Source organism: Mytilus californianus, unplaced genomic scaffold (genome assembly GCF_021869535.1).
Source record: "Mytilus californianus isolate M0D057914Y unplaced genomic scaffold, xbMytCali1.0.p SCAF_10, whole genome shotgun sequence".
NCBI classification, from domain to species: domain Eukaryota; kingdom Metazoa; phylum Mollusca; class Bivalvia; order Mytilida; family Mytilidae; genus Mytilus; species Mytilus californianus.
In genome coordinates, this window is record NW_026262582.1 from 63,538,680 (window position 1) to 63,682,858 (window position 144,179).

At 32.0% G+C, this 144,179-nt stretch overlaps 1 protein-coding gene and 2 long non-coding RNA genes across 3 annotated transcripts; all 3 read right to left on the reverse strand.

Annotated features, from left to right (window-relative positions):
* Positions 1-1,209: 1,209 nt before the first annotated feature.
* LOC127718374 (uncharacterized) lies at positions 1,210-65,427 on the reverse strand. The gene is made up of 5 exons (XR_007989801.1): positions 65,330-65,427; positions 11,675-11,846; positions 11,043-11,261; positions 2,319-2,431; positions 1,210-1,706 (listed from the first exon to the last, which is right to left on the reverse strand). It is a non-coding gene; the product is annotated as an uncharacterized LOC127718374 (long non-coding RNA).
* A 6,361-nt stretch (positions 65,428-71,788) lies between these two features.
* LOC127719128 (uncharacterized) lies at positions 71,789-75,408 on the reverse strand. Its single transcript, XM_052225153.1, has 5 exons — positions 75,127-75,408; positions 74,216-74,414; positions 73,608-73,727; positions 72,466-72,945; positions 71,789-71,814 (listed from the first exon to the last, which is right to left on the reverse strand). Exons 1-5 carry the CDS (start codon positions 75,406-75,408, stop codon positions 71,789-71,791), a joined length of 1,107 nt encoding a protein of 368 aa, XP_052081113.1.
* Positions 75,409-105,910: 30,502 nt separating this feature from the next.
* Positions 105,911-107,261, reverse strand: LOC127718379 (uncharacterized). The gene is made up of 3 exons (XR_007989806.1): positions 107,102-107,261; positions 106,521-106,736; positions 105,911-106,017 (listed from the first exon to the last, which is right to left on the reverse strand). It is a non-coding gene; the product is annotated as an uncharacterized LOC127718379 (long non-coding RNA).
* Between the last annotated feature and the right edge of the window lie 36,918 nt (positions 107,262-144,179).

Genomic DNA, 144,179 nt, shown 5'->3' on the forward strand with positions numbered 1-144,179 from the left:
TTAAGCAAAATGTAAAGAAAAATACAAGTACTTATTCCCTACAGGTTTCTTAGTATAACAAATTGTTTAACATGTGTGTGTACATATATTAGGCGACAATTTCGAATAGATCGCGACTTTTGTACATATAAGTGTGGACTGAATGTATTTATTGCATGTAATACTCATTTACAAATATGAATAAAAATAGAATGCGAACGGCAATAATTCGTTTATAACTTTATATGATAACTTAAATATTATAAGTTGATGAAAACATGAAGAACATTTTACCCAATCTATCATATTTGTTGGACCATTTCATACATTTGATTTGGCGAAACATAGTGTAGTTGGGATGCTGTCTTTTTAATGAATATCAGTCATTTCAATATGATCAACCTTTCATTGTATGACTATGGTCGCTCATTCTATGCATGTACTCGGACATTCGTCATAAAATAAAATAAATGAAAACATATTTAAAATATATGGCAAACAGTTTCAAGCTTGTAATAAAAAGTATACATATTGGTGGAGTTTGTACAAGTGTACCAAAATCAGACCCTTCAACGAATTTACTTGCTTATTGATAATAGCCTTTCTTTTGTTTAATGTAACTAGAGTAATACTATATGTGTATAGTTTGACAAAAACATTTAATCAACAGAGGTTTTAGTTTGTAACCTAGATTTGTTTTTGCTAAATGGATTTATGACTATTGAACAACGGTATACTACTGTTGCCGTTATGTAAGATTGGTTAGCACAATTACGCATGAATTGTTTTTAAATTAGTCATTATATCAATGCTATTCAAAAAGAATTTCAAACACGCAATCACTTGTTTCAAGACTATTGAACAACATCGGAAATGCATTTGTTGAAAATTGAAAATTGATTAATGAATTAAAAAGCGTACATAATTCATGAGCACACATCGTTGGAATTAGTGAAGCATTCTTATACATATTAGAAAAGCTTTAAAAGCGTCGGTTAGTACACACTGTAATTGAAAAATCATAAAAAGTATCCAATGATCAATATGATAAATAGTTACACAAATTAATCGCGTAAACTTTTATATGTTCTTTGACACTTTATACAATTATAGATTAAATAATAGTTTTCATGAACATTGTAAACATCTAAAAAGATAAGTATACATTAAATCTTTAAACACAACACAACAACTACCATTTATACTACTACGATATCACTTTGTCTAGTACAACTAATTAATGTTATAACATAATAATAGAAATGGTATCAATCAAAAGGTATAATATTGAAAAAAAAAATAACAATTTAATAGATGAAATATTCTAACATACATCTCAGATATATTAATTTATCGGTGTCTGCTTTCCCCCATTTTATTTTCATTTAACACGACGAGTTTGAGTTACAATTTGAATAATGAAGGATAGATAAAGTTTATTTGCTTATTTACTGATATATTCTTACCTTCCTGTTTATAAATTAAAACTCCATAAATCTGTGTTGTTTCTGTGTGCACAACAGCTGGGATTTGTCCTGAAGATTTGTGTATCTTTAGAATTTTATTAGAACTTGTATAGAAGATGTATTCACCACCGATGTCAATTTCCCGGTTAACGTATTGTGCATTGGTGCTAACCAATGTTTTGACATCAGAACCATTATACAAAGCAGATTTCAAGTCACCGTTGTCAAATCCCATCCAATAAACTCGCTTGTCAACAAAATCTGGAATAACATCTAGATAACAAGCATTTACGATCAAAGAAGTAACCTGCGTTTACAAAAATCACATTTACTGTATTCCTAATAAATTGTAGGTTAATGTTAATCTTAATGATGTGTCAGTCTGAATAGTCTTTTAGTGCTTTTTAACAAACCAAAATTATTGACTTTCATGCATGCATACTGTTTTCAGAGAAATCATGTGTCTGGATATATATAGTCTTAAACGTTTGAATAAATCCTCGACGGCTTTGAACTGTATCTATCTAACACGGTTCAACATTGTTAAACATTTTCATATAAGGGAAAGATAAAAGTTTAAACAATAGATGCGACATATTCATTTTGATATTCCTGATTTACTAATATATAATCATTCAACTCCGGAGTCTATCTATATATGTGGATAACAAATCGGAGTAAATTTCATACAGCAAATTCCGGGTAATTACAGTATAATGTGTTAGGTCATATCCACTGTATACCTTCAGCCATTGTCTAGGTTTAAATGTTAATTTTTGACTTTGATAAAAAATCCTTTCATCACACAGATATAATACGGTTACACTTATCAATAACATTTTTAATTCATTAACTTCTCTATAGATAACATACCTACTAGTATATCTATCGGTCGTGCTGCCAGGTTTAATACTACCTGTTTTTCTTTTCCGTCAAATGTCACCCTGTGCATTGCATTACTTGCTTCTTTACTTTAGTAGATCCATCTAATAATGTTGTCAAAAGTAAACATTGAAATAATCTTTTATACTGCCTCATATTGAATTTTAAATACAGTTGTATCTGATGTTCAGCAAACAACACAGGAAATGGACCAGTCAACAAATTAAAAGATAGATAAATAACATCAATAAGAAGGCCAATAATGCACTGAATAATTAGATAAGTAACATTTTACCATACACAGTACTACATTTGTCAGTACTAAATATTCGGCCTTCTTGACATACCAAAACAAATGTTTTCATTATACTTACTCTACTAAAGATTCATGATGCCTCAAAACGCTGACAAAACGCTTGTATTACCTTGGATGCAGTGGAAAATGTTTCAATATGAATATATCAAGATCCTGACTTATGGCTAGGACGAAGCAATAATGTGCTACACATGTATATACACGACAGTGCTAACTATGACAACCCTTATTGAAATCATGGGATGGGCAAAGTTACCCTCAAAACTATGTGGATAAATGGTAACATATTCTTGAGTATCAGGCTCTATAAGTGGGATGACCGTCATCCTTTACATTCAAAGTTATGCTTACGTAATAGTTAATCACTTTTGATCATCGAAGATGCAACAATGGCATATCAAAGGGTATGTTAAAGGAATGAATAAGCATGGCATATGTCCCACTAGACATGAAACACCAATCATCATCTTTAACAACAGGTTCAATATAAACATAATACATGTGGAGTAAAAGTCGATGAAATGACAAGCCAACATAAATGATCAGAATGACATCTAGTGGACCAAACGATCTTCAACAAAGACACGTCTTTAAATATACTGAGCTCTAAATGGTCCCGGCTACAAAATTTGTGAAGAAGCTTAAGAGAAATTCACATACATTCGCAATAAACACCGAATTGAGAAAAAGCAACAAACTATCAAGATACTAAGTATAATGACATATGACAACAATTGACAAGATTTCAGACTTCGGACCGTCAAATTGATATATTGTACTTTTAAAGTATTTTTTGTTAGATCTATACCTATTCATTCTGTAATCTCCACTAATGCAATAATAAATACACATGAAAAAACGTTACAGGAAATTACTGCAATCAAACGCTATAATAAATAATAAAAAAAAAAACGAAATAGTAAACAATATTTAATTTTATCAAACAGTACTGTTTCTCAGTTACGTAAAACAAACAAGCTCAAAGAAAAACATGTTGTTAAGGATAATACCTGTTAGTATTGTTTTTATTTTTTGATATATAGATAGGAATTATAGTCATTTCGTACCCTAACCATATCGTACCCCCACCTCCATTTCGTACCCTGGCAAGCATATAAAACTGATTATAAACAAGAATTTTATTTGACATACCCTTATCTTGATATAATTGATTGATTGATTATTTGGTGTTTAACGCCACGTTCAACACTATTGTGCTATCTCGTGGCGGTCAGTTTTTATTGGTTGAAGAAGCCTGAGCGCCCGGAGAGAACTACCGACCTTTGGCAGGAAAACAATCCTAGTCAATAAAGATAGGAGTCGAGCGCACCTGCCACTTGCGGGATTCGAACTCACAACCTCAGTGTTAACTGACTAGTAATACAGTAGTACGACTACTTAGACCACTCGGCCACGGAGGCCCCTAAATCTTGATACAAGAAAACTTATATGCAAATTTAGAATTAGTGATCATTCCTTCGCTATTGAAACTGGAAGATATAAAACAAATTCCACGCCCTCAAAGACTTTAAAATAAGTGCAAAGTTCTGGATGATGAATCCCATTTCTTTCTATTATGTAAAATAAATAATGATTTAAAACATGTCTTTTTCAATGATTTAAAAACCCATTTCAAAGATTTTTCTGATAATAAAAAATGAAATATATTATAATCCAACTTCTAGTCAGCAAGTGAAATTTTTAGGCTCCTTTATTAAACAGTATATGGAACTGAGGACAAGGGGCACTTGAGGCCATTCGTTGTGTTTAATATTTTGTTGTATTTTTTAAGTAAATGTAAATGTCATCATTGTCCTGTTCTGTTGTGATTACATGTAATTGTAATGCCTTTGATCCTCTTATGGGTGTAATTTGTGCTTTATAAAGTTATATTAAAAGTCAGTGAGGCCTCTCTGTAAATCTTTTTATCGATTGTAACTAAGTTTTCAATATTTCTTCTTTTGTGTTGAAAAAATGTATTTGTATTTCATAATAAAACACTTTTTGAATCTCCATAACATTTGTAAACATCTTATAATTCAAATCTTTTCGGGTCACAAAATGAATTACTTGAAAAAAACGTGAGCACTAAAAAGCAACAACGTATGTATTGTCTGTACTAAATAATTTGCCAATAATGCTTTTTGTTCTTTAAAAAAGTAGATGTATTATAGATAAGTGCTTTTGATGCTTCAGAATATATTGTTTTACATACGATATGAGCCATATAAATCAAACGTTTCTGCATTTATCACATTTTAAATATTTTATTTTTTGTGTTTACAATATCACATTCAAATTGGCCAAGCGGTACAGATTTATCAGTTCACAACCCATGCATCTTGCTGACGTTGGGCCAACGTAGGATAAAGATTGTACCATTGGTTTATTATAGACGTTGGAATACCGACGTTGGGCCAACGTTGGGGTAACGTTGGATAAAGATAGCGTTGAATGACCAACGTTGAACCAACAATGCCACTCTAATTGATTATGATAGGTGCAACAGTGCATTTGATTTGTTGACATAATGTTGGGGAAAACAGTGTATCTTGTTTTTATTTTGTGTTGCTAGTTGGTTATTTATGACATGTTTTGTGTTCTAATAAAAAAATACTATTGACAATTTGTTGGCTCATCGTTGGTTGTTCGATTATGATATTATGACCGTGATGCCGTTTGACAATTGCTTTTAATCTGTGGCAAACCTGTTGTCTGTTCTCATATCCCATCACTGTAACGGACTGTAATTTATGTCTATACGGCTGTCATACAAGTGAGAGGTTTAGCTAGCTATAACACCAAGTTTAATTCACCATTTTCTACATAAGAAAATGCCTGTACCAAGTCAGGAATATGATAGTTGTTTTCCATTCGTTTGATGTGTTTGTCATTTGATAAAGGACTTTCCGTTTTGAATTTTCCTTGGAGTTTGGAACTTTTGTAATTTTACTTTTCAAAAGACATGTCAAATCTATGAAATTATATTGAATTCTTTTATTATGTAAAATAATGGTTCACCGTTTTCTTAGCTTTATGTGTGTTTATAGTTGGCCGATGGTGTTATTTCGGTTTATCGTTTTGCTGTTGGTATCTAAGATTGGTGTTGTCGATATCCTCATTGACAAATGGTTAAAATAATGCCCAAGTTTGTATTTTTGGGGTAATATTTATGATGCATTTTTTCGTGGTTTTTCTTTTGTTCTGTTTTAAGGTTTCATGTTTATGCTGTTTTTTTATTTGCTGTAATCTTATGTTTATTTTACTTTTTTTATTTGAATTTATGTTTATTTATTTTTTATTCTGTCTTACGAACAATATTCGTACATGCATTGTGTAAATCCGCATTGTTGAACCATTAACAAAAAAAAAGATAATGGTAATTGTGTAAATAAAACCTTGTCAGTTTTCGCCACAACTGTCTATCATGACATCTGGAAATAATAATCCTAGTGTAGATAATCTATATAGCTAGCAACAGGTAACTTTAACTATTAAACAATCACACATGAGAGATCAGCATGAACAAGAAGAAGACATAAAGTAAGTTTTATATCGTGTTTTGAATTTAACTTTTAATGGATAAATTAATTCATAATATATAGAATGCACATAACTGTTCCAGTCGAAATTACTAAATCTTCTGCGAAAGGAATCCGTCAGACTCATTTTCATTATCAATCGTGTATTTTATTTTGAAGACAATAAGTTTTTCTAATCATAAGTATATTCTTTGAAAGATGACCGAGTATTAGTTATATAAGAACATACAGTACTGACGCTGCTTAATATGCTTTCTTCTACAGTTCATAAATTCAGTTTTCTTTCACAAGAATAATTTTCATAATCTTCTAAATTTTTTTTCAACACTATCTATATTTTATTGAATCATTCTGGTAATTTGTGTCTTCCCAGTATGGATACTGTCTGGATATGTCTTAACGCTGTCTTAATGTGTCGCAACACATTCTGAACAGTCTTAACACTGTCTACATTTGTTGCAACATATTCCAAACTGCATTAACACTAACTGAATTTGTTACAACTCATTCTTAACATTCTTAACAGTCATTACTCAGTCTGATATTGTCTGGACACATTCTTATCCGTCTTCACTTTGTCTGAATAATTTGTCATACTTAAATGACAAAAATACCAAACTCAAAGGAAAATTCAAATCGTAAAGTCCCTTATCAAATGGCAAAATCAAAAGCTCAAACACATCAAATGAATGGAAAACTGTCATGTTCCTGACTTGGTACAGGCATTTCCTTATGTAGAAAATGGTGGATTAAACCATGATTTTATGAATAGCTAAACCTCTGACTTGTATGACAGTCGCATAAAATTCCATTATATTGATAACAATGTGTGAACAAAACCAACCTTGAATTTTAGTTGATTTTGATAGGACACTGTTGCATCCTAATATTTAAATTCTTTGTCAAACTGCACAAATATCAGTAATCATGATAATTCAGTTCATACGCTTTTCTTCAATTTGGCGTCTAGATATATGTAAGTTATGTTTAGTCTTTAAAAATCTTTTTCTGTTGAATATCTTCGCTGCAATTGCTCTTCATCCGTGAGAGTGTCATTATGTCTACGAACATTCAATTTGATATGTTACGTTGCAAAAAGAATACCAACATGAATTTAAAGGAAAGGCAGTGGTGCGCCGACACGATTCTATATAATGTGTGACGTTGGCCGAACAATGTCTTACGTTGTTCCAACATTAAGCATGTTAAGCTAATGTTTACTTAAACAAAATTTAACATTGGTCCAACGTTGGGTTAATGTTATCTTAAACAATATCTCACGTTGGTCCAACATCAGGCAAATGTCATTTTTTTCAATATATAACGTTTGCCCAACGTTGGATCAATGTCATCTTTAACAATATCTTACGTTAGTTCAACGTTGGGCAAATGTAATTTTAAACAATATTTATCCTTGCCCCAATGTTTGGCCAACGTTATCTCACAAAATTTTCAACGTTGACCCAGCGTAATACCATCACGCTGGATCAACTTTGGCCCACTTTGCACTTAAAACGTTAGGCCAACATTATCCTCAAATGTTGGGGCAACGGAATTAGATTTGTTGGGCAAACAAAATTTGATTTGTTTGGCCTACGACAGTCTAACATTAGATTACTATCTTGGATTAGACTGTTCTTGATCTTAAATATTATGTTGAAATCTAAATTGTAGAAACAAATATTAAATATTGAACTTAGAAAAAAAACCAAGTTCAATGATACGGAAACCATGTTAAATAAACTTCCACGATAATCGACAAAAACACTTCTATGTACATGATTAAGTTAGTATGGGTATTATATAAGTAGGACAATTAATTTGTATATTCCGATTGAGCTCACATTTTCAAGCTTAGATAAAGTAAGACCTAAAATAATGAACCGTTTAAAATGCTTCATAAACATTTGTGCTATTTTGTGAACTACAGATACAAAAACGAGGTATAGATAGGTTTTACAAATGAGAAACCACAAATCAATGTTATTATAAATACATAAAGATCAATAGATCAATGAAAACATTGTTAAATAAAATCAATCATTTACTACGTCATGGATTTTAAAAGGATTGCTTTTCACTAAGTCGTCTGTTTTGTTTCAAACTTGTAGTATTGTTCAGGTACATCTGGCGTTACAAAATGTTACATAAAAGCCACATAAAAGTTTGTTAGTTTTTATAAATCTAAAAATATTTTTGTAAATGAAACTTTATCTATTTATCATTTGCAACATATGTATGTATAACACACTGAAAATAAAGAAAATGTTATGGAGACCGATTTTGTTTTGTAATCAAAATAAACCTATCAAGTTAATCAGATACAAAGAAGTTTGAAATGTATATGAAAACATATGTAAGACTCAAATCGACGTCCGGTCCCTAATTAAAGTCTGTTCCTCAAATCGACGTCCAATGATCTCAAATCAGTGTCCAATATTTGCATTTTCATATTGAAGTCCAAAATGAAGTCATGTATTACCAAAAGGACGTTCGATTGATTGGAGTCTCCACTCATCGAGTCTAATATAATTGAATCATTTATTTTTAGTTCAATCTTTGTTTATATTATCTGCATCATTAGGTATTGTGTAAAGCTGCTTAACATAACTAACTTCTTTTTTTACATCTTCTTCAAAATAAAAGGACAAACATCAGAATATGATAATGAGACAACCACCGACATCAAATTACATGTTCATGCATATTAATATTTTGGTGAAAGAAATTCATCCTCTCAATCTACGTTGTCGTCTTCCTTTCATGTTCATAAAAATAAATGTGGATATACAACGATGAGACAACAACCCAACGACAAAGATAACTGAAAGACAAATGGAGGGCTCTATACAGTTTCGAACAATAGACATAATAAAAAAGAACAGTCAATTGTTGACAAGTTTTATTTTGACATAAAATGTTACATTTTTCCACACCCTTTTGAGTTTAAGATCCATTTAATGAAGTTGTCACTACAACTTTGCGACCTGTCCGTAAAATGGATGTCGATAAGAGAAGCCAAAAATTAGACGTCGATTAGAGGGGCAAAGAATAGGAATCGTCAATCTGAGTTTTACTTATAAAATGTATGCAAATGATAGAATTAACGAAAAATCTTAATGAGAACATGTACTGTATTACAATTTCACTAAAGATGTACCTCGAAAAGTAAAAGCGCGTGCGCTTTCAAGTGCGCATAAACAGTAAACGTGCGAAACGTGTAGTAAACTCCCGTTTACTACTGACTAAACAGGCAACAAAGTAAACGCTGTTTTTTTTCAATTTAGGAGAACATTTGAAGTTTCTTATAGACAACATTCACGTAAATATAGTAAAAACGCGTTTACTAGATAGCTTAGAAAAAGCGAAATGTGTGATGACAGCGTAAACGTGCGTTCAGTTTGTGTTTTGCTTTGTTCTGATAATTTCTGAACATAATTTATCAAATTATCTCAATAGGCCTAGCAATGTCTTACTTTTATCATTATATGCAATAGCTAGATGCACATAACTTTTAATTTTTTAAAATAACTTTTTTTGGGATATTGAAGTACACCGAACCTGTCTTAACATCCAAAATTTCAGTCAAATCTTACCCATCTTGATGTTACATTTTGTAAGCTATGTTTAAAGTAAGGTTGAGTTATGTACAATTTTTGGCAAACAGAAAAATAAAAAAAATACCGAACTCCGAGGAAAATTCAAAACGGAAAGTCCTTTGGGGGATAAAACCTTGTTGTATAGCTAGCTAAAACTCTCACTTGTATGACAGTTGCATTGAATTCCATATTATTGACAATAATGTGTGAGCAAAACAAACAGACATAATAGGTAAAATTGTCCAAAATTTGGGTACAGCAGTCAACATTGTGTTATAATCTTAATCACTATAAAAACAAATAACTATTTCACCAACAAAATTGAAATGGCAAATAAACACTCTATAGACAAGGTTCATAACCAAAAATGAAAGACAAGACTACAAAAAATGACCATAGCACAATAACACAATGGCGGGATGTATAAATACCGAGCCACGCCAAAAGTATTTTACCAAAATTGGACTAAACAGTAAAGGTTAAAATTATACAAAGACAAATAAAAAGAACACTATAACACGTAAGTAAGATTATAAACAACGTCAGTACCTAGAATCTATACTAGACCATCATGTATTATTTTTGAAGTTGATACGGAATATTTATCAACAAGGTCTTGGTATCTTCCGATGAACTTTTTCAGAAAAAGGACAAATTGTTTGACAACGATGTTATAACATATGAACTAGAACCAGTCGTATACCGATACGAATATGTAAACATTTTTATATTCAAATCTTAAGGATGTTCGCTACTCTTGTTTTTGACTTTTTGTCAGATATTCGGAATTATTTAGTTTTATCCAAGTAGTGCCAATAAGAAAATTTTCCCGCTAACCCTTTCTTTTTTTCTATAATTTTATCACATATAGTTTAAAAGGACAAATTAGAAAATCTTATGTAATGTTTTATATTTTTTCCTTAGTTTTTGAAACAATCTAGAGAGATTCATTACCTGCTATATTTTCAATTGGTTATATCTCATAAACAAGGATACGGACGTTTAACTTTTTTCTGTTTTTCATGTTTTGTTTTTTATATAAACTATCCATTTATAACAGTCTATTAAAAGGTTTGTTACTTTGAAACAGGAGCAAACACCCTCCAATATATTTCAACAGTTGATGTTGAAATAATATCATATGTTTACATGTAACTTTAAAATAGCATCAATGCAAAGCAACTACCATTATCTAATAACAGGATATGACAGTTAAATAACAAGCATTCAAGTACATAGAGTAAATAACATAACAAACCTATTATGCGTGTCTAATGTAAGTGCAATCGGCCTAGATTCATTAAAAATAGTGGTTAAATCGGATCCATCTGAATTACATCTCATAATTTTTCCTGAATATGTATACTCTGTCCAGTATAGATGACTGTTCGCTGAGTCAAATGCTGCGGATAATGGACTGTTTGTAGAAGAAACAACAATTTCAAAATTTAAAGTTTGGTCATTTGGATAAGGGAATCTGAAAAAATGAGAAAACTTTTTGTAAGCAAAAATATAAAATTAATATTGATTCTCGGTTGTTATACAATAACTGTTTTTTTTTACCAAACAGGTTTATGTATTTAATCACTTGTTTTTTTAAACTGTCTTTTTCTATATGATAACCCTGCTGTATGTGAAAAGAGTTATGCTTAGACATAAAAGGGCAGTTTTTACAATAATTCCTTTACATCGTTATCTGCTTTTCTAGTAGACAAACATATATTTTTGTGTAATTTTAATCTTCTTTTCTTTTGTTTTGTTTAGTGAAACAAGTAACATGCATTTCTTCATTGCAGCATATATTTTGTTTTATATAATAAAATATCAAGATAATTTCAGTCTGAAAACAGAAACATGAGAAACTAATTACTAATTACTAATTGACGGTACCTAACTATGACATTTTCATCAAGTCTTAGAACATACACATATCTTTCTTTCACATCGTAAGCTAATGAATATGCTATTGTACTTTGATTAGCTAGTTCTTTTACCACTCCTGTATCCAGATCTATCTCTTTCATTGTATTTGCAGTGGAGAACAACAGTTTGTCGCGTCTACCTGTAATGGCAAACTCTTGCAGATGACGTCATATAAAGAATAACTAGGAAATTGCAACTAGTAGTTGCAATACAATCTTTAACAAATGTACAGGAGTCAAAAAACGGTATCCACAATGTCGACTGGACTTTAAAAGAATGTTGACAAACAACATACATCAACATGTATCAGTGTACATCGAATAAACCAAATATCCGTTAGACCTTTGAAACAAATATAAAACAACATACATCCCAATTAAGACTGCAAAACACACAGCAGCACTTTAGGCCTTTGCTAGGATCTTCGGTAGATTTTGCAATTATATGTATATTGAAAAGGATTATCGTTGAACAAATCATTTATGTTTTATTAAAAAGGATTATTGAAAACAAACGAGTGTTATCATGTGACATTTTCTACGTTATGAAAACTTTATTTTCACGTTTGGTAGACATGTTGTAAAATAATTGTGATACTTCACTGAACTAGCATTATTCGTTTACTTCACGTATCGCAATAAAGGTGATGTCCTCTCACATTAATAAGAAGTTTGTTGAACACATCTATTTCATTGAACATGAAATAAAGGTTACCCGACCACATATACACTAAATATAAAAGTAAAACGATGCGGTATGATTACCAATGAGACGAATCTCAATTTGAGACTAAACTCCTCTTACAGTCCTTACAACAACGGTACAGACAGTCCGAATTTGTTAATGACCACCCTTAACCACATCAACCTATAAAGACAACGCCACGTCAATAAAATTTTATTACAAAACGCCATTTGCAAGACCGGTTTACGATTGCGACGTGGACTGCTTACCAAGTCATTAGATGTCATGACAGAGAGATTCACGCCATAAATGTATCTCTATACTGAAATGTCATATATAACGAATCGACTGCAGAAAAACCTTTTTAAGGCAAACAGTTTAAACTGCATAATTAACAAAACAGACAGCAATGCGTTGGACATAGGCAAACTCAGAAGGGACAAAACAGATCTCAAAACATGTCATACATAACTGCTTAACGTTTCTGTCAATCATTTATGTGTTGGTAACAATCAGTCCATGACTTCGACGGTAACACATCCATTGATAAGAAGCAAAACAAAGGTTTCAATGCGTACCACATAATTGGAACATTAAACGTGACGTAATAAATTACATTTTCGAACTGCACACTTTATATATATATATATGCTCGGGAAAGGTTTTGGATAAGAAAGCTAAGGACAGTTTCCCCAGAGGGCATAAATGAAAAAACATAGAATGAGTCACTCATTTTGCCTACCATCACTCATTTTCCTGACATCATTTGTTTCAAGTTACTCCGGCTTCCTTACTTGACTCTTACAGTTTTAAGGATTCTTTTGGAATATTTTGAATTTTACTAGTTTAAATACCAGGGTTCTTTTCATTTGTTAGGGATGTACAAGTATATATATAAGTGCCTATAAATAGCAACACATGACATACAAATCTATGGGAGTGTGGATTAATCAGTAGAGAGATTAATACAATTACACAAATAAAAATATAGAATGCCTAACAATGTAATTTTACACACACTATTTAGTATGTAAATATTAGAATGTTTAAAATATTTACAAAAAATAAAAAATAAACGCAATATTTCGCTAGACAAACTAGCTTTATCAAGCGTGCATCTATCCAGGTGAAATCGGATGTAGATGATAAGAAACTTTTGAAGCTCAATGAACATGTTGCACATGAATTTAGCTGCCTTGTAAATAATACATAATGTGGATGAAGTTCAAGATTATATACAACATTTGTGGTTGAAGTTTGCAACGTCCATTGTCCAATATTACAGGATAAAAAAGACGATGCTGTGTATTAAATTATTCTCTATCTTCCCTGTATCTCTTCTCGTCTTTTTCGTTAAGACCATCCGGTTATAAAGTGTGGAGCTGGTGGATCCAAAAGTTTTCTCTTCTTAAATAATTTAATACACAGCATCGTCTTTTTTACTGGCTTGATGATACTCTTGGAAAAGAAAAAAATAATCGGCAGTTACATCATTGCAGAGGTTGACATAATTATCAAAAATACCAGTTTGATACATTTGCAATTGTGTACACCGAAGTCAAAATTAATGAAGAGTTAAGGCGCATTGAAAATAATAAAAAAAAACTTAAGTTACGCCAAATCTTTTTAAAAACGTTTATCAATCTCTGCTTTCTTTACTGAATAATTTATGTTTTATGGACAATACATTCATCAAATGAAGTCATCTATGAAAAAACTTGAATATTACTTATCATTTTAAAGTTTAAAGAACAGTGAATATACACAAAAGGATGTCTCAATGATAGTTCATGTTAGTAAACTAGTGCCGACTATAAATGTACACAACGCTGGTAATACCAGCAGTGTCATCGGCCTTTGGTTGTACACACACACATACATCTTAACTACAAGGCTTATCATTGTGTTAGCTAAAACGTGCCTAGATGTAGGCAATCTTTAATTAATTGTACACACTCGGAGCGGAGACGGAATATCCACAAATGCATGTAATCCCATTGGCCATGGGTATGAAACCTCATAAAAAATAACAGTCTTATAATAGTGTACGCAATACGCACGTTTCGTCTACACAAGACTCCTAAACGACTCATCATAGTTAACATAACGTTGCTATATACGGATAAGGCAACCAAAACCTTATAATTGCAAGTAATTCAAGATTTTATAAACAATGAATTTTCATAATAAAAAGAATTTATCAATAATATATTATGTCAACACAAAAGTGCGGTGTATTGGTTTGGTGATACCTTCGGGAACAAGAAATCTCCAACAGTGGTATTAAAAAGGGGTTGTTAGAACTCATGAAAGATATATGTACCAGGCTTTCAATGTCACGCCAGACGTACATTTCAATTATATCGGACTGTTAAGTGGCACTTTAATCAAAACAGTTTGAAGGACACATCAAATATAGAATTGAAAAGCATTAATATGCAGAAAATTCCAGAAATACAGCTTAGGCAATAAATGCCTTCAGGAAGAATAACCTTGTATTTCGAGTAATTTAACTTTGTATAAAAATTCAATTTAAATGGAAAGAAAGAACATTTCAATTATATATCATGCCAACACAAAAAATGCATACTACTGGACTAGTGATACCCTCGGGGACGAAACGTCCAACAGCAGTAGAATATACCCAGATTATGTAAAAACTCAAGATACAAGGCTTATAACTTTTCTTTTTTTAAGTGGTACATGGCATCTTTAACATTTCTAATTACACTTTGTTTGTTTGCAGGGTTTATCCTTAATTTTTTTTCAACTAAAAACATACGAGGTTAATCAACCAACAAAGTAATAATAATCTGCAACTGTGTTTATAGTTATGTCAGGAAATGCAGTGAAAAGGGACATACGCTAATATTCACTCAAGATGGAAGCCATGAATAAAATTGTTTGCATAATAACTTGGAGCTTCTGTGACCGTGAAATAAAAATAAAATATAAAATCTGTTTGTCAAATAAATATATAAATTATCCATGAGGTACGAAATGGCAAACATATAAATCTGCCGTGAGGTATGAAACGATATACTTATTATTACTCCATGAAGTACGCAATGGCATACATATAAATCTTCCTTGAGGTACGAAATGGCATACATATAAATCTTCCATGATGTACGAAATTGCATGCATACAAATCTTCTATGAGGTACGAAATGGCATACATATAAATATTTTTGGAGGTACGAACTTGTCAAGGTACGAAATGGTCAGGGTACGAGATGGACTTTCCATGGGTAAATAATGTGGGACACGAAATGGTTAGGGTACGAAATGCCTGTAATTCTTCTATATATTTATATATATATTTTACTTTCAATTTAAGGAATGTAAGCGTTCCTGATGAATTGTAAATCGAGAAAAGTTCTTCGTTTCGGACACAAGTACACAGTGGATACTACTGGTGGACTTTTACGCAACGAGGTTATCATCAGCATAGTATTCAGATTCTTTGTGATAAAAAAAAATTAAAACAAAACTTTATAAATTCCATGCGTCCGAAGCGCTTTTCTGGATATAGCTTCATCAGTAACGCTCAAAGCCGATTATGTAAAAGTCTATGATGTACTATAAGTATTAAGAACCGAAACAGTTGAAGAGCATTATGACTAAAAAGGACCTAAAATAATAGTTAAATACATCAAAGGTCAACTTTGCTTGATGGAATTGAAACCTTAGTTTCTTAATAATTTCTAAATTTTCAAACCAACACTATGTGACAATGAGAAATTTATAGCATACAATAAAAAAAACTATCCGTTGACAGAACAAACAAATATATTTGAAAACTACAGTTCCCACTCCCTTGGACAAAATTGACTTTTTATGACTTTGACTGTTCCTGTTTGTCAGTTTTGTTCAAACAGGCGCTTAAAGGTTGCAATTCTGTAAATATAGACAATGCAATTTCCCATAGGAACTCTGTACCACTTTTACTATGAAGTTTCTTAAAAAAATATATCAATGGAATGGAAAGCTCATATGCACTACTATTTTTTTCAAAGGTCAAAATATAGGGCTGTGCAGCATATTTTCAACATTTATATGCCTCGAACTTCTAAGAGTTTAAACTTATACTAAAATTACGTACTAACCCTCTCTTTACTTTTGGCCTTCCACAGATTTTAATTTGTCCGCTATGCATGTGTATATTTACTGGTAACATTCCCAAGTTATGTCTCTACGAGATGAAACATAGAGATCATATCTGGGAACCAGTAGGTAAACAAAACAAAATATCTATGAATATTATATATCTCCCCAAATGAGGCGTGGTTTGTGAAAACAGCTGTATTTACAAAGTGCAACCCTAAAACGCACGAAATCTATCAAATGTTATTTTCATCTTAACACTTGACAAAATTGTTGACATTGATGAATTCAATAAAACCAGATGTTTCATGGTAAAGATAAATTACAATTTTTATAAGTCCATGTTGAACATTTATAGTGAAAAAGCAACAGTACTTTCAGCGACAGGAATAGTATTTTTTGGAGAAAATCTACACGAGTCACAGTAAACAAATACATAATACATAGACAAACCACGCATCATCCGTTTAAGGAGATACGTTAGTTTAAATTCAATATTTCTATGGAATATTTATCGTTTGCACACCTTTTTTACAATAAAATTGGTCTGAATAATGTGCATTGGATTGTTGTCCAATCAAAGCGTCAAAAAGTTAAGTATGGACGCAAGTTTATTTTTAAATTACGATGAATGAAATATATTTGAATGTACAAGTGTAGGATGGCATTTGGAAAACAAGGGATGAAGTAACTTTAAAATGTTGTAAACGTTTCGTCATATAGACTTTAATTATTCAATGCATTGTTCAAAATGCCAGCACGTTTTAAAACAAACAAAAAAAAAAACCCCGCAGAAATAGTGTTTTATCCAATATATTTTGATGTGTAAGTTTTTCAGTTCTATTCATATAGCAGATAAAACCAGGTTGTAATATTACTTAACATGAATGAAATATTTGCCATTGGACATTAAGCAACCGGCAATCAATATGATATAACCCGCGAATAGAAGGACAAAAGAAATTTGAAAACGGCTGTAGTAGTTTTATCAAACTTGTATTACGTTGAAATGTTAAACTGAAACTATATGAATTTTAACAACAAAGAAATTAATTATATATGGCTGGTATAAAATCAAGCAACGGCACGCAGTTGTAAAATCACGATGTGATACATTAAAAGAAAAAACAATCACAAGTTCGCACTAAACAAAATCCACTAAAATTCTCGTTTGGAGTTATTTCCATAAAATATCGTGTTATCTTATTTGGCAAAAATATATGGCACGTGCAATATAAAGATATACTTGGGTCATTATATACCAATATTAATTCAATAACCCTATATTATTTTAACACATAGAACCGAGGTACGATAATAAGGTCAGCTGCTTTGACTGAACATCTATGGGCAATATAAAAAAGTTTACGGAAAATGTGTTCAACCTTACGGTTTTTACTTGGAATTAAGGAAGTACTTGATAATAGGGAATAATCCCCATTGCAAACTAAAATTATTTATTATCTTATATATATAATCATACTTACCATAAATACAACAAACTGTGTTAACTAATAATTGCATGTACAGCCAAAGATGTTTTGATCTCATGGTGTTTCAATGTTTACTGCGATTTTGATGATCACTTAATGAATGCTGAATCCTTAAACAATATAAAAGTTAGAAAAAGATAATAATTTATATATCACTGTATACGATTAATCTTTCTTTGCTCTTAACTAGTTCTCTTACTTCTATTGATGAACTCGTTTTACACTTTTGTTTTAAAGCATATGAAAACAATGGAATTAACTATTTTGGAGGGTCAAAACTCTTTTGATGTTTTGGATAAATTACGTGCTTTTATGGGTCCGTTCAAAATGTTTGCCAGTTATGATTTTTCAATTCTGTACACTACACTATCACACAATCTTATATAAAAAAAGTTCTCTTATTTGAGTAAATGGTTGTTTGAAAAATCTGGATGGAGATTTATTTTCTGCAACTCATATTAAGCCTTCTTCTGTAATGAATAGGAGAAGTATGTTTGCTATACTTACTGGAACTGTGATGAAATGATTTAATAGTTTGGTCTTATGTTGTACTGTTACACCACTGTCTTAGGGTTAAAAGGGGGGGGGGGGGTCGGTGGTCATAACACACCACATTTTGCGTGATATTTAATGAATTATCAGGGTTAGAATGTATCTGAGTTTGATTAAATATTTTGTAAATGTCCAAATATATCAAATGAAGAAGAAACGTCTCCTCATGATACGGAAGTTCTTCACTACGAACAGATAGGTATAACGCAATGTACATTTTAGGTCAGTTATAACCTTTTTTCAAATCTGTCACAAAAACATTTCTAGAACAGACTGCAGGACAGTTCTCATGAAACCTTTAAATCAGTTTCTGACAGAAGTAGTTCCATCATAATACTGCTTTGCATGGACTGTTCTTACCCAGTACAGTTTTGAACAGTTCTAATCTAGAACAAATTCTGACAGCTCACACTTTAACAGTTTTTGACGGTTCTATGCTAGCACTTGATTTGATAGTTGTACTAAAGAAAAGATCCTGGCAGTTTTATCTATAGAAAAACTTTTGACAGCTGTATCTATTTACATATGAATAAGAAGATGTGGTATGAGTGCCAATGAGACAACTCTCCGTATCCATGCATGTATATAGTTATCAATATTATTCATTATGAAATTAATTTTATTCATACCGGCATTTTACAAATATTTGCATTTATTTTGATTGTTGCAAAATGGGGAGCTTTCGATTATGAACAGAAAAACTTTGGGTTTTTTCACAAGGGACATGCACCAAGTATACTGTGAGCTACCTCAATGTACCTGCAATATCATCCATGGAAGATATTTTAGATATATAAGTGCTACGGTCCTAACATGGGATTCCCTAACTCTTTTCGAAGTGTAAATATTTCTTCAATACAAGGTAAATTACATTAAATAGTAAAACAAAAAACCCTGAACACGACCATTGTAAGGCTTTAAAAGGTTGTAATTATCTTTGAATTGACATTGTGATACTTTCGTTTAAAAGTAAAAATTTCGTCATATATGTATTGATTTAAAATTTAGATAAAATAGTTAAAAGGATGTAAACAAAGAAAATGGCTTGGAAGGGGGGGGGGGGGGGGGGGGGGGGGCGCAAGTATTCTGATCTTTACCATCCAATAATTTGTATTTCAGTTCATTTCCAAACATAAGAACGCCAGAAGTTGCATTAACTTATCTAAAGAATAAAATTCTGCGATGGAACATATCGACGTAAAATCCCTAGTACAAGAACTAGTATGTGCAAAATAGGAATCGTTCGATTATGAACTTAGTTTTTTTTTTCACAAGGGACAAGCGCAAATAATACTGTGATCTACCTCAATGTACCTGCAATACTATCCATTGAAGATATTTTAGATATGTAAGTGCTACGTTCCTAACATGGGATTCCCTATTTCTTTGCGAAGTGTAAATAATTCTTTCATTATTCAATACATAGTAAATTACATCAAATGGTAAAACAAACAAAAACCTGAACACGACCATCATGAGGCTTTAAAAAGTGATAATTATCATTGAATTGACATTCTGAGACTTTCGTTTAAAAGTAACAATTTCGTCGCATTTAGTCTAAAATTTAAATAAAAAAGTTAAAAGGATGTAAAAAATAAAAAAAAAATAAATAAAAGGGCCCGGGGGGGGGGGGGCAATTATGCTGATCATTACCATCCAATATTTTGTATTTCAGTCAAATTTCAAACATAAGAACACCAGAAGTTGCATTGACTTATCTAAAGAATAACATTTACTAGTATGTCAGCACTTCAGTGTGTACATGAATTATCATTTATATGGTCATGATAATAATTAACTGTTTTCAAAACTTTTTTCGAAATATTAAGGATTTTCTACCCCAGGAATAGATTACAATGGCTTTATTTGGCAAAACGTTTCGAAATTTTGGGTCCTCAATGCTATTCAACTTCGTACTCTATTTGGCCTTTGTAACTTTTTGATTCGAGTGTCACTGATGAGTCTTTAATAGACGAAACGGTCGTCTGACCTACAATTGTTTTATTTTAGTATCAATGAGTTAATTTATTTTCAAACAATTCTGATTTCTATTTTTGCATACGATCTTCAATAATTGAATCAAATCGCTAGAAAAATATACATTATATCGATTTTGAAGCCGTTTTTTTTTATAAAATACTAACGGGTTTCCATTCTGTAAACGAAATCTTTAACGAAAACTTACAATTTGGAAATCATTATTAAAAATATAAAGTCAAGCGCGGTTTTAAAGACCGAATGTTTTAACCATGGCGTGCATTAAATGTCAAAGACTTAAGACTTAGGAAAATGATTCCAGCGGAAACTCAACGACCATGACAAGCATAAATAAAACAATTAAAAATAAAATCGAGAGAAATTGCGCAACATTTTTCGTTCCAATAACGTAATGGCCAAATCAAATATTGTTTCAATAAACACTCTTGGCTTCTACCGATTTATAGGAAAAGGTCTATTATACTAAGCAGTATATATTTAGATTTTTAGTTGAAAGTTAATTCTAAATGGAAGTGAAAAGGGATAAGAACAAACACCAAGCGGTCACTGGGGAATGACGAAAGACACGAAAGACATAAAAACACATTGGTTAAAAGAAAAATTAAAAAAATTAAAACAATGCTAAAAAAAAAAAATAATTTGCACAAAGGTAAAAACCAAAAAAATAACACAAATCCACATTGAAATTGTCAAAAACAGACATGACCACATGCCAGGTCTGAAGTTAACATGCTTACAGGATTTGAGCAGACCTTGGCCACTGGAAGGTTAACTTGCCAATCTGCTCTAAATGCATCAAGTATACTTTGAAGGCAGTGTAAAAACAATTTCCTACAGATACACCTAGATACAACGGGTTTTAGTTTAAATTATTTGTCTTACTAAAGTAGTGTTGATTCCTCTAGTTTAGCACTTCAATATGACAGCACATATAACAACAAATAAATTACTTCTTAACATTGATTTTGAAACAAAATACATTTTTACAAACAACATAGTGAATTCGATATACTGGGCGTCAGACATGTTAAGTATGTTGAAAAATTTGAGTAATCAATTGTTCATCAGACAAGGGGATTCAAAAGGACAATAACTGCATGCCACATGCTGAAAACATATACAGATATAAGAAGATGTGGTATGAGTGCCAATGAGACAACTCTCCATCCAAGTCCTAATTTGTAAAAGTAAACCATTATAGGTCTAAGTACGGCCAAATCACGGAGCATTGGCTCACACCGAACAGCAAGCTATAAAGGAACCCTAAAAATGACTAGTGTAAAACCATTCAAATAGGAAAACAAACGATCTAATCTATAAAAAGAAGGAGAAACAATTGAATAAATCAGATTTCGAAACGAATTGTAATATAACATGAAAGACATTGAAAGCATATATTTGTAATTTAATCTAATACGCACAATACGTAAATGATTTAATCTACGTATTCATTTATTGTTTTATTTTCGTCTGATCAATGTACAATTCAAAGTTTTTGTTGTTTATCATCTTTTTTTATATAGTATATTGATGCAAAATGATATATCTTAATACATCATTATTTGTTTTATGTGTTGACACATCCACTTTTACCCCTCATCATATTCATCTAAACATAATCAGTGACTAGTCTTAGTGCGGCATTCACGTAACTCATAACATTTGTATTAATGGTAAAAACCTTGTATCTGACTCGTATGTTTGTTACTTTAACAACAAAACACAACTAACATCCAATTCAATAATCTTAAAGTATCATTTTACCACCGTCTCTTTACACTTACTATCATGCTGAATAATCTTTTACAAAATGCTACAGTGAAAAGGGGTATATTACGAAATTGATTGATATTAAAAAAAAAAAAACTTATCTAAATTTTGTAAAGAATTTTGAGCCTAGAAAACACCTCACACAAATTAGAATTAGTACTCATAAATAAGCTATTAAACACGGTCTGTATAGAAAGATTGAAAAAGACAAAAGAATTTGTAAATTGTGTTCTTTAATGGAAGATGAAATACATTTTCTGATGGAAGGTCTCGCATTCGAACAAGAACGACAAGTGAATGTAATAATTTCAAAAATTTGAATACAGAATATAGATTTATTTGGCTTCTTGTTTGCGAACATGCAGAAATATGCAACGCTGTGTCTTTGATTTGTTTTAAATAGTTTTCAATAAGAAATACAAGCTGTTATAGTTAAATCCTCATTATCATAAGCATTATCATTATTATTTCTGGACTTATGTCTATTTGTAATCATTATATGTAACATTCCCTTTATGGACCAATGGTTGGTTTAATAAAGTACTTGTATTTGTATTCGTAATAAAATACAGATATAATATTTGACAGTGAATTTTTTAAAACTTATTTTAGATTAAAGTAGATAATGTAAGTAAAGTCGAAATCTTGGACTGGAAACAAATTGGATTCGAGAATTTTCATGGTATGACGTCATATGTTGCCATGTGTCAAGACCATTCATGTTATTTCGCAGAATTTCGTCTTATTGTAAACTTATATATTTTCCCAAGCTCTAATACATCATTGCTTTTGGTTATGTATTAGAATATAGGAAAATAACTTCTGTAGCTTTTTTTTTAATTTCCATTTTCTTGGAACGAAAGGACCGAATGAATGTGCATCGAATCACGCCTATATAGATCACAGTAAAACTCGACATAGTGTTTACATAAGTTACTAAACCAGTTTTGGCAACATAGTTTATCGAAGTTAAAACCAAGAGAAAAAGTTCTAACGGACCAATTCTAGTATTTATAGATATGCAAATCATAAAAGAATTATGAAGTAATAAATATGTAAACGATAAAGGAATAAAACAACGGTCGTATTTTCTCTTCCATTTATCAGCAATCACAATCATTACAATGACACCCTTTTTCTCAGAGTGGTAGTCAGAAATAATTTCGTATTGCTATAATACATGCAGTTGGGAATTGACAAAAGCAGGCCAAAATAAGAAACACATACGATAGACGGTAGAGTTTCTTATGAAGACTGTGGTTTTGTGATATAAATGTATACACTATCCATAATTTTTTTTAACAGATATTGTTAAAGCAAATTAACTTATAATTAAAAATCATCGCACACTTAACATCGAAAGTAAAAAAATATAATATCAAAGTGCGACTAAGAAGATAAAAAGTTTTTACCTTTGCGTGAAATATTTGTTAAAGCCTAAGACAAAGGAAAATAATTCTATCGGAAACTATGACAAGCACAAATAAAAATAAATAAGAAATTGCGCTTTTTTCGCTACAATAACTTAATGGCAGATTTAAATTGTTCAATAAACACTCTTTGCCTCTCCCGATTTATAGAAAAAGGTGAATTATACTAAGTATATACTTAGAATTTTTGTTTCAAGGTAATCATAAAGGGAGTGAAAATGGATTGTAACAACCACCATGCGGCCATCGAGGAATCATGAAAGGCATTTAAGCCAAAAAAAAAAACACATTAAAACAGTGCTAAATAAATAAATGTACACAAAGGTAACACCAGAATAAGTAACACAAACCCATATTAAAATTGTCGAAAACAGACCTGTCCACATGCCGAGTCTGAAGCAGACATGCCAACAGGATTGGAGCAGTTCTAATAAGCAGACACTGGTCTTGTCTGCCACTGGATAGTTAACGTGCCAATCTACTCTAAATACTTAAGGTAAACTTTGAAGGCAGTCAAAATGTTGCTCATAATTACTTTTATACATTTTATGACAATATTCATCTGTAATAGAGGCGTGTATCGCATTTGGATGTATAAATATTCTTCAGGTAAAACTATTTATGACGGGCTTTTAATTATTTGTCTTTCTATTATAGTGTTGTTTGCTCCAGTTTTACAATTCCATATAAAAGAACATATAACAATAAATAATATGCTTCGTAGCATTAATTGTGAAACAAAATATGTTTTTTACAAACAACATAATTTAAAAAGATAAACCGGGCGTCAGATCTTTAAAAAAATGCTAAACTATTTGAGTAATGAAATGTTCATCAGACAGGGGGACTCAAAGGGACAATAATTGCAAGCCACATGGTGAAAACATATGTGTACATTTAGATACATCATATGACGAAACGGCTTGTAATAGAACAAGGAAGACAGTGTATAATATATTTGTAATTTAATCCACTACGTACATGACGTCAATGATCTCTTCATACTTTTTAAAATACAAATATAGTATTTGACAGTGAACATTTTAAAACTTATTATAAATTAAAGTCGAAATCTTCCTGTTTACAATTACACGGAAGAAAATCATAAGATTTTATTTTTGTCATATTTGTTTTTATTTTTTTTTTTTTGTTTGTCTGTTGCTAGTCATATCAATACAGTTTACGATTAAACACTTTTTTCTAGAGGTTATCGATGTGAAAACTGGGACGATTAATACAAACACAATCCACAGGACATTTATGTTCAGTGTGTGAGTCAGCGGTCGAATAAACATCAATAACTTCTAAAAAATATGAGTTTAATGCATATCATTTCTTAACGTAAACATTTGCAATTTATGATTTACAATTTTCAGCATAAACCGTCAAATCCACAGTGGACATGTCGTTACTAAGGAGCCAGCCGCCATATTGACTTGTTGAAATCCATAAATGATCCATGCAAATAAATTGAAAATGAAATAATACCTTACTTTAAAACTCCATTGTAATGAGATATTGTCCAAATTTGTAGCTATTGTAACCTTTGACGTGATTATTTTCATTGGTATGACGTTATTTGTTGCCATATCGTAAATGCGCCACAACCATGTATGTATGTTATCTTATTACCCTTTTATATATTTTCTCAAACTCTAATGCATTATTTTATGTATTAAAATATAGGACACAAAGATCTGTAATTTTTTTCCAATTTCCATTTTCTTCGAAGCAAAGGACCACATGAACATAATGAATGTGTATCGTATCACGCAAGGATATATCACAGTGAAACTCCACATAGAGTTTGCATAAGTTACTAAAACAGTTTTAGCAACATGATTTATCGAAATGTGAACCAAGAAAAAAAGTTCTAACTGACCAGTTCTGGATATTGAAGTATTTGTAGATATGCAAACCATAAAAAGATTCATATATATGAATAAATATGTAAACGATAAAGGAATGAAACAATGGGCACATTCTCTTTTCCATGTCAGGAAAGACAAAGTCCAAATAAAGACTCCCTTTTCGCTGGTGGTCAGAAATAACTTCGTTTTGCTATAATACACACAGTGGGGGAATTGACAAAAGCAGGCCAAAATAAGAAACACATACGATAGACGGAAGAGTTTCTTATAGAGGCTGTTGTTTTGTGATATAATGTATACACTTTCCGGAGTGGTGGGGGATTATTTGCGAATTTAATAATAAGTATATCGTATCACGCATGAATAGATCACAGTTAACAAACAAAGATAAAACATTCACTTATACGGACTTATTTTGTGTACTGTTGTTATCTGTTTGTCTTTTTCCTTTTTTTACCATGGCGCTGTCAGTTTATTTTCGACTTATGAGTCTGAATGTCCCTTCGCCTCTCTTTTATAAGACATGCTTAAATCAAATATATAGCTATTGTAAATAGGACAAACAATCCGGCTATGGACAACAAAGGCATGTAAAATTAATATAAAAATATACCCATGGGAAATAAAAAACGATGAAATTATGAAAGGCATACATCGCAATGAACCTATCATGAATATATTACATAGTTGGCTGCCAGTTCATTGGTAGCAGCATTAAAATCAAGGTAGTAATTATGAAGCATGTCACGTGTTGTAATACCAATATGCGGGACTTAAGGTGTTAGTATGTCTGAATCTTCATTCCATTCTCAATTGGTGGCCGGTAGAAGGGTTAATTTCATTATTATGTCATAGTTAATAAATACAAATGCTGAGGAATAATATTAGTCTTAATATTAAACGCAGGGCACTCCGTATTCAAGCTAAATGTTAACAAAAATTGTATTAGTTTGTATTTTAAACTTACCCAATTTCCCTTCAAAGAACTTTTCTCCTTCAGTTATATTTTTTACAACAAATATTTCGCTCAATAAAACAAACATACTTCTCTCTACTAAAAGTTTAAATAACTACTTATGATACACTAAACACTTTATATAAGGGTTATTGATGCATTTCAATAGTTTAAAAAAATCAGTTTATAGCAGGCGGTATATGAAAAGAGGGATTTACGAAACATAGATGTATTCATAAATTACTTCAATTATTTTCGTTATCTGTGCTTACATAATTACGTGTTTTAAGGGAAAGTTGATGAATACGTTTCTAAATGACACAGATGAGATCATCCTGCAAACTAGTGTTAGGTAAAGAAATCAAAATTAATGTTGTTTCTTACACAAATTCCATTATCATCTAGAATGTAGTTGAAGACGATCAGATATTCTATCAATTTTAGTTTAAACAATATTTATTCGGATAAATCATTACATAACGATATGATGCAATTGAAATAAATATTTAAGATGCATAAAACAATCAATTTTGCTTTTACAAATATGTCTCCTAGGTCACGAATAATACACTTATTAAACAATACATACATATAAATACTGGCATGCTCTACAATTAATTTAGATTATGTTCTGTTGTGCATTCCTGCATTGGATTGAACAAATTTCTGTTGATATCGAACATCTGGAAGTCTTGTTCAATGTTTGTGCAATGTTATATATATTTTAACACGTGTCATCATGACACAAACATAATTCAGTTTTTATTCATTTTTCTTTTTTTTTCAAAACAAAACAAGCTCAATGAGTAACGTACAAGTATCCTACTGTTATAGATTTGTTAGGGATCATTTTAAATTAAGGAATGATTTCCAACAAGCAAAGCTCTGATTCCATAAGCAGCTTTGATGTTTGTTGATTTTTTAATTGTATATTTGTTTTTATTTTGCAGTTGATAATTAAATTGTTATTGTACTGTATTGTATTTTAACAATAACTGATATCAAACAGTGAATAGTTTCATCCAGAACAACAAAAAAAAAAACAAATTCATGGCTGCAGTTTTTCATTAATTTTGTTCTGATGTAACATGATTGCAGGCGACCATTAGTTTTTGTAGCGTTTGGATCTGCAATATCAATGTTTATTACAAACTTACCCAGTATGTGATTTATCAAGAGTATATGAAATCTGTGATATCAATCTTTTAAAACGATAACAGTGATTACATTTTTCTAAGAGTCAAATATAAACTGCGTCATACAGACGTTATAAATTTCACTTTCAGATATTTCATAAAGTCGCGTAACTTAATTACCCACATTTTAATGAGTGCTTACATCTTATATATCCTAGTGAAGTCGAACTAAAAATTAAATCAATTCAGTTTTTTTTCGCACAACAAATAATTAAATATTCATCAAATAGTTTTGTAACTGAACAAGTAATTAGAAATTGTAACACATATTTGTCTTAAACGAAAGCCAATATTTCTTGACTAAGCAAAACCTTTGTGGGGAGAATTGTTCAATGTTGTCTGTTTTCTCTTTATATGTATTAAGGAAGTACACCACTAGTTCATGGCCCCATTGCTTTCTCTGTTAAATTCCTCAATTTTAAGCAGGCACATCTCTTTTGTTTTAAGTTCAAATAAAGTGACAATCATTGCTTGTCAAAGCAACACTTTATGGTGCCTTGTACTGAAACAATCAACATACCTTTAATGGCATATAAGAAAGAACTAGTATACGGAACTTCGGATGTACCAAAACAGGTACTCCAGATCTGACAAAAAGGCAAAATGTACCCTCTTTTTTAAATTTCATGCAATTTTTTTAGTATTCAAAATTATAAGTCAAAAAGTGTTCTTCAATGATTACCAGTCATTCAGCTTTCATTTGATACCAAAATTACCTAAATATTCTACATATTTTGAAAGTTACACCCATGCGTAGGAACTATTTTGTGTTAAATATATACTACTTTCTGGTGTGTGCATTCTGGCCGGGCCCGAATTAGTGGTGTTACACCTTAAGCGCGTAACTGAAACGTGACCATTTATTTTGCGTTTTAACAGAGTGGAGTATCACACCTCAAATTATATTCAGTTAACAATAAAGCCCGATTGTAGTTTTTTAATGCATTTAACAAAACACGTTTTGTGAATACATTTTACATTTAAGGACACAACTAACATTTTAAATCGGTCAATATTTGATTATATTACTACAATGTATGCAGATGCATTATTGAATTCAAGTTATTCGTATTTATGTTGACATTGTATACGGGTAATTCGTATATATTTCATCATTTTTTGTAGTTAACCATAAAGGAGTATCATAATTCAGATTGCTGTCTCTTACATTTTGTACATAATACATTTTGGGTCAAAAGTGTTAGATTTTAAACAAATTGAAAGCATAGTTAAAGAGTATACAGTTTCTCAATAAATCATTCGGCTGCGGGATGTTCATGCATAGTTTTTCCCATATCTATATCACAGGAAGATAAAGTGTGTAGGAGACGTTTAAATATGTCACTTTATAATGTTATTTAACAGGTCGGTACACTACTCAGTACCGGTATGCTGCATAATTTAGCATACTAATGTTCCCGCCATTATAATTGTTCATTTTCATTGCACTAGTATTCATTTTGATTAAACTTGGTCATTGAACAATCCATCGAAAGAGTTGCAATACTTGATGGGCTACTAGGTGTTTTCAATTTACCGATGATTTTTTTAATTTAATGATATGCTATGAATTTTCTTTTCGGATTTAAAGAAGATGTGACGGATATGTCAATGAGACAGTAAATAAACGACAACTAGAGGACAGCATGCAGTTTTCGACAAGAGATATGTCTTTTTCATTAACAAATTAATACATGGGAATACTGAATCAGACTAAATTAAATTTTGATGTATTTATTCTTACAGCAGGTCAAACCATGCAAAATGTCAACGCACAATGCAGATAAATTCAGTCTCTGTCTTTAAACCAATTGTGCTTTACCATGTTTACAGTCTGAAATGCTTAATAATGAATAAGACTTTTGTGCCATATTCTCTGTGTTTTATGGAAAAGCATAGTTTTCGGAAAGACATAACAATAGAGTCCGAAATTCCTAGAGCATTCAGTATCATGCAACCCATTTCTTTAAAACAATATTAACTAGTTTTAAAGTGACGTGAAATAAATACACAGGTACAGTTTATAACAATAAAAAAACCCGTTACCGGTATTTGCTACACTTACACGACGAAAAAATTTCGAATGCCGAAGCTGGGGAACAATATTTGTAAAATATGAGCATGCACATTGAAGAATATGCTGTATATTTTAATTACATGAATAAAATTTGACGAACAAGAAAATCAAATATGAGAGTCCGAGTTACAATACAAAATGACTCAGGTCAATCTAATTCCATGTGTACTTAGTTGATAGTTAACAATGCATTGTGGTGCATTGGGTCGATTGTTCAACTTCTCAGTGACATGTTTACAGTTTGTTATTGGAAAATTACAATTTTTTTCTCACGTCAACATTCTAGTGGTCTCGACCTGTATAATGTGTTAATGAAAGTGTAAATAGCTACAGAGAATATAGCTGCATGACTATTAATTCAGAACTAGATTTATGCCCCAAAGCAAGTGTACCCCGCTTCTCTAATACAGCGACTTCCTTAATTATATCATTAAACTCCGAGTGGTATACAAAAATAGTAATTTTTAGTATGTTGGAACTGTTTTTGCATTAGACTAGATGATACTAAATCATAAAGCTGCATCTAACATGTGTAATAAAATGACACATTCATACAGACAACCAATATCAAACCAAATTCAGCAAGTGCTCGGTGGACAACTACGACGAATGAAAGACTACAAACACGACGACAGCAAATACCATTACTTTAAAGTAACACGTCTATCATTTCGCATACGACAGGTTCCCGGTGTTAACACAAAAACTTAAGAAAGAGACAAACCAAAATATCATACAAATATGCAGAAATAAAGGATATTCAAAAAGTTATTCGAACTATCTATAAACACAGAACACCAACAGTAGTGCGGTGATCAGAAGGGAAGCAAAACAAACAAAAATCTACGAAATAGTAAATGAGATAAATAACTTAAATACTAGTAACTATTCGGACATACAAGACAAACAAAAACCACAAAAAAAAAAACCGAACAAATTAGGTAGATCAAAAACTGTCATACACAAATTGACCATCAAGTCGAAGTAACAATAAAACATAAGCTTTTCAGATAAACAAAACACATCGAAAGCCGCGATATATCTATAAATAATTGAACTCAATGAGATAGACACACAAACAAACACGTTAAACGAAAGTTACGAAATAGTACCAATAAAGGCAACAGTAGTATACCGCTGTTCAAAAGTCATAAATTGATTAAGAGAAAACAAATCCGGGTTACACACTAAAACTATAAGAGGAAAACAACGGAACAACAGAAACACTGAACTGCAACAAAAACAAACGCCAACATACATAGAAACAGACTATTTGATAACAATGGCCATTTTTCTGACTTTGTACGGGACATTTTAAGAAAAAATGGTGGGTTGAACCTGGTTTTATGGCTAGCCAAACCTGCCACTTATATGGCAATGTTAAAAATTATTGCTAAAATGACAGGAATACAGTACAAACAAAGCCAGAACACTGCACAGAGAAATGCATAAATGAATAATATAATAGTACATTACAACATGTAAGTCCCAGAATTCCAATGGACATCTCCCATTACCAATACATGATAATGTATTATGATTATAAACTCTGAGCTGAACTGAATGTTTAACATGTTAGTTGACAAGGTTACAATCCGCAGGACGGACGGGTAAAGGTAAATCGAAAATATATATGCCATGTCCATTTTAGTTTTAGTTTGTTATTTTTTGTATTTGTTTCTCCCACAGGGTCAAAATCGAAAAGTCGTTAAAAGCTCCTGGAACTTTATTATTAAGGAGTTGCAATTTACTTCATTTACCTTTAGTTATATATATTTCTATATTATCAAAATAATTTTAGTGCTACATACATGTACTGCTGTTGAAAACAATATTACATATTTTTCATGTTGTTGCAAAATTTTGCATCGAGGGACATCGTTAACCAAATAAATTATTTGTTTCTCAAAGACAATGTACATGATGTATAGAATTACTTTCTTCAGAATTTTTGATTTTGGTTGAATACGTCCTTCCTATTCATATTTTGCTTCGAGCATTACTTAAGAGGCATTTTTTGTCAAAATGCGCATCTGGTGTAGAAAACAAATGGCACCACGTTAATGTTATCATTACCACTGGGTCAACACATTGGTGAATTGTTAGTCCCCGAGGGTATCAACAGCCCAATGGTAAGTACTTCGGTACTAACATGACAATGCGGAAATTGTGTTACTAAGATTTGCTGTAAAAAAAATTTGGAAATTATTTAAATTAAAAAGTATATCTCCCACATGCAAACCTTTGATTCCTTGCCCGGCTGTGGCTCTACTTTTGTCCTTTTTGGTTTATAAACTCCTCATTATTTAAATAAGTTTTGGATTTTCAAATATTTTTGCCTCGGGCATCACTGGAGAGACATTTATTGTCGAAATGCGCATCTGGTGGGACAAGATGGTACCGTTAATGTTAATTGAGTAATTACGCAAATTTGGCAAGAATCTTTGGACATTTATGTCACATGTTTTTAAAAAAAAACACCATCATTTACTACCTTAAATGTGAATCTTCGATAAATCAAATTAAAGTAAAGATTGAATGAATTTTAGAAATTGGCCCTTGTGTGAAATAAATTCATGGAAAATATACCTTATCTCTTTTCTAATTGTCAGCAAACGAAGTAATCAAATAACAAATAAAAAAACTATGCATAAATTAAAAATTATCTTTTCTTTGGGTTTGGGCGTTCCTGACGAAGGTAAATCCAGAAAAGCGCTTAGGGCGCACGCAATTTATTGGGTATTATTTTTATTTTCAATATCAATATGTCACTTTGTCAACCATATTATTGATACATAAATATCAATATTTCACAGTCAAAGGGATGACCAGATCTTAGGTGGGTTTGACTTATCCTCTTAGGTGTCGGTGCTGTTGTGATATATGTCGTCTGCAACTGTAGTGTACGAGAAAAAAGGCAAAGCCGGTATAACCTAGAGTATCATTTCATTGAAGTTGAATGAAGAATTACTCGACCATAAAACATTAGGATAAACGGGATTAAGTGCAGGCTGCATAAATACTGTAATGGATCAAATAGCTTGTTGCGGTACCCTGGGAATAACAGAAAGATATGAGTTCACCATATTATTTGTAGTTTTCTAGTGATGAAGAAGTGTTGGTTGGAACTTCTGGTTCTGGTATAACACATTGCTAGTATAAACATATTGTAACGAACAGGAATCACCTTTAAATTGTATCCAACAAAAGACACAAATCAATAATAAAATTTAACAAGATTTATTTTACACAAGTTTACAAGAAGTAATACTCAAATAGAAATGTCAAATTAACTGTCAAAATATATGTTCGATCTTTTGTCTTTTCTTCATCCGGAATTCTTCTCTTCATTGTTGCGGGAATCCAAACAGAATATTATGTCCAATTAGTCACAAGTCACAATCTAGTATGATGTAGTTAACTTGAATAAAAGTGCCAATCCAACTGAGAGAACTAATGAGAATATTAATGTCTATCTCTGAAAGTTTAACTTAAGTGTCTGTATATATATAGTTTTTAATAAGATCTAGATAAGGTATCTGCTATAACATTATCTTTACCTTTAATATGTTTAACAATGACATCAAATTCCTGTAACAATAAACTCTACCTAGTCAACCTCTGGTTCTTGTTTCTCATTTTATGTATGAAGATGAGAGGATTATGATCAGTATGAACCATTATAAGATGCATAGTAGTATCTTAATATACATCAAAATGTTGAAGTGCAGACAACAGTGCAAAACACTCTTTTTCAATAAATGAATAATTTTTATGATGTTTATCTAATTTCTTAGAAAAATATGATATAGGTTTCTCAACATTATTATCTGTCTCTTGATGTAAAACAGCTACAACTCTTACATCACTTGCATCAACGGCAAGTTTGGATTGCTTTTAAAGTCGGGAGTGATCAGAACTGGACTATTCATTAAAAGTGATTTGCTGTTTTCAAAAGCTTTTTGGCAATTATCACTATGAATTTAGAATCTTTCCGTAAAAGATGAGTCAATGGTTGAACAACAGTAGCAAAATTTGAACAAAATTTTCTGTAATTCCAATCATGCCTGAATATCTTATAAGTTGTTTTTTTTTTTTTTTTGTAGGAGGAGGAAATTTGGCAATTGCATCCACTTTAGCTATAATAGGTTTCACCTGACCTTGGGCAACTGTATGCCCTAAATAATCAACAGTGGACTGACAAAATTCACTTTTACCAAGATTAGCAGTCAAATTTGATTGTGACAATCTTTCAAAAGTAGCATATAAATGTGTTAAATGCTCTTCCCAACTATCACTACAAACAATTAGATCATCAATATAAGCATTACAACAGTCTAAATATTTTATAACATTATTGATCGTTCTTTAAAATGTAGCTGGAGCACTTTTCATACCAAACGGCATGACAGTATACTTAAATAAGCCGTCTGATGTTACAAAAGCTGATATTTCACGAGCTCTCTGTGTCAATGGTACTTGCCAGTAACCTTTCAATAAATCATATTTGCTCACAAATTTTGCTTGTCCAATGTTATAAATGCAGTCGTCTATCCTTGGAATCGGATAGGAATCAGATTTTGAAACTGAATTTTCTTTTCTAAATCAGTTACGAAACGAAAAGTTTTATCCTTTTTGGGCACAAGAAGACAAGGAGAGCTCCATTCACTGTTACACTGCTCAATAATATCATTGTCAAGCATATATCTAATTTCTTGTCTCATAAATTCAAATTTGAGTGGATTGAGCCGATAAGGATGCTGCTTAATTGGAGAAGCATCACCTACATTTACATCATGCCAAACGGCAGTGGTTTTGTTTGGCACATCTGGAAAAAGATTTTTAAAAGAAAATACCAAAGTTTGTAATTTTTCTAGGCGATCAACAGTCAGATGTGCAAGTTTGGAGTCTAAATTTTTCATTCTAACTGTTTGTTCCATAGTTTTAGAATTAAAAGGTGGTTCAACTATATCTGGTTTGTTATGATTGTTCTCCCATTTAACCATGGCTAAAGTGGCAACTGGTTTACTCTCACCTTCATTAGTACGCTCAAAATATGGTTTTAACATATTAATATGACACACTCTATTTTGTTTACGCCGACCTGGTGTTTTTACAATATAATTCAAATCATTAATGTTACTCTCTATGGTATTAGGACCACAATATTAAGCATGTACAGGATGATCAGGGAAAATTTGAAAAGAGCTTTGACAATAGTTTGTGTCTTGATATTCCTTAACGGAATAGCCTCAGGAAAGCGAGTGGATGTACACATGATCGTCAATAAACACGTATTTCCAGTCTTGGTCTTTGGTAAAGGTCCAACGCAATCAATGAGTACTCAGCTGAAAGGTTCTTCAAAGGCTTGAATTTGTAGAAGTGATGCTGGTGGTATTTTCTAGATAGGCTTACCAACAACCTGGCATTTTGGCATGATTTGCTGTATTCTGTGACATCATTTCTAAGTCTGGGCCATTAGAAATGCTGCAAGATTTTAAGACAAGTCTTCCGTATACCTAAATGTCCAGCTAGGGGGTGTCAAGGGAAAGACCAATAATTTCTTGCCTATAGACTTTAGGAACCACCACTTGGTATACCATTCTCCATGCCTCGCCTGGGATAACATCAGGGGCCTCCGCTTCCTCATTAAAATACCGTCTTGATGGTAGTAGCATTCGGCCACTTTTTCTGCTTCCTCCAGTGGTTGAGCCCTCTTGTTCTTCAACAAATTTCCTTCGGTCTAATGAATGGCTGTTCACGTCAGGCCATGGCATAATTACATTCTTGTTCGTACTAGGTGGTCCTACTATGGCCTTCTCTGAGCTACCGGGACCTTCAATGTCGGCAAGGAAAGTGTCAGAAGGTCCATGTAATCAAACTGGTCTTCTTGCAAATCCTCGTTTTGTTGTTTTCCTGCCATCGCCCTACTAACAACACAAGCTGGATATAGTTCAGCATCATCTTCCGGTGATTTAACATCCACAACCGGTTCACTGGTAACAAATGGTTCAGCAACCACTTTGTTCCTAGCTAGATCATTTCCTACAACCTATCTCCACACCTTGTAACAAAACAAAGCTACAAACAGAAGTCTCCTCGGACAAAGGCAACACACCGTCTTACAATAAAGTCTGAGAAGCTGCAGTGTCCCGTAAAATCTTAATAGGGTGAGGAGTAGTATTATCAACTATAGAAACAAACCCATCAGACATAAATGATTTATAATCTTCCATGTAATCACACAAACTGGACTTACTAACCTGACTCGCAGGACATTCCAACTTTTTGGAAACAAGGGGTGTCGTACAACCACTCGACTTGGGCTTATTATCTCTTTCATTCTTCTTCTGAAGTTCAAAACAATCAGCCATCACGTGACCATTCTTCTTACAATAAGCATAAGTCAGTGACTTCTTCTCAAAAGTATCAAATTTTGAACTAGACATATTATAACTAGACTGACTCTTATTCTGTTCAACAGGCTTTCTATCAGTACGCTCAGTACTTTGATTCTTGTAATTTCCACTCGACGTATTAACATTTTGACCTTTGAAACTTCTTTCATATGAAAGGGTATAATTATCGGAAATAACAGCTGCATCTTGTAAAATCTCAACAGTTTTGTCGTCTAAATGTGTTTTTTAAGTCTATATGAACACACTGCTTGAACTTTTCTAATAACATCAATTGTCTTAGGTTATCAAAAATTTTATCTATTTTTTTTGACGTAAGCCATTTATCAAACAAATCTTCTTTTTCCCTAGCAAATTCAACATAGGTTTGTGAATCAAACTTTTTATAAACACGGAAACTTTTAGAACACTGTAGAAAGGAAACTCCTAGAAAACTTTAGAACGGAAATTTCTAGAACAATATTGACGTTTAAATTACGCGTCTTTTATTATGATCATCCTGGAATCGTTATGTAAGTAAAATTGAAAGTTTTAATCATTCCGTGATTGTTCCAGTGATTTCTAAACTGCACAGTTAGAATATTATTTTGTAAACAACTATAAGTCACACAAAACAAATAAGGCCAAGATAAATAAATATAATAATTACAATATCATAACAATATATGTTGAAAAAGTGAAATATTGAATGTATGAACATTCCTTTTTGAAAGAAACAATGCAGTAGTTAGCATCGAAGTCAAACCATGATGATTTGATCCTTCCCATTTTGTGAATAATCAAATTTTAAGCATTTTCCCTAAGAGTTACACATTCATATGTAAATATCCGCCAAAGTTTTCAAAGGCACGTTAGTTTTAGATCCAAGACTGAAAAATACTTGATTATTCGATCAACAGGGCAGAAATCACATATTGCAAATTCTATGAAAAAAGTACTTAGGATTTTGCCATACATAGTTTTCAGAAACAAAGCTCTACCTACTTGGTTATCTTAAACTTTGTGTTAACATATTTTCTGCATAGGGAAAGACATATTTCAAATACGAGCCGTTCCCTCCCATTTATTATTTCGTTCTCCTGTACAGTCATAACTTTCCTAAATTTTTAAGCGCGCCATTTTTTTTATATGTATAACCTTCCATATATTTGAAATTTTATAGTCATATATTATATCAATATAAGACAAACACAATGAAGAATGAATATAGACTAGATGCTATAAGGAGTATGAGTCGCTGACTTAGGTCTGTGTGCATCTTCAACATTGGAAACTGTCCAACATTGGAAACTGTCCAACATTGTGACTAGAATATAATTCATGATTAAAATCTGTTTTTTGTTGATTTGAATTGCAACTAAAAGTTTCAATTACAAACATGTTTTGCAGGATCTCAACATTGACGACTTCAAGTCTAAACCTCCTGATTGCACCTGTGCTAGTTCCCAATTCACATATTATCCGGCTGGCCACGTTATTACCGGAGACCTCACATGTTAATAACAATTCCCTGCGAAATTTGTTATCCAAAGGTCCGAAATATCGTGAGCCTAAATCCATCAATTGGAAATACAACTTCAAAAAACTGATGGATTCAGTCGAGGATTATGCCAGGCAATGGGCTTAACGCGAGAAAGAAGACGTAGATACTCTTTCCGAGTGGATTAAGGCTGTGAGGTTGTTGATACAAATCCAAATTAAAAAACTAAATGGGTCTATCAATACCCACGCTACGACAATTTTTAAAGACCCAAATGTTGCAAAACACTTATCCTACCTAATATGTTGTTGTCCCCGCAGATAAAGCCCCAAACAACATCGTTTGTGTGTGTAAATATCATTTCATAAACTGCTTGATAAATGAATTAGGTATTGACAATTTATTTGGAAACTCAACATATACCCTCACGACACTTAGCAAAGAGGAAATCCTGGATAGTCATAGGTCTGTTCTATGTTCCTTTGGAATTTCAACCAAAGATGAAGAACTGGATCTTCAATCACTGTATTGGATACCTAAACTACATAAGTGTCCTTACACACAACGGTATATTGCTGGGTCTTCCAAGTGCTCCACGAAACCTCTTTCTAAATTATTAACATCTATTTTATCAGCAATCAAAGCCGGGCTCCAAAGTTATTGTGAAACTGCCTATTTTAGAGGTGGCGTGAATCAGATGTGAATACTTAAAAATTCCAAAGATCTTTTAGAGTACATACAATCTAAGACTCTCTCATCTTGCCATAGTATTAAAACATTTGACTTTTACACAAGTATTCCCCATTCCAAACTAAAAGACAAAATGAAAGAGTTGGTATTACGTTGTTTCATTAAAAAGAAGGGCGAACGTAGATACAAGTATCTTGTCTTGGGGAGGGATAAATCCTACTTTGTAAAGAATCACTCTGATTCAAACAAAAAATTCTCTGAAACTGACATTATCAAGATGCTTGATTTCTTGATTGACAACATATTTGTTACGTTTGGAGGACGTGTTTTTCAACAGACTGTCGGAATTCCAATGGGAACCAATTGTGCCCCTCTTCTTGCCGACTTGTGTCTTTGTTATTATGAGGCTGTCTTCTTACAGGAACTACTTAGGAAGAAAGATAAGAAGTTAACAATATCCTTTAACTTTACGTTCCGCTGTATAGATGATGTTCTCTCACTAAATAATACAAAATTTGGTGACTATGTTGAACGAATCTATCCCATCGAACTAGAGATAAAGGATACTACAGATACAGTTAAGTATGCCTCATATCTTGACTAACATCTAGAAATTGCCAATGAGTGTCGGTTGAAAACAAAACTTTACGACAAAAGAGTATTTCGGCTTCCCAATTGTGAACTTTTTTCTATGTAGCAACATTCCAGCAGCGCCTGCATACGGAGTATATATCTCCCAATTGATACGATATTCCCGGGCTTGTTTTTCCTATCATGATTTCCTTGATAGAGGATTGCTGCTCACAAGAAAGCTCTTAAACCAAGAGTTCCAAATGATGAAATTGAAATCATCCCTCCGTATTTTACGGACGCCATCACGAGTTGGTTGACCGTTATGTAATAACCGTTTCACAGATGATATCGGATATGTTCCTCATGTCGTAACTACAATACCCTTCCCTTTTCACGAATGTGACCTAGCAAATTAGACTACTTACCGGATTTGTAATAACATAAGCAACACGACGGGTGCCACATGTGGAGAAGGATCTGCTTACCCTTCCGGAGCACCTGAGATCACCCCCAGTTTTTGGTGGGGTTTGTGTTGCTTAGTCTTTTGTTTTCTATGTTGTGTCATCTGTACTATTATTTGTCTGTTTGTCTTTTTATTTTTGGCCATGGCGTTGTCAGTTTGTTTTCGATCTATGAGTTTGACTGTCCCTCTGGTATCTTTCGTCCCACTTTTATATAGTGTAAACGTAGTTGTTTCATAGACACGACAGAGTTATCTTTCTTTGCACTAGTATTTATAGTATTTTATTTAGTGTGTTTTGTAGGGTTTTTATGTTTGTCTACGTTGTTATAGTTGATTGTCATCTGAGACCTCTAATTGAAGAACCTATATCCAACCGAGGTCCAAGATAAACTCATACTGATTGATTACAGAATATATTTTTATGTCGTGTCTTTTCTGTTACTCAGAATATTACGTCTTACAATCCACCAATTTAGTTTACGGGTAAAAAAATTGAGGTGCTGAAGCTATATGAATCTTATATATGTATGAACCAAATGTACTCCTCATATGGATTATTGTGTATAATTTTATTTTTAACAATTTAAGGACTACAAACAAATATATCCAATATTACATGATTGATCATTTGAACTTCATGAGCTAATAAAACGATTTTCTACATTTTAAAAGTTTTATTTTTGGTTAAAATATAGTGATAATCAATACAATAACATATAAAGGGAATACAGTTAAGAATACAATAATTAAAAAAAAAATTACAATTACAAGTCATGGTATGTTAACATTATGACCATTAAATGAACAACTGTGACTTTCGTATTGTGCCCATAAATATCAAATATTCATAGTATATTTTATAAAACAAATATCACATTCCAAAACAGACTAAAAAGTGATAAACAACAACAAGCAATATGTTGTAATGGTATGATAACAATTAAGTCAATGTACAGAAATCATAAAACAGCTAAGAACTGATGCAACAATAAACTGTACAGACAATGAACGTACAAACAAAGCAAAAAATCTTGCATAATCTTTTCTTTCGTGTAATATGCACATCTTTAAAATAAAGATTTTAAAGAATAATATATAACGAAGGCCATTTAAAAATTAACATAAAATCAAATACAACATGCATCACAACTGTTTTATCATTTATCTTGGAGAAAGGCTGTCACTTTGACTCTACAACCTCATAATGTTTGATTATAAAAGTCTTGCCAAATTTATGTGATGCCTATGCCATTGTTGGTTTGATAATGTGTACCTTGCTATTTATATTCCATCTATAGTTAACATGTACTGTGCTAAACAATGATACATGTTTAACAAAAGCTCAGATCAGCAAACAATCAATGGAAACTAATCATTTACACAATTATGTTTAAATTTCATGTTTGCACATGTATATATCATGTTTGACAAATTATGAATGGGTCTCATGTTAAGTTAGCTAAATATCAATTTCATTTAAATTTGTTATAATTTTCATTAGTTTTGTATGGAAAAGGATACATGTAAGCTTTCCTCCCTTATTGTCATTAAAAACAGAAAACTATAATAATTTGAAATTAAGACATAAAACCAACAGCTGACTATATATCTATATATATTTGATATCAACCGCAGCACAGCACCTTGTCAATAATGCAAACATTGATTATTCTTCCATACACTAATTGATATCTTTTCTTATGTACATTGTAAGTGTTCAATTTACAAATCTCATTTATTTTGTACATGACTTGGCATTTTTACTATCTTACGCGGAAGTGTTGATGCTTCTGCAGACAAATTGCGCATTTAGCGTTGTACAGTAAGTATGTTACAGGGGAAAAAGGTAAATGTTTATTTTGAATAAACGATAAAAATGTAATATTTTGTTTTATTCCAAGATTAAAGGACAATATTTGTCATTGTCATACCAAATAAGTTGCTACCTCTAATTAAGCTATTTGGTATTCAAACAACAGGACATATAAAAATGTCAAAATTTAATGTTTAATCACGAAGAAGAATATTTCTTCGGAGGGACCGCATACATGGTATAATTATTAACTTCAAAGATATTTTTGCGAAACCGTCATTAAACTTTTCATAGATACCAGGATTGAAATTTTGTATTTGCGCCAGATGCGCATTTCGTCTACAAAAGACTCATCAGTGACCCTCGAATCAGAAAAAAGTCAAAAAGGCCAAATAAAGTACGAAGTCGAAGAGCATTGAGGACCAAAAATTCCTAAAAGTTCTGCCAAATACAGCTAAGGTAATCTATTCCTGAGATAGAAAAGCATTAGTATTTTTAAAAATTCAAAGTTTGGTAAACAGTTAATTTATAATCATGACCATATCAATGATAATTCTTGTCAACACAGAAGTGCTGACTACTGGGCTGGCGATACCCTCGGGGAATAAAAACTCCACCAGCAGTGGCATGGACCATTTAGATATGCTAAGCAAATCTAAAAGTTTCGGAAGACAAAAGATACATTTAAACATACATAAAACATAGATAGTCGTTGTTTACACCAATGTTGACGTTGAAAAAAAAAATTTCCACCAGAAGGATATCGTTTAATTTAAACAATTCTTATATCCAACAGTTTCCTAAAGTTTATCATTTTTGATGTTTGGTTTACTTTGTAGGCAGACGTGTTTTGTTTGCATTCTGAAAGGAAGATATTTGATAAAAAATACACATACTTTTTCCATTGATTAAATTACTGATATTGGTAATACTAACCATACAAGTGAAGCTGTATTTACCACGTTTAACACGTTATCATGATATCATCCCCGGTTTATGGTTGGGTTAGTTCAGTCTTTTGTTTTTTTATGTCGTATTGTGTTTACTGTTATTTGTCTTATGGTCCTTTACCTGTTTGTTTTTTCCATGGCATTGTCAGTTTGTTTTCGATTTATGAGTTTGAATATCCCTCTTGTCGCTATAAGAAACAGTAGTTAACCGATTTTTCAGTTCATATACTTGTATCTTGTAGCTTCAATAGTTAATTCACATATACTCCTAAACCGAACACATATGTTGTCGGTTTCTTTACTATTGCTGTAAAATCCTTCCGTCAAATGTTAGTCTGTATATCGGTCCGTTAGACAATTCTTCACAAAGTAATAGTGCATGCTATAATAAATATATATTTGAAACAATACCTCGAAAGAAAAACAAAAATGAAAACATTGTTAGATTAAAAATATTTTTTTATATATTAAAACATTTTTATTCTAATTATTGTTTTACTTTGCAATCTACTTAACACACCAATGATAATGTTAACTGTGAATGTCAAAATAACAATCATGTTGTGCTTTTTACCTCTCCTATAAATGGCACGATTTGTGCCAAATGTCTTTAATAAGTAGTATTTTTTAAGTTTAATACGTCAGTACGTTCGTCCGTCAATCTGTACGTCCATCCATCCGTCTGTCAAATTATAAATCAGACGACTTTAAAAATATCTGAAATTCTAAGACTGCGAAAACATGTCGGTACTGATTCAGTGCGCAGTAGAACCGGTGTTATATCGTTATTTGTCACCTCGTCCCTAATAATTACGCTGGTGCCTGGTTCAATAAAGGTTGATATGATACGGGTTATGTTTTTCTCATATGTTTTATGTTTGTATGATACTAAACCCCTAACGAGAGTGATTGTGCTTGATATTCATATGATGAAGACATAATCTTTCATTCATTGTAATTGAGGTCTGGAGCTGGCATGTCAGTTACTGCCTTAGTCCTTTGTTAATTCATGTATCATTGTCGTTTTACTTAGTTTCTTTTGTTACTTATTCTGACATCCGACTCGGACTTCTTTTAAACTGAGTTTTATTGTGCGTATTGCTGTGTGTTTGTTTATTTTACATTTGCGAGAGGTATAAGCGAGGATTGAGATCTTACAAAATATGTTTAACCCTGCTACATTTGTGTGCCTGTCCCAAGTCAGGAGCCTCTGTCCTTTGTTAATCTTGTATGTATTTTAATTTTAGTTCATTTATATGTTTTGGAGTTTAGTGTCACGTCCATTTTCACTGAGCTAGTATACATTTTTGTTTAGGGACCAGTTGAGGCCCGCCTCCGGGTGCGGCATTTCCTCGCTGCGTTGAAGACCCATTGGCGGTCTTCGGCGACACATTCCCCATTTCCATTTTCAATTTCATTAAACAATACAAAAGACTTTCACTCCTCAAAAAGGATATGGCGTCGTTTTCACAAGATACACCAACACGGTCATTTCATATGCATGTTTTAAAATCTGCCAGTAACTTTTACTGACGATAAATCACTACCGTAACAAAATGCTTTGCGAAGTTTTTTTCGTAAAGGGGAAACATTAGTTAAAGTAAAAACAGAAACATGAAATAATAATTTGAACATTGTTTGTTTGTGCAATAAATACACTGAACTATCATAACCAATGTTATATACTAATTGCAATTTAAGCTGAATAAAAAAAAATTACTTTGAATGCATGTTTTAGACATATTCAAATCGGACTAGGTTATCAAGAAATGTTCACATTTCAAAGTGTTCATTTTTTCTATTTTCCTTTTAAAAAATGCGGTTTTTCTGTTGATACACCTAATTTGTTTAACAGTATACAAATAAGGAGATGTGATATGATTGCAAATCAGACAATTATCCACCAAAGTTCTACTGGAGTGGATGTAAGCAACCATAGGCAATCGTGCGGCCATCAACAATGTGAAAGACACACACCGTTCAGCCCGTCCGCTATAAAAGGCCCCGACATGAAAAATATGAGACAATTGAGAAAACTAACGTCTTCGTCTATAACAAAACAATTTACAAACAACAAATATGACAACAGCGACAACTACTGAACTACATGCTCCAAGGTTGGGACAGGCACCAAAGAATTTGGCGGGGTTCATTTGCCTGTTACTATCATATACGGAACACCTTATTAATGATATTAAATAAACAAGATAAGTAGGTTGTATGCTACGTCATACCGAAGAATGTGAGACACCTTTGGAATTCAAAGTTCATTTTTAACCTAATTTTGTACCTCTGGACTATATACTATTCCATAAATACACATTTTAACAAGTTTTACAATTTTTGGATATTGAGTTTACATCCTATTAAGTGGTTGTAGGATACATGATAACCGATAGAAGGTATCGTTCTTTTTCGATTCCACTTTGTACAATCATTCATTCGATAAAGATAACAATCAATAGTGGGACAACTTTGGTCCACTGGCTAATAACGGCAATAGAAATGCTGAAATAATGAACACAATAACCTAATATACAACCAGTTGATAGAGTCAATTTGGACGTCAAAATTGAGGAAAAGGGTTTGCAAAGATTTCATAAGTAATGCCATTGTTAGTCTTGAAAAAATACTCGAAATACTCGTATTATAAAACAAAACAGCCTAGCTCATTATACTTACTATGGTATATTTGTATTAAATTATCGTTTCTTCCTTGTCTTCTCGTTGTTGATGTATTGACACCAAACAGAATCTCCTAACATGCTTCTCTCGATTCGTTAATCTCCTTTTGCAGTTTCAATATATGCATTAAAATTGAAAACAAAATATGTAAAAGCGAAAAAATCTCTAAAATTTTAAACAAATGGGCACATTTAACATTGAAAATTGAACACTGATCAACTTATTCCTCTCAGGTTTCTGGAATAAAAAAAATGTATGTATTTTAATGTAAGGCGACACGTTTAAATATATCACGGGTTTTGTTCATATAAGTATGGATCGAATGTATTTATTGAATGTAATAAAAAAGAATGCGAACGGTAATAAATATCGATTCTACCACTGTATCGAGTGTGATACGATATTTATCAAATCGAGACATTTAAATTTTCAAATTGAAAACGCGAGGCTCGCCGAGCGTTTTAAATATTGAACATTTAACTGTCGAGAGTTGATAAATATCGTATTGCACAAGATTTTGTGGTGGAATTTGTTTCTCTAATGTTTTTTAAACGATTAGCAGACAAATGCAATCGTTCCTTTTGAATGATCTGCAAAAAGATGTGTTCTTTGCATGTAACGTCATCAGGCATGGTCGCCTTTTTTCGTGACGTCACAAAAAGGAAATTCAGAGGATAAAAAGAAAATTTGACGTCAGAATCGAATTTTGACTAATGAAAAACTGAGATAAAACGAACCACACGTTGATTAAATAAAAATAATCAACAGGTCAGGATAAGGATAAATATAAGAATTAGAGAAAATCGTTTAACGTCACATAACAAAAATATCATTTGTTGATAAAAACATGAACACATTTTACTCAGTCTATTACATTGGAATTTGGTTGGAAATTTGCATGCGTCTAATCTAGTGAAACATAGTGTAGTTGGGGTGCTGTCTTATAAATTCATATCAGTTTCGATATTACCAACTTTGTATTGTGAGGCTGTAGTCGCTCATATTTATGCATGTGATAAAACAATATAAATAAAACATATCTGAAATATATTGCATACATTTTCAGTTTGTGATAAAAAGTTTATAATCTATAAGTACCACGAGTTCAAGCGTTAAAAATAGACCCTTTAAAAAATTCATTACTTATTGATACTAGCATTTTTTTTCTTTAATTTATTGGAGTGATATAACATATGTATAGTTTGATAAAAAGATTAAAGTAACAAGTTATTCAAAAAGAATTTAACACACGTAAACTTGTAGATAGACTATTTTACAACATCTGAAATGCATTTGTTGAAAATTCAAAATAAAAAAGAGTAACAAATAAGCGTATCTACCCCATGAGCAAACATCGTTGGAATTAGTAGAGCATTATAATAGACATAAAGCTTTTAAGCATCTGTTAGTACACATTATTATTTAATAATGATGTGAAATATCCAATAATCAATATGATAAATAGTAACAGAAATGGATCGCTTCAATTTTTTAATGTTCTTGAACTGTTACTACAATCAAATTATGGATCAATTAAGGATGTTTAGTTTTAGAATTATAAACATTTAAAAGTATAAACATACATTTTATCTTTAAACAACACACAAATACCAATTATAGTACTACAAAGACACTAGTACAACTAAATCTGTTATAACACAACAATAAGAATAGTACAAATCAAAATGTATAGTATTGTTATAGAAAATAATAGTTTAGATGAAACATTCATACACACATCTAAGATGTAGTTTAATTTGTTGGTCTCTGCCTTTTGCCCATGTTACCTTAATTTAACACGCTAAGTTTGATATTTGAATAATGAAAAATAAAAACTGTATTAGCTTAATGACTGATATATTCTTACCCTCTTGTGTATAATATAAAACTCCATAGATCTGTGTTGTTTCTGTGTGCACAACAGCTGGAATTTGTCCTGAAGATTTGTGTATCTTTAGAATTTTATTAGAACTTGTGTAGAAGACGTAATCAACCCTGATGTCAATTTCCCGGTTATTGAAGCTTTTGTTGGTGCTAACAACTGTTTTGACATCAGAGCCATTATACCAAGCAGATTTGAAGTCACCCGTGGTCCATTCCATCCAATAAATTCGCTGGTCAACAAAATCTGAAATAAAACACAGATAACAAGCACCTACGACCAACGACATAAACTGCATTTACAAAAATCACATCTACTGCATTCCTGCGAAGTTAGGTGGTAATGTTGATTGTAAGGATGTGACGGTATGAAAACTTATAACTAGTTGATCGATAATAAACCTGAATAGTCTTTAAGTGCCTTTTAACCCACCACAGCTATTGACTTTCATGCATGCACATTTTGTTTCAAAGAAATCGTAAGTCTTCAATGGCTTTGAGCTGTATCTATCTTTCATTGTCCAACATAGTAAATATTTTTCAAATACGTAAAAGTTAAAATTAATTTTAAAAAATGCGACACATCCATCTTGATGTTAAATGCCACACATCCATCTTGATATTTTTAATCTACTTATATATAGTATTTCAACTCAGGAGTCTATATATGCGACAGACAAACCGAGGTAAATTTCATACAGCAAATTCATGGTTATTATTTTATTATCTGTTAGGTCATATTCACTATGTACTTTCATTAGTTAAATATCTTTAAATGTATTTTTTTTTACTTTTTCATAACATAGATACAATACGGTTAAGCCTATCAACAATATTTCTAATTCATCAACCTGTCTAGGGATTACATACCTACTTGTATATCTATCGCCAGTTCTGTCAGGTTTACTACTACCTGCTTTTCTTTTCCGTCAAATTTCACCCTGTGCAATGCACTTGCACTATAGTAGATCCATCTAGTAAGGTTGTTAAAATTAAATATTGAAAATAATCTGTTGTATTACCTGATATTTAATTTCGAAAAAAAATTGTATTCAATTAGGCAACGACAGAAAATCAGTCAACAAATAAAAAGATAAATAAATAACATCAACATAATCAATATCAAAGCAAACAACAAGCTGAATAAATAGATAAGTAACATTTCTCTACATACAATTCTGCATTCGTCAGTACAATATATTCGGTCTTTCTGGCATGCTTTACCAACTTTCCTCATTTGAGTTATTTTGATAATGAAGCGTGGGGCTCCTAAAGATGTCACAAACACACTTGTTTCCTTGGATGAAGCGAGACATATTTCAATTGAATATATCAAAATTCTGACTTATGACTAGGACGAAGTATTAAATGTGTTATAAAAACGGCAGTGCTACCTATGAAAATCCTGAATCAAATCAGCAGTATTGCATATAAAAGAAGGACGAAAGATACCAGAGGGACAGTCAAACTCATAGATCGAAAACAAACCGACAACGCCATGGCCAAAAATAAAACCACAAACAGACAAATAATAGTAGAGATACAGATGACACATTATAGAAAACTAAAGACTAAGCAACACGAACACCACCAAAAACTTGGGGTGATCTCAGGTGCTCCGGAAGGGTAAGCAGATTCTGCTCCACATGTTGCACCCATCGTGTTGCTTATGTTATTCCAAATACGGTAAATAGTCGAATTCGGTAGGTCACATTCGTGAAAAGGGAAGGATATTGTAGTTACGACATAAGGAACATATTCGATATCATCTGTGAAACGGTTATTCCATAACGGTCAACCAACTCGTGATGGCGTCCGTAAAATTTACGAAGGGATGATTTCAACTTCACCATTTGGAACTTTTGGTTTAATAGCTTCCTTGTGAGCAGCAATCCTCTATCAAGGAAATCATGATAGGAAATACAAGCCCGGGAATATCGTATCAATTAAGAGATATATACTTCGTATGCAGGCGCTGCTGGAATGTTGCTACATAGAAATGGAAAGTTCACAATTGGGAAGCTGAAATCATCTCTTTTGTCGACAAGTTTTGTTTTCAACCGACCCTTATTGTCAATTTCTAGATATGAGGCAGACTTAACTGTATCTATAGTATCCTTTATCTCTAGTTCGATGGGATAGATTCGTTCAACATAGTCACCAAATTTTGTATTATTTAGTGAGAGAACATCATCTATATAGCGGAACGTAAAGTTAAAGGATATTGCTAACTTCTTATCTTTCTTCCTAAGAAGTTCCTGTATGAAGTCAGCCTCATAATAATAAAGAAACAAGTCGGCAAGAAGAGGGGCACAATTGGTTCCCATTGGAATTCCGACAGTCTGTTGAAAAACACGTCCTCCAAACGTAGCAAATATGTTGTCAATCAAGAAATCAAGCATCTTGATTATGTCAGTTTCAGAGAATTTTTTGTTTGAATCAGAGTGATTCTTTACAAAGTAGGAGTTATCCCTCCCCAAGACAAGATACTTGTATCTACGTTCGCCATTATAATAAGTGAAACAAAATAAACATATATTACCCTCCAAACTATGTGGTAAAATAGTTTCACCTTCTTCAGCCTCAGAAATTATCAATACCTGAGATATAATCCATAGTAACAGAAGAACTGTCCTAGAAGCAATAAAGATATACTGCTGACAGTTAAGATTTATTTGTTTATTCACAACAGTTACTGTAATCATATATTTTGACAATGCTATGGGTACTATTTCTTTCAAAAAAGCAACATGACACATGTAATGGGTAAAGAAAATTTGGCTATAATAATATTTGTGATAGATATCAAAGAATCAAGAAAAATAAAAAACAAAGTTATATTTCTACATCTTAACCATAAGAAGCAAACATTTGTCCATAGCAGCATACCAATAGCCTTTGCAACGATATGCAAACTTCACGTATTAGTAGTTTTTGGTAAACATGTGGTTCGCATCAATATAAAAAGCTCAATAGGCTTACATGTATTAATGTCTTATTGATTTCATTATATGCAATAGCCAGGATGCACATCCGTTTCTATGTATGTTGGCGTTTGTTGTTGTATCAGTTCAATGTTTCTGTTCTTCCGTTGTTTTACTCACATAATTGATGTGTTTCCCTCGGTTTTGGTTTGTGACCAGGATATGTTATGCCTATTGAAATGCGGTATACTGATGTTGGCTTTTTTTGCTTTTGCAATAATATTGTTGGATATTTGAGGACACAGAACCGGTGTTTTAACACCTAAAAGATCATTCAAATCAACCCCAATTGTATCACATTTGTATGACTTGTTATGTTTAGAAGAAGGTTGATTTATGCACAATTTTAGTAAATGATCCAACTGGTTAAATCTAAATCACATCGTTATATATACAAAGCCGATGTACATTTCATGGTATATCGTACAACATATTTACAAATTGTTGGAAAAGAATTACAACGCTGTCATAACCTATGAACTAGAACTTGTCGTAGTCTTCAATGATCATTTAAACATTTAGATTTTTCAAATCTTAAGGATGTTCGCTACTCTTGTTTTTGAATTATTGTCACATTTAAAATCCTTTAGTTTTATATAAGTAGTGGGAAAAAAAAAAAAAAAAAAAAAAAAAAAATCCCGTTATCCCCCTTTTTTAATGAATTAAGGGGGTACACCTTGGTTCAGGGAGATAACTCTTTATATCAGTGATGCGTTTGTAAAAGTCAAGTTTCATCAATAGATTTTAAGCATTTACCTAAAAACAGATTGAAAATAATCTATGTATCCTAAAAGCTTAGAATACATTTAGGAAAATGGTTGACACAAACGTACTGATGATTTTTAGAGTTATTTCCCTTAACCTAGGTATACCACCTTAAAACATATAGTTTTAAGGACATTATCGAAAATCATATGCAATCCTTGTAAAGTTTGTTGGTTTTTAGAGAAAACAGGTGTTAATGTTAAATGTGTGAACAATCTTTTTTGAAACACATTGAACGGCAAAATTATTTTATATTTCTTCCTCTGACGTTTACATTTTATGACGTCAAACACGCGAAGCAATGCATGTGGTTTTTACATTTGATAGATGCTTTTTGTGTTTTTTTTGTTAAATATTTGTTTCTTTTGAGATTGTGACACAGTGATGACTGCTGTACCCATATTGTGACTATTTTACCTATTGTGTCTGTTTTGTTCACACATCGTTGTAAATATAATGGAGTTTGATGCGACTGTCATACAAGTGAGAGGTTTAGCGCTATAAAACCAGGTTCGATCCTCCGTTTTCTACATTTGTGAATGCCTGTGCCAAGTCGGGAGTGTGACAGTTGTTGTCCATTCGTTTGGTGTGTTTTATCATTTGATTTTGCCGTTTGATTGGGGACTTTCCGTTTTGAATTTTCCTCGGAGTTCGGTATTTTTGAGATTTTACTTTTTACATGTTTACATGTAATTGTAGACTAGCATCCATATGATGCAACTGCTATTTTCTAATAACATGAAATGACAGTAACGAAAATTCAGGAACATAGAGTACCTAACAGAACAAACCTATAATGTGTTTCTAATGTAAGTGCAACTGGGTAAAATTCATCAGTTACAGTGGTTCAACTGGATCCATCTGAATTACATCTCATAATTTTTCCTGTAGGTGAATATTCTGTCCAGTATAGATGGCTGTTTTCTGAGTCAAATGCTATAGAGAATGGACTGTTTGTAGAGACAAAAAATTCAAAATTTACAGTTTGGTCATTTGGATAAGGGAATCTGAAAAAATTAAAGAAAACGTTTTTAAGCAATAATATAAAATTGATATTGACTTTCGATCGTGTTACAGTATGTTTGATGTCCTTTGTCAACACAGGTTTCTGTATCAACTCAATAGTATTTTGTTTTAAACTATTTCTATATGAAAACACTGCTGCATTTGTAAAAGAGTTATGTTGAGGTATGTACGCCTCGCCTTGTCGACCTCTTCTTATTTTCCTATGATCGGAGTTCTTTCAAAGAAGATAAGAGAAGCCATATCATTTAATTGCACATTCAGATATATTAATGATGTTCTTTCCATTAATTAAAATCTAAACTTTTCTGACTGGGTTCCATGAATATTCCCTCCAGAACTAGAAATTAAAAAAGCAACAGATACAGCTTCCTCCAGGTCATTTTTAGACTTATACCTCGTAATTTCACATAGGTGCCCCCTAGCAGTTATATACCAACTTCACCTGTATACGAGCTATACATTTCCCAATTAATTAGGTATTCAAGAGCTTGCAGCTGCTACTCAGACTTTATTCAAAGCCACCAGTGTCGGGGCAGAAAATTGACGAACCAGGACTTTGTCAAAGATTGTTTCGTCTTTTTTCTAAAAAAGTTCATTGGAAGATACCAAGACCTTGCAGATAAATAATCAGTATCAACTTCACAAATAAAAATGATGGTCTTGAAGGATAGATTATATGTACTGACGCTGTTTATCATCTTAATTACGTGTTGTAGTGATCTTTAGTTGCCTTTGTATATTTTTAACCTTTACTGTTAGTCTATTTTTGGCTGTGCTCGTTGTTTATACATCCCGCCACTGTGTAATTGTGCTATGTTTATTTTTTGTAATCTTGTCTTTCATGTTTGCTTATGTGCTTTGTCTATAAAGTGTCTAGATGCCATTTTGTTTTTCTTTGTTTAAATAGGTATTTGTTTTATAGTTATTAAGAATATAACAAAAAGTAGTGGATGCTGTACGCCATTTTTGACATTGTACCTATTCTGTCTGTTTTGCTCACACATTATACTTAACTGCGACCAAGCTTAGCGAAAGGCTGTGTGACACAATTAGTCAAACAAACTTTATCAGATCAACTCGTTTAGGAACAATAGTTGTCATTGGTCAATTTAAACCTTCGACCCCACATAAACTTTCAAACCCCACCCAAGCACAACTGCAAAAAAAGAACACGCGTACTTTAAACGATTGAAAGTTGAAAGGAGTGATCACGTTCAGGATTGTGTACTTGATTATTTCATGGCAAACTTAAATACATATGCATGTAAAATTTATTCATATTATAATTTTGTGCAATAGTTATAATAAAAATGTTTGAATTTGATAACAAAGACTCTTTATTCTTGTATAGAAAGTCCCTGTTTTAATTAACGGTTTTCACGATAAAATGTTGAACCCAGGCAACTGTCTCCTTTCAAATAGTTCTGGATTAACCCCGTGCACCCTTTCTATTTGTTAAGTTACATCAGTATGTGTTTGCAGTTAGACCAAATTATGAAATATTTATGAAATGACTCGATGATAAACGTAAATGAGACCGAAGCCGTAACTACAAAAATAACCAAATTTCTGTAACATAATAAAAATATTGCACGATTTTACAGTAAATAGGTTTGTGAAATAAACTATTCACTATTCATATTCTATCGCCAGTATATCACAGCCACCTCCTCGACCCTAAAACTAGGCTCACTTATACATAACCTTTTTTGGTTAAATATGAAACTACACAGAAATAGAAAAATGGAATCCGAATGAATACAAAAATGTAGTTATAAGTGACAATTTAAATTTACATCATTTTATGGTATAACACATTAATTTTTTAAAGCAGGGAATCTTGAAGTTTTAGGGATTCGACTTGGGATAGTGTGATTTTTTTTCTGTTTCAGTTCACTTAGTTTAAAAAAAAAATCCCGAAATTCTAAGTAATATCAGAGCAGGTTACCATGCTTTGTAAAGAGAAAAATGAATATGGCGAAACAATGGCGCAGTGAAAGGAAATGTACTTTATGTAACTCTGGCGATATAGTTTATGAATTTACAAGTATTTGTTTTGCTGTTCTCATTTGAAATACGAACTATTTGAAAATCAGGGGACGACACAGCATTACAAAAATATTTATTTTTACGTTCGTAGTAACATACTACCAAGAATTTGTATAGTTAGACTATACAAATCCTTGATAGTACATTCCATTGTCGGTCACTTGTGTCAATTCACGTGCACACTACGATTGTTGTTGTATTTAAATCTTTCGTCCAATGAAATGAGATGTTACAAGTTGTTTGTTTGTGGTACGCCTGAAGGTAACAATGAATTATCAAACGCTAAACTTGACTGCAGTTCAGTGTATTGTCCATATAATGAACATAATATATGAATATCAAAATAACTTGTTTACCCCCATGTATAAAACATTCAAACAATGTATTATTTGAAAACATGTTAAATTTTGAATAGTCATTGATTGAAAAAACATTTGTGTTTTTGTTGTGTATACCAGTATCTGTGTATTGTGTGTTTATCTAAAAATGTATTTTTCTCATTGTGTATTTATCTCAAAATGTATGATATTTTGTTTATTGTGTAAATAATTACTTGTTTTCTTTTTGTATGCAAAGCTTTATATACATGGAGGAAATAAAGATTCATTCATTCATTCATTCATTCATTCATTCATTCATTCATTCATTCATAATCAATTGCCTATACCATGTCAGGAATATGACAGTTGTTCTCCATTCGTTTGATGTAGGTTTGTAGATATAATAAGATGTGGTATGACTGCCAATGAGACAACTCTCCACCCAAGTCACAACTTGTAAAAGTTAACTATTATAGGTCAAAGTACATGTACTGTCTTCAACACGGAGCCTTGGCTCACACCGAACAGCAAGCTGTAAAGGACCCCCAAAAAGACTAGTGTAAAACCATTCAAACAGGAAAACTAACGGTCTAATCTATATAAAAAAAAAAAGAAACGAAAATCAACAATGAACCACATCAACAAACGATAACTACTGAACATCAGGTTGAGCTTTTAATTTTGCCGTTTCATTGGAGTTCGTTATTTTTGTTATTTTATTATTTTTTATATAAAACAGAGCATTTCCATTTTACAAAATCCCTTCACATCTTTATTATTGTTTTCTAGTTGACAAAACATGCTTCTGTTTAATCATATCTTCTTTCATTCGTTGTGTTCCGCGAAACATGTGACATGTTTTGTTGACAACATATTGTTTTGTTCTACATATTTAATATCAAGATTATGCCAGTATAAAAATAAACATCAAATACTAATTAATAATTAACAGTACCTATCGATGACATTTTCTTCATTTCTTGGAACATACACGAATCTTTCTTTTACATCGTAAGCTAAGGAATATACTATTGTACTATGATTAGCTAGCTCCTTCACGACACCTGTATCCAGATCAATCTCTTTCAGTTTATAAGCAGTGGAGAACAACAGTTTTTCTTGTCTACCTGCAATTCAAGATCATGTCAATTAAGAAATAACTAGAAAATTGCAACTAACAATGGAATGTGCACGGGAGTCAAAAAACCTCTTACCAGACAGTCAGGTGCACTTTAAAAGAATGTCGACGAACAACATACTATAAATATCTATTTACTTTTTATTGTAATTTCCCGATATTTAAAAAAAAAACTAATATAAAACAAATCTCAATTCGAAAACGTTAGTTAAGACGCCAGTACTAAGCCCTTCACTAGATTTTGCAATAATAAATTAATTAAACATGCATATCATTGAACATGTTGAACAACACTTTTATTGTAAAAAGAATTGATGAAAACCAACTAGTGTTATCATGTGACATTTTTTCTAAATCATGAAAACTTTATTGAAGACATATTTAGTATGGTGCAAAGAGTCAAATGACCCCTCTAGATTCTGAGTGTACGTTGACGGAATAATACATGGCTATTGTTTTGGAGCAAATTATAGGAACATTACTATGTATTACAATGATCATTGTCGTCCTAAATTCCCAGGGTCAGGATTTTCTAAATTTCTTTATTTTAAAGAGTACTATTATATACCATATTGTAAGGCGAATCTTTAACTTGAGAAATCAAATTATTGCGCTCTTTGTTGGTGGTTGAAATAGTATCTAGCATACAGTTTATATATTCAATATATCATATAACAAAAGCTGAAAATATATATTAGTAGTTTTTATATAAATATTTCAGCAATATAGTAACACTTAATTTTTACCAGAAATTTACCACATTTTCTCATTTTTCACCGAAAGCAAAACTACTACTTATATCAGTATAATATTTTTCATTCTGATTAGAGAAAACACTGTTTACCCGTGTGACAAATTTCATGTGTGTTATATATGTCGTTATGAAGAAAACAGAAATTTAAAACACATATTATGTCAACTTATTTGCATTGATTGAACACGAATTATTTCATAACATAAATCATTTTGTTGCTTACAATATTAGGTAATTTACATTATTTCTTATGCAGCAAAAATCTGGCAATCTGATTGGTTAATTACCCTGGTGTAAATAACACCCCATCCTTGTTGCCAACAATTAAAAAAAATAAAAATTTTGCCAAATTAAGAAATAAAAATAAAAAAAAATTAAAAATATTTTTCAACAAATTAAGAAAATACAAAAAAGTTCAAAATTTCCCGAAAATAAAAAAAAATTTAAAAAACATATTTGACAATGCGCCGCAAAATCGGTGTTGAAAAAATGTTGCACTAGAAATTCTTCATTAGCATGCATTTTTCAATTTAACATCCCGGTTTAAAAATGAGTAAAGGAACGCTTCATTAGAAATAAATTCGTTATCTTGGTGTAATCAGGGGTGTTCGGAATTTTACACCGGTGTTGAAAATGCATACACACCGGTGTAAAATTCTGTACACCCCTGATTACACCAAGATAACTAATATTATTAGTTCATGTAACAAGTCAGGAATCTGCCAGTAGTGTTCCATTTGTTTGATATGTTTGAGATTTTGATTTTGCTATTTTTTTTAATTTTCCTTGGAGGTCGGCATTTTTTTTTTTATTTTACTTTTTTCTACGACAGTTGTCGGTCAATATATTTCGCATTGTTGCTTGTTGTATGGTTGATTTATTTGTTTTAAATGGTAAGCTAGGTTTAAAGATAGTTGTTTGTTCAGTGGAATATGTTTTGCGTCGGATTTTCAAAACTTAAACTTTTTATTGACTTATCATTTTATAATTGTAGTAAAGGAAACAAACCAGTCGGTGTCGTTTAAGTCCAGAAATATAGCACCACCGTAATAAAAAAATAGCAAAAGTTAAAATATCGAAACTGATAGCCTGGAAAAGTCAAGGCTATCTTAGAGTATTGCTTGATGTTTTCGACTGAAATAATGTTCCGTGTGATGATTACAGAACATGTGACACCGATCGTGCTATAAATAAAGGCAACAGTAGTATACCGCTGTTCGAAATTCATTAATCGGTATAAATTCATAAATCGGTATAAATTATTTACTAATATGCACAACTGCATCTATTTCAAAACTGAATTGACAATAGGTTTGTCGGAGCAAACCACTGCAGCCGCTGAACTATTTGTGAAAGAACACGAAGCATGCAAGTTCAATTAAGTTGCCATATTTTGGATTGCTTACACCAGGAACAATGGTGTAACAACACAACAAAATCATAAACTGTCAAAAACTTTCGGGAATGGCTTGACCCATCACATCGTTTTAAGCACAAATACAACTAACATAAAGAGAAAAGAAACAAAATACCGATCTTAAAGAACGGAAATCTAGTAAAAAGACGTTATCAACAGTCTGAAAAAAGCATGACTTTGTGCAATGTCTAAATATAAGCACGTAATATCGACAGGGTTTAGGACCATAACTTATCATAAATTTAATGCAATACATATCTAGTTTTGAATAATAAAAAAAAAACACTACAAACACGGTCATAACGAACGGTGTGGGAATATACACACCATACGAAGGGATCAAAGGAACATCCTGCCAATGTTTGGCTATACTGTTTTATGACAAAATAGTCGATACTAATATTCTATAATGTTTTTCGACTTACCAACTATATATATGTATTATGTTTAATAATTAAAAAAGTGAAGGTCAAATAAACTCTGCAACAAAGACATGTACGCCTTGCTATCAATCCATTGACCATACATATATGACCCACTGCTTATAGTATCAGAGATACGTACTTAATAAACCTTGTTAATTGATTCGTGAAATGAGGTCCAGGTTAGGTGAACCCAGTCTGACGGACATATAACAGTTTATTAGCAGTCGCTTAACAATAAAACGAGGTCAAGGACAATGAACTAATGCCAGAGAAACCTCGGAAACTTGCGTCGCAGGTGGAACAAAAAAAAATTGCAAAGTGCTCTCTGACCTAGACCTGGTCCGTAGGCTTTTAAACTAACAGTAGAAAATATAAAAGTAACATCGTCTACTAGCCTCGACCACGACAGTTTTTCTTTGTTGTCTGCAAGTGTTTTTAGAATACATCAATGTTATACAGAATATCCTCTTCCTAAGTTGAAGGCTTATCTAGCTTTAAAGCTAAAGTTTAAGGAACAGTAAATTAACGCAAAATGATATTCCAATGATAGTTCATGTCAGTAAACTAGTGCCGAATATACATGGACACAACTCTGATAATACCAGCAGTGTCATCGGCCTTTGGTTTCACACACCGATCTAAACTCTAAAGCTTAACATTGTGTAAGCAAAAACGTGCCAATGTGTAGAAAAACCTAAATAAATTGTTAAAGAGAAATACCACAATTAATTTCCCCAAATTAATACTGAGAATGGAAACGGGGAATGTGTCAAAGAAACAACAACTCAATCAAAGGGCAAAAAACAGCACTAGGCCACCAAAGGGTCTTCATTACAGCGAGAAAATACGGCACCCGGAAATTGATACTTTTCAAAAAATTGTGCAGAATCTATCTTTGTCTCAAATAAATAAATACTTGGCATGAGTAAGGTTTTATCCTGTCCAGAACTACAGACAAACATTTACATAAAATTTCATTGCAGATAAGATTATAACCATGACTGCAAGTTAACCAATCAAATATCCATCCCCTTTTTTCCTGTGTACAAGCTTTGGTAACCATGTGACCACAAGTTTCCAGAATATTTTATAGAAACACCTAATAAATGGTACTTTGAAGCACCCAAGCTATATATTTATGACTCATATTTTTTTTTTCTGCAATGAATTGCAGGGTTTACTTCCCACAACTGTCAAATTCAAGGACTTTTTTTTCAAACCTTTTTCGTATGATACCACTTGCGACGTACTATGATTTGGTAGTATTACAAATAAAGAGGACAATTTTGTTGAATTAACTGAATGTGATATTTTTCTGTGAATTTCTGGTTATTTGAAGCTTTCCTGTCATGTTTTGTTATAATCAGTTGAATAGTTTAAAAGAAATTCATTATAATGAAAGACGACATCTTCAATCATTTTAGGAATTATTTTAACGAAAAATCCAAATCACGCTGCATCATGATAGAATATAGTGTGGACCAATAAATAATCAAATAAATGATCAAATATTTATCTAATCTGCATATAAAGCAGTTGAATATGATACAAAAGATGACTCTAAGATAATGGCACCCCTGATCTACCTCTTTGTCTTCATTATAAGCTCCCTCTTGGTCCATTTATACCTCTCATTACTTCAAAATTTGTAACTTTTTGGGCTTATTAACTAAAAATTTGAGGTAAATATCACTCATTTATACTCGAAATGTGATATTAAACATGTTAAATGAGTAATTGAAGTGTTCAAGCTAAATTGTGTATCCAAATAAAAGTTTCTTGACTCTATTGAGGTTTCAATAAGTCCTTACTTAAAACTTAAGTCACGTTCCAGAGAGAGACATATAATGGTTCCCAAAAGGAAAATAATTTGTTGTTACATGTATTGCGTACAAAAACATTTCCTTTTTTTAATACTGTATATTTCTAAATGAAGTACTTAGGAAGAAGTGTTATTTTATAGCTCGATATAGGAAATGAGGAGAAAAAGTCAGAAAAGCTTTAAAAACACTAGTGTGGTTTGGTCTATCTACTAATAATCAAGGTAAAGCCCTATTTCAAGGCAATTTTCCCTCAAATACGTATTTGAAACTCAATCCACTCAGAATATTTCATGTTTGCATCATTCCAGTGAAAAAGTTTGAATTAAAAAAAAATGAGAGTACATACAAGGTCATTGGTGCGTGTGCAGCTTCCCTATTTAAAATAGACAATGTTGTTGAATAAACTGAATGTGATTATTTACTGAAATACTGGTTAATTCAAGCATTACTGTCAAGTTTTGTTATAATCAGTTGAATAGTTTGAGAGACATTTATTATAAGATAGGACGACATCTTCAGCAATTTGAAGAAAATTTCTGTGAAAAACCCAAATCACCCTGCATCATGATAGAATATAGTGTCGACCAATAAATTCACCATCTCATCTAAATATAAAACTGTTGAATATATGATACAAATGATGACTTTAAGTTGATATGCACCACAAATGTACCTCTTTGTCTTCGTTATTAGGTTTCTATTGTTCCATTTATATCTCTCATTACTTCAAATTTGTAACTTTTTAGGCTAATAAATTAAAATTGTGAGGTAACTATCACTCATTTATGTAAGAAATGTGATATTAACCATTTTTCGTATGAAATAAATGTGACGTATTTTGATTTGGTGGTTTAACAAGGGTGCCACATGTGGAGCAGGATCTGCTTACCCTTCCGGAGCACCTGAGATCACCCCAAGTTTTTGGTGGGGTTCGTGTTGCTAGTCTTTAGTTTTCTATGTTGTGTTTTATGTACTTATATTTGTCTGTTTGTCTTTTTCATTTTTAGTCATGGCGTTGTCAGTTTATTTTCGATCTATGAGTTTGACTGTCCCTCTGGTATCTTTCGCCCCTCTTTCTTAAGACGGAATATTCACAAGAAAGGTAATCCCATTGGCCATGGGTATGAGAACTCATCAAAGATAATAGTCTTATAATAGTGTAAGTAACACGTGCGATTCGTCTACAAACGACTCATAAAAAACATATCATAGTTAACATCATGGTAATAATCTGCCAGATACGCGTTTCATCTTCATCAGAATCATTAGTAGCACTCGGATCAGGGTATCAGGGTAAGTTAAAGATAATCATATACCAAACATTACGAAATGGTTGCCAAATACGTATAAGGTAACCAAAAACCCTAGAATTTCAAGTAATACATTTTTTTGTTGACAATACATTTACAATAAAAAAAAGAAAATATATCAATGAAATGTATGTTAACACAAAAGTGCTGAGTACTGGGTTGGTTATACCCTCGGGAACGAAAAGACTCCAGTAGTGGTATCAATTTAGTGGTTTTTAGAACTCATGATGTTAACATGTACCAGGCTTTTAATGTAATATGGCAGACGCGCATTTCTTTTATATCAGATTGTTCAGTGGCGCTTCAATAAGAACAGTTGGAAAGATAAATCAAACACAAAGTTGCAGAACATAAAAACGGAGAAATTACAAACTACGGCTAGGCAAAAAATGCTTTGAGGTAGAACAACCTTCTACTCCGGGTAATTTAAATTGTAAAAACAGAAGATTGAATAAAATAGAAAGAACATATCAATGATATTTCATACTATCACAAAACGTTATCTTTTAACGGATGAATTTGATCGAAAACATAAAAAAATAAGCTTTTTTGAATATTTGCAGGTTTATGTAAAAATAAAAGATGAATGTGTCTGAGGACACAAATGCCCCCGCTCAAGATTTGTAATTTTCCAAGTTAAAAAGGGACATATCTCTAGAACGATAAGTGATTCACTCGCCAAATTCGAACTGTGTCTGCGAGATTTAGTTTTTAAGAAAATTTAGATGAGGAAAAGTTAGGTAAGAGTGCGTAAACAAAAACTAGACGGACAGCAGGACGGCCGGACGGAAGTACGGACGCCATTGGTAGCACTTAATGCCCCTTGTTTCCGATAATTTTTTGAATTTTGCGCTTGCAGTACAAAAGCGTATTATTTATATTTTTTATTAAATTGATTTCAATCTTTTAAATGATTTTACAAGTATGAGCTATTGTATTTCAAATTGTGTTTGCTACTTAGTTCAAATCAAAACCAAGCAGTGTAAATTCAGGACTAAAATCACCGTTTCTCCAAGGCTTAAATTAACATCTACTACTTATTCGCCATGCCAAATGTTTTGTTATAACGTTGTATGATATAAGCAACTGACAACCATGTAAAATCACATATAAAAAACCCCGTTTTCGTGTCCTGGCTCCTGGTAATGTGCCAAATCGTTTAAACTTCCGTTTTTATGGAACATAACAAAGAAAAATTAATGGGTTTCAGCTGACATTACTCTTTAAACTCAACTACACCATTTGATATATATATATATATATATATATATATATATATATATATATATATATATATATATATATATATAAATATATATAAAACGTCTGAATAATAGTCAACGATTTTTCCCACGAGGGCGCTGGATCGTTACGAGTAACGATACATGTACACAATAAATAAATTATATAAACGCCTAAAAAGTGTACACAACAACACCAATACCAAAATAAAAACTACATCTTTTCATTTATCCCATTTGGTGCCAAAGTTGTTAATTTTCTTATCCAAAATCTTACCCGAGTGAGTCTATCCTCCCTAGACCAAGCAGAGTTGTGGTCAATGATTGTAATGGTCAGTCGATTGAGATCTGCCTAAGTGTGGCCAGGGGATCTCAAATGTCGACTGAAAGGGAGGTCTGGCTTGCATTGGTAGTCGCTACGATGACCGTTCATTCGTTTGTGAAACGGCTGTTTTGACTCGACAACATACTGTTTACCACATTTATACTGTAGGAGATACACAACATTTGTAGTCTTGCAATTAACATTGCAAAATATGGTGTATTCTGTACCAGTAGAGTGACTGTTAAAAGTCTGGGTAACCAGTATTTGTTTGCAAGTCAGACATCGTTTGTTTCCGCAACCCTTGCAAGAGCCAACAGATGAAGAGCCTGCTTGAGAGGATTTGCTCCACCAACGATATTGCAAAAAAACGACTACAAGAACTTCGCGGTCACCTAAAACATCGGGGCTACAAAAGAAAAGACATTGATAAAGGTTTTTCTCGTGCAAACAACATCAGCCGAGATGAACTTTTACAATATAAAATCAAAAAGGTCAACAGGAGGGTGCCTTTTGTGTTGATTTACCATCCAAAATTTGACAACTTATCTCACCTAATCCGCAAAAATTGGAAAGAAATCGAAAAACATCATAAACTATCCAAGATATTTCCCGAGCCACCTGTACTGGCTTTCCGTAGGCCCAAAAGCCTTAAAGACTTGCTGGTGATAGCTAATTTATCCTCTCAAGCAGGCTCTTCGTCTGTGGGCTCTTGCAAGGGTTGCGGAAACAAACAATGTCTGACTTGCAAATAAATACTGGTTACCCAGACTTTTAACAGTCACTCCACTGGTACAGAATACACCATATTTTGCAATGTTAATTGCAAGACTACACATGTTGTGTATCTCCTACAGTGTAAATGTGGTAAACAGTATGCTGGCGAGTCAGAACAGCCGTTTCACAAACGAATGAACGGTCATCGTAGCGACTACCAATGCAAGCCAGACCTCCCTCTCAGTCGACATTTAAGATCCCCTGGCCACACTAAGGCAGATCTCAATCGACTGACCATTACAATCATTGTCCACAACTCTGCTTGGTCTAGGGAGGATAGACTCACTCGGGAAAGATTTTGGATAAGAAAATTAACAACTTTGGCACCAAATGGGATAAATGAAAAGATGTAGTTCGACTCCATGCAGTGCTTCACATTTGAGTTATATTACTTATTATTACAGTCTCTGTTTCTATTTCTTTACCTTACTCATCTCTAAAATAAATCTTATCAATATACCAATTTAAATTGCTTAATTTTTTGAGGGATGTAAAAGTACCAAGCCACGTTCAACTAGTTAACCTTAGTCAAAATTTATTATTATATTTTAACGGCCGTTTGTTTGCGATGTTTAAATACGCAGACTCTGTTGTAACTACTCTACCGTTGTCAAATTGGAAATATTTACAAATTTAGATCGTTCAGTGCTGTTTATTTGGAATTCTTATTGACGCAATCGTTCTTGTAACATCATAACTGTCGTCACCGTTAAAGCTTAAATTTAAGTAGACTGATATATGATTCTTTCAACATCACAATCATATTTACTGATGAAGGATATCTGTTATCCGAAATATTTATAAATAATTACATTTATAGTTCCTTTTTTTGTTATTGGTGTTGTTGTGTACACTTTTTAGGCGTTTATATATATATATATATGTCATTCTTAACAGGCAAAAAAATGTTTCATTATGACATTACGGCACTATGCAAATGAGGCTGTACCGTTGGGTGCAGACCAAGGATAACATGAAGACGCGCGGAAAAAATTAACACGGCGTTTAATCGCGTGCACTTCATGTAAACGCCGCGTTAACTCTGCGTTTACTCCAAAATTTTAGTAGACATAAAAAGTAAACGGGGGTTTACTTTCACGTTTACCTCCGCGTTAACGCGAAAAAGGCGCGTCTTCTAATTTTGTTCATAGTAAACGGGCGTTTACTTCCGCGTTTACTTCCGTGTTAACGTGAAAGGGATGCGTCGTCTGTTCTTTTTTGGTAAAAAGTAAACGCACGTTTACTTCTGCATGGTGGGTTACCCTATTGACAGGACCAATGATAGGACAATGATAGAAAAAAGACAGAACCAACATGAAAATTGCTAATATCAATTTTTTTAATCATGGGATTTATCTTAAATTTGAACTGTATTTAAATTTCTATCAAAACTATCAAAACTTGCGAAAACGTGACCTTATCAACGCTGACAATGACCGGACCAAATGAAATTGCTAATATCTTTTTATTTCTCAAAGAATTCATCTCAAATTTGAGATCTAACAAGCCGGATAGTTGTGTAATTTTTATACCTCAGAACAATTTGAAAACGAAATTATTATACTACCTCTATATATCACGTTCAAAACGCTATAACGTGAACCGCGCGTAACGTCGTACTTAGAAGTGCCGACGTTCAGGGGCAAAATATGAAGTTTTGTTCAACGTCAAGTGGGACAGTCTGAACCAATCACTTGTTGATTCGCTATCAATATTAACATGCAGTTGAATAATATGTAATATTGACTAGTAAAATACAGCTTCAAATTATAGACGTCATCGGTGACAATATGGTGATTGAAACAATTGATCTAAATATACTAAACTAAAAGGGTTATTGCATCTTAGTAAATACTTTCCCGTGTAGAAGATAAATAGCACTTGCATGATTGCAAATGCAATATACAGACTCGGGTCAATATTCACCAATATTCATGCAACAACCCTTTATTGTTTTAACACATAGAATACGGTACGGTTATAAGAAACGCTGATTTGACTGACCATAGTTTACGTAATATGTGTTCAACCTTAAGAATATTTTCAATTTTCATTTACGAATAATTTATAGAGTTAAGCAATTACAACCTCTAAAGAATTACTTGATGAAAGGGAACACTCGAACCCATTGAAACATTCAATTATTCATTATCTTATACACATGTTATATATATAAATTATACTTACCATAAATACAACAAACTGTGCTTACTAATAACTGCATGTACAGCCAAGGGTGATTTGACCTCATTTTATTTCAAGGTTGACTGTGATTTTGATGAACACAAATCCTTTAACAATATAAAAGTTCAAAAGAATAGAAATTTAAATATCATTCACAGACAATACCTGACTGACTCAATGCCTTGAAGATGTAAAACTGATTATTAAGAATTATTACATCAGTTCAATCAAAGTGTGTGACTTTCATAAATAATAATTTGATTTTGTTCTCATTAGGTAGTTGAGTCATTTCCTTGTTTGAATGAGAAGCCATTCAAATACTTGAATAAATGGTCCTTTGAAAGAATTAAGGGGTCATTGACTTATTTGTAGATATTATTTTGCTAAACATTCTTTTTGTCTGTAAACAATTTCAAGACATTTAGCTGGATTTCCTTAAAGTATGGCAATTCCAGAGTTGCTTGATTCTTCCTGAACATAAATGATATAAATACTATTGTATATGGCTTATCTTTATGTGCTGCTAACTAGTTTTCGTGCTTTTACTATTTTGAACAAAAGCATATGAAAATAATGAAATCAACTTTTTTTGTCAAAAACTCTATAAATATTTTGACTTAATTACTTGCTTTTAAAGGTCTGTTCAATTCGGTTGACAGTTATGATTTGTAGATTCTGTACACTACACTACCACATACTTTTATCATACAAGAGATCTTATTTGAGTAAATTGTCATTTTAAAAAATCGGGTTGTATATTAATTTGCTGCAACTCATATTGGCCCTTCTTCTGTAAAGAAAAGGGAAATAAGCAAGATACTAGAACGGCGATGAAATGATTTTTTTGTCTGTTCTTATGATGTGCAATTTCACACTGTTCCAAGTTAAGGGGATGGTTTGACACACCAGCAAACATAATTAACCCCGCGATATGTTTAATGTGCCTGTACAACCATCCAGGTGCAATTGAATGCTGATGAGGAATGTTTGCCTCTTTTTGTACGATTCGATTCGTTAAAACAATAAGGTATTATGATAGTCATCAACAATTGTGGCATTTTATTGAAGAAATGATATATTGTTTAGTGTAATAAAAATAAACAAACATGTTTTAAACGTAGAGATAAACTTTTAGTTTACCTGTCTACAGCAAAATGATAATGAATGAATAATTGTAATTAACTTATTACGGATACATGTTCATACGTTATGGCGTAAATGCAGGATTACACACAAGACAACCATGATACAAAATAAATTTCGAGATACCCGTTCAATCTAGAGGTGCACTGAATGAATTTCATCTTAAATTGAGTTTGAAACAATTTAATTTAAAACAAAAGATACTATTAAAAGTCATACTCGGCGTCGGATATGTTAAGTATGTTGAAATATTTGAGTAATCAATTGTTCATCAGACAAGGAGATTCAAATGCACAATAACGACACGCCATTTTAATCTTCATTTAAATAAATCAGATTTCGAAACGACTTCTAATAAAACAAGGAAGACATTGAAAAACTGCATTTGTAATTTAATATTCTATGCACATGACGTAAATGCTAAAATTTTAGTATCCATTTATTATTCTATTTTTGTAACTTAGTATTATTTTTTTCTTCACAAAGTACAATTCAAGGTTTTTGTTGTTTATCATCCATTTTTTAAATACTAGTAGTATTTTGATGCAAAATTATACATCTTAATACATCAGTATTTATTTTATGTGTGGAGACATCGACCCTTATCCCCAATCGAATAAATTTAAAAATAATCAGTGATTCTATCAATGAATTTATCTAAACACGGCCTTCAAGCTATTCATGAAATTTGTATTATTTGTAAATCAACATGTATGTTACTCGTTTGATTGACATATAAGCAAAGAAAGATTACAAAATGAAATTTAATAATGTTATTCACAGATAGATAATAAGTGCACAGATATTATATGTGACAGTTTCTAAAAAAATAGATTAATCATCAAAATCTTCCTTCCTTTGTATTACATGGAAGCAAGATATGTGTTCCTTTTTTTTTTACTTATTATCTATGTGTGACATCGGGAAACATTATATACATCAATAACCTACTAAGAAAAGACTTAAGGTAGTTCAGGGGTATAGACAAAAATGACAGAATTTTCTTATACTTTGTGAACTTAAATTTTGTAGCATGGTAATTGAAAAATCAAAAAAAAATTGGGGGTCACCGGCCATCTAAGAGATTTTTTGACCTCTGAAAATGAGTGCAAATAGGCTATATGGATATATAGGGAAAATGGACATAAAACCTCTTTGATTGAATTTTCACAGCAAACAAAATGACAGAAGTTGCTCATTTTTGCATACTGAAAAGTTTGATGTCTCTATTTCTTGAAATTGGAATAAAATTTGGGGGTCACCGGCCATCCAAGAGATTTTTTGACCACTAAAAATGAGTGCAAAAAGGCTAAATATAGGGAAAATGGACATAAAACCTCTTTGATTGAATTTTCACAGTAAACAAAATGACAGAAGTTGCTCATTTTTTCATACTGAAAAGCTTGATGTCCCTATTTTATGAAATTGGAATAAAATTTGGTGGTCACCGGCCATCCAAGAGATTTTTTGACCTCTAAAAATGAGTGCAAAAAGGCTAAATATAGGGAAAATGGACATAAAACCTCTTCGATTGAATTTTCACAGCAAACAAAATGACAGAAGTTGCTCATTTTTTCATACTGAAAAGTTTGATGTCTCTATTTCATGAAATTGGAATAAAATTTGGGGGTCACCGGCCATCCAAGAGATTTTTTGACCACTAAAAATGAGTGCAAAAAGGCTAAATATAGGGAAAATGGACATAAAACCTCTTTGATTGAATTTTCACAGCAAACAAAATGACAGAAGTTGCTCATTTTTTCATACTGAAAAGCTTGATGTCCCTATTTTATGAAATTGGAATAAAATTTGGGGGTCACCGGCCATCCAAGAGATTTTTTGACCTCTAAAAATGAGTGCAAAAAGGCTAAACATAGGGAAAATGGACATAAAACCTCTTCGATTGAATTTTCACAGCAAACAAAATGACAGAAGTTGCTCATTTTTTCATACTGAAAAGTTTGATGTCTCTATTTCATGAATTTGGAATAAAATTTGGGGGTCACCGGCCATCCAAGAGATTTTTTGACCACTAAAAATGAGTGCAAAAAGGCTAAATATAGGGAAAATGGACATAAAACCTCTTTGATTGAATTTTCACAGCAAACAAAATGACAGAAGTTGTTCATTTTTTCATACTGAAAAGCTTGATGTCCCTATTTTATGAAATTGGAATAAAATTTGGGGGTCACCGGCCATCCAAGAGATTTTTTGACCTCTAAAAATGAGTGCAAAAAGGCTAAATATAGGGAAAATGGACATAAAACCTCTTCGATTGAATTTTCACAGCAAACAAAATGACAGAAGTTGCTCATTTTTTCATACTGAAAAGCTTGATGTCTCTATTTTATGAAATTGGAATAAAATTTGGGGGTCACCGGCCATCCAAGAGATTTTTTGACCTCTAAAAATGAGTGCAAAAAGGCTAAATATAGGAAAAATGGACATAACAACCTCTTTGATTGAATTTTCACAACAATCAAAATGACAGAAGTTGCAATTTTTTTCATACTGAAAAGCTTGATGTCTCTATTTTATGAAATTGGAATAAAATTTGGGGGTCACCGGCCATCCAAGAGATTTTTTGACCTCTAAAAATGAGTGCAAAAAGGCTAAATATAGGAAAAATGGACATAACAACCTCTTTGATTGAATTTTCACAACAATCAAAATGACAGAAGTTGCAATTTTTTTCATACTGAAAAGCTTGATGTCTCTATTTCATCAAATTGGAATAAAATTTGGGGGTCACCGGCCATCCAAGAGATTTTTTGATCTCTAAAAATGAGTGCAAAAAGGCTAAATATAGGGAAAATGGACATAAAACCTCTTTGATTGAATTTTCACAGCAAACACAATGACAGGAGTTGCTCATTTTTTCATACGGAAAGCTTGATGTCTCTATTTTATGAAATTGGAATAAAATTTGGGGGTCACCGGCCATCCAAGAGATTTTTTGATCTCTAAAAATGAGTGCAAAAAGGCTAAATATAGGGAAAATGGACATAAAACCTCTTTGATTGAATTTTCACAGCAAACACAATGACAGAAGTTGCTCATTTTTTCATACGGAAAGCTTGATGTCTCTATTTTATGAAATTGGAATAAAATATGGGGGTCACAGGCCATCCAAGAGATTTTTTGACCTGTGAAAATGAGTGCAAAAAGGCTAGATATAGGGGAAATGGACATAAAACCTCTTTGATTGAATTTTCACAGCAAACAAAAATGACAGAAGTTGCTCATTTTTTCATACTTAAAAGCGTGATGTCTCTATTTTACGAAATTGGAAAAATATTTGGTGGTCACCGGCTATTCAAGAGATTTTTTGACCTCTGAAAATGGGTGCAAATAGGCTAATTTCTGAATGGATATAGGGGAAATTGGAAAAAAAAACCTTTCTTTTTGAATATTCACAGGAAAAAAATGACAGAACTTGCTAATTTTTATGCCCCATCATAGCTGAGGGGGCATTGAATTTTACCCTTGTCCGTATGTAAGTCTGTTCGTCCGTATGTACGTCCCAGGTTTGATTTAGGTTCTCCAGCTTTTATTTGCCTCAACCAAATGTTATGAAACTTTATCACAATGTTTTTACCACACAACACACACCAAGTTTTAATTTTGTTGGTGTCACTTTAACCGTTCTAGAGTTATGCCCCTTTACAAATTGAAAAATTGCTGAATTTTTCCTTTCCTTTCTCTAACTTTAGTTTGCTTTTACCAAATGTTATGATTGATATCTTGCAGTTTCCTTTGCATTTTCTTATCAAACTTTGAAGTATTATTAAGTATCATGTGCAGATTTCGGTGTAAATAGGCTGTGTTTGCTTTATATATAAGACTCATTTCTAAAGGAGCACCAACATAAAATATTATGTAAAGGAAACATGGCATTTTCTGTTTATTTTCTTATTATGATATGAGTTAGAATGTCCCATTAGTATGGTTAATCTTTCTTTTATCACACATTAAAGATTCAGATAAATGTGAGCATTTGTTCTCGTTTTCTTTTCATTTCTTTTTAATATTAAAAAAATACATTCCGAATAAATTTGACAAAAAATAGACCTACCATCACTACCACACATAATCAGCACAGTAAGTGCCCCTCTTTTTCCATTCCATTTGATTATCCAGTATTATGTGGTGATGTGCAAGTTATAATTGTTTTTTTTGTGTGTTACCGAGTTGATTTAGGGAATTAACATGACTAAACATATTTCTTGATAGAAGTGAAACAACAACATGTGATCTAACACATTTATTTTATTTTCAATGGATATCTGTTCTTACGTTTGTTTGTACATATATAATTAAATAAAGATGCCAAATAAATTACATGTTTTTCTCAGTTAGAAATACTGTTTGTAGTAACTAGGTTAAATAATTTCACTGAATAAAATTTGCAAAGGCCTTGCTAATAATATAAATTTTTAAAAACATATTAAGACATTTTGCTTTGGACTTCAACATGACAAATTCTAGACTTAACCCTAATTTGGTTTATTATACAATTATTTGCAAAATGTAGATCATAATGAATATGTGTAAAATTTCATTAACTATGTTCAGCACAAACATTGACCTGACCAATACCTGAATACATGTATTATCATGTAAACATCAAATAGTCATGATTGAAGTCATCAAAATACTGTTTGTTTGAATATATTTGCCGTAACTTGTATAAGTCTTTCTGATATCATTTTATCCCATATTCAATCTTTTAAAGATGGAGATCTCCTTCTTTCCCATCCACAGAGGTAGGAGTATAATTATGCCAGACATCTCATTCAAAATTTTACTTTTTGAATATACAGTATTTTGATACTTCTGTACAAATAGATGAAAGTATGTTATTTATAGATAGCTTTTTAAAGTTTCAACAGCAATAACATTTCTAAATAACCTTGGATGTCTTTTTACTAATATAAACACCTGAGAGAAAAGACTACAATTGTTCCTGCAGCTTTTTTATAATTGTTAAGCTATTTTCCAAAAATTTCTATATACTTGTTCTAATTGCCTGTACTAGCAATAAAAAAAATCCACCAAAATATATATAAAAAAAACACAGACTAAGACTAAGATTTATAGAACTGTTAATTCAACATATTTTAAAACTCTTATCTCAAGTTGAACTTTTTTTCAAGAAAGTGTACAGTCAAAATTTATCATACTATGTTCATACAGTCTATCTTTATGAACAAAATTTGGGTTATAGCCTGATAAATTACTTCACTGGATTATGTATGCATTAAAAACTCAAATGCATCTCATCCAGTAAGTAATGGTTTTCCAATCAACAATAAATTATTACACAAACTTAAAACAATTGATATCTAAAAAAATTCAAGGTTCATATAAAGTTGTATAACTATCAAAACAATTTGGTTTATATATTGAAGATTTGTCTACAATACATTTACAAATATTACAGCAGGGCTCACGCTACCATTTACAGTAATTTACAGTACACATTAATGTTTATCTCTGATCATGAATTTCAACAAAAGGTTAGTTAAGGTAAAGTTCTGCATAACAACGATCAATTTTCTAATTCTTATCATACAGGAGGAATAATATTTTATGTTAAAACTTCATGACCTCCCCTGTAACTGTATCATATGCTCTTAAAGTATTACCACTGACTGACTACCTTATATAACAAAACATATTTTTCCTTTACTTTTGACTAATTAGATACTCATATACTCTTTGTATAATTTTTTTGTTTGATGTCACTCTAACTACCCCAGTTGAAGACTTTTCTGTCATTAAGGCTTTGAGTCCTGCCATGTCATTTCGTTGTACTGCTAATTGGAAATGTTGAAACCTTAGGTTAGACCTCGCTGTCTTTAGTGCCATAGCTTTTGACAGACATTTTGATTGAACTAGCTTTTCAAAAGTTTTCAAGTTGGCCAATTGAATCTGGTATAACTGAGGGTAGCTAGGTGAAAAAGCAAGTTCACTAATAAATTGAGAAACATTACCTTTCTCAGTGACTAAATTAAAAAGTAATTTTGTGTCATACACAGCATTATGAGATTCATACTGTTGACCTAATAGTTTGTCAACAAGAAAAGACTGGCTATAAGATGACAAGCCAGGTGAAACAAGTTTAAACAAATTCAAAGAGTCTAAAAATGCAACAGTCCTTGCACATAGTTCACTGTACATATTCATACATTTTAAGGTATGAAATAAAACATGGCAGTCAAATCGTTTTATATTATGTCCTACCAATACAGGTTTATCTGTGAAACTTGACAAATAAGTTAAAAAATCAGTCATTCCTTCATGTTTATGCTTATAAACAACAGCATTACCATTGTAATACATTTTTTGTCCTACAATAGTGATTTTTGTTATTTCTGATGCTTCTCTTGAAATTTGTTGGTCTGGAAATATATATCGACTGAAGGAACTGTCTTTGGTGCATGCAGCTATCTGGGTTATATCAGAATATCTACCTGAAGTTAAACATTTTGTTTATTATTGTGCATCTAAACTGTAAAAGGTATTTCGAAAAAGCAATTAATTGTCAAAAAATTATCAACAGGACTAAGTCTTCTATCCCCCTTATTTGAACTTTAGTTGATGGTCTTATTGGCAATTATACCACATCTCCTTATTTCATATCTCTCTTCATTGAAATAACTAAAAAAAATTAGTTTTGCTCCACTGGTCTGTAAATATTTTTCTAAAATTATCATCTTTGTATTTTATCTCACCTCCAAAATAAGGTAGATGCAAAGTGTAAATTGCTAAAAAAAAAAATGAAAGAGTTATTGCCCCTCAAATGTATTGTTTTAGCAATTTTCAGTTTTTGGTTTTATTTCAACTAAAAGAAAAAAATAACATTAGAATAATCATCAAAATCAAGCTAAATTATCAAGGTGAGTCATTCATGATCCTCTTAATATACTTTATTCATAACGCAGCCTAATATGCATTGACTTTAAAATTTGGCTTAACACAGTATATACAGACATTGATAATGTGTTTCTGTAGATATTGTTATATCTTTGATGTCATGAAAAAATGCAGTTCTTTCAATTTTAACGTTATCCACTGAAATATTTTTTTATAATTGAGGTAACTCATTTCTGAAGTTTAATTATGTATAACTTACTTAAACCAGTTGTCTCTAAATCAAAACAAACTATTGGTGCATCATCTATGTTTGTAAAGGTTTCAGCTTCAGGAATTGCAGGTATTTCTTCTATGTCTATTGTTGCAAAATCTTCTAACCCTAATTAAAATAAAATATACCAAGTCTTTGAAAGAAAATAATTTCAACTTTATAAAATATCAAAATCTACTAAAATCATTAATATTTTGTGACTAAATTGTCCCAAAAATTACAATACTTCAGAAGTCTGGTAAATTTCATGATTACATCTTCATGTTAATTATATAACTTTAATGTCTGGCTGAAATCTCACGCATTTTCACAGTTTGTGATTAATTGCACAGTCATTTTATAATTTGAAAACTTTTTTGACTTGGGGACATAAAAATATATACATGAATATTACATATGCATGGACCTGATGGTGTAGCATTCTCCTATTTGGATATAATGATCACATGTATCAAAGATTATTTTATATATCCAAAGCCTTGTTTCTATTTTAAAGTATATTGATTCTATGTTTCTATTATAATAATAATTATGTATATTGACCTCTTCAAAAGTAAAAGGCACATCATACTTTCTGTCAATATAAGAATTATTACCGATTGAACTGTGGTATGTTCTCCCTTCTTTGACTTCAGCCACTGTTGTTTTTTGGAGGCGTTTCTTTTTGAGAACTTTACGTTGTCTTTTTCCCTGTTTGCTTTTGAATCTGTTTTTGTTGCCCTCTCTCTTCTTGTTTAATTTATTACCCCTGCTTAGGGTCTCATTTCCAGGTGACAGGCCTATAGATGTGTTTAACTGAAAAATCAATTCATTTAAAATCATGCAAGTCTTTATCATCTTTATAATAATTCCTTAAAAAAAATCATATTTTGTATGTTTTTGCAATGAAAGTTGAAGGCATTTTGTAGTATGAATATTACATTTTGAGCAGCAATAATCAATCATTGAATAGAATTCGGCAAAATTGAGATTAATCTTGACCTGATGTAGAATAATCAGAATATTTACCCAGGAATCTTTAACAGTTGATATCATAATGTATTGTTTTTTTTGCTCATTTTTAAAGGCTGTAAAAGTTTTTCCAGAATTAATGGTATGGGAGGGAGGAAGGCACTTTTATTAAAATTTGATGGGTGGTGGTTATTTAAGAAAGATTGCCTGAACATTTATATGAAATATCCAATTTAAAATGTATGCATGGTGGGGTCAAATAAAAAGTGCCTTCCTACCCCCCATGATACATTTATTTTTGGAAAAGCCCTAACATAGTTGCTTAGATATGTCTTTTTGTCTTTGGTAAATAGATGTCTCATTTGCAATCATACCGTATTTTCTTATTTTTATATTTTTTTAGTTTATTTGTTTTAATAGAGAAGTATATATATATATGAAGTAAGATTGCATTTATTACACATTCATTGTGATAATTAAAGCCTTAATGTTAGTTGCTAATTTCTGTTCAATTGTCTTAATTGCAATTAAGTATAGAATGTTTATCAAATAATACCTCAGCAATGTAATTATAACCCTCATTCTTTTGGAGTACAGCTGAGCTGACTCTGTAATTTAAAGATGCTGATGTGGAGAAATGTTTGGTTTTTGGAGCTTTGAGAGCAATTAAGTTATTAAAGCTTTCATTTGCCTGTGATGAGCCCAAGTTAGATAGCTTTTTAGACTGTGGAACAATTTTTTGAATAAACAGTTTCTCAAGATCTGATCTGAGTTCCACGGGGAAGATTTGAATGGATATAAGAATCCTTGTCTTTAAGGTATCCGCACCAAGTTTCATTGCCAAATATGTGTTTTATTGATGCATGTAGGCCGTCCTCAATACCACTCGGATTACCTACATTCTGGTTGACAACGTATGTAAAGTTTTTAACAATTGCGTCACAAACCATTCCAGTTAACTCTTTGTGTTTTGGCTTTAGTTCATTTATCTTTGAAATAATGTTATGTTTGATATGATTTCTATCACTTATTTTTTCCATTTTTGAATTGGGCATTAATCGCTTGGCTCGGTCAAACCCTGTGGAATCATCATCTCCTACTACTTCTAATATATCCACTCCTTTTTCATCTAATTCCTTTAACATTTCGACTACCATATCTGGTTCCATACCCTGAAATAGTTTTTAAAATAATGTGTATTCAGTAAACATTTAGATGATACCACAACCCCATATTTGATTATCAAAAGCCTTAAACTTTGCATTGACAAAATTTTTTGTAAAAATTCCTCAAAAATGAAAGCTTACACGGTTTGGTTAATTCAACAGTTGTATCTAACAATTCTAATAATCTGTCAATTATTTGAAATTGAAATTTTTTGGAAACACGAAAGAATGAATGGTCCTCACATTCAATTTTATCAACTAAACATTGAATATGCCAATTCAAAATTACAACTTATTGTCATAGTAAATAATGAAGTGTTGGTTGTTTTCACAATGCAAAGATTACGGGACGTATTATGGGATATCGTTGTCCGTCTGTTCTTCTGTTGTCAACATGTAGGACATTAAATTAACTCAAAAACGCTTTAACTAATTTGCATAAAACTTTGATGAATTGTTATGTATATTGATGTGAGATCCCTTTGGTTTTTTATAAATTTTCGATTTTACATTTCCGAGTTATGGGGTTTTATTCATTAAAAAAGGGGTGATTTTCCAGTTTTGGACAATGACTCAAAAATACTTTCAGCAATTCTCATGAAACTTTAGTGAATTGTTTATATCTATTGATGTAAGCTCCCTTTTGATTTTTATACATTTGAAATATGACATTGAGAAGTAATTGAACTTTTTCTTTGAAAATGTGACGGGCGTATCATGTGCTCATGGCGCAGCTGTTTATTACCATTGTTATTGCTTTCATATGGTAAATACCTTTGCCGAACCACTCCAATTCTTTCTACACTTATGTTGTCGTGGTAAGACACCTCTGCTCTTTGCCCTTTCACAAATTCTACAGCTTGATATGCGAACCTTATGGTTTACAACTTTGCCTGTGGTTTTTCCTATCAGTGTGGAAACTCCTTCAAAATGCAACATATTGAAGTTTTATATCTAAATCACAATGTTCAAGACAAGATTTGAAAAGAACAGGTTTATATTGAGCATATCAAAGAACCCTCAATACTAAAATGTTGTTGAAATAAAACAACATTTAATTTTGGACCCCAATTTCGACCAACTTGAAAACAAGGCCAAACAAATCAAAAATCTAAATACACGATAAGATTCACCATATCAAAGAACCCCAAGATCTCAACTTTTGAAGAATAAAAAAAAAATTTGACTCCTTTACACCTTAATGTGAAATTATTTATTTGAAAATTGGTACCGAATTCAATAAAATGCTCCACTGGGCACAGCTTGATACGACCGCAGAGGTTGAATCCTAAATAGGGGCAAGTATGGACACAACATTCAAGCTTGATACAGCTCTGAATTTGGATTGTGATTAAATATTTGACACAGCATAGGTTTCTGACACAGAATGAATGTGGTCTAAGAACTTAAAAAAATTTAATTTACCTATTATGGTCCAATACCCAAAATCTAAATACATGGTTAGATTCAGCATATCAAAGAATCCAAAGAATTTTATTTTTGATGAAATCTATATATAAATCAGAAATAACCAACTTAAAATGGAAAATTTTAAAGAAAAAAAAAAGGAAAAAAAAAATCCCCCCCCCCCAATTTTTTGAACCCCCTTATGATTCATCACCCCCAAACTCAATCCCAGCCTTCCCTTTGTGGGATGGTACCTTGCAGTACAAATTCAGAGAGATCCATACACTTGAACACAAGTTATTGTCTGGAAACTAGAAAAATGCTTATTTTTTGCCCCTTTTTGGCCCCTTATTCCTAAACGTTTTGGGCAATTACCCCCAAACTCAATTCCAGCTTTCCCTTTGTGATATGGAACCTTTTAGTGCAATTTCAGATAGATCCATACACTTACACACAAGTTATTGTCATGAAACTAGAAAAATGCGTGTTTTTTGGCCCCTTTTTTGCCCCTAATTCCTAAAATTTTGAGGCAATTACCCCCAAAATCAATCCCAGCCTTCCCTTTGTGGTATGGTACCTTGCAGTACAATTTCAGAGAGATCCATACACTTGAACACAAGTAATTGTCTGGAAACTAGAAAAATGCTTATTTTTGGCCCCTTATTCCTAAACGTTTCGGGCAATTACCCCCAAACTCAATTACAGCTCTCCTTTTGTGATATGGAACCTTTTAGTACAATTTCAGATAGATCCATACACTTACACACAAGTTATTGTCATGAAACTAGAAAAATGCTTGTTTTTTGCCCCTTTTTTGCCCCTAATTCCTAAAATTTTGAGGCAATTACCCCCAAAATCAATCCCAGCATTCCCTTTGTGATATGGAACCTTGTGGTACAATGTCAGAGAAATTCATACACTAACACACAAGTTATTGTCTGGAAGTTACAAAAATTGCCCCTAATTCCTTAACTGTTGGTACCATAACCCCCAAAATTAATCCCAACTTTCCTTTTGTGGTATTGAACCTTATGGTAAAATTTCATAGAGATCTATTCACTTAAACTAAAGTTATTGTGCGAAAACCAATTTGTCTTCGGACGACGACGACAACCACGACGACACCAACGTCATACCAATATACGACCGCAAAAATTTTTTGCGGTCATATAAAAATCTAAATACATGGTTGTATTCGATATACCAAAGAACCCAATAATTTAATTTTTGAATTTTTGAAAAATTTTAAGATTTTAAAAAATGTTGACAGCTTTGGATATTTTATGTGGACTTATCTATTTGAAAATTGGGACCAAATTCAAAAATCCAAATATATTGTAAGATTGGGCATATCAAAGAATCCAAAAAATGCAACTATGAATAAAGTTTAATTTCAGATCCCTTGGATCTCAATATGCACCAATTAAAATACAGGGTCCAAAATCCAATAGATTCAACATATTAAGAACCCCATAAATTCAAGCCTGTAAATTAATCATAATGAAATCGGTCAAGAAAAAAGCAGTTTATACAAAGTATTAGAAGTATTGTTTTTAGCCTGGTGAGCATTTTTAATTTCCTATGGAAATTCATATTGGAAGGGGAGATAACTCCGCAAAAAAAAAGAGTCTTTTTTTTGTCAGTTTTTGGTTGATTTTCTTAAAATTTATGTAAAGTATGATACTTAGATGTGGTTATAAGTTCATATTTGACTATATTATATAATCTTCAGCTCATGAAATGTACAAAACCAAAGAATTATGGGTATTTTTATTATGCCCCCGCCGTAGCGGAGGGGGCATTAAGTTTTACCCTTGTCCGTCTGTACGTACGTACGAACGAACGTACGTACGTCCCAAATTGGTTTCCGTTCTCTAACTTTAGTTTGCCTCAACCAAAATTTATGAAACTTATACACAATGCTAATTACCACAAAACACAGATCAAGTTTGAATTTTGGTGGCGTCCCTTTTACCGTTCTAGAGTTATGCTCCTTTACAAATGGAAAAATTGCTGAATTTTTCGTTTCCGTTCTCTAACTTTAGTTTGTCTCAACCAAATGTTATGAAACCTATACACAATGCTTATTACCACAAAACACAGATCAAGTTTGAATTTTGGTGGCGTCACTTTAATCGTTCTAGAGTTATGCCCCTTTAGAAATGGAAAAATTGCAAAAGTTTTATTTTCCTCTTAATATCAAGTTATTAATTTTTAGAATTGGAGTTATCTTCCTTTGTCCATGATTATAGTTGAGTCAACTGCAATCAATGCTTAATACAATGCAATGTTTAATTTTGACTTCCACTGATAAAACACAGATCAAGTTGAATTTGGGTAGTGTCACTTTAACCATTATTGGGTTATGCCCCTTTATAAATCGAAAGATTGCAAAATTTTTAGTGTCCATTCTGTAACTTAAGTTTGCCCCAACCAAACATTATGAAACCTATACACATTATTCATTACCACAAAACTAAGATCAAGTACAACATTTTTGTATCCGTTTTCTAACTTTAGTTTGCCTCAACCAAATGTTATGAAACTTATACACAATGCTTATTACTACATAATACAGATTAAGTACGAAATTTGGTGGCAACACTTTTACCATTCTTGAGTTATGTCCCTTTATAAACATAAAAATTGCTGAAGTTTTCGTTTCCGTTCTGTAACTTTAGTTTGTCTTAACCAAATGTTATAAAACTTATACACAACCGTTCTAGAGTTATGCGTGTTTACAAATAGAAAAATTGCTGAATTTTTAGTTTCTGTTCTCTACTAAAGTTAGCCTCAACCAAATGTTATGAGACTTACACACAATGCTTATTACCACAAAACTGAGATCAAGTTCAAATTTGGGTAGCGTCACTTTTACCGTTCTTCAGTTATGTTCCTTTATAACTATATGATGTGCAAGCAGGGGCATCATCTGTGTCCACATGTGGACACTATCCACATTTTTTTTGTTTTTTTCATTTAACAAATTGCAAATTTGTGGCTTTGTGACCATTTTGAAAAAAAAATGTGAAAATTTGGTTTAGTTTATATCTGTATATTATATTTGTTCAGCATCTACCTTGTTTAAAGAAACTTTAAACCACAAAAAGAAGAATATATAAATAAATGGTCAACTAATGAATGACGAAATCTAGAATGTAGCTTGATAAAAGATAGGGAAACACCTTAAGAGTTGTTTGTTATACTCTAAAGAAGGCTAAAATATCAACAATCAATACATTCTATTGAATAGAAGCGGTAAAGTTATAATTTTGTATCAATTTTAATTGATATTTCTGCCTTTTTTGCAGAGTTATCTCCCTTTTTCAATGCATATCTCCATAGGAATTTTAAATCATGATTTTTTAGTCTTCCTCAAGTAAGAATATATGGAACTTTTTTCTGTGTATATTTGGGGTATAATGCTAAAGATTAAAACTTAAAAAATCTTCTGTTGCAATTACTTTAAGGTTAGGGTCAAATTTATGCTAGATTGACTGGACTAATTGGTATGACTGTGCGGTATGGGCTTTGCTCATTGTTGAAGGCCGTACGGTGACCTATAGTTGTTAATTTCTGTGTCATTTTGGTCTCTTGTGGAGAGTTGTCTCATTGGCAATCATACCACATCTTCTTTTTTTATAATGGGGTATATTCCAAAAAGAAAGCAACTAATATTTAACAAGCAAAATGCATTTCTATAGATCCACCCCACCAGGTGATCACACTGAATGGACATGAAATAAGCACTGTCATTTTTACCTGATAAGCTGTTGTACGATCGGCCAGATCCTTTTTTCTGCCAGCATGTATCAGTACTTATGCATATTCCACTTCTACTGTCTGTTTATTCTTCTAATTTAATAGGAAAAAAATGCACATATAATATATATATATATATATATATATAGAAATAAGCAGTAATAATAGACCACTTCTGTACTCCACTTTGGACTTGACTGTCCTTAATTAGTGTGATTAATTAATATCCATCTTGGTATAGTCTGTATAATTGATTCCACAAATGCTCCTCCAGTCTTGACTCTGTCTCGACCTGTGTCTACAATCATGATCTTCAAATTTAGTCTAGACTGGTCTGAATGAGCCTATCTAACTATATAATGAATTTTATATTAATCTTACAAAATTTCAGGTTATTTGGTAGTTGGTTCATTGCTGTCAAATTAAAGGCTTTGATTAATAGGTAGAAAAAAATAGAATTTTCAGTTCTGATTAAATTAATATAGTGACCTTTAATTATAACTTTAAATTTTTCCAATTAACTTAGATTTTCATAAAACTTTGCAGCTATCTCAATTATATATTGATCTTACAGAATGCCATATTGTTTGGTAGCTTGGTGTATTGCTGTCAAATTGAAGGATTTCATTAATAGGTAAAAACAGCAAGAATTTTCAGTTTGGACTAAATTCTGATTGTCACCTTTAAATTTTTATAAAACTTTTCCAAATCAACTTTGATTTTCATTAAACTTTATAGCTATCTGAATTATATGATGATGTTACAGAATGCAAGGTTGAATGGTAGTTTAGAGTGTAGCTATCAAATTTAAGGACTTAATTAATTGGTTAAAAAAAGCTAGAATTTTCAGTTTGGAGTAAATTCTGATAGTCACTTTTAAATATTTTCATAACTTTTTCAAGTTATAATTTTGATTTTTCATCAACATCTTTAGCTATCTCAATTAAATATTGATCTTGCAAAATACCAGGTTATTTGGTAGTTTTCAACTTTTGTTTATTGCTGTCAAATTTAAAAATTTAATTTATAGGTATCTTTATGAATTTAGACCCAATTGAAAATTGTGACTTTTTTTTACCTATTAATTAAATCCTTAAATTTTATGGCAATCAACAAAATAGCCACATTACCTGCATTTTGTAAGATCAATATATAATTAAGATAGCTGTATAGTTTTATGAAAATCCAAGTTGATTTAGAAAAGTTAGAAAGAAAATAAAAGGTGACTATCTGATTTAAGTACAAACTGAAAATTCTTGCTTTTTTTTTGGTTGAGATTGTAGAAACTGAGTCCAGACTGGTTGAGCATTTGTCGAGACCATATTCAGACTATACCAATATTATCAAGTACTCAATCAGGCTTATGAAGTAAAGTATATGAAAATGTATATAAATACAAAATAGCCATAATTGTTATCAAACCTGTTGTGGAATTCAATATTTCCCTTTGCAAGTGTCTTTGCTGTGACATGATGGCCTGATTCTCAAGAACACTGCCGGCTTCATTTTCTCTAATTTTCAAGGTCTTTGCATCTATGCAATGGACATTAAGTGATGACAAAAAGTTGTTGAGCTGAGTCTCACCAATACCAGCATGTATCATTCCTGTATTGTTTATTATATAATTAAAAGATGTTTAATAAAAATGAATTGTGAATACATCAAAACAATTGGTTCAATGTGTATTTTTAACATGTTTAATGAAGTGTTTTTCACAAGACCTTTCATGACCTTTCATCATCACTACAAATTCTGTAATTGAGGCTATCAGAATTGTTTTTTAATGTAATATATATGTGAAGCCTAGGTGGTCAAGTGGTCTAACGTGTTGGATAAAGTGCAATACGATTTTGTGCCACGATATCTCAGTAGTATGAGTTTGAATCCCGGCGAGGGAAGAACAAATAAATTTGCGAAAGCAAATTTACAGATCTATAACATTGTTCGGCTGATGTTTAGATGAATTATAAATATATACCAGTAGACAGATGGTGTTATAAATGTGTTTGATGCTATAATTTATATATTAAATCCAAGGTATAATTAATGATTTTTTACATGATGTGTTTTTTTTTTCCATTTTTCTCAATCAAGTAATTCTTTCTGTCAGTATTGTTCTTTTGTATTGCTTTAATTGTTATTTTCTTATTATGTTGCCCCTTCAAAAGCGCCTCGTTGGTTCTATAACTTGAAATAAAGTATAATTTATATGTTATTCTTCTATACATGTACAGATGTACAGGGTTATGTTCTTCTCATATATTTTATGATAGATATAGGAAGATGTGGTATGAGTGCCAATGAGACAACTCTCCATCCAAGTAACAATTTAAAAAAGTAAACCTTTATAGGTCAAGGTACGGCCTTCAACACAGAGCCTTGGCTCACACCAAAGAGCAAGCTATAAAGGGCCCAAAAATTACTAGTGTTAAACCATTCAAACAGGAAAATCAAAGGGCTAATCTATATAAAAACGAGAAACACGTATGAACTACATAAACAGACGACAAATAGTATGATACTAAACCCCTAACGGAAGGGATAGTGTTGATATTCATATGATGAAACATAATCTTTCAATCAGTTTAATTGAGGTCTGGGGCTGGCATGTCAGTAACAGTTGGTAGTCATTTGTTAATTTATGTATAATTGTCATTTTGTTTAGTTTCTTTTGTTACCTATTTTGACATCGGACTCAGACTTCACTTAAACTGAGTTTTAATGTGCATATAGCCATTGGCTTGAGATCTCACAAAACATGTTTAACCCTGCCGCATTTTTGTGCCTGTCCCAAATCAGGAGCCTCTTGCCTTTGTTTGTCTTTTATGATTTTTAATTATAGTTCATATTTATATATTTCAGTCTTTCAGAGTTTACATGTACATGATGTAGCTATATATATATATAGTATGACGTCCTTATTCAATGAACTAGTACACATTTTTGTTACGGGGCTAGCTGAAGCATGCCTCAGCGTGCAGGATTTTCTCATTGTTGAAGACCCATCGGTGGCTGTTTTCTGCTCTTTGGTCAGCTTGTTGTCTCCTTGACACATTCCCCATTTCCAGTCTCAATTTTACAACCAAGAAAATGTTATGCTATTTTATAAATAACAGATTTATGATGAGATGAACATAAAAGAAAAGTCAACAGACACTACTACTTTTCCAGAGGACTAATAAAAATGTCAGGTGACATATGTGGGGTTGGGAAGGTTAGAAACTCTACATGAAAGAAACCTGTTGCAGCTTTCGTGTTGACATCAAAAATTCCAACACCTTTCTTTTCTCTCCCAAAGTGGACCTTGCCTAGTTTAATTCTGTTTAAGGTTTGACATGACGAGTTTTGACAAATAATGTACACTATGCCGGTCAGACCATAGCACCGGACTCCCTTTGCATCATGCAAATGTAAAGGTAAACTACATTCTCTGCAACCTTTTAGCTGGTTAGCCAATGTGTCCAGTTCGGTCACTAGTCTACAGTGACTTAAGGGAACAAGATCAGGTGGTATATATGTTAAGTCATCATCCGTTAATGTGCTTGCTGTAATGTTCTCTGTTGGTGCTATGGGCTTACAAAATGTAGCATAGGAATGATCTGATACTCGGTTGTTGTTTTTATGTTTTTGCTGAACTCTATCTAGAATTAATTTTGTTATTTTTTTGACAGATTTTGTTTGTGAGAATTGCCCCTTGTGGTTTCTGATGGAAGGCATAATTTCTTTAGAGCAGACTATTATTTATTGCGATTGTCGCATTGCGAAATTAACATCTTACCTCCATGGCCATTTTTTTCAAAGGGTGCTCCGTCACTTTGAAGTCCAGTTTTAGTGATGTTAATTTGTGAACCCGCTTAATAATACACCAAAATGATTCTCAATATGTATTATTCCTGAGAATCAAGTCAGTCATCTTAATAAGCGGTTCACTTGTTTCATATCTTCTCTTTTTGTTGAGATTTTTTTCGACTACTCACCATTCACTTTTACCGGAAGTAAACATGCTACATTTCGTCCTATAAAAAGATAAATTAAACACATTCGTTTCATTGAATGATTGCAAAAAATATTATTCAAAGTAAGTTATCCGCTGAAAAAAATTGTTTACCAATGTTTTTTGTATTTATCGGGTTATTGTAAAAATATTTGTTTACGACAAGAGAATGCGCAACTTTCTGCGGAGAAGGCGCGAAAATTTAAACCCCCGAACTACCTTAAACCTAATAATTTAGTAGGTTATTGATGTGTTGACACACAAACTGAAAAGCACAAAGTACTCGCTCAGTTTGTGATTCAGCGGCAATTACACATCAATAACCCCACGAAAAAATATGAGTTGAATCCAAATAACTATCAACGCAAACATTTGCAATTGTTGATGAACAGTTTTCTGCCTTAGCCGTCAATTCTACAGTTGAAAATTTGTTCTTAAGGAGCCAGCCGTCATACTGACTTGCTAAAATCTTAAAATAGTTGGCTGACAATTCATTGGTAGCGGCGTAAGGTAATAATATGTGGGGGCGAAAGGTGTAAGTATGTCTTCTTCATCATTTTATTCTCAATTCATGTTCAGTATAAGAAATTTTATTCATGTCAGAATTAATAGACTGAGCTTACAACTAATGTTGACTTAGTTATTAATGTTTGTAAAATACATATGTCCCGAGAATTTTATTTTACGGATAGGAAAATTTTGCTTCGAAAAGACGTCTCAGAGGGTCCTTCATGTTTGATAAATTAATGAAAATTGAATCAAACAGGGTACTCCGTACAATAATCAACATATGTGAAAAACAACGCTTTAAAAATGTACATATTGCTAGGGTTATAAATCATTAGTATAATTGTTTATTTTAAACTTACCCGATTTCTCTTTTAAGAATTATTTTCCTTCGGTAATGTTTTTACAACAAATATTTAACTCTAATAAACATACTCTTCTCTGCTGAAAGTGTAAGTGACTACTAATCATACACTAAAAACATCGTATAAGGGTCACGGACGCACTTCAGTAGTTTCTAAGAAATTCAGTTTATAGCATGCTGTAGGCGGAACATATGAGACCGATTTGCGTAAATGCATTTATAAATAACTTATTACAATTATTTTCGTTACCTGTGCTTAACTGAATATTTGTAATTGTTCAGGTGCCAAATCAGTTCTTGGTTGAACTAATGGCTATGGACATCAATGGATGTTTGTGCAGTGTTATATACGTTTACCAAGTGTAGTTATGATACACAAAAATGTCAATTTTTCGTTTTGTTTCACTATAAAAAGAGTTTTGAAAAAAATGCACAATCCTCCTTTATCTGAAACATGTGGGAAAAAAATCTTAATGAGTAGGAGTGACAAATGTACGCTGATCTGCCATAGGCAAAATTAATATAAGTATTAAAGTCTTGTTATCCTAATTTTAATTGCATTTTTGAATTATTAAGATTTGTCTTTACTGGGCTTTTAATAGCTTGCTTTGCCGTGAAGGATTTGCTCATTGTTGAAGGCCGTATGGTGACCTACAGTTGTTAACGTCTTTGTCAGTTGTTCTCTGTTCGACAGTTGTATAATTGGCAATCATACCACGTGTGTTTGTTTATTGTACATTGGCTAGATATGTATAGGGGGGGGGGGGGGGTTGAGATCTCACAAAACCTGTTTAACCTCGCCTGTCCAAAGTCAGGAGCATCTGGCCTTTGTTAGTCTTGTGCGTTTTTTAATTTTAGTTCATTTATGTTTTTGAGTTTAGTATGACGTCTATTTTTACTGAACTTGTACACATTTTTATTACGGAGCCAGCTGAGGCCCACCTCCGAGTGCAGGATGTTCTCGCTGCATTGAAGACCCATTGGTGGCATTCGGCTGTTATCTGCTCTTTGGTGGGGTTGTTGTCACTTTGAAATATATTTGGTTTACAGTTTGATTCAGAAGAAACAACGACATAGCTAGATAATACAATTAATTATCTAATTACTACCACAATTTGATATTAATAGTATTGTAATTTTCATTGTTATTAATAAATGTAATGTCAGTATTACAAATCTATTCTTGAATCAATCCTAATCCTATCTTATTTTTAGGAAATATGTTTACAAATTCAAATGTGACGTCACTTTGTGTGTTTCTTTAGAATTTCAAATGTGACGTCACTTTGTGCGGTGAGGCTTTGGCTAACTCGGCTGTGTATTTTTATGTGTTGGATTAAGTTGTTTTATGTAATGTATCCGTTTTTAGTCTGTAGTTAGTCCCCACTTCGGTTTTATCAGGTATATCTATTATATAGTCATTTTATAAAATTTACTGTTTGCAAAAGTATAAATTATTCTAAATAATAAGGATGTTCTTGTCCCAGGCAGAAAACCCTGGCCGTGTTAGGCGCAACTTTTTGGAAGTTTTGGTCCTCTTCAGCTTTGTACTTGTTTTGGCTTTCAAACTTTTTTCATCTGAGCGTCACTGGTTAGTCTTGTGTGGACGAGACGCACGTCTGGCGTATTAAATTTTAAACCTAGTACCTTTTGTAAGCTATAATTCGTATGTTTCTTTGCCCTGTATGTTCTCCCATTTATTTGTATTGTAGTCACGTCATGTAATGTTGTCATTTTAATGTTATATTTAACATTGCCATAAAAGCGGGAGGTTTGGCATGCCACAAAACCAGGTTCAACCCACCATTTTTTTCTTAAACTGTACTGAACCAAGTCAGGAAAATGGCCATTGTTACATTATAGTTCGTTTCTGTGTGTGTGTTACATTATAGTTCGTTTCTGTGTGTGTTACATTTTAATGTTGTGCTTTTGTTTTGTCGTTGTTCTCCTCTTATTTTTGATGCGTTTCCCTCAGTTTTAGTTTGTAACCCGGATTTGTTTTTATCTCTATCGATTTATGAGTTTCGAACAGCGGTATACTACTGTTGCCTTTATTTGACATATTCCCCATTTCCATTCTCAATTTCATTTTATACCACTTCTTCTTGTTTGAAGTGATGTGCATTTTAGTATATATCACATTTTGTGTGATCTTTACGACTGTCATATATGCGAGGAACAGGCTGCAAACGTGTTCTTTGGATACGTAAACAATCGATGTTCTTTGCGACTATCATTTATTACTAAAAAAAACATAAATTGATATGGTGTCAAAAATTGGTACTGGTATATCATAACTACCACCGAGTCGATATGTATGCTGGTGGGCTGACCGCTAACGAATTTATTAACATTCCAGTTAACAGTATTTCGGTTCTGCCTAATCGTACGAAAATTGTTTTATTTTAGTTTACTGTTATAGTTTTTTAATGGGTGGACGGATCATTTTTAACTAAGTAATTATTTTCAAAATGCAATGCTCTAATTCCTTTAGCTGGTGTACCTTTTCATTTGGATATTTCTAGCAGTGTATCAGCTTGAAAGTCATACGAAATGAGTTTCTTGAAATGTTTAATATCATCGAACATGTCGGAATTATTGAACCGATACATGTATAAATATATATAACGCAGTTTTTGAATGCACTTTTGTTTAAATTTATTACACTTCGATAACGGATCATCGACAAACAATAATTCATTCAGTGGTTGTTGATCAAAAGCTAATTAACTTTCGAGTTTGTTGCCGAAGTTTACCGGATCGTTCCATTGATACACAATAAAAAGAGATCACGTGAAAGTGTTACATATAAGTGTATTGAAAGAGCCATGACATTTGTTTATATTTTTTCCATATGTTCTCATTTGTTAATTTAACTATTCCTATTCTATAACAGTTATTAGATATTTGTTGTATATAATTTGTTCTTTAAGAATCTGATATATCTATTTTCATTCAAAAGAACGTGTTTTTATATTCTTTCATCACGGAGTTCCCATCTCACGTACGCTGTGCACTGGCCGAAGTTATAACGAGAGGTCTCATAGTTAATGTCTTTGCATATGGGAATTTATCTTACCTCCTATACATTTCTAGGAATATGATTGGTTAAAAGCAACCGCGTGGATACCGTGTTTATTCCATATTAGGTTAGTAGGGAGGCGGGGCTTATTTCAATACACGGTTAGTAGTGATGTTTCGTCCCTTTATAAAAACAACACGGGAAAAATCTTTTCAGGTTTCAACAGATAATGCAATCATGATGATGAACGTTTGAAATAAATTAATAAAACACATTTAAAGCTAAAAAGTTATTATTGTTGGCATTTGTTTTTGTAAAGACCAATGGAAGTAGATTCTTAATACTAACGGTATTGAAGAGTTGATCACTTTTATAGGCCACTAGTATCAATACCATATGTTAAGATAGTCGGTAAGATAAATTCGTTACATTGTATGCTAGTGACATAATACGATATATATGGGGTCCGTAAATTCCATATGGGGATTTGAGCTTTGCTCTCACCCCATATGGAATTTACTGACTCCATATATATCGTATTAGGTCACTAGCATACTATGTAACTAATAATATCTGCGATTTACTGTCTGAGAAGCAAAAAAAATAATATCGGTACATTTATGAAGGTATCATTAGTATGACGATAATGACATGATAAATAACAAAACTTACTAAATGTGCCCGTTTAAACGTGTGAAATCGTAAAGGAATTAAGGTTTCAACTCCTTCAGGCAAAGTTGGCCTTAGAAGGATTTGCCTTTTACATGTTTTATTTTATGTAATTTTTCATTACATAGATCTTGGTTTTATAATCCTTGGCTATCAAATATTCGGCTTTGAGCGTTCCTGATGAAGGTAAATTCAAAAAATCGCTTCGGACTCATTAAGTTAAAACAATTAGATTTTGATAAAATAAAGGACTGTCTTTCAAAAAAACGATCACGTTTGCTTCTTTTGGAGAGAAACCTGGCCATTCAAGTACATGTATTTAAAACATGTTCAACATTTTGTTTTAATTTTAAGTTTCGTTGACGTTAAAGATTTGTATGCATTTTCGGATTTTATTTTACATCAATCGACATCTAACATTACAGAAACGAGATTAATTTACAAAATTTGCACGGGGTGAATTAATATTGACACATTTAAAGGATATAGTAAAGGTTCTTTGTCGGTCCTGGTTTCAAAATAAGGGATATACATCATAGACGTTTATGTGTATTGTTATGGGATATATTAATGGTTTAAGAACAGTAGCTACAAACAATCATTCGGTAAGCTCATACGAACTGCATCCTAATTTGTTATAGATTTTTAATCGGATAAACCTTCGAAGCTTGACTGATTTGGTTGATAGATGTTTAATGCCATGAACCATTCGAAATTGTAATTTTAATAGATTAATAGATTTAATAGATACATATTTGTCTCGACGAAAAATAATATTTCTTTTTCTCGTCAGATGAATTGTTCAACATTATCTGTTTCCTTTTAATATGTATTAAACCGGAAATTTTACATCATATCTGAAGCGTGACAATTTCTTTTGCGTTTAAGCAAAGTGGAGTGTCACACTTCTTCATATCATATTATATTCAGTGAACAATAAAACCCAATTGTAGTTTTATTTCATAATAAAAAAACCAATTTAAAATCAGTCAACCTTTAATCATCGTATTTTGCTGTATACAAGTGTGTCATTAAATTCAAGCTATTCGTATTCACTTCGACATTTATGACGTGTAATTCGTTTACATTACGACTTCTTTTGTAGTTAATCATATACTTACGATTGCTGTCTCTTACATTTTTTACATGATACATTTTGGGTTAAAGTGTTTGATTTCAAGCAAATTAAAAAGATGGTTAAAGCGTATAACAGTTTCTCAATAAATCAGTCGAATACGGTTTTTCCCATATTTATATTACAGGAATATAAGGTGAGAATGAGAAGTTTACATACGTCACTCTATAATGGTATTTAACAGGTCGAGTACACTACCTTATACGGGTATGCAGAATTTAGCATACGTATGTCCCCACAATTATAACTGTTTATTGACATTACGCTAGTACTTTTAAGTTAGTTTAATTTACCTTGGTCATTGACCAATCAATCGAAGGATTGCAATGCACCATTGGCTACTACGTGATAACAATTTACAATGACACGTCTTTTTTTAATGACATGCTACGCTATTTTTTTTAAAATTGCCGAAAAAGATTTCAACTTACCTTTTCTTGTTATATGAATAAGATACATTAACAAACCATGATATAAAAAATAAGTTCTATATAAAAAGACGATGTGGTATGACTGTCATGAGACAACTCTCCACAAGAGACCAAATAACACAGAAATTAGCAGCTCAGAATAACGGAAAAGTGATTTTGTTATAAGAAAGGAGTGTTCGAAAAACTTGAACCGTAGCCCTTATAAATAAGTATTCAGACCTTAGTTCACGAGACAGCCACCAATGGACGCAAAGCAAGCCAAAACATATTTCTTGTTTTCAAATTTCTTACATTGGAGGCTCCTTAACTGATCTGTTATCTCTTTAAATAGCGGAAAACTAGTGTCAAATATCCGTAAATTCCACTAATAAATCTACTTTGTTTGTTTTGGTACAGATAAGGATATCGACTTTTGTCTGTGTTGATACATATACGGTTTTATACTTTTGTTTATTTTGGTACAGGACTTCTGTCATTGAAAATTCCAATAAAATGGTCATCTTTCAAAAAACTACAATCAAATGACCTACGTGATCAGAGATTCTTAGAAAATATTTTCTGCATGTAGTGAAATCATATGCACTGAACATTGCGTAAGAATTGTTTCATTGTAAAGAAATATTGTCGCTATAGTTGTGTAATTAGTAATGAGATTTCAATTTTATTGACTCATTGTCATAAAATTGAGAATGGAAATGGGGAATATGTCAAAGAGACAACGACCCGACCATAGAGCAGACAACAGCCGAAGGCCACCAATGGGTCTTCAATGCAGCGAGAAACTCCCGCACCCGGAGGCGTTCTTCAGCTGGCCCCTAAACAAATATGTTTACTAGTTCAGTGATAATGGACGTCATACTAAACTCCAAATGATACACAGGAAACTAAAATTAAAAATGATCTTTTGTTTTAAATTCTTTGATTTACTATATGCCTACCAACGCTCACACATGACTTTGGGAGCAATAACAACAATATGATATAAAAAAAGCATAATTAATCTTTTCGTTTTTTCTTTTGTTGTCTTTTGTTATCAGTGATTTTTCGTCATGAACTACATTTAGTAATGTACCATGTCCTTTATTCTTTCTTTACTTTTCCCATATAAAACGTATACGAGGGTATGATTTCATTTTATATGTTTAAATTCCTGATTTAAAGAAGGAGTGACGGATATGTCAATTAGATAAATAATATACGACAAAAATAACCAGAAGACCACTAAAGGGCTGCATAAATTCTTCAATAAGAGATAGGTCTATTAGCGATAAAACCAGGTTTAATCCACTATTTTTTACATACGAAAACAGGCCTGTAATAAGTTGGTAATATGACAGTCGTTCCATTCGTTTCATGGGTTTGAGCTTTTGATGTTGCCATTTGATAGTGGACTTTTCCTTGGATTTGGTATTTATGATATTTTACTTTTTCTCATTTACAAAATAGCGAATCATACTAAACTAATCTTAAATGTAATAACTGTGCAGGTTAAGCCAAAAAGCAAACGCAAACAGTGCAGATAACTTTTGTCTCTGTCTTTTAACCAATCGTACTTTACAGCATGTAATGCTTGATATCAAGTAGGATTTTTTTTGTACCATATTCTCTTCACTAGATGGAAACACATGATTTCAGGAAAGAAATAAGAATACACAAATTGGAAATTCATAGAGCATACATTGTCATGCAACCCCTTCCTTTTAAAAAGTACAAACTTGATTTGAGAACTCAAAAGAGATCAACTGGACAGTGACGAGTAGTTATTGATTTCAGGTACAATGAAGGCACAGGTACAGTGAATAGGCAAACCTGTTATTTGCTACTTTGACATGACGAAAAAGAGTCAAATGTTGAAGCTGGCGAACAATACTTTAAACCGGAGCATGCAAATTGAAGATTATGCTGTATACATTACATGTATAAAATTTGACAAACATGAAAATCTAATATGAGATTCCAAGTTACAATACAAAATGACACATGTCAAATTGATTACACGGGTTCTAAATTGAATGTGAACTCGTAGTAGCCCACAATGCGTTGTGGTTAATTGTGTCGATTGTTCAGTTTTTCATTGGCATTTACATTTTGTTTTTGGAAAATTACTTGCAAAAGTATTATGAGGTCAGAATTCTAGTGTTCTCTACCTGTATAATGTGTCAATTTAAGTGTAAATAGCTTCCGAACTTCAAATTCGGAACACGAATACTTCTTCCTAGCAATTGTTCCTCGCTGCTCATAATACATCATAGTTGTATTAAAAGTAAATTATGTATTGTATTAAGTTATTGTCCTTGTTATGAGAATTTGAAAGTATTCACATAACCGATTGAAATACAAATGTAGTAATATTCAGAAACTATTTTGGCATAAAACTATATTTTTATTATATGCAATTGAATTGGACAAACAAGACAAACAAAAAAAAAAAAAAAAAAAAAAAAAAAAAAAAAACTCGACACATCGGTAAATCAAAAACTATCGCACACATGGATCATCAAAGCAAAGCAACAATCAAGAATCAAGAAAAGGCTTTTTAGATAATTAAAACAAATCAAAATCGACGATACATAAGTATGCCAAACATAAACAATCCAACTTTACGATAGAGACAGATTTTGTTTATAGTATTCCAATTGAACAAGTCGCCGAACGACTTTTATTTATTGAGTGTAAATAGATATAAGAAGATGTGGTATGAGTGCCAATGAGACAACTCTCCATCTAAAATGTGAAATAACAGAAATACCGAGCTACGAGGAAAATTCAAAACGGAAAGTCCCTAATCAAATGGAAAATAAGTCACAATTTGTAAAAGTAAACCATTACAGCTCAAAGTACTGCCTTCAACACAGAGCCTTGGCTCACAACGAACAGTAAGCTATAAAAGGCTAAAAAATGACAAGTTAAAACTCATTCAAACAGGAAAACAAACGGTCTAAACTATACAAAAAACGAGAAACAAGAAACACTTATGAACCACATAAACAAACGAAAACCACTGAACAAAAAGTTCCTGACTTTGGACAGATTAAAAAAAATGCAGCGGGTTTGAACGTTATAACAGGCGCCAACCTTCACCCCAACCTGAAATAATAGTGTAACATCACAACACAGAAAGACACAATATATGATATCAATTGAAATGGCTTAACTCAATCAAAAGACATATTAACAAAAACAAGTAAACATACACTGAACACATATCCGATAATTCAAATTAATGGACAAACTAACTAAATATTTCGGTTTAGGACTGTTATATACGTGGGAGTTTTAGCAACTTTAAACAATAGGTTTAATCAAACATTTTCTTCGAAAAAATTTAAATTACAAAAATGCATATATTATAAATTTATTTTGCATGCAGGGCTTTAAGTAAACTATACATACTGTAAAATGTGACTTTATGCTGAGTCATCATAGTTGAGTCCCAGGATTTTCTCAATCTTCATGTAATATTTATAAAACTTCATATAATTTTATTAAAATCTCTGAGATAAACCAGATTTTGTGAAATTCTGTATGTTCTCTTTTTTCACCCAATATAGGTTGCATTTCTGTAAATATAGACAATGCAATTTCCCATAGGAACTCCCTTTGTGGCTAAAACTGTGCTACTTTTACTATGAAGTTTCGAAAAAAATTATATTCTAGAATGGAAAGTTCATATGCACTACTATTTTATTCAAAGGTCAAAACATAGGGCTGTGCGGCATATTTTCAACATTTATATGCCCCGAACTTGTTAGAGTTTAAACTTATACTAAAATTCTTTACTACCCCAACCTCCACTCTATGCCTTCTTCAGAATTCAATTTTCACCGCAACATTATTATTTATACTGGTAACAGTCCCAAGTTATGTCTTTATGAGACGAAACATAGAGATCATATCTGGGAACCAGTACGTCAACAAATCAAATTATCTATGAATATTATATATCTCCCCAAAAGAGGTGTGGTTTAAAAAAACAGCTGTATTAACAAAGTGCAACCTATACGAGTAAACAAACGGCTATACAAAAGAACTGAGTGTTTGATATGGGACAGGAAAAAATAGACAGAAAAAGATAATAGATTACAATAGACAAAAATACAGAAGAACCTAAAAAAAGGAGAGACAGTGTAACCATCCCACTCACCGCATCCCATTAAAAAACTAAATACAGAGAGAACAAAAGATAGAGGGTTGCTGCTCACAAGGAAGCTATTAATCCAAGAGTTGCAAGTGGTGAAGTTGAAAGAATTCCTTCGTAAATTTAACGGCCGCCATAATGACTTGGTTGACCGTTATGGAATATCTGTTTCATAGATGACAACGGATGTGCTCGTCGTGACTACAATCCCGTCCCCTTTTTTTCCAAATGTAACTAATCAAACTAGGCTTATCAGCGGGTTTGTACTAGCACAAGCAACACAACGGGTGCCACACGTGGAGCAGAAACTGCTTACCATTCCGGAGTACGTAAGATCACCCCGGTTTTTTGTTGGGTTCGTGTTGCTCAGTCTTCAGTTTTCTGTGTTTTGTTATGTGCACTTTTGGTTTTCTGTTCGTCATTTTCTCTTGTAGCCACGAGGTTGTCAGCTTATTTTCGACATATGAGTTTGGACGTCTCTTTAAAATCTTTCGCCTCTCTTTGTTTGTTATGGGCCACTTGTCTACTCGTTTGAATTATTTCCCATTTTCGTGTCGAGTCTTTTATAGACGACTATACGGTGCGGAATGGAAATAAGTTGTCTTAACAGATCAGGCCTTGCAGTCATAAAACTTTCGAGTAAAATTTGCGTACTCAGACTCAGAATTCAACCAATCAACATGCTGTATTTAATGTTTCGAGTACTGAGCAATCGTAACAGTTCACACCGTCAGGCCTGATATAGATAGCTACAATTGAATTGAATATCTATATTGAACTATTTGTAGAAAATGAATAAAGCAAACTACAACAGGTGCATATTTTGCTTCTCATAAACGCAAATGTGTAATGTGTGACCGACTAACATTTCATTTGATTCATATATGTATAAATTGATGAATAGATGGATAACTTTACAACGTCCGGTGGTAAGGGAGCAACTATTTAACTTCAAAAGGGGGGGGGGTGTATGATTTTTTGTCTGAGTCAGATATTATTTTCTGTTTTTCGACGCTATCAATCAATTGTTTTTTCGTCAAAATTTAACATTATAAGGTACACGGATAATCTGGATTGAGAATATTTGTTTTTGTCATCTGCTTGACCACATTTTTCCCCATCAAATTGGGGATCAGATTATTTTTTAAGGACAATGTTTAGGAAATTTTTGTGACTTGTTTAGGTGTCAGACCCCCAATTCACTCCCTCCAATTTCGTACGTATGTAAAAGTAGCCCTACTCCGACACGACATAGTGCTTAAGACGTCATTGTTTACTTAAACTAACCACCAAATTTGCAGAAATGAAACGTTTGGTGAAAGAGAAATATATTTAGACCATTCTTTTTAACAAACTTTAGATTTTACTTTATTCATTAAAAAGAGGTGATTTTTTAGTTTACGAACAATGCGCCTCGAACAAATTTCATGATATTTTGATGATTTACAATTTAGAATGGAGATGGAGAATGTGTCAAAGAGACAACAACCCGACAAAAGTGCAGAAAACAGTCAAAGGCTACCAATGGGTCTTTAACACAACGAGAAAAAACCCGCATCCGGAGGCATGCTTAAGCTGACCCCTAAACAAAATGTGTACTAGTTCAGTTAAAATATCTACTAAAATAAGCTCCCTTATTGTTTTTTCTTATCAATTTCTGATATGACATTGTGGAGTTATGGAACTTTATTCGTTGAATACTTGGTAACATTGTCATTGATATTCATCACCAGAAGATGTGTTGTGAACAAGATAGAAATGTATCTAGAGGTGAAAAATCAAGGACACAATTTTAATTCAACTTGAGGTAGCCTTATAAGTGCTTAACTATTCATGTTTTGTACCACTCACCGTGTGCATGTCTTTTTTTGTTTTGTCGGGTTAGGGGGGAGGGGGTATTTAAGCAGTGCTCACCGTATTTCTAATTGATCATATTCAATCATTTAAAGCATAAAGACGAACTAAACGGGCGACGTGCGTATCATGCGCTCATGGCACAACTCTTTATTTTAATTTCAGAAAATGGCCCATGTGTGAAATAAATTCATGGGAAATATACTTTATCTTTTTTCTCATTGTAAGCAAACAAATTAACAAATTAAAAGAAAAACCTATGCATAAATTAAAAAAATATATTCTTTGGGTTTGTCTAGAATTTATTTCTGAATAGAATAGAATAAAAAAGTGAAATAAAAAGATTAACCATCCTGTATATAAGCGGTTTATTTTACAAAACAGTTTGTTTTTAATTAAAGTAGTAGAAAAAAATTCTTTGATCCAAGGAAAAACGGTCATCCCTCTGTTCAACTTTACAGAATCGAGACAAAAGATAATAGCGTTCCTGACGAAAGCAAATGCAGAGAGGCGTTTTGGACGCAAGAAATTAATGAGGTGTTATTTTAATTTACTTTATCAATCGGTCACTTTATCAATCATATCATTGAGACATTGATATCAATAAATTCACATTTCATGGGATGACCGGATATTGGTTGGGTTTGACTTTTCCTATTGGATGTCTTTATAAGTGATGATATTGTAACGTGAGGGGAGGAACGACAACGACACAGACGGACTGACATAGCCATACAATGACCAAAAAAGGTATCGTGTGGTAAATCCAATTAACAAAATAATGCGGTATCTATTAACAAGCTTATCCACAAATGTACATTATTTCACACTTCTTGACAAATTAACTACAAAGTTTAAACATATAAACTTTAAATACAAGTACTTCATAATCTTAACTGATGCAAGACTTCAAAGAAAATCACACCCTTAGAGTATCTCAGCTGATACACAATCTGCCAGTCTTGACAAACTGACCTTTATCAGAAAGTATAATTACTCTCACTCTAGACAAAACTTATTTTATTACCCTACACCACAAGACATCGTTACTTGTCTTAATTACATCTGACAGTTCAATTTTAACTGCAGATAATAAAACTAGCCATTTGTCAAATTAGCCTAGCGTCATTAATTGTCTTTTACACAAAAAAATAGCTAAAAAGCCAAATTCACCAGAGGTCAATATTTCCAAACATTAGAATATTACAAAATGATAGATATCGTCTGCAGCTGTAGTGTACACGAAAAAAAGGCAACTGCAGTATAACCAAGAGTGGCATTTCGTTGAAGTTAAATGAAGAATGACTCAGCAGTGAAGCATTAAAAAACGGGATTAAATGCAGGCTGCATAAATACTGTAATGGATCAACTAGCTTGTTTTGGTACCCTGAGAATAACAGAAAGGTATGAGGTCATCATATTATGTGTAGTTTTCTAGTGATGACGAAGTGTTGGTGGGAACTTCTGGTTCTGGTAGGACATATTGCAAGTATAAACATGTATGTTGAAAAAGGGAAATATTGAATACATGAACATTCCTTTTTGAAAGAAGTAATGCAGTAGAATGCATCGGAGTCAAACCATGATAATTTCATCCTTCCCATTTCGTGAATAGTCTAATTTAAAGACTTTTTTAAAAGGAATACACATTCATTTGTAAATATCCACCAAAAAGATTTCAAAGGCACGTAAGTTTTAGATCCAAGACGGAAAAACACTTGATTATTCGATCGAAAGGGCAGAAATCACGTATTGCAAATCCAATGAATAAAGTACTAGTACCTAGGATTTAGCCATACATAGTTTTCAGAAACAAAGCTCTACATACTTGGTTATCTTAAATTTTGTGTTAACATTTGCTTGTAATTTGTGCACCAGAAAACATATTCTCTGCGTAGATTAAGACATTTTTTTTTCAAATATGTACCGTGTACTCCAATTTCGCATCAAAATCTCATATAAAGTCACCCCTTTCTTTTTTAAGCCTAACATTTGCTAGAGTTATAGGGGAAGGGTTGAGATTTCACTAAACATGTTTAAACCCGCCGCATTTTTATTTAGGGGCCAGCTGAAGTCCGCCTTTGTGTGCGGGATTTTTTCGCTGTGGTGAAGACCTTTTCTGGTTTTTTACTCTTTGGTCGGGTTGTTGTCTCTTTGACACATTCTCCATTTCAATTCTCTTTTTTATAAAATATGATTCATGATTAAAATCTGGTGTTTTTGTTGATTTTGTTTAGCTAGTATTTTTTTCAGTTTACATTTCTCTCTATCTTCTTTTTACACACAACATATAAAAAACTAAATCTTCATTTAATTCCAGTTACTCTTGTAAGGTATCAATTGAAGACCCTGCATTATTACTTACTTGTAGATCTTGTCTTGCTGATCATTTTTTTGTCTTAAATGTTTTTTATTATACTATTTTGTCATATAAAAGACAGACACGTGAAAATTGGTAAAAAAACATTATTTAAGGATAAAACCATCAAGAAGAAATCGACTAAGGATTTTTGCCACTTGCCTTATTTGTAGATCTTGTCTTCTTGATAATGATTGCTTTTAAAGTTTGTATCCATCTATAATAGTTTTCAAGATGATAGGCAAAATCACTAAAAGAAAATGGTAAAAATCGTCACGTAGTATGTTGAAAATGATAACAAAGTGGTTATCAAGTTTAATATTGACGATTTTCTTTTTTGCTGTTCAGGAGTTATGGTCATTGATAGTTAAGAAACGGGCATATACTGTGGCGTGTCAAAACAGCCTTTTGAACTAAATAAAGAAACCGAGTTTGCTGTCATCTTGATAGCTCGTTACTTGCCATAATATAGTTGATAATATGCCTATTTTGCCTTCTAGATATTCGTTTTTTTATTTTGTTATAAATTAGGCCGTTTGTTTTCATTACGGGCTTTTTATAGCCGACTTTTTTTATGTGAGTTTTCTCATTGTTGAAGGCCGTACGGTTACCTATAACTGCTTACATCAACTTCATTTGAACTTGAGTGGATAGTTGTCTCATTGGCAATCATACCACATCTCCTTTTTTTATATATTTTCTTAGTTGCTGCATAATGATACTTTATACGTGTATTTTATGATGTGTTACCCTCGTTTTTAGTTTGTTACCAGGATTTGTTTTCGCTTAATTGATTTATGACTATTGAACAGCGGTACACTACTGTTGCCTTGGTTTAATGCTTTGCTGGTTTGGTTCATCGATTTATATTGATTTGCACATTTTTTGCATGAATAACAATGCTACTTTTACCTAGAATGTTATATTGTGTAAATGTACTTGTTTTATCGACACGACAAAGTTATCTTTCATTGCACTATTATTTTTGGCATATTATTAAGTGTGTATTGTTGGGTTTTTATGTTTACGTTGTCATCTGAGACCTCTAATTGAGCAATCTGTATCCAAACGAGGTCCACGATAAACTCATACTGATTAATTACAGAATAAGTTTTATGTTGTGTCTCTTCTGTTACTCAGTATGTTGAGTCTTGCAATCTACAATTTATTAAGTGCATATTTAGAAAGATTTATAAATTAATTGAATTATTGTGTATGGTTTTATTTTAAACAAAATGTCACAAAATAAGTCCAATATAAATAAAGGCAACAGTAGTATACCGCTGTTCGAAACTCATAAATCGATAGAGATAAAAACGAATCCGGGTTACAAACAAAAACTGAGGGAAACGCATCAAATATAAGAGGAGAACAACGACACAACAAAAACACAACATTAAAATGTGACACACACAGAAACGAACTATAATATAACAATGGCCATTTTCCTGACTTGGTACAGGACATTTTAAGAAATAAATGATGGGTTGAACCTGGTTTTGTGGCATGCCGAACCTCCCGCTTTTATGGCAACGTCAAACACAACACCAAAACGACATCACATGACAGGACCACAATACAAATAAATGGGAGAACATATAGGACAAAAAAAACACACGTCGAATAATAGCTAACAAAAGGTACTAGGCTTAAAATTCAATACGCCAGACGTGTGTCTCGTCCAATCAAGACCAACCAGTGACGCTCAGATGAAAAAAGTTTGAAAGCCAAAACAAGTACAAAGCTGAAGAGCACCGAGGACCAAAACTTCCAAAAAGTTGCGCCTAACACGGCCAGGGTTTTCTGCCTTGGAAAAGAACATCCTATAACATGATTGATCATTTGAACTACATGAGCTAATAAATATTTTTTTTACAATTTTTGGATACTGTTTAAACATGATGGTAATCTATACATTAAAATACAGTTTAGTATATGATAATTCAAGAACATTACATGCACAAATTATTTTTGTTAACAACAGCTTTATAGTTACAATTATATGACGTTGTATTGTACTATACAATATAAAATACTCATTATATATTTAATAAAAAAATGTCGCATTCCAAAACAAACTAGAAAGTGATGAATAATAACAAACAATATCTTGTTATGGTATGTTAAAAATGAGGTCAATGTACAGAAATCATAAAACAGCTAAGAAGTGATGCAACAATAACTTGTACAGAGAACTAACGTGAAAACGAAACAAGCAATCTACACAATTTTTCCCTTTGAGTAATGTTCACAACCCTTTAAAAAAGGTTTCTAAGAATGATATATAACAAAGGCAAATTGTACATAAACAAACGTGCAAACAAAGCAAGTAACATTACACGATCTTTTCCTTCGAGTAATATTAACACCTTTAAAAAAGTTTGTTTAGAACAATATATACAAACATTTAATTTAAAAAAAAAACATTAATCAAATACAACGTATATCACAACTGTGTAATTATTTGTCTTGGAGAAAGGCTATAACTTTGACTTTGCAACCTCGTTTTTTTTATGATAAAAATCCTGCCAAAATTATGTGACGCTTATGACATTGTTGGTTCGATAATGTGTTCATTAATATTCATATTCAATCTATACTGCACATGTGTGAATATAGTCCAGATCAGAAAACGATCAATAGAAAGCATTCATTTCCATTCTCTATTTTATTTACACATATCAACAATCATGTTTTAATTTGAAGTTTGCACAGGTATATATCATGATTGACAAATTAATTGATACGTCAATTTTAATGTTGATTTAATTAAATTCATTAACTTTTTTAAATAGTTTTCAATAGTTTTATATGGAAGGATTAAATTGTCCCCACAGCACAGTACTATGTTACTAATACAATGGAATTGCATAATCTATTATGCATTAATTTTATTCATTTTCCTATTTAAGTTTTTTAGTTACAACACTCATCATAATTGTACTTGATAAGTTGCTTTCTCTAATTGAGCAATTTCTTAATCGACCAACAGGACGTCAAAACTTGTCAAAAGTTAATATTAAATTGTGAAATATAATATTTCTTCGGAAGAACCGTATACATGATAATTTATTAAGTTCTAAGATTATTGTTAGTGGAATTGTAATTAGAGCCTGGTATTCAATTCCTCAATATTATGTAGACAAAATATGCATTGTACAGTCATGTACAAATACATAAACATAATCTGCCGTACGTTGTAGTTGACATTAATTTTGGTGCAATCTAACAATGTCGATCAGTTTCCTATACTTTCTGAAAGGAAGATATTAAAAATACATATGCTTTTTCCTTTGATTAAACATTTTAAATTACTGATATTGGTAATAATAACCTACTACATGTTTAACACGTTAACACGCGATCAGTCCCGGTTTTGATTAGGTTTGTGTAGTTCAGTCTTTAGTTTTCCATGTTGTGTTTTGTGTACTGTTGAGTGTCTTTTAGTTTTTTATTTTTGATATGACATTATAAGTTTGTTTTCGAGTTTTAATTTGGGATCCCCTAAGTGAATATTCGTATGTTTTTAACGTGAAGGATGCACATTATGATGGAACAAAATATTTGACTTGCAGTTAACTATTATAATAATAGCTTCATGACATCTTTTTTTTAACTGTGTTCTTACTTGCCTTCTCACATGTCATGACAATAGAAAGAAATTTAAAAAGTTCAAAATAATTTTGTTTAAATAATTTTGAACTTCTCGCAGGTTTGACAAAACTTTAAATACACTTAGAATAGACCCAACAATTAGGGCTATATCCAATACATGGTTATGCCATGCTGTTGAAATTCATATCAAAATAGCATTTATTAAATATCCGGATAGAATGACATGTATGCGTGAATGGCATTAATTATTTGTGTTAGAAGTTACTATTTATTTCTAGAAATGTTGTCATACATAGAATTACTTTAAAAATAATTAAATACTCCTTTTCTTGAAAAATACTGGAAATAGTCGTAAAACAAAACAAAACTATTTTGCCTAGCTCATAAAACTTACTACGTCTCTTCCTTGTCTTCTATTCGTAGATTACTAAACAGAACTTCCCAACATGCTTCTCTCAATTCTTTAATCTCCTTTTGCGGTTTCAATATATGTATAAAAATGAAAAACAAAGTATGATTATCCAAAACATTGCTTAAATTTAACAGAAAAATGGGCACAGAATAATTAATGTGTGTGTACACATGTTAGGTGACAATTTGGAATTATTCACGACTTTCGTACATATAAGTATGGCGCGAATGTATTTACTGCATGTAATACTCACTTACAAATATGAATAAAAAAAAATACGACCGTTAAAATAATCCTTTAACGTCAAAATATGATTACTATAGTATTATTTGTTGATAAAATCACGAACAATATTTAACTCAATCTATTACATTGATCGGACATTTTCATACGTTTAATTTAGTGAAATATAGTGTAGTTGGAGTGCTGTCTTATAAATTCATATCAGTCATTTCAATATTACCAACATTTTATGGTAAGGAAGTGTTTGCGCATTTTATGCAAGTGATAAAACAAAATAAATAAAACATATCTGAAATATATTGCAAACATTTTCAGTTTGTGATAAAAAGTTTATAATCTATTAATACCATGAGTTCAATCATTAAAAATAGACCCTTTAATGAATTCATTACTTATTGATAATATCATTTCTTTTGTTTAATTTATTAGAGTGATATAACATATGTATAGTTTGATAAAAAAAGACATCAAAGTAACAAGTTATTCGAAAAGAATTTCACACACTTAACTTGTATCTAGACTATTTAACAACATCAGAAAATTTTAATGCAATTTTCAAAATAAAAAAAGGTATAAATAAGCATAATTATATAACTCATGAGCATACATCGTTGGAATTAGTAAATAATTATAATACACATTAGAAAAGCTTAAAAGCGTCGGTTAGTACATAATGTAAATGTAAGTCATGTAAAGTATCCAATAACCAACATGCTAAAAAGATACAGAATTTCATCGCTAAAATTTTTAAATGTTCTTTATACAAATATGTATCAATTAAGGATAATTGTTTTTACATTATAAACATTTGCTAGATGAATATACATTTCATCTTTTAACAGCACACAACAACAACTACCATTTATACTACTATGATAGCACTAATACAACTAATTCTGTTATAACATAATAATAGGAATGGCACCTAAAGAAAATATTATATTGAAACAGAAAATAACAGATTGATAGATGAAACATCCTCAAATACATCTGATATACTAGTAATTTGTCGGTGTCTGTCTTTTCCCTATTTTATGTTCATTTAACACACTGAGTTTGAGTTAACAATTTATAGAATGATTAATATAGTTTATTGGCTTAATTGCTGATATATTCTTACCTCCTTGTTTAAAAAATAACACTCCAAAGATCTGTATTGGTTCTGTGTGCACAACAGCTGGGATTTGTCCTAAAGATTTGTGTACTTTGAGAATTTCATAAGTATTTGTGTAAAAGACGTAATCACCCATGATACTAATTTCCCGGTTATCGGTGATTGAATAGGTGCTAGTCACTGTTTTGACATCCGACCCATTATACAAAGCCGATTTCAAGTCACCTGTGTCATATTCCATCCAATAAACTCGTTTGTCAACAAAATCTGGAATAATAACTAAATAACAAACATTAACTATCAAAGAAGTCACCTGTTTGGAAAAGAATCACATTTACTGCAGTCTTCCAAATTGTGTTTTAATGTTAATTTTCAAGATTTGTCCGTTTTGTAAAAAAGTTACCATAAACATTGACTTTTACGCGTGCATACTTTTTTGCGAGTCTAGATCTAATTAGTCTTAAACTTTTGAATTAATCATCAGCGACTTCCAATTGTATCCAATTAATGTCCAACATAGTTGATATTTTTTAGACATTCGAAAGGTAAGATTAAAATATTATGTGCGACATATTCATCTTCATATTTTAAATCTACGTTGTCGTACAATTCGTATTTTAATTTATCAAACAATGTAAAAAATTATACTGTCGTCTGAAAACCACAAGAAAAGGAGTTACTGTACAAAGAATAAAAAGAGACAATATAAAAAAAAAATCAATTTTATAATAATCATAAAACAACAATTACATAAAGATACATCGATCTCAGACCAAAATATCGATCCCCGACACATATCCACCGGGATTTAATTAAGCCTTACCAAGCTAAGCAAGAGTTGTGTCCCTTGGTCTGTCATACTTCCGGTATTCGTTTGAGTCAAACTATGGGTATCTTGAAATATTTCTCTGGTCCGACTGACTTCGAGATAACGAGAGTCGGCTGTATATAATATTTTAACCAAAGAGTCTATATATGGCTTATAAATCGGAGTAAATTTCATACAGCAAATTTCTGGTAATTACTTTAATATCTGTTAGGTCATATTCACTACATACTTTCAGTTGATATATTTTTTACTTTTTTCATAACACAGATACAATAGGTTACACTTACCAATTCATTAAACTTCTCTATAGATAACATACCTATTTCTACCGGCCATGCTGTCAGTTGTATTACTACCTGTTTTTCTTTTCCTTCAAATGTCATCCTGTGTAATGCATTACTGCCTAATTGACTATAGTAGATCCATCTAATGATGTTGTTAAAAGTAAACATTGAAAAATATCTTTAATATTTCCTCTTATTGAATTTCGAAAAAACACTTGTATCAAATAATAAAGCCTTTGGCTGATACAAGAGACACAAAAAGTTGACACAAAAGCACTTGTTTTTCCTTCGAAGAAACAAGAAATATTTCAGCCCTTAATAAAATCAGAGGATTTGCATATATTACCCTCTAAACAATGTGGGTAAATAGTTACATATTCTTGTGCTTTAGGCACATAAACTGGATGAACTCATCCTTTAAAATTACAACGCTGTAATAACGGACTAGAACCTGTCGCATACTGCAATCGACATGGTTACATTTTGAAATTCAAAACTCAAATGAATTTCAACAGCTAGTGTAAAAAATATTATCATATAATTTTTAAATATCATCAATGCAATCCAACGAACACTTTCTACCAATAAAAAAAAGACAGTCAAATAACAAACATTCAAGAACATAGAGTAACTAATATAACAAACCTATTATGTGTGTCTAATGTAAGTGCAAATGGAAAGGTTTCATTAACAATGGTGGTTAAATCGGATCCATCTGAATTACATCTCAATATTATTCCTAAAGTTGTATATTCTGTCCAGTATAGATGACTGTTCCCTGAGTCAAATGCTACGTCAAATGGATTGTTTGCAGAGACCACAATTTCAAAATTTACATTTTGGTCATTTGGATAAGGGAATCTGAGAAGTGAGAGAATTATTATTATTAGGCAAATATATAAATTTCTTCGATCATGTTACAGTAAATGTTGTTGTTCCTTATTAATGCAGGTTTTGTTATTTATTTATTTTGTTTTTAACTATCTATGATAATACTGCTCTATGTTTAGAAGTGTTATACTGAGATATAAAGTAGAGCATTTTTTTCAATAATCACATCTCTATCTGCTGTTGTAGTTAACACAATTATTTTTAATCATCTTTTGTGTATGTTTTGTTCAGTGAAATATGTAACATGCAATACATTTTTTGTTTTATAAAATCAAATGTCAAGATAATGCGATTCATAAAACAAATATTAATCAATAGTTAAATATTGATGGTACCTAACTATGGAATTTTCATGATATTTTGAAGCATACACATATCGTCCTTTCACATCGTAAGCTATAGAATATGATGTTGACGTTGTATTAGCTAGGTCTTTCACGACTCCTATATCCAGATATATCTCTTTTACATTATATGTAGTGAAGAACAACAGTTTTTCTTGTCTACCTGCAATGACACTCTTTCAGGATGATTTCATATCAATATACCCAGTAAATTGCAACATGGAGTAATAAAACAAACTATAGAATATATACGAGAGTCAGTAAAAATGTACACACACGGTCAATTACACTTTAAAACATATGTTGACACACAACATACTATAACATGAATAAGTGTAAATAAGATAAACCAAATATCCATTAGAACTTTCATTGTAATTTCACGAAATACAAACAAAAAAATATAAACAAAACAAATCTCAATTCGTAAAAGCTATTTAAGAATGTTAAACACACAGCTGCACTTGATGACAATTGTACACCCTTAAACAGATTTCGCTATCATATATGGATTGAAAATATTAATTGTGGAACAAAATATTTTTTTAAATTATAGGAAAATCATTATATACTATAATGATGATTGCAGCTGATTAATGATTCCAATTACAATTATCCCAAGCGTAGAATTAAATCAAACCTAAAAACTAACGGTCTGATTTATGACAGAAAAAAAAGAAACCAGATACCACACACAGCAACAACGAGAAGCACTGAATTACAGGCCCCTGATTTTGGACAGACACTTACAGAATCTTGTGCGGTTAAATATGTTTGTGAGCGTTCAACCCTTCCCTTAACTTGGCCCATTGTGTACCACCATACATAAGAAAAAAACTGTCAAAAACAGTCGGAAATTCATTGACTCATCAAATCGGCATAAAACAACTAACGAAAGCTCAAACAAATCTACCGAACGGAAAACAACTGACTTGTTACATGCATTTCCTTATGAAGAAAATTGTGATTAAACCTAGTGTTATAGCTAGCTAAACCTCTCACTTGTATGACAGTTGCATAGAATTCCATTATATTGACAAAAATGTGTGAGCAAAACAAATAGACATAATAGGTAAAAACGTCAAAAATTATGGTACAGCAGTCAACATTGTAATATAATCTTAATCACTATAAAACAAAGAAACACAAAATGGCATATAGACAAAATTCATTAGCAAAACTGAAAGACAAGAACTCAAAATTGACCATAACACAACGGCGGGATGTATAAGTACCGATCCGGGTCATAAGTATATAATCAAAAACGGATAAACAGTAAAAATCAGCAAGGTCATTGGCCTTTGATTGTGCACACATCTATAGTACAAGGATAATTATTGTGTAAGCTGAAACATGCCTAGGCGTAGACAAACCGAAATTAATTATGAACGCTCAGAGCGGAGCCGGAATAACCACAAGTACATGTAATGAAATTGGCCATGGGTATGAGAACTCATCAAAGATAACAGTCTTTCAATAGTGCGTTTCGTGTACAAAATCATAACAAACTTATCTTAATTAACACGCCAGATACGCGTTCCGTCTACATCAGATCTATTAGTAGCGCTTGAATCAACTTAGTTCAATCTAATGCAAAGTTTAAGATAATTATATACCAAAAATTAAGAAATGGTTTCTACGGATAAGGCAATCTAAAACCTTAGAATTTAAAGTAATTTTAAACAGATTTTATTTAATAATAAATTTACAAAAAAGGATATATCAATCATTATGATATTTTATGTCAACACACAAGTGTGGAGTACTTGGTTGGTTATACCCTCGGGAACGAAAAAACTCTAGCAGTGGTTTCAACATAGTAGTTCTGAGAACGCATGAAAGGTACCATTACCCGGACTTTAATGTGTGACGCCAGAAGTGTATTTCGTCTATATCAGAGTGTTCAGTGGCGCTTCAATCAAACCAGTTGGAAGGACGAATCAAATACAAAGTTGCAGAAAAATAGAAATTCCAAAATACTGCGAAGCCAATAAATGCCTTGTGGTAGACGAACCTTGTATTTCGAGTAATTTAACATTGTAAAAACAGTAAATGTAAAAAGAAAGAACATATCAAAATATTTCATGTCAACACAAAAATGCATGCTACTGGACTTGTGATTCCGCCGGAGACAAAACGTCCAACAGCAGTGGAGTAGACACCATGGAAAACCGTCAAAACGACCGAACAACACAAAAACGATTTTGAAAATATTCAACCAAATTGAGTTTATATCGCGCCATCGTTGAGCAGATGAATTTGCTCGAAAACAGCAAATAAAAAGCATTTTTGGAATATTCACTGGTTTATATACAAGATAAAAGATTCTGTTTCTGAGGACACAAATGCCCCCGCACAAGCTTTTTGCAAGCTAAAAAAATGCATAACTCTGAAACAGTGAATGACTCACTGCCCCAATTCCAACCCTGTTTGCGTGCTGTAGTTGTAAGCATTGTGTATGCGTTTCATAAAATTTGCATGAGGCAAACTTTAGTTAAGATGCGGAAACAAAAATATTGCAATTTAAAGGTAAAAAGGGTTATAAATCTAGAATGGCAGGTGACCCACTGCCTAAATTCGAACTTTGTCTTCGACCTATGGTTCTCAGCATTGTGTACGAGATACATAAAATTTGGATGAGGAAAATAGTATTTAGAGTGCAGTAACGAAAATTGTACGGACGGAAGAACGGACAGAGGAACAGGCGGTCAGTAACGGCGGGGATATACAAACATAGCAATGAAAAGGAAATGCTGTTGAAGGTATACATTCCTTTGAGTGTTAGAAAGCATAGAAGTAACAATATTGTATATAAAGTGTATACATCACCGAACTGTTCTAAATCGTCTTACAAAGATAAAAGAGGAACGAAGATTCCAAAGGGAATACTAAAGTTAATAAATGTTTAAAATGTCTGAGGTGAATGGTATATTGGTTTAAGTGCATTCATATATTATAAAAATCTTGTTATATGTCGATGTGTAATGCTAGGATGGTTCACAAGCTCCTCCAATATCGGAAATAATCGCTAATGTCATGGTAGACAACGTCTCCAAATCCATCAATGAAAGGTGCCATGTTGGAGGTGGAGATTTTGTCCAGAGAAATAAGTCAAAAGAAAAGCACATACGCTGGACACACTAGTTTCAGACAAATTATTGATTTTTGCACTTGCAGTTAAAAAGCGTCTCAATTACATTGTTTTCAAATTGATTTTAATCTTTCAAATGCATTTATGAGCCTTTAATTTCCCAACTCTGTTTGCAATTTAATTCAAATCAAAACCAAAAACTGTAAATTGTGGACCAAAATCACCGTTCTACCAAGGCTTAAATTAATTATAATCATTTGCCGAGCATAGTTTTTGTTATAATATAAAACATATTCAATTATTAAAACTGATATCAGTTGCCTTCATATCAAAGGCAGATTTTGCATGATATAACGAAATGTAAAAAACCATCAGGTTTAAAAAAAAAATACAATCGCTTTCTTGTTCAGTCTCCTGGTATTGTGCCAAATCGTTTAAACTTTCATTTTTAAGGATCATAACAAAGAAAAACGGATGGGTTTTAGTTGACATTACCATTTAAACTCAACTACACAATTTAATATACTAATGTGTCTTTTTTTAAAAGACATAAACAGTTTGGATTTTTCAATGGTTTCTATATGAAAGTACAGTACTATCAAATTAGGCTGTTGCTAAAAATAGATACGATTTTTAAAATCCTTTTTAAGTATAGGATAAAGATGTTATGAGAACATTTTTCTAGTAATGACTGTTATTTGGACGATTTTCTGAATGTTGCATGGTTTTCTGGTGTATTAGGTCTGAATAACAAAGAATTTAATTCTATATAACTCGTATAAAACCCAGCATTTGCACACAGTTATGAACACATGATGTGATACATTCAAAGAAAAAAACAATGAATAGTTCGAAATCCACTAACATTGGTGTATGTTGGCGTTTGGAAAAAAACACCCGAAGTACCGTTGATGTAGCTCAGATTGTTAATCGATAAAAACAAACATTTGTTTATGATCAAAATCGCATTAACAATTTTAAATCTTTTTCTTTTAAATGCTTGAAAAGTTTTTGTTTGTTTGTTTGTTTGTTCGTTATCATCTATATCGTAGATCAACAGAGCATAACAGAAAGTAAGTGTGCAATATTTATCACTTATATACTTTTGACGAGGTCAATACGCTATAAATGGATCTGTTCAGATTATATTGACCGAGAACGATCCCATTTAATCTAACAGGTCCATATATAACGTATATATAACATATATATATATATATATATATATATATATATATATATATATATAACTCGTCTAAACATCAGCCCAACAATGTTAGATCTGTAAATTTGCTTTCGCAAATTTTTTGTTCTTCCCTCGCCGGGATTCGAACTCATGCTACTGAGATATCGTGACACCAAATCGCCTGCACTGTATCCGACGCGCTAGACCACTCGACCACCTAGGCTTCACAAAAATAAAGCTTTCGGTGGCCGGGTGTTACCTTTCCTCGTCAGCTTTAATCTAGCGTTGTAATACAGTACATGATATATAAGGCATGGAGATGGAATTGTTACAGATCAGCTGAAATATCTATTGTAAAGGATCCTACAAATTAATGCAAGATACAGTCACAGAAATAATTATATTTATAAGTACGTCTGAACCAGTGACAACTCTACAACAGATTTATCCATCGGAGCACCAGCAGTGATGGTGATACATGGCTTATATATTTATATAAATTGTACTTACCATACATACAACAAACTGTGTTAATTAATAAATGGATGTACAGCCAATGGTGATTTGACCTCATTTTGTTTCAATGTTGACTGTGGTTTTGATGAACACAAAATCCTTAAACACTATAAAAGTTAACAAAAATAATTTATTTATTATTACATACGACTTATCTTTCTGTGCTGTTAACTAGTTCTCATTCTTCTATTAACGAACCTGCTTTTACATGTTTGTTATAAAGCATATGAAAACATTGGAATTGACTATTTTTGTAGGGTCAAAAACTGTTTTGGTGTAATGGATAAATAACGTGCTCTTGATGGTCCGCTCAATCGGGTTGACAGTTTTAATATTTCGATTCTGTACACTACTTTGCCACACATTTTTATCAAACAAAATGTTCTTTTATTTGATTAAATGGTCGTTTGAAAAATCTGGTTGTAGATGTATTTGCTGCAACTCATTCTAATACTTTTCTGTAAGAAAAATAGAGAAACAGACTAGATCTAGTTACTGGAACTGCGATTAAATGCTTTTCATAGTTTGTTCTAATGTTGTGCTGTAACACCACTGTCCCAGTTTGATGGGAGGGTTTGGCGCGAGCAAACATGATTAATTCCGCCGAATTCTTTTTGCGCCTGTCCAAAGGGAGGAGCCTGTAGTTCAGTGGTTGTCGTTGGTACATGTCTGTTTTATTTGTTTTTCATGATTTGTTTTGAAATAAATTAGACCGTTTTCTCATTTGAAATGATTCATATTTTTCATGTCAAGGCCTTTTATAGCCGACTATACGGTATGGGCTTTTTATTGTTGAAGGCCGTAGGGTTGCCTATTATTGATTACACTCACATCATTTGAACTTTGATGGATAGTTGTCTCGTTGGCAATCATACTACAGCTCATCATTTTCAAAGATTGAAAAGGGACGACAAGTACTAAAGGTGATAGTGGATGTTGTTGAGTAATTTTTGCAGTTTGTCTTTCAATTCGTTTAAAAAAATCCCATTATAACAGTCAACAACTGTGGCATTTTATTTTATATTGAAAAGTGTGATCAAAATAGGCAAACTAGGAAAAAAATGTAGAGTTCAAAAGTTCATCCAACTGTCTATAGTATTATTGTTAGCAAGTGCAACAAACTAATTATTGTATGAAATCTAGTCGTCAGAATTATGAACAAGATAGACATTACATAAAATTTGTTTCAAGTTACCCGTAAAATCCAGAAGTGTTCTTATGACTGTATTTTTTGTAAATTGATTGTTTAATTTTCTACAAATTTTCATATTCAAATGATAAAATGAACTTTAGAATTGCATTATCATTCTTTTAAATTTTACTATAAAACATAAATGTGCCAATGAGACAGCTCTTCATCCAAGTCACAATGTATAAAAAAAATTAACAATTTACAAAGATGAATGAATAGAAAACAACATTAAAAAACTTATATATTGACAACGTATGAAGAGCACACTTGAACTTACCTATGCAGTGCAATAGTTTCTTGTAACACAAAGCGAGAGTAATCCTTGTGTAACTTTCTATTTTATTTTATGTCCAAAATATCCAAGAAAGTTGACAAATAATTCAATAACATTTATATTAAGCTATTTAAATGTCACTCTTTGCAAATCCTTTAAATGTTTACAATAGTCTTTGTTCCTTTCATATTTTAAAGTTTAATGAATAAAACGAAACAAATTTTGTGAATTTTAGCTGAAGTAAATTAAAAGTACAATGATCGCAAAATTACCTATGTACCTGTCTTTGTATGAATCATGCTAAGGGTGATTCATGACATGTCACAAAAGTAATTTGTTTTCCCTATATCATAGGAACACAGGTAAATGAGTAAAATTCTGTCTTTATTTTCCACGTATAATGTGCGTTGTCATAATAGAATAACAAAACATTTTGCCTGAATAGGTGAAAAAAGTAGTTTTTGAAAATTAAAAATAAGGAAATTTAAAGTCCCATGGAAATAAAAGTAAATCAATACAAACAATACGGGTTTTTTCTTTGTTAGCAAACAAAACACCACACGTTTCAAAAATGTTAAAATTTATAATTTATAGTTCAGTTTGTTTCCATCAACCATTTAAACATAAATAAAATTACTATAATAAAAAATTTAAAAATCACTTAATTTTATTTCTGTTTATCTCCCAAGACCAACAGTACCATAACATATCACTGACATATTTTGAAAGACAACATATCATATATCTTCATGAAATAAAACAAAAGTCGTGTGTGTTTTCCTTTTCTTAAAAAAATATTTTTATATAAAAATTGTCAATTTTCAGAAAAAATCCAGATTGCCAAACAGATGAACAGTCAAACATCTGGATTTAAAAAGCCAAAATATTCCTTTTATATGTGCATTTCTGACACAAATTTGTTAATAATAAATGGGAATATATTATTTATGAAGATATATTGGTACAGAATGAAAACTAATCACTCTTGGTATGGTGCACTCCCTTTTTTTTTTGTAAAAAAATGGTTTTATTCAAAATTATAAAATTTATCGAAAAATAAAAGAGTTATTATTAAATCTTGCTTTATTGTGAACATTGTGAGCATTTAAGCATGACATTGCTTGAATTGTTGAAGGCAATAATATAAATACCCTCCCCATATTTTTAGGTATTAGATTTCTCAGAAATATGAAAAAATGTTATTGGTCACGCAAAACCCTTTGTCTTGCCTGAGACTGATGCTGTCAGTGTAAAAGAGGAATGCTGAATTCCAAAAAAAGGTTAAAGTCTATATATAGAAATATGAAGATGTGGTATAATTACCAATGAGACAACTCTTCACCAGAGACCAAATGACATAGAAATTCTAAACAACCATAGATCACCATACGGCCTTTAACAAAGAGCATAACATGTTTATCATGCAGTAAAGAAAAACATAATCATGATAATGAATACATTTAAAAAAATATTTGCTCAGGAGACTATCCCTTTCAAGAAGCTTCTGTCCAAGCTTCGTAAAATTTCCAGAAGGTTTAACATAGTTATCCAAATTCTAAAATGATTTTTAAACACAGACCAGACTATGCCTACATGTCAACGAAGAGTACAAAAAAAACTTAGTATATTTATCGTGGTTTTTATTTTTATTCTAAATGACTACGAAGAAGCCTCAATCAATGTTTCACGAAACTCAATGACAATTTGAAACAGAATAAATGATTGTTTTTATATTTAACCATAGACTATTTGATCTGTTCCTAAATGTTAGCATAAAAAAATGAAGTTTATTTTCCAGTATAACATGTAAAATATTGGAAACGTAAAAAAATGTTCTTTATATCCTTTTACTTTATAATGAAGAAACTTCTGCTTAAGTTTCACATGTTTCAGAGAATTCCATAAGTATTTGACGACGCTAGGCATAAAAGATAATACCTGTGTTTCTACTTACATGATGATGCTGAAAAAATAGGATCAAAAGATATGCAAAGAATTGTATTTTCAAAAAGTGTTTTGATAAATAAGTGCTTGTTCATAAATGAAAATATGATTTTAGGGTGGGCATTAAAATCTAGTTGAGGTAGGAAGAAAGAGAGGTAAAGGTATGTTTATTCAGGCCTTATTGGTGTCTTAGAAAGATTTTAATTACAGACTAAACATAGTGGTTGACAATGATGGCTGAATGCAGGATTGCTATGTCTCACCTTTGCGACCTTTTTAGCAGGCATTAAAATTAGCAGCTAAGAACGCGGCTCTTTATACACCCATTTTATTGCAAATTGAAATACAAAAACAAAAATGATTTCTTAAGATGCTATTTCATGGTTTAAGATAAGCTTCTTTCCATGTTTCATAACAATCTATGTCAAGAAAGCTTAATCCCAAACTGTCTGTGAATTTTAACTGTAAACAAGTCCATCTATCAGAAATATACTGAAAATGAAAAATAAACTTTTTCAAATGTTTGCTTCAGATATTATCTCTTGATCATAAAAATGCTTCTTAAAATTCTTTGAAGGTTTAACAAAATATCTACTTGTGAGATGTAAAAAAAACTAAGTCCATTACAAAGTTATTGAAATCTAGGATAGCTTTGTTTTGCTTTCGAGACATAAATGTCGCAAGCTCGACAAAAACATAAATCCTCAAAGTAAAACAGTAATTTCCTGAACTAATCAATATTGCGTCAAATATTGTTGTTTCAAGTGTAATAGTTCTGGAATAACATCCCAGTATATTTTCAAAATCCAAAGCAAGTCTACAGTTGCCAATTCTAACAACACTTCACAATGTGTAGTAATTTGGTATAAGCACATTAGAGCTAAAGCATAAATATGACCTTTTATTTATCTGATAGTTAAAATCTGGAATGACAAATTTGGATAATTTTCAAATCAAATGATGCCTCACTTTCATCAGAAAATTAATCGAAAGCAAGCTTTTATTTTATCATTCCCTTAAATCTGACAATTGAAGCCAAGTAACTTTGGCACCACACAACCAAAAGTTTTTAAAGTCAAAAAGGAGTTTTTTTTCTATGAATCCTAATGTAGTGTTAAATTTTTATAAAACAACATATAACTATTGCAAACACAAACAATTGCTCCACTTAAACCGCATAATAATTGTTAATTTGTTGATTCCTGTTATTTTAGGGAGAAAGTCATCTTTTATATCAAATAATATTAAAGGCTATGCCAATCGGGACTCCTTTGCCTTTAAAAGGGCACTAGCTGTCAAAATCATGTTCACCGATTTGACTCAAATTCTCATATTTGATTTATAACATACTAAAACACATATCCAAATTACAAAAAGTCTAAAATAAACAGTTAACAATGCATATACTAGATAACAGATATCAGAATTTTGTGTGTATTTTAGTCTAGACGCCATCTAATTAACTATCGAGATGACCTCCGAAAACTGACGACGGTTACATAACCCGATATAAACATAAACATTAATATAAATAGATAGCGACCTCGTGCAATTGGATTTTTCTATGTCTGTTTTATTTCATGTTATAGGTTACAAAATAAGTTAATTATCGTTTTTACTTGTATAAGAATGAGTTTTTGTAGATCGAATCAGTCAATCAAATGATCTACCTTTGTTTCACTTTCAATGTTGACATTTTTTTCCTTTTAATAACTGAACACGCATAATGCATGCGTAATCCATCTCTAGCTAAGGAGTTAAATTGGTCAATGATCAGTTTTCATAATTATGTCAGGTTATCGATACTATAAGCGATATGACTACTATATTTGGTGTATGGAATGATTGCAAGGTGTACATGTGTGTCTGGTATGGTTCATCTTACCGTGACCTCATTTTCTTAGAACATTGCTAATGTTAAGTTTATATGATGCTTGTATTAGTATTTTCATGTAACAGAGTTTCAATAGTAATATAATGATAAATAAAACAGGCGAGACATTTAAGGGTGTGCATTCTTGGTTAACATATCTTACAGTCTAGGGTTAAAGTTTTTAAAGCATCAATAATCTGATTCAAATTAACAATGAGTTTCATGAAACTTTTACTGTAACTTTTTCATAGCCATTTTGAAAGTGATAGTATCCTGAGCAAATTTTTTTTTTTAATTTGTTCATTATGTTTTGTTTTACTGATAAACATGTTATGGTCATTGTTGAAGGCCTCACGATGACCTGTAGTTGTTAATTTGTCATTTGGTCTCTGGTGGAGAGTTGTCTCATTGGAAATTATACCACATTTTCTTTTTTCTATATATAGACTAAAATATGTTTTGGAGTTATCAGTTCAAAGCAAAGCAACGGAATATGCGTAACCATTAACATTTTTTTCATAATCCTGAGAAATCTTATATCTAAAATTAAGGGGAAGGGGTACATTTACTACCCTCGACCATAGAAGCAATGTTAGGCTTAATTGCTCAAAAAGTTCACAAGAAAGCACAATTAAATACCACATTTTTTTCGACAAATTTTCTAATTTAAAAAAAAAAAGATAAAATAAAAATTAAAAAAAAAGGGTGGGGTATTTTCACCATACTCAGAGTGATTAGTTTTTATTCTGTACCATATATCTTCAAAAATTATATATTCTCGTTTATAATTAACAAATCTGTGTCAGAATTGCACATATAAATGGAAGTTTTTGGCTTATTTAATTCAAGATGTTTGATTGTTCATCTATATGGCAATCTGGATTTTTGTGAAAATGGACAATTTTTGAATAAAAAGATTTTTTTAAGTAAAAGAAAACACGACTTTCTTTTAATTTCATGAATATATAATATGTTGTTTTTCAAAATTTGTCAGTGACATGTTATGGTATTGTTGGTCTTCGGAGATAAACAGAAATTACATTTAGCTGAAATTTTTTTTATTATATTATTTTAACGTATTTTTGAATGGTTGCTTTGGAAACAAACTATTTAGTTATTTCAAAATTTGAACGTTTTTGAATAGTTGGGGGTTTTGTTTGTCAACAATGAAAAAATGCTTATTGTATATTTATTTCAATGGTACTTTAAAATCCCTTATTTTCCAATTTGCAAAGGCTAGTTTTGCACGTATTTAGGCAAAATGTTGTAAGGACGGTTTCCATGGCAACCAAGGTTAAAAAAAATAGATACCATACCTTCTCCAAGAATAAAATATAAAGATATTTGAAGAGGGGTCATGAATCGTCAATCATCAGGAAGCTGCATGATTCTTACAAAGACAGGTATTTGAAAGGACAGTTTTATAATCATTAAAAATGGACATTTGAAAATATGTCAAATCGTATAAGTAATAGTAAATGTTCAATAATAAGTTAATATTGATATTAAAAGAGCTTCTGACAAAAAGGGATGTTAAGATCTTCACAACCCTTTTTGTGAGGAGGTCATTTATACCAATATTAACTTAATCACTTGTTTTACACTAGTAATTTTTGGGGCCCTTTATAGCTTACTGTTCGGTGTGAGCCAAGACTCCGTGTTGAAGACCGTACTTTGACCTATAATGGTTTACTTTTAGAAATTTTGACTTGGATGGAGAGTTATCTCATTGGCACTCATTCTTATATCTAAAAACGACTTGCAGAAATCTAATTACCCTGATTTGGACTAGTCTAAATACGTTCAACTTAAATGATAGTTAAACAGTACTCAGACTGATATATACAATAACAGTTACCTAATTGCATTATAAAAGGGCCGATTAAATGGTAGAACATCATTTAATTATTTATTTATTATAATTTTTAGCATTAAAATAACATCATTAGATAGTTTTATAAGATTAAGGGGTAAATTTATATTTTTGAATTCCAATTTTTAAAAATTTCGATTTTTTATTTTATAAATGAGTAAATCAAAACCCTGTGCAGACCTCATTTACAACTGACAAATAAATGTTCTGCACAGAAACTTCTTGTCATATATTTTTGATGTTTTTAATCTGTCAGTAATCATGAAATAGATTCGTAAAAACCAGACCACATAAAAGCAGTTAATAAACTCTTTCAACAATTTGTTATTTAAACAGCTTCTTTCATAACTTCTAATCGAACAGACCTAGATGCATAAAGTCCTTCACAATATTCAGGTAAATGTTAGTTTTGGCTTCGATTCTGTAATTTTCCTACACTGCGTTAAATGCAAATGGAAAGTAATTAGTGTTCTCTGTTCAGTCCAACTAATTAATAAATTTTGTTTTGTTCGGTTTTCTTTTTAATATAAACTATGCCTATAAACATGATAAACTTCAATGAATATTATCGTTTTACATAGCCTAATGTAACATCTTTAGCATCAAGTTATATAAGTGTATGTGGCTCAATCCAAACGTGTATAGATGAGATATTTTCGCAAGGTTGATCAGCCTTCTTAAATTGATATACACTATATTATATTAAAACAAACACGTTTTATTTTAGTCGTCCGTCATTCCCTTTTCACGTCTAAATGTAGAATAAACACCTTAAAAAACACTTTTACCTTTCTTAATTTTAAAATAGCCTGACATAATCATAAATTATAAATCGTAATAAATAAAGGCAACAGTAGTATACCGCTGTTCGAAATTCATAAATCGATTGAGAAAAAAACAAATCCGGGTTACAAACTAGAACTGAGGGAAACACATCAAATATAACAGGAGAACTACGACACAACAGAAACACAACATTAAAATGTAACACACACAGAAACGAACTATAATATAACAATGGCCATTTTCCAGACTTGGTACAGGACATTTTAGACATTTTAAGCAAAAAAATTGTGGGTTGAACCTGGTTTTGTGGCTAGCCAAACCTCGCACTTGAATGGCAATGTTATATGTAACACTAAAATGACACCATTACATGACATGAATACAGTACAACATTACGGACAGAGATTTACGCAAATGAACAATACAATATAGTACATTTGGACAACGAAACAACAGAAACACTGAAGTGAACAAACAACAAACGACAATGCAACACACACAGAAACAAACTATACGATAACAATTGCCATTTTCCTGACTTGGTACAGGACATTTTTAAGAAAAAAATGGTGGGTTGAACCTGGTTTTGTGGCTAGCTAAACCTCCCGTTTTTATGGCAATGTTAAATATAACATTAAAATGACAACATAACATGACAGGACTACAATACAAATAAATAGGAGAACATATAGGACAGAGAAACATACGAATAATAGCTAACAAAAGAAACCAGGTTTAAAATTTAATACGCAAGACGCGCGTTTCGTCCACACAAGACTAACCAGTGACGCTCAGATCAAAAGAGTACGAAAGCCAAAACAAGTATAAAGTTGAAGAGCATTGAGGACCAAAAGTCCAAAAAGTTGTTATATGTCTGGGATAAGAAAATCCTCAGTATTTAGAAGAGAGGGACGAAGGATACCAGAGGGACAGTCAAACATATACTAGTAGATCGAAAACAAACTGACAACGTCATGGCCAAAAATAAAAAGACAAACAGACAAATAATAGTACAGATGACATAACATAGAACACCAAAGACTTAGCAACACGAACCCGACCAAAAACTGGTGGTGATCTCAGGTGCTCATGAAGGATAAGCAGATCCTGCTCCACATGTGCCACCCGTCGTGATTCTTATGTTATTACAAATCCGGTAAATAGTCTAATTCGGTAAGTCACATTCGTGAAAAGGGAGGGTATTGTAGTTACGACATAAGGAACATATCCGATATCATCTGTGAAACGGTTATTCCATAACGGTCAACCAACTCGTGATGGCGTCCGTAAAATTTACGAAGGGATGACTTCAACTTCACCATTGAAACTCTTGGTTTAATAGCTTCCTTGTGAGCAGCAATCCTCTACCAAGGAAATCATGATAGGAAACACAAGCCCGGGAATATCGTATCAATTGGGAGATATATACTCCGTATGCAGGTGCTACTGGAATATTGCTACATAGAAATGGAAAGTTCACAATTGGGAAGCTGAAATCATCTCTTTTGTCGTAAAGTTTTGTTTTCAACCGACCCTCATTGTCTATTTCTAGATGTAAGTCAAGATATGAGGCAGACTTAACTGTATCTGTAGTATCCTTTATCTCTAGTTCGATGGGATAAATTCGTTCAACATAGTCACCAAATTTTGTATTATTTAGTGAGAGAACATCATCTATATAGCGGAACGTAGAGTTAAAGGATATTGTTAACTTCTTAACTTTCTTCCTTAGAAGTACCTGTATGAAGTCAGCCTCATAATAATAAAGAAACAAGTCGGCAAGAAGAGGGGCACAATTAGTTCCCCTTGGAATTCCGACAGTCTGTTGTAAAACACGTCCTCCAAACGTAACAAATATGTTGTCAATCAAGAAATCAAGCATCTTGATAATGTCAGTTTCAGAGAATTTTTTGTTTGAATCAGAGTGATTCTTTACAAAGTAGGATTAATCCTTCCCCAAAACAAGATACTTGTATCTACGTTCGCCATTCTTTTTAATGAAACAAAGTAATACCAACTCTTTCAATTTGTCTTTTAGTTTGGAATGGGGAATACTTGTGTAAAGTGTAGAAAAGTCAAATGTTTTAATACTATTGCAAGATGAGAGAATCTTAGATTGTATGTACTCTAAAAGATCTTTGGAATTTTTTAGTAGAATAATTCATACTTTTGCAAACAGTAAATTTATAAAAATGACTATATAACAGATATACATGATAACACCGAAGTGGTGACTAACTACAAAATAAAAACGGATACATAAAACAACAAAAACAGAAGATATAAACCATAGTAAAAAATATTTTAAAGAAATTTATAAGTGTTCATTTAATATGTAGTAAATTGCCAAAAAAATAGCACACAAAATTAAAAAAAAAAAAAACATATAAACTTTTGCACTATTTTTGAGTGATTTAAATGGAAATTTTACATTATAGCATATTACAGATTCTTGTTTTCGTGTACTTTGTACATGGAATAATTTGTAAAATTGATTGAATGTTGTTTGCTTTATGTCCAGTGGCAGATATGTCATGCATATTCATGACGAGAACAGAAGAATTTTAAACACAATAGGTAGGTCTTGCAATAGGAGGTCGACAGTGAGGTTGGACATGAAACTTGGACTACCACTGGAAAAAATGGTATATTGAATAAGGACAGAAATTTAGCCTTGCAACAGCTGGTCACATCCGGATCCCTCAAATAATAGGTGCAAGAGTTTTTAATTAATTTGCAGAGAGCGTTTATCCATTAAATCTAGACTGAAGTCGTCTATCGATATTTACGCGTAGGTTACAATATATATCAATTAACGCATCTCACTCGTTTGAGTAACTGTGAGCATTCTGTGAGACTATTGTTGATTATTCTTGGATATTTTGAAATAATATTCTATACTACCGCTCTCCTGGATGGTTTCGTGGGAGTAGGAGGTCGTTGGTTTAAATTCCGACCGTGTCAAGCAAAGACGTAAAAATTATTATTTGCTGTTTCAACGCTAAACACGCGACATTTAAGAGTAAGAGCATATACTGGTCGACTCAGAGTCAGAAATGTGTCCTGGTAGGGTGACTTTTCTTCCTATTAACTGTTAGCTTGTGAACTTACACGTCAAAAATCCGACTCAGCGTATCAGTCTAGTACAAAGCAGCAGGGTTAGTATTCATATTATGTTAACATGTTATCGTCCTGAATATGCATTTGATTGGCCGCTTGATGCCATTCATTAACTTTATTGTTTATTATACTGTTACTATAAAGTGAAGTGAAGTGGGTTTTTTATCAACTGGTTTTTTATTACACCTTCTTTAATTTCCACTGAAAAAGGACAGTTGATATTTTTCAACCAAACACTTGTGCCTTTTGGGAAATCTTTGACAGTAAAAATTAATAAATTAAATCCGTCTTTTTTTAGTGATGGGGCGGTTTTGAGCTTATTATTCTGCATAGGCATCTTTATAGAAATAAAAATAAGAATATGTGGGATGAGTGCCAATAAGACAGCTCTCCAAAGTATGGCCTTCAACACGGAGCTTTGGCTCACACCGAACAACAAGCTATAAAGGACCCAACAATGACTAGTGTAAATCAATTCAAACAGGAAAACCAACGGTCTAATCTTAATTAAAAAACGAGAAACGAGAAACACTTGTGAACCACATTAAACGAAAACCACTGAACAGGCAGACTGTATGTTGACTCTAAATGGTTTCATTTGTCTGTATCGTTGGGTTGTTGTCATTCATGTTAACCTTTTTCTCCTTTTTTTCAAAACCAAAGGACCACCTCGGTGGTCTCATGATAGCGTATTCGCCTCGAGTGTGGGAGGTCGTGGGTTGGAACCCCGACTGGGTCAAACTAAAAATATTAAAATTGGTATTTGCTGCTTTTCAACTAAGCATGCGTCATCAAAGAGAAAGATCAAAGACTGATCGGCTCAGAGTCAGAATAATGTGTCCGGGTAAGGTGACATGTCTTCCTGTGGACTGTTACCTTGTGTACTGACACGTTAAGGATCTGGCTCAACATTTCGGTCTAGTACAAAACAGGGTTGATATTCACATTATGTTAGCATGTTCTAGTCCTAAATATGCATATCAATTTGACGCTGGATGTTAAGCATCCATCCATCATTATCATCATCAAAACCAAAGGATTGACTTGGGTACAGAAATGAATAGACTTCTCCCATCTGACAGTATACCCTTGCTAAAGGGTTTTGTATATTTGGCTGTTCGGATGTATAAATACACAGCTTCGTCCGGTCGAAATAAAAATGTCGTATATCTAATGACTGGTGTAGTGAGAGTTTCACGCTATCTATACGTTAAAGAACCATTTGAATAACTCTCTGAGGGGGAAATACGGTCTACGTAAACAACAACAAAGGTCAGTTAAATCTCCAAATAAGTCTCATGGGTGGTTTTAACACATTTTTGCGTCTTTTTCAATGACAATTGTCTTTGAAAAAAACAACTTTAAACAACAAAACCGATCAGTAAGACAACATCTAAAAAATAAATGAAACGGCCAAAATAAGTTGAATCTTATATAAGTTGTCGCAAACATTTTATTTTATTTATCTATTTTTGCTTTTATGACAACTATACCAGACATAAAAAAATTGAAACAGCCAATGTTATCACCTAGACGAGACTGTCGTCGCTGTACCCTTAAATACATGTATTTGTGTTATGTCACTCAATTAAGATTTCTTTATGTTCTATTCCTTTCCTTTTAGTTTGACTGGACAGGATACAATGTAATCTCTGATGTGGACTACTTCATTTAATGTTAAAAAAGTAAATGCAAAGAGAAAAATGAGGAAAGAAATCCTAAAATTTACGCTTAAAAAATCAAATATAAATCAAAATCAAATATATAAAAATTGGAAAACTGTTTGAGTGAATTATCAACTGAAGACTACTGATTACATCACTAAATGAAGCTGATTAATTGATTGCTCCCTTAATGTCCATTGGCAAATATGTCATGCATATTCATGACGAGATGCAAAGTGGATCGACCTGAAGCAAATGATACATTGTAACCATTTTAGAGTGACACTTTAATAAAATAAAGCGTTGGCTAGATGTAAGAGATATGCCGTACTAGAACAAAGATAGCTTACACCCAGTCGCCGCGATATAGCTGTTTGTGCTGCGTCGTAAAGCAATCACCAACCAATCAATCAATCTTACATCCACTTCACTTGAACTTTGGTGGATAGCTATCTCATTGGCAATCATACCACATCTACTAATTTTTATATTAAACCATGATCAAAATCGTAAGTTAAGCTATTAGCTCACCCCATGGTAGACAAATCCTAAAAACAAAACGACATGAATTTACAATCAATAACAGCTACTATAAGTAAGTGAGACATGGGATTATTTTGTAAATAAATTCCTTTTGCAGCGAAGATTTCACGATTTCGGACAGGTTTGTATCGCCACTCAAATACCGTCTGATTATTGACCGGCGATATTAAATCAACCAAAAACACTTTGATTCTTTGAAATTGTAAATCATGGTATTCCGATGGCTGTTTTTTTCCGATCCTATTTTGGACCCCCTGATCCTAAGTGGGCGTGCATAATTAGTCATGCCAAATTAACTTTTAACAAATTGAACTTCAACTTAAAGACATACACCGGGTTAATAAGTTCGAGGTACAATAAGTAAACAAAAGAGTTCTTTTATGAAATTAGATCGTCACAGGTGTCTTAGATAATTATGTTGCGTTAAATAACAATGAAAAATGCACGAACAGGTTTGTAATACATGTTAAAATACTTTGTGATGCAAAACAATTAAACATTCCGTGAGAAAATTATATTGCAAAATATTTCAAGGTTGTACATGTGTTATAACACACTACATTTTGTGTGATATATAAGAAATTATCAGAGTAAGAATTTATCCGAGTTTGATAATATATTTTGTAAAATAAAGAATGAATCAAATGAAAAAAAACCTTCTCTTCACGATACGGAAATTTTTCAATACGAACTGATAAGTAAAACTCAATGTACATTTTGGGTCAGTTATATCTTCTAATTAAATCTGTCACAAAAAATAATTTCTAGAACAGACTGCGGGGCAGTTCTCATGAAACTTTTAAATCAGTTTCTGACAGATGTAGCTGTACCCTTATACAGGTTTGGACAGTTCTAATCAAGTACATATTCTAAAAGTTCTTACTACAACAGTTTTTGACGGTTCTATGCTAGAACTTGTTTTGACAGTTGTATCTTAGAACAGATTCTGATAGTTCTATCTATAAAAAAAAAATTTAACCGCTGTATCTATTTACATACATGTATATAGTTATCTGTTCAATTTATTATGAAATTTATTTTGATCAGACCGTCGCTTAACATACTTTTAAATTCATGTTTATTGTTGCAAACTGGGCAGCTTTCAATTAGGAACAGGTTAAAACTTTGTTTTCTTCACAAGAGACAAGCAACAACTATACTGCGAAAGAGGGGCGAAAGATACCAGAGGGACATTAAAACTCATATGTCGAAAATAAACAGACAACGCCATGGCTGAAAAAGAAAAAGACCAATAGACAAACAATAGTACACAACACACAACATAGAAAACTAACGACTGAGCAACAAGAACCCCACCAAAAACTGGGGTTGCTCTCAGGTGCTCCGGAAGGGTAAGCAGATCCTGCTTACCATGAGGCACTCGTCGTTTTGCTCATGTTATTACATACACGGTGATAAGTCTAATTCGGTAGGTCACATTCGGGAAAAGGGTACAGGATTGTTGCTACGACATTAGGAACATATCCGTTATCATCTAACTGTTGTATCCTTTATCTTAAGTTCGATTGGATAGATTCGTTCAACAATGTTCAACATAGTCACCAAATTTTGAAATATTTAGTGAGAGAACATCATCTATACAGCAGAAAGAAAAGTTAAAGGATACTGCTAACTTCTTTTCTTTCTTCCTAAGAAGTTCCTGTATGGCGTCAGCCTCATATGAATAACAGAACAAGTCGACAAGAAGAGAGGCAATTTGTTCCCATGGGAATGCAGATTGCTTGTTAAAAACACGCCCTCAAAACGTAAAAAATATGTTGTCAATCAAATCAGTCAATGTTGTGAGCTACCTTCAGTAATATCCATGGAATATATGTTAAGATACTCAAGTGCTACGGTCCTAACATGGGATTTTCTAACTCTTTGAAATGTCTAGATTTTTTTCCATCATTCAATTCAAAGTAAATCATATTTAATGGTAAAACAAAAAAAAACCCTGAACACGACCATCGTTAGGCTTTAAAAAGTTGAAATTATCATTGAATTCACGTTGTTCGATTTTCGTTTTTGAAAGTTAAAATATCGTCATTTATGTATTAATCTGAAATTGAAATAAAGTATTTTAAAGAATGGTAAAAAGATATTCTAAAAAATGGGTGATCAATTATGCCGATCAATACCATCGAGTAATTTGTATATATCAATAAAAGAAAAGTCAGAAGTTGCATTGACTTATTTAAAGAGTAATTTTAATTACCGAACGTGACTTATTCCCGATTGTGACTGTTTTGCTGAGTGTGAATTCGCATTGCTATAAGACGTGTCACGGTACCTTTTTATTAAAAATTCATGTATTTATTTTTGATGTTATATTTGTTATTCTCATCGGATTTGTCAAATGTCTCATCGTTTGTAGTTGTAAATCTAATTTTTTTTTCTGTTGTATTCGTGTGTTATGTTAGAGATAATTAATCACCCAGTTCATTAATTAGATTTTAGTTTGGGTCAACTAAATTTATACGATATATTTGGTTTAAAGTTTGATTTAGAAGAAACACCGACATAGCTAGATATATTATTAATTATTTTATTACTACCACATTTTATATTAATTAGTATTGTAATTTTCATTGTTATTGATAAATGTTATATGAGTATTATAAACCAAATCTTGAATTCTATCCTATTTGGGGAAATTTCAGAAATTCAAATGTGACGTCACCCTCGTTTTTTGCGTTGGTCTCTTTGGCTAACTCGGCTGTGAATTTTTATGTGCTGGTTTATGTTGTTTTATGTATCCGTTTTTATTCTGTAGTTAGTCACCACTTCGGTGTTATCATGTATATCTATTATATAGTCATTTTTATAAATTTACTGTTTGCAAAAGTATGAATTATTCTAAATACTAAGGATTTTCTTATCCCAGACACATAACCTTAGCCGTGTTTGGCACAACTTTTTGGAACTTTTGGTCCTCAATGCTCTTCAACTTTGAACTTGTTTTGGCTTTCGTACTTTTTTTATCTGAACGTCACTGGTTAGTCTTGTTTGGACGAAACGCGCGTCTTGCGTATTAAATTTTAAACCTGGTACCTTTTGTTAGCTATTATTCGTATGTTTTTCTGTCCTATATGTTCTTCCATTTATTTGTATTGTAGTCCTGTCATGTAATGTTGTCATTTTAATGTTATATTTAACATTACTATAAAAGCGGGAGGTTTGGCTAGCCACAAAACCAGGTTCAACCCACCATGTTTTCTTAAAATGTCCTGTACCAAGTCAGGAAAATGGCCATTGTTATATTATAGTTCGTTTCTGTGTGTGTTACATTTTAATGTTGTGTTTCTGTTGTGTCGTAGTTCTCCTCTTATATTTGATGTGTTTCCCTCGGTTTGGTTTGTAACCCGGATTTGTTTTTTTTTCTCAATCGATTTATGAATTTCGAACAGCGGTATACTACTGTTGCCTTTATTTTGCAATGGAACATACCGACGTTAAATCCCTAGTTTATGTACTAGTATGTCAGCACTTCATGTTTGACATGAAACATCATTGAAATCAATCATGATTATCAATTACCTGTTTTCAGACTGATTTTATTTTAAAAGGTAAGGATTTTCTACCCCAGGAATAGACTACCCTAGCTTTATTTGGCAAAACCTTTCCGAATTCTATGTTCTCAATGCTATTCTTTTTTTTTTGTACTTTGTTAGGCCTTTCTTACCTTTTTTATTCGAGCGTCACTAATGAGTCCTTTGTAGACGGAACGTGCATCTGACATAATAAATTAATTCAGGTATCTATCAATTGTTTTATTTCCAGACTATTATGATACATACTTTTGCATATCCTTTTGCATATCCTCGATGATTTAACAAATCGCTAACAAAATATACTTCACTTCAATTTTGAAGTCGTTTCTCATGAAAAAGTGCGGCTTACAAGATTAAGAGTTTTTAACATGGCGTATATTAAATGTTAAACACTCAGACTAAGGAAAATGATTCCTGCGGAAACTCAAGAACCATGACATGCATAAAAAACAAATTAAAAAGAAAATCGAGAAATTTGGCAACATGTTTCGTTATATTACTTTAAAACAAATGTTTCAATAAACACTATTGGCTTCTCCCAATTTATAGCAAAAGGTAAATTAAACTTAGAAGTACATATTTAGCTTTTTTGTACCAAGGTCATTTTAAATGGAAATGAAAAAGGATATTGACACTTACCAAGCGGTCACTAGGGAATGACGACACCAATGAAAGACAAAAAAATACATGGGTTAAAAGAGAAACATTAAAACTGTGCTCAATAAATGAATAAATGTGCAAAAAGGTAAAAACAAAATGAATAATGCAAAAACACATTGCAATTATTCAAAATAAGTCTGAAGTAAACATTCTAATAGGATTGGAGATAACATAAAAGGCAGACCTTGGTCTTTTTTGCCACTTTAAGGTTACTTTGCCAAACTGCTCTAAATACATCAAGTAAACTTTGAAGGCATGGTCAAAACTATTTTCTACAGATACACCTAGATATAACAGGTTTTATTTTTAATTATTTGTCTTTCAATAGTGTTGATTGCTAAAGCTTAAAACTTCAATATGACAGAACATATAACATAAATAAATTGCATCTTAACGTCGATTTTGAAGAATTATTGTACAAGAAAAATGATTAAAAAAATGAAATAAAAAAAAAAGCATTAGACAATAGGGTTTCAAAAGGACAATAACTGCATGTCACTTGTTGATAAAGTCTATCTACACTTTAATAAAGCAGATGCCATTATTGAAACGACATGTAATAGAACAAGGAATACATTGTAAGATGATAGAGAAACACAGGATATTTGTCTCAAAATCAGAACAAAAAAAAAACGAAAAAAAAGGGACAGCACTTTTATTGCACTTTTATTGCTGTTCTTCATCTCAAAGTCACATTAACATCTTTAGAACGGGGCAAATAAGAAAACAAATCTTGCCTCACTGCAATTTTGAGAATACAATTTTGTAATGTAATCAACGACGCGCATTTGGTAAATGATTCAATCTAAGTATCAATTTATTATTTTATTTTCGTCCGATCAAGAACTAACTACATTTGTTTCACAAGGTATATTCCACTGTTTTTGTTGTTGATCAACATTTTTTTATATATATAGTAGCTAGATGCCAAATGTGAATCTTAATGTATCAGTATTTGTTTTATGGGTTGAGACATCGACTTTTACCCCTGATCTCTCTCATCGGAACTTGAACAGCGATTGTATTACGAAAATAATCTAAGTCGGCATTTACGTTACTGGATTGTTTGTTTTATAATACAACACATCCCAAAATTCAATTCAATAATGTTTAAGTGTAGTTTTACCACGTCATTTTACACTTAATACTGAGTAACAGATATAACACTTGACAGATTTTTTTTTAAAACTTATTCTTAATTGCAAGATAATGTATGTTAATTCAAAATCTCCCTATTTACGATAACACGGAGGAACAACACTAGTATTTTTGCCATAATATTCTTCTTTTCCATTTATTGCTACCCATTTGGGAATACAGGACGACTAAAATCACAGCGTTTTATATTCAACGACTATATATACATTATAGGATTAAATTCTAAAGGTTATTGATAAGTATAAGGACTTAATATTAAGTTTGTGAGTCAGCGATCCAGTCTACATACCAATATCCTCTAGAAAAACGTGTTTTATCCTTATAATTCTTCACGCAAACATTTCCAGGTTTGTTACATTTGAAATTTGTATCTTTATTGAGAAATGAAACAGACTTATTCAGCAAAATAGCGTCACGGCACAAATGCTACAAAAAACTATTCAGCTTTTCGGACATTCTTAACCAACTCAATGTAACATCACAGGTTGACTAAAAAACGACATAGTAAAGACAAAGACAAAGAAAAATACACGAATCGATACTCAGAACTAGCTATACAGCAGCTACAGACGACAAACCGGGCAAAATCAAATGTTATATTTGAGACAAACAGACTAATAAGACAATTAAAAATTCCCGAAGCAGATTCACTGACAAAACGACTCAAAGGAAGATAAAAGAAACAGGAAAACGGACTAATGAGACATGCTTAAAGCAAATACATAGCTATTACAAACATGACAAATGATGCTGCTTTGCACACAAAAGTCGTGTCAAATGACCATATTATATACCCATGGGCGATATAAAACCGATGAATTTATATAAGGCATGCATAGCAATAAATTTTTTACAATGTACATGCATAACAAAATAACAAAGTTAGATATTTCAGAACAAACATATCACGTAGTTGGATAACAGGTTATTGGTAGTGGCATTACAATTGAGGTTTTAATATGGTATATGTTGAACAAACGGCGTTAGTATCTTTTGCTATGCGTGTCTCAATCATCATTTGATTCCCAATAATTGGCAGGTAGAATGAGTTTATTTCATGAAATGTCAAAGTTAGTATATAAAGATACGGAGGAATGATATGGGTCTTAATATCAAAGTGATAAGACGATTATAATATGTAAACATAATATATTATTTTAAGAATTTCATTTTGAGAAAATAGGGATGTCTTACCTTAAGAAGCCGTCTCAGAGAGTCCTTCGGGATTCGCTAAATTAACATTGAATCACACGAGGCACTCCGTATAATAACCAAAATATGTGACAATTCAACGCCTTGATATTAGACCTTTTCAACATTCATCTACACGTACAGTTGACAACGACTACGACAGGTAAGATGTAAGTGGTCGTCTAAAAGTAGTAATTGTTGGATATAATTATTATCAGTAACTGAATCGAAAAAATATTTGTCTACTTGTATTTACCACAACGATATTTGTCTTGTTTTGGTTATAAACCATTTACTGAATTACATTCGTTTATTTTATTTTAAATTGAGTATAATAAGGGCTAGAGGGGGTTTACAGAATAGGAAAAAAAAGACCAATACTACAGAATCATGGGCAAAAAAAAAGAGATAAATAGGCCCAAAAAATAAAGAATAGAGAATACATGGGTGCTAAATTATAATAAAAAATAGAGAAAAATGGAGAAAATATAAGAAGAATACATAAAATGCTTATCAAAGAGAATACAGAGTTGAGGGTCCCCCATCCAGACCCTCATGAATGAATAAAAAGGAAATCTTTAATATGCTATTCTATAGTTTTAGAAGATGAGAATCTAGCTACTTTAAGGTAGCAAAATGAAAAAAAAAGTTGTAAATATGTAAACAGACAATTATTTTATGTCTATTGGCAAGGGCGGCACATGTATATACAAAGTCCTTTTTTGTGCCTCGGATGCCTTCACATTGTACCTTACACATAGTAGCTTTTTTTAATTCACTCAGGCTTTATATTCAACTTATAAATGTGTATTCAGTAACAATGTTTCATTTCAAATAACACAAAACAGACTTTGACAATAACTGATTAGAAAAGGCAGGCATGGACAATAGACACTTCACGAATGAAGCTTAAAATCACGCAATGCAACACATAAAACTGACACTTAGAGTTACCGCGTGATCTTTTAGAATTCAGTACTATGGTCGGGTTGTTGTCTCTTTGACACATTCCCCATTTCCATTTTCAATTTTATATTCAAGGGTTTGAAAAGGGACAAAACTAATGCGTAGGGAGTTTTACTTAATATTAAAAAGGATCCAAATCCTCTCTCTATGTTTGGTCAGAGTTGAAATAAAAAAAGACCATTGGACTCATAATAGAGGTTTCCCGATTTGCTACGCACATGTATCATGTACGGTTGGTAAGTATTATTTAATACATGGGATTATTTTATCTATCATGATAAAATTAAAATATTTGAAATGCATGTCAGCAAAAAAACTAGCTTTTCTTTTTATTTGATAACAATTTCAACGTTTATAGAACACTCTGTTTATGATTCTTTATGAGATTATTTAGTTGTGCACAAGTGCCTGAAGCAAACAACCCTTAAACGAACTGAGTAGACACGGACTTAAGATCTTAAATATAGATTTGCATTTATGTTTGTTATATGTATTCTTTTGTTTCTTTAACAAATAGAAAAAAAGAAGAATTTTTTATTATACATGTATAGACAGAATTTGGAAGAATTGAAATAATATCTATGAATTACTTTCTAAAACACGTGTTACTGGTGTAGGTTATATTCGTTAACTTGTTAAAATTGTGTTGATTTCGATCATTACAGCAGAAGCTTTTCTAGAGAGGATGAGAGTGCTTATAGGTTTCATATCGAGTGAGAAAAGGGGCACTCTTCTCATCATTTTTAAATACATTCTAAAAAAGTAAACTGAATTATTGAAAAATAAGTATCTACTATTAAAAACACCAGTATCTTATTCATTGAATTTTAAAACTAGAATAATGGTCGAATAATATTAATTAATTGTACTGACACTTGTGTTCTTTGGATATTTTATTAGCGTACTTTTATTTGACCATTTCTTCTAACTTTTAAAACTTCAGTAGAATTTCTCATACTCGTGTATGACGATTTTTACGGAAATGCAGATAAATGTCAAAACGGTAGGTATACATAATTAAGCAGAACTACTAAATTAACTTACAATATCAAATTATATTAAACAATGCGAAGAACTGATTAGATATAAATATATGAGTATACCTTAACACTTGCTCAGTTGGGTTAACAATTTTATTCTAATGTGGTCAAAATATCTAGCGGGACAGGTTTTGTATATATCTTCATCATTAATATGTTTTCAATAAGGCTAATTTTGTATGTTAAAATAGCTCTTATGCTATCATGTCTTCCAAAAGTCTACCCACAAAAATATCAACCGATTCATTCTATACTGTTACATCAATATAACAGGCGAACATTAGATAAATATAAGTGATTTATATTTTACCTTCTTTTTTCCTGTACAATTTCAAGGGAAATAAATCTTAAATATTAACCGTTCATGCAACGGTTACTTATAACGGTTGGTTGAAAGCATAATCGACAACACACAATATCGTTTGATATGAATAGGGAACATATCCATATGAAACTTATACCAAGACTTGAAGTTATAGATAAAAATTCCCCAAATACTTTTGGTGATGATTCATAAAACAAGTTTTGACATTAAGGGCATATTTGAATAATTTTCAAAAGTTCAATGACGGCTATCAGTTCGTACTACGGTTGGTACGGTAGCAAATCGAGAAACATCTATTAAAACTAAATAAGAGGAGAAAACCGAAGCGTAGATCAATAAAAGGGAAAATAAAGAAAATAATCGGGGAACAAGAGAAAAGGGCAATTTTCTAATACAATACCAAAATTCAATGAAAAAACACCGACTTAGTAAAACTGGGATCAACGCAAGTGCTCCGATAGAGGAAGCAGTTCTAAGTTCTTACAACATACGTGTTTCCCGTGATGATTATGCCCGGCAACGGAGAAAATGTATCAAAAATAAAGGGACAAGGTCTGATTCATTCGGGAACTTATAACAGTCAATTATATTCAATATGTACAACAAGCATAGTAAAGATCTGCTGAAACGCTACCTCTACAATGTCCACAAGTGTGTTTTGGACGCGTTACGGACAGACAGATAGTCCCGTTGCAATGTCCTATCCGTAACTTTGTTACTATTGGGAGGATAAACTGTAGAGTCATAAAGTAACATTCCAAAATCGAAGCAGTCTTACATGGAACACTCGTACAACTAGATATCAGTAATCGTATTACCGAAGAAGCAATATATTCGGATGTGATTAGATTGCTTCACATTTGATAAGTATTATATGAAAGAAAGGGGAAACACACAGAAATCACAGAATAGCCATTTGCACAATATCGCTCTTCTTTTAAAATAATACCGTTTAATTCGAATACGTAGTACTACGTTTATGTTATATGCATGTTATACCTGAATGATTTTTATCTTTGATAGGAAACCCTCTATTTCTCCTGTAAATTGTATGTGTCAATAGTCAGTGTCGTGAGTTGTTGAAAAGGTCTATTACGCATATTGATCGAATTGAGACAGGGAAAATACTATCGAGAAAACATATTGATACTCATTAAAACAAAAATGTAGTTTTTGGTATTTCAAACTTACCCGATTTCCATTTAAAGAACTTTTCTCCTTCAGTGATGATTTTTACTAATAATATTTCACTCTATCAACATATTTCTCTTTCTGGAAAATTTAAATGACTACTAATGATAACACTAAACACATTGTTTGAGAGTCATGACTACAATTGAACAGTTTCAAAAGAAATTCAGTTTTTAACATACAGAATGTAATAAGCGGAACTTACGTAACAGTTTTGCGTGGATGCATCATAAACTACTTCAAGTATTTCTGTTACCTGTGCAAAACTTATAACTTGTGAGCAAAAGGGAAATAGATGAATGACGCAGATAAAGTCATACAGAAAACCCGGGTTTACTGGAGAAATTAGCTCATATAATGCTTTTTTTTCAAAGAATATAATAGAAAGGATTGGTCACAGGGCTTTTTATGAAGCTAAAGGTTGTTCAAAATTTCTAAGGCAAAATGCGCCGTATTTTGACCTATAACGGTTTATTGTTTTCAAAAATTGTGACTTGTCGGCTCATTCAGAGCCCTACAGAAGTCATATATGCATATATGGCATACTGGAAAATCAACTTTAAATTGAACACAGTAATTCTATATTTAATAGAAATATTAGTTTCCCCTTCCATTTTTAGTTCAGACAAAGTCAAGATTTACTCAAACTTGACCTAACCCGTTTACGAAGGTAGTGCAAGTTTGTCAATTTTGTTTTAAACATTATTTTACAATGATCATGAACGAAAGATGTAATGCAGTCTTCTGCATTAATTAGAACTATTTTTAATAGAACCTGATGTCGTTATCTAAATAAAGGCAATAGTAGTATACCGCTGTTCAATAGTCAGAAATCGATTAAGCGAAACCTAATCCGGGTCTTTAAAATATATGTTTATTAATGTTCTTTAAATATGGTACCCTTGATATTAAATTAAAAAAAAAAAAAAAAAAAAAAAATGTTAAAAGTGCACACTTGAACTTACCTATGCAGTACACAATAAACGACCTTGTTTTAGTAACTTGTAACACAAAGATGAATAGTAATCTTTGTTCTACTTTTTGTTTTGATTTTCTTTCAAAATGACAAAAAGTTGACCGACAAATAATTCAATGACGTTTATATTTAGCAAATTTAGCTATTTAAATCCAACTAGTTGATAATCGTTTAAATGTTTACAATAGTCCTTGATTCTTTCATATTGTAAAGTGCAATGAATAAAACGTAAAAAATCTGTAGAAGGTTTGTTAAAGTAAAATTTTTAATGGAAATACCATTTCAAATTGCGTACAATGATCGTAAAATTATTAAAAGGACAGTTATATAATCATTAAAACTTGACATCTGCAAATATTGTCAAATCGTATTATACATGTTAAAATACTTTGTGAAGCAATACATTTAAACCTTGCATAACAACACTACATTTTAGAATATTTCAAGGTCGTACATGTGTCATTGTCTTAACACACCACATTTTAAGTGATATTAAATGAATTATTAGAGTAAGATTTTATCCGAGTTTCATTAAATATTTTGTTAAAATTTTAAAAATGCATCTAATTTAGAAGAAACTTATTCTCCTGATAAAGAAGTTCTTTAATACGAACCAATAATTATAATGCAAATCATTTTAGGTCAGTTATTATCTCTAAAAATCAGTCACAAAAACTTGCAATAACAGCTCTCCTGAAACCTTAAAATCAGTTTCTGACAGCAGTGGCCATATCATAATACAGCTTTGGACCGTTCTTAGCCAGAACATTTTTGGACAGTAAAAAAAATTAACATATTTTGACGGTTCTTACCTGAACAGCTTTTGCCAATGATACAACTATCCACCAAAGTTCAAATAAAGTGGATATAAATAAAATCAGCCAACCGTATGGCCTTCAACAATGAGAAAACCCATAGCTTACAGTTGGATATAATTGGCCATCGGCATGCCAAATGTGAAATAATTTAATGGAGAAAGCTAACGGCCTAATTTATAACAGAATAATTAACGAAAAACAAATAAGGTAGACATGAACAAAAGACAACCACTGAATTACAGGCTCCTGACTTAGGACAGACTGAAAAAGAATTCGGCGGGTCTTACATATTTAACATATTTGTGAGCGATCAACCCCTCCCCTAACCCGGGACAGTGGTGTTACAGCACAACATAAGAACAAACTATAAAAATCAGTTGAAAATGGCTTAACTGATCAGACCGAAACAAAGCAGAAAAAACATCATATGAAAAAACAAGAAATGATTGTAACAGGATGCTGTTACGAAATCTCCCAAACGAAGCTCCCATAATTCGTCATTCCTATGGTCGCCTGACATTGGGGAAAGTCCAGTACAAATTGGTTTGGTCCAGTAAAGTGATATGCATTAGTGACGCCTAGGGACTGACCCTGCATGTCATTCAAATCTATTTGAATGACGAACAGGAATATATATGGTTTAGGGGTGGGGATCTCGACCATTTACAAGATGTTAGAACATTTGGATTGGGGTGAACCCTGGGGACTGACCCTATATATCATTCAAATCTTTGTGACATGACGATCAGGAATATATATGGTTTAGGGGTGGGGATCTCGACCATTTACAAGATATTATATCATTTGGGGTTGGGAGAACCCCTGGGGACTGACCCTATATATTATTCAAATCTTTGAAACATGACAAACAGGAGTATATATGGTTTAGGGCTGAGGATCTCAACCATTTACAAGATAATATAACATTCAGGGTGGGGAAAACCCCTGGGGGACCTTTCCTATATATCATTAAAATCTTCATGACATGACAAACAAGTATATATATGATTTAGGGGTGGGGATCTCGACCATTAACAAGATATTTGAACAGATTCAAATGACTGGGGGTGGGGATGACTCCATGGGTCTTACCATGTTTATCATTTAAATCATCTTGGCATGACAGACCAGCATATATATGGTTTATGGGTAGGGATCCTGACCACTTACAAGATATTAGAACTTTCTCAAATAGCAGGGGGTCGGGTAGGTCCATGGGGACTAAACCTGTTTATCATTCAAATCATCTTGGCATGACAAACCAGAATATATATGATTTAGGGGTGGGGATCTTGACCACTTACAAGATATTAGAACTTTCTCAAATAGCAGGGGGTCGGGTAGGCCCCTGGGGTCTTAACCTGTTTATCATTCAAATCTTCTCGGCATGACAAACCAGAATATATATGGTTTAGGGGAAGGGATCTTGGCCACTTACAAGATAGAAGAACTTTCTCAAATGGCAGGGGGTCAGGACCACCCATGGGGACTAACCCTGTTTATCATTCAAATGATCTCGGCATGACAAACCAGAATATGTATGGTTTAGGGGTGGGGATCTTGACCACTTCCAAGATATTAGAATTTTTTCAAATGGCAGGGGTCAGGGATGACCCCTTGGGACTAACCCTGTATTTCATTTGATGTGCTGTATCATGACAAACCAAAATATGTATGGTTTAGGGGTGGGGATCTTGACCACTTCCAAGATATAACAATTTTCTCTAATGGTAGGGGGTGGGGGTAACCCCTGTGGACTAATCTTTTATTTCATTTAATGTGCTTTATCATTTAGAATATTTTCAATTATAAATATTGTTTCTATCACTAACTGTTTTCAAATAATCATTTGAAAATAAAAAAACAAAAATCCCATTGGGTTCTATGGTAAACCCCTCCTTCCTTTATGCCCCTCAAAGTACCCCTTTATAAACCCCATTGCACAAACAAAACCCTGATTGCACCACTAGAAATGTTAGTCTTATTGTGAAACTCTAAGTTAATCTGACCAGTGGTTTTGGAGAACGGGTGCGGACAAGAAGAAGAAAAATAATAAGAACTCAGCAAAAACAATAAGTCTTCCTAAACTTCGTTTGGGAGACTTAATTACCGGATGTTATCAGATTTGTCAATGATTAACATGTCTTCGATTTTTTTAAATTTCAGTTTTCCATTTATTTCAATCTATGATTTCTATACGACAATTTTTATACTGATTTCCCATCACTAATAGAAAGTAATATCCTAAATTGTATAAAACTCAAAGGAGCATAAAATATTTATTAACTTAAACCGAACTTGTTCACATACGAGGTTTTGGAAGAAACCAACACCTATATTAAGGAACAGATGGAAAATGAAAACAACAAAATACACAGTAAGAAATAATTCAGCTTTCCCCTCTTTATAAGCCGAATGAGGCGTTTATCCATATGTGTAGATTTAAATTGTACTTCATAATGGAACATTGTAGGACGTCGCATTTCAATAGATTATTGAGACAATCGCACCAGATCACACTGTCTGGCTTTATATAGATAACTTCAATTGAATTGAATATCTATATTGAATAACATAAAAATAAAGCAAACTACAACGGGTGCATATTTTGCTTCCCATAAACGTAAATGTGTCACCTGTACAAATTGGTGAATGGGTGGTTGGCCGTATAACTAACAGTGGCAAGTTAAATGCATATCCAGGACAAGAATAAATAAGGTATTGTGAATGTTAACTATGCTTTGTATTAGACCGACACACTCAGATAAGACTTTTAACGTGCGATTTCACAAACAAATATCCGCTGGAAGGACGTTCGGGTGAGGGTAAATCGTAAATACGGATATCATATCCAAATTAGTTGCCAGGACATAACGATATGCAAATGTTATAAAATTGACTAACATGTTCTTTTCAGCAATTGGGAAGGAGTAGGGCGAATTTCCACTGTATGTGATTCACTTACAGGGTCAAAATTGGAAAGTCATTAAAACTGGAATTTTATTTTGCTAGACTTCCAGTCTATTATTTTACTTGACAAAAAAAATAAATGCAACAGAAATATATCTTTCTATATTATGAAAATGATTTGTATACGCGCATTATGGTATGCTGTTGTCGGCCCGTCTGTTCAACACTTCAGACAATAACTCAACACTCTTTCTAAAAAGTAATATATTCATGAATGGAATCGGAAAACATGTCAAATACAATCAGTTAGTTTCAATATAAATCATTGTTTCTTGTATCTTAGCAATTTATCAAACAAAACTTGTTGTTTTATTCAATTCAATAGAACACAATTTGCTTGATCGAGGAGAAGTAATAGAGAATTGATAAGAAGTAGTGGATTCGTAAACAATAATCAACGAGCGACTTTAGTAGCAAGTTGATTATCGGTTCCGAATCCACTACTTCTTATCAATTCTCTAGCTTAACCCATTTCTAGTAAAACGGCTGTCTGTTTTACGTGTTGACAATGAATCAACGATATTTCATAAAAATAGATTCGTATTTTGTCTTTTTTATTCTATAATAGCTGGAAATGATTATATCCACACGGTTTGCATCTATATATAGATATTTGACAAGTTAACATAAGTTTAAAATAACTTATATTGGGTGTTAGCTCCCCTTTTTAACACCAGATTTTATTTTTGTATATACATATTTCATTTAATGTGTAATCATTACAAATTATTTAAATTGAATAGATTTTGGTATATCTAATTTATTCAAAAAGACATATATTAATATACAGAATTTATTTATCTTGTTTTGAAAAGTTAAAAAATTTTAATTACCAAAATTTAGAACCTTCAAAATTTATATAAATACTATTTAGCAACATCATTTGGTATATCTTGTTCAAACTAGACACCGTTAAACCGTTCATAGTCAAATAGACATTATTGGCGTAGATGTCATACATCTGCATTTTCATAAAGCTTATTTTAACGTTATTGCATTTGGCATATATCGTTCACCGGTCAATAAACTAGTTTTATCTGTGGTATGCATTCTGAATCCCCATCAAAATTGCTCTTGCTACGGATATACAATGAATAATTATGTTGATTTCATAAACTTACCATCAAGCTGTTCAGAGCCGTGATCGTCTAGTCATTGGTAACGAAGGTCATAACGGTGATATTAACAGTGCAAAGTTCGAACGTACCCGGAATGAAATTTTTCATTGTAATTTTTTTTCTGGACCAAAATATTGTTTTAATCCTAGAACATGTAGAAGTATTATATATTTCATTTTCATATAATGGCGATGATTTTGTTTCTATTTGTACTGTCAAAGAAGTAGTTTTAGCCCATTTCTTTAAAAAAATATAACACTTAAAATAAAACAAATTCAATAAACATGAACAAACCAAGATATATATATTTCATTAGATTACAAAAGCGAATAATCAATTAGACAGAAATACAGTTAAATGACAAATATTGACAATTAAGCGCTTTAAGAGTACTATTCAGAAATTGATTGATGTCAGCCATCGTGGTCTAGTGGTATCATGCATAGACTGAAGCGTATTGAAAACGACAAAATAATTTTATTTTTTTAAACACATGAAATCCATATCAAACTAATTACAATCGTAATCTAGTTGTTTCTGAAAATTTTATTTTGAATCTTAAACAGAACAATACAATTTAAAAAAAAAGAAAGGTTGTCCGTCAAATGAATGACCAAAGGGTGTGCTTGACTTTTGCAAAAACATATTAGAGTTATCTCTCTTTGGGTATACAGTGAATCATTAATTGTTTTATAAACACAAGTTTGTCTTTTAAAAAATATATCTAGATGGAAATCATTACTAACAAAAAGGTTAATACTAACAACTCTGTACATACCAAAGATGGCACCAAAGAGGTTTGTCTCTTGGTGTTTTTATGTAAATAGTAAATAAATAATTTTAATGAAAAAAAAAAAAGGGATAGACTGAAGACTCTATTGGTTATGAAGAAAATACGCGCGGGTTAGAATCCTACACATGCCACTCGTTTTTTAGAGGATAAGAGATCGTAAGTTAAAAGTTTAAAGTTATAATATAAGTTCTATTAAGTTAATACTGTGGTCAGTGGATTCTTGAAAAATAATCTACAGTTAGAACAATAGACTGACGTCAGAGAAATGGGTTAAACGGTCATCCCCTAATTTTACACAAACGTGACACAAGATTAAAGCGTTCTTGACGAAGGCAAATCCAGACAGCGCTTCGGGCGCAAAACATTCATTGGGTGTTATTTTAATCTAAGATGTCAAAAGTCTACTTTATCAATCATAATCTTACGGTGTTTATATATCACAACTCGTTCGCTATGCCCTAGTCTGTTGTGAAGTTTCGGATTTCAATGAACGTAATCTATGGATTACTGGAAAATTATTACGACTGGGATTCGTTACCACAGATTATTTAAAAAAAAACTAAATTCTTCCATAGATATAAAGATTCGGCTTTGAAGCTTGGTTGTACCTGTTTAAAACTTATTTCAAACGGGATAGCACAATCTCATGTTTTCTGAGATGTTGTTTCCCTAGACCGGCAATTTATAAACGAGTCGGGTAGACTTATCGATCCTTAAAATAACTTTATTCCAAAAGGTTACCAATTCAACACTGTAATTATATGTTTGAATTTTTTTTTTTTGTATTGATATTGATTTTGTTATCAGTAAATTAAAAGCAAACTAAATGTTATTGTTATATACAGTTGCACTTTCATGACTTTAAAATCTGTCGATACCTGTATCTTGGCATTGCACAATGTCCTGTTTTTCTCTGACTGTTTATGACGTCTTTATACTCTATCCATTGGATGTTGGGTGTGTAGTGATCGATAATTAAGTCTGAGATGCATGTTTTGGTATTATTAGTTGTTCTTGGTTTTGAACTAGCAGTCAGCAACTACAAGTACTCTCAGATCTGTACTTGAAGTCGTTTTGTTGTTTGGAAGTGCAAGTACCCGTCCACGTCTACTCTGCTTTTTTGTTAGATGTATTTCTATTTGTATCCTTCTGATAAGTTAAGCCTCTTTCAACTGATTTTGATAATTTTGTTTTATGTTGTAGTGTTAGACATTTGTTCCAGGTTAGAGGAATGGCTTAGCGAAAAGATCCCTCTAACATTTTTTACCCCACCACATTCTGTATGTGCCTTTCTTAAGTCAGGAGCCTGTAATTCAGTGGTTGTCGTTTGTTGCTGTGTTACATAATTTGGTTTTCGTTCATTACTTTGTACATACATTGGGCACATAATTTTCTCGTTTGAATTGTCATTCCATTCCGGGGCCTTTTTTAGCTGACTATGCGGTATGGGCTTGCTCATTGTTAAAGGCTGTTTGGTTACCTATAGTTGTTTATATCTCTGTCATTTGGTCTCTTGTGGAGAATTGTCTCATTGGCATTCATACCATATCTTCTTCTTTTATAAACACGTGAAAATTGGTAAAAAATAATGATTGAAGGGCACTTACCTTATTTGGAGTGTTTGTCTTCATGGTATTTATTGCTTTTAAAGTTTGTATTTGTCTATGATAGTTTTCAAGATCATAGGCAAAATCACAAAAAAATGGTAAAAATCGTTACCGAATATGCTGATGTGAAAATGATAGTCAGACGAGTATTTTGCATTTATTACAATCTTACTTTTACTTAGAATGTTATATATTGCTAATATATCTAGTTCATAGACACGTCGGAGTTAATTTTCTTTGAACTAGTATTTATAGAATTTTATTTGTAAACAAACAGTCAATGGAAAGCAGTCATTTGCATACGCCAACAATTATGTTTAAATTTGATGTTTGCACATGTAAAATAAATGACAAAAAAATTACGATATTTTGTTTTAATCTAAAATGATAAGGTACATAGCTGTCAATAGCACACAACATAAGTTACTTTCGCTAATTAAGCAATTTCGTATTCAACTAACAGGAAATCTAAAGATGTCGAACTTTAACATTAAATTACGAAAAACGATGATTCGTCGGGATATCCGTATACATAGTTTATCTTTTTAACATGCTAAGTTCAAAGAGTTAGTTTAGCGAAACCGTAATTGGAACCCGGTACTCAATTCCAAAAGATTATGAAGACAAATAACAAATAGTA

Bases quoted from the DNA above. Each gene is read 5' to 3' on its own strand.
- LOC127719128 (XM_052225153.1), bottom strand. From the start codon at position 75,408: ATGAAACTTGGTGCGGATACCTTAAAGACAAGGATTCTTATATCCATT. The intron at 72,946-73,607 runs GTAAGTTATACA...GTTTAACTTCAG, and splicing joins TTTAGAGACAACTGGTTTAA to GTAGATATTCTGATATAACC. The intron at 71,815-72,465 runs GTAATGTTTCTC...GAATTTTTTTAG, and splicing joins TAATTTAGTCACTGAGAAAG to ATATCAATTGTTTTAAGTTT.